The sequence below is a fragment of the Melanotaenia boesemani genome, chromosome 9, assembly GCF_017639745.1.
Source record: "Melanotaenia boesemani isolate fMelBoe1 chromosome 9, fMelBoe1.pri, whole genome shotgun sequence".
Taxonomy (NCBI): domain Eukaryota; kingdom Metazoa; phylum Chordata; class Actinopteri; order Atheriniformes; family Melanotaeniidae; genus Melanotaenia; species Melanotaenia boesemani.
The window spans coordinates 9,253,087-9,397,265 of NC_055690.1; the positions used below are offsets into that span (position 1 = coordinate 9,253,087).

At 43.8% G+C, this 144,179-nt stretch overlaps 18 non-coding genes and 7 pseudogenes across 18 annotated transcripts; 23 read left to right on the forward strand and 2 right to left on the reverse strand.

Moving 5' to 3' along the window:
- The first annotated feature begins 17,681 nt into the window (after positions 1–17,681).
- On the forward strand, positions 17,682–17,861 carry LOC121646786 (annotated as a pseudogene).
- Positions 17,862–19,935: 2,074 nt separating this feature from the next.
- On the forward strand, positions 19,936–22,364 carry LOC121646105 (annotated as a pseudogene).
- A 3,725-nt stretch (positions 22,365–26,089) lies between these two features.
- On the reverse strand, positions 26,090–58,685 carry LOC121646106 (annotated as a pseudogene).
- LOC121646789 lies at positions 28,487–28,674 on the reverse strand. Its single transcript, XR_006011720.1, has one exon. It is a non-coding gene; the product is annotated as a U2 spliceosomal RNA (small nuclear RNA).
- LOC121646776 lies at positions 35,881–36,073 on the forward strand. Its single transcript, XR_006011714.1, has one exon. It is a non-coding gene; the product is annotated as a U2 spliceosomal RNA (small nuclear RNA).
- LOC121646784 lies at positions 43,055–43,235 on the forward strand (annotated as a pseudogene).
- Positions 44,947–45,139, forward strand: LOC121646777. Its single transcript, XR_006011715.1, has one exon. It is a non-coding gene; the product is annotated as a U2 spliceosomal RNA (small nuclear RNA).
- A 24,922-nt stretch (positions 58,686–83,607) lies between the features above and the next one.
- LOC121646792 lies at positions 83,608–83,794 on the forward strand. The gene has a single exon (XR_006011722.1). It is a non-coding gene; the product is annotated as a U2 spliceosomal RNA (small nuclear RNA).
- Positions 83,795–87,279: 3,485 nt separating this feature from the next.
- Positions 87,280–89,483, forward strand: LOC121646107 (annotated as a pseudogene).
- Positions 89,484–89,773: 290 nt separating this feature from the next.
- Positions 89,774–89,946, forward strand: LOC121646790 (annotated as a pseudogene).
- Positions 89,947–98,634: 8,688 nt separating this feature from the next.
- LOC121646764 lies at positions 98,635–98,792 on the forward strand. The gene has a single exon (XR_006011707.1). It is a non-coding gene; the product is annotated as a U1 spliceosomal RNA (small nuclear RNA).
- A 943-nt stretch (positions 98,793–99,735) lies between these two features.
- LOC121646749 lies at positions 99,736–99,899 on the forward strand. The gene has a single exon (XR_006011693.1). It is a non-coding gene; the product is annotated as a U1 spliceosomal RNA (small nuclear RNA).
- A 975-nt stretch (positions 99,900–100,874) lies between these two features.
- Positions 100,875–101,038, forward strand: LOC121646753. The gene has a single exon (XR_006011697.1). It is a non-coding gene; the product is annotated as a U1 spliceosomal RNA (small nuclear RNA).
- A 972-nt stretch (positions 101,039–102,010) lies between these two features.
- On the forward strand, positions 102,011–102,174 carry LOC121646754. The gene has a single exon (XR_006011698.1). It is a non-coding gene; the product is annotated as a U1 spliceosomal RNA (small nuclear RNA).
- A 973-nt stretch (positions 102,175–103,147) lies between these two features.
- Positions 103,148–103,311, forward strand: LOC121646750. Its single transcript, XR_006011694.1, has one exon. It is a non-coding gene; the product is annotated as a U1 spliceosomal RNA (small nuclear RNA).
- A 975-nt stretch (positions 103,312–104,286) lies between these two features.
- On the forward strand, positions 104,287–104,450 carry LOC121646755. Its single transcript, XR_006011699.1, has one exon. It is a non-coding gene; the product is annotated as a U1 spliceosomal RNA (small nuclear RNA).
- Positions 104,451–105,424: 974 nt separating this feature from the next.
- LOC121646758 lies at positions 105,425–105,588 on the forward strand. The gene has a single exon (XR_006011701.1). It is a non-coding gene; the product is annotated as a U1 spliceosomal RNA (small nuclear RNA).
- Positions 105,589–106,562: 974 nt separating this feature from the next.
- LOC121646759 lies at positions 106,563–106,726 on the forward strand. Its single transcript, XR_006011702.1, has one exon. It is a non-coding gene; the product is annotated as a U1 spliceosomal RNA (small nuclear RNA).
- A 974-nt stretch (positions 106,727–107,700) lies between these two features.
- LOC121646751 lies at positions 107,701–107,864 on the forward strand. Its single transcript, XR_006011695.1, has one exon. It is a non-coding gene; the product is annotated as a U1 spliceosomal RNA (small nuclear RNA).
- Positions 107,865–114,230: 6,366 nt separating this feature from the next.
- Positions 114,231–114,379, forward strand: LOC121646765 (annotated as a pseudogene).
- Positions 114,380–120,736: 6,357 nt separating this feature from the next.
- LOC121646762 lies at positions 120,737–120,892 on the forward strand. The gene has a single exon (XR_006011705.1). It is a non-coding gene; the product is annotated as a U1 spliceosomal RNA (small nuclear RNA).
- A 975-nt stretch (positions 120,893–121,867) lies between these two features.
- On the forward strand, positions 121,868–122,032 carry LOC121646748. Its single transcript, XR_006011692.1, has one exon. It is a non-coding gene; the product is annotated as a U1 spliceosomal RNA (small nuclear RNA).
- A 6,367-nt stretch (positions 122,033–128,399) lies between these two features.
- LOC121646761 lies at positions 128,400–128,555 on the forward strand. The gene has a single exon (XR_006011704.1). It is a non-coding gene; the product is annotated as a U1 spliceosomal RNA (small nuclear RNA).
- A 974-nt stretch (positions 128,556–129,529) lies between these two features.
- Positions 129,530–129,695, forward strand: LOC121646760. The gene has a single exon (XR_006011703.1). It is a non-coding gene; the product is annotated as a U1 spliceosomal RNA (small nuclear RNA).
- A 967-nt stretch (positions 129,696–130,662) lies between these two features.
- Positions 130,663–130,826, forward strand: LOC121646752. Its single transcript, XR_006011696.1, has one exon. It is a non-coding gene; the product is annotated as a U1 spliceosomal RNA (small nuclear RNA).
- The last annotated feature ends 13,353 nt before the right edge of the window (positions 130,827–144,179 follow it).

The window sequence follows — 144,179 nt, forward strand, 5'->3', positions numbered from 1 at the left end:
AGAGCAGAGTGGCCTAAGGGTTCCGAGAAAAGCTGGGAAGAAGGCCAGTCCTTCCCCTTATCGGGGATGTTGTAAGAATGTTTATATGTGTGTGAATGTGTGTGAAAGGTCTGAAAGGAAACAGATGTTGAACATAGAAACTTCTGGAAGGAAAGGAGGGGTCGAAAACGAGCTTAAAGAGTCCTGCGTAGCAGGACTCTGGTCAGTTCGTGTGGTCTGAATTCGCCAGCAGCCTTGTGCACTGCAATAAACCATTTAAAGTATCGGAGTCAGATTCTCTTTAACGCGCGAGTGAAGTTAACTGTCAAAGCAGGAGCCGACCGGGGGAGAGGGAGAGAAGGGGAAAAGAGACTCCAGCTGGGAGGCACGCTGCCTTCACGTGGACGGAGAACGGTCTCGGAGTAGAGGGAACTCGACCGGGCAAAAGCCACAACATAAATGGTGACCCCGACGTTTTTCTCTTGATTATCCCGCTGGAGTGAATATCAGAATTCTGGCTAATTTGCTTTCTCTTCTTTTCCCCGATGAAATTGGCCAACGAAACGCGACACTAAACCGAAGAGACACGGGTGGAGAAACGGCGAACGTATCAACAGAACCCGGTAAGAAACGATTGCAGTTGTATTTTGGGTGCTGGTGGAACAGACACGCACGAATTAGTGTCGGATCACAGCATAAACTAACTGTCAAAAAGATTAAGATTATAGAAAAAGTAAATAAAGAAAATTAAAAAGTAGATATAAAAGTTAAAATCTGAAATAAAATACCTTAAAAAGGTTTTTAATATAATGTACTACTAAATCCTTTCATAAGACAACAAAATATATGACAAAGATTAACAGATAAATGTAAAAAGAAAAGGCAGAGCGTTACTAACCAGAAAATACATGATTTGTTGTAACTATATCAATGACCAGCAGATGGTGGCAGAGCGTTACTAACCAGAAAATACATGATTTGTTGTAACTATATCAATAACCAGCAGATGGTGGCAGAGCGTTACTAACCAGAAAATACATGATTTGTTGTAACTATATCAATAACCAGCAGATGGTGGCAGAGCGTTACTAACTCAGAAAATACATGACTTGTTGTAACTATATCAATGACCAGCAGATGGTGGCAGAGCGTTACTAACTCAGAAAATACATGGCTTGTTGTAACTATATCAATGACCAGCAGATGGTGGCAGAGCGATACTAATTTGGAAATAAATGGCTTGTTGTAATAGAAATAAACGACCAGTAGATGGTGCCAGATACTCACAGATGAAATGATGCTGAATGGATGGAGTGAAAGTGGGCATAAAATGCAAGATTGAGTTAATAACATCTGAAAACAAGTATTTGTTGGGTTTTATTCACGGTCTTGCTTGAAGAAATAAAAGCTATACAGCCAAATCATATGAGTCCTGTCATATTGGTTACACAATTTGATAAATGGGTGATGTTGTGTTTCATGTTAAAGATATCACATCTAGTATTATGGCTGGACAATGTTGTATGGTTTTTGAAAAGTACAAGTTGCATTCATACGTTTGAATAATAAAACTGCCAGAGCATATACCCACCTGGATACATATGTATATTGAAAAGTGTGTTTCTTGTCCTGACAGCAATCAAAAGTGACAACTTAACCATTTACTTAACAGCTAAGATTAATAAAGAGTAGCAGGCCTAAACCAGAAGTCAAAGCTAACATTAGCAAAGATTAGCTGGCCAACCAGGCCAAGCTAATAAGCCTTAGGCCCAAAACAATACCATAACAATAGCTAACACCAGCTAATATATTTAACTTAACAAGAGAAGTTAACATAACATCAAAACAAAACAAACAAATTATAAGCTAATAGCAAGTATTACAACAGTAGCAACATTAGCTTAACAATAGCTTTACATTAGCTTAACATTAGCTTAACATTAGCATAGCATTAGCTCAACTTAGCTTAACTTAGCATAACAACTGAAGCTAACAAGATATTAAGCCTAACTGAGCTGCAATACCCTAAGCTAACAGCATTTTAGGCCAAGCTAAGCCATTCATTAAGGCTTTAAATCAGTAATGACCAATTGAAAATATGTAACATAATAATACCAGGATACAGACGCACGGGGTGCAACCTCCTGGCAAGAAGCCAGGATACCGAGACGCACGGGGTGCAACCTCCTGACGAAAAGCCAGGATACCGAGAGACGCACGGGGTGCAACCTCCTGACAAGAAGCCAGGATACTGAGACGCACGGGGTGCAACCTCCTGGCAAGAAGCCAGGATACCGAGACGCATGGGGTGCAACCTCCTGACGAAAAGCCAGGATACCGAGAGACGCACGGGGTGCAACCTCCTGACAAGAAGCCAGGATACTGAGACGCACGGGGTGCAACCTCCTGGCAAGAAGCCAGGATACCGAGACGCACGGGGTGCAACCTCCTGACGAAAAGCCAGGATACCGAGAGATGCACGGGGTGCAACCTCCTGACAAGAAGCCAGGATACTGAGACGCACGGGGTGCAACCTCCTGGCAAGAAGCCAGGATACCGAGACGCACGGGGTGCAACCTCCTGACGAAAAGCCAGGATACCGAGACGCACGGGGTGCAACCTCCCGGCAAGAAGCCAGGATACCGAGACGCATGGGGTGCAACCTCCCGGCAAGAAGCCAGGATACCGAGACGCACGGGGTGCAACCTCCCGGCAAGAAGCCAGGATACCGAGACGCACGGGGTGCAACCTCCCGGCAAGAAGCCAGGATACTGAGACGCACGGGGTGCAACCTCCTGACAAGAAGCCAGGATACCGAGACGCACGGGGTGCAACCTCCTGGCAAGAAGCCAGGATACTGAGTAAAGCATAAAGAAGCTGATTCTGGTAATAAACCAGAATTAACGTACAATTAAAAATAAAAGAAACTCATAGCTAAAGAGACAAATACATTTTAAACTAGTTTTCTTTACCTTCCTTTTTGTCTTTCTGTTGTTTATTCAAAATTCAAAGCATTTATCTTTTATTTTTTTGGTTTTGTTTTTCTTCGGCTACTTAAAATGGAACAAACACATACAAGGAGAACAGCTACACAAGAGCTAGGACACGAACATCCCCTACTAAAGGCTGAAATAGAACAAACATCAAAACTGTGGTCAGGGATAACGAAAAACAACATCTCACCATGGCCTGAAGATGGCACTTTTGACACAGTTCAATGTGAAGAAATGCAGATTATTCTAAAAAATACACCCATTAAAGGAATTACTGAAAAGAAAAAGACAGAGAATAAAAACAAACTGGATAGACAAATGCTAATTTTAGATTTGTTTCTACAAAAAGGCAAACTTCTGCGGAAGCAACATAGACTGATGGTCAAACAGGTGAGAATGGCCGAAGGGAAAAGCCAAAACACAATAACAATGGCAGACACACAAAACCCACCCCCATATGTCTGCAACAATATTATGAAACAAATGCCAGCAAAAGAAATCGAACTAGAGGGAAGATACACTCTGTCTAAAACGCCAGAAAAAGGACAAAAAAAAAAAAAATATTATACCCTTCCCTACCAAGAGAAGAAGAAGACAGCGAATACGACAATGAAACGGAAGAAAAAGAGGAACAAACAGGGTACCACCGTGCTGCGGCAAAGAAAATCAGAGATATGGAAAAGAAAGGAGCTGAATTGATTATCGGACCAGAGACAACCAGAACACTGAGGTCGGCCAAAGCAAAAGACAAGACTCCAGTAAAGGACAGAGTTGAGTGGGACCCGATCGACGGAGAACCCAAATGGGTGGAGACACCAGGAGCACAAAAGGTCAAGTTTAAGAAAACTGATAAGTCAAATACACACGCTAAAACTACAAAGACTACAGGAGTCAACGTGAACCGAGTACAGGAAAAAGGACACCTGAGAGGAAGACGTGACACTTCAGACCGACATGAACAAAGATTTAGAAGGAACAATGGAAGAACCAGAAAAAATGGAGGACACAGAGGAGGAGGAAAGAGAAGACGAGGAACCACAAACCAGTCAGATGCAAATCCCTTATAGCGAAAGGAAGACAAATATATTATCAACCCTTCCCTAACGTCGATATCGATATTCTCATATCCAAGCTCCCCAGACTGGAAGCAGGAGCAAATAAATGGATCCTAATCCTGGCAAACCTATGCGAGGGAAAAATTCTTTCCCTGGGAGACATTAAGGCGATCTTAGCCCGAACGGTAGGAGTCCTGGAAATGTATAACATCTTTGAGTCAGCAGAACTGGCCAACGTGGCAAGAACCCAAATACATGATGCAGATTTTTTTAACAACTACAAAGAAGACATCTGGCAAGAAATACGAAGAAGATATCCCCTGAGAATCTCAATTGACTCAATATCATTAGGAACACTTAATGATACGGATGACCCCATGGCCTTTATTCACCAAGCCAGACGTGAATGGATAACAGAAACGGGAAATATGCCAGAAGTTGACAACGTCCACTCCTCCATGTTCCGTAGAAAAATTATCCAGGCCCTCCCTGCCCCAATACAAGACAAACTACTGGACACAGTTGGAATCTTCAATATGGCATTCGAGATGTTTACAGATAACGTCACACATGTAATCCAAAGATACAGGGAACAGAAACAGAAATTGGCAAAACAAGATGGAGAGGCCATCAGAAAACTAACACAATTACAGATCCAAGACAAACAGGATGAGAAAAAACGGATCCAAGCAGTGATGACGATGCAACCACAACAACAGACTGTAACAAACAACCAAAATAATGAAGGAAGGAGATTCCAAGGACCAGCCCCATACAGACCAGGGGGACAATTCAGACCAGAAGGATCACAGCCAAGGAGAAGAAACGACATAAGATGCATAAACTGCGAAAAAAAGGGGCCACTATGCTAGAGACTGTCGTTTACAGACAATCTGCAAAAGATGCAAGAGACAAGGCCACATGGCAAGAGACTGCCAAGCGCAGATGACCCAGGGTCCAGTGAACCCATACAGAGGACCACCACGGGACTTCTGACTAACTAAAGATGACAAAAGCTACATCCAAGCCCTGATAACGAACCCAATGGAACAAGATCCAATCATCCAAGTAACCATTAACGGAAAAAATCTACCATTCCGGGCAGACTCAGGAGCAACATTCTCATCAATAAAAAATGAACTGGCAGGAGAACTACAGAGATCTAACAAAATTATTTTTGCAGTAGGCTTACTTGGCGAAGCAACAAAAATGCAATTTTCCACACCAGTTGACATAACGGTCCAGAACAAAACAATAAAAATTCCCCTCCTCATTTCAGAAAACACACCTGTTAATCTACTAGGAAGAAATGCCTTGTGCAGGCTACAGGTGGCCATCATCTGCACACCCAAAGGAGTGAAGTTGGAACCAATCCAAGAAATGCAGGTCCAACAAACCGAAATGGACCAAACCCCAACAGTTTACTGGCTGGGGGACATCAGTGATGAACTTTTGAGGCCAACAGAGATGTGGAAACAATACATGATGAAAATCATCCCAAAAGCCAGACCACCCACCTGCCCAACCCACTGCACACTTAAATACTTTCAACAAGATCCTCCCACAGCGGATGACTGGACCAAAGAACAACCAGACAGGGTTAACCTAACATCAACAGCGATCATCATCGGACCGTAAGGAGCAGCAATGAGCATCGAACCCAACGCCTACCTAACAAAAGAATTTGAGGTTCCAGACAGCGTCCCCCACATCACAATACTCATAAATGAAGGGAACACTTCTAAAGAGTTGGGGCCAATGATGAAAGAAGCCGGAAAACTACAGATATGGACACACAAGGAAAACCATATCATGGAGAGCCAAGATGGAAGGTTCCTGAAAATAATGACGGACGCTCAAGGAGATGCAAGACCAGAAGTAATCCTGCTACCATGCGATGAACCTACAAGGGACCCAAAACGACTGATGAAGGAAGAAATGCTGTCAATCGTTCCATCCGAACTGTGGGCGAAAAATGACACAGATGTCGGACTGATGAAAAATGCACAACCAGTCTCAATCAAGCTGAAAGAAAACACAACCCTCCCTTTTGTGCCACAGTACCCACTGTCAGATCAGGTGCTAGAGGGAACCAGCAGAACTCTACAGAAACTGGAAGAACTAGGAGTGGTGGCAGAAGAGATGTATCCAGTAACGAATACCCCAATCTGGCCAATTGAGAAACCGGGAAGGAAGGAAGTCAGACTGACAAACGACCTGAGGAGACTGAACGAAATTGTTGAAGATATAGACACAGACATTCCAAATCCCTACATCCTGTTATGTAACTTGACACCAAATCACAAGATCTTCACGGTAATTGACCTATGCTCGGCATTTCACAGTGTAAGGTGTGGAGAAAAAGTCAGTTCAGGACACTGTTCGCAGGATGACCTTTAAAAACAGCCTACGTGAGTAGCCGGCCGGGAGCAGATCCAGAGGATAAACAACGCACGAACCAGGAGAACAGAGCGACCTAAAAGTTCCGAGAAAAGCTGGGAAGAAGGCCAGTTCTTTCCCCTTATTGGAGATGTGGTAAGAATGTTTATGTGTGTGGATGTGTGTGTGAAAGGTCTGATAGGAAACAGATGTTGAACAGTGACAGGAGAAACTTCTGGAAGGAGAGGAGGGGTCGAGAGACGAGCTTAAAGGGTACTGCGCAGCAGGACTCTGACAGTTCGTGCGGTCTGAATTTACCAGCAACCTTTGTGCACTGCAATAAACCATTTAAAGAAAGTATCGGAGTCGGATTCTCTTTAAAGCGCGAGTGAAGTTAACTGTCAAAGCCGGAGCCGACCGGGGAAGAAGGAGAGAAGGAAGCAGGAAAGGAGCTCCAGCCGGGAGGCGCGCCCCTTCTCGTGGACGGAGTACGGTCTCGGAGCCGGGGGCTCGACCGGACAAAAGCCACAACAAAGGCTTCACCCCGACAGCCAACACCTGTTCGGATTTAAATACGGGCACAAACACTTCAAATATCTCAGGCTGCCTCAGGGTCTTAAAATATCACCAGCCATTTTTAACGACCTTTTGAGAAAAGACCTGGAATAGATCAAAGAAAAGATCAACAGCACAATCTTAATCTACTGCGATGACATTTTGATTCCTGCACGGGACAGAGAAACATGTCACAAGGACTCAATCACGCTTTTGACCCACCTAGCCGAAGGGGGACATAGAGCATCGCTGGCGAAACTACAGTACTCCCAAGAAAAGATTGAATACCTAGGCAGGTGGATTTCACAGGGAGAGAAAGCCATACTCCCTTCACAGATTGAGGCAATCACCAAAATGCCAAAGCCGAGAACAGTTAAAGAAATGATGACGTTTCTAGGAATGGCAGCGTACAATTTAGACTGGATCGATAGGTGCACAGTCATTGTTAAACCATTGAGAGACCTCATAAAAGAAGAAGATGTTCGTAATCCAAAACATCCTTGTGTGTCACTGGGTATGTTAGACGTTGAGTTCTATGGGATTAAGTTAAGTCGGAGTGTTTGTGTTAGAGCTGGGCTAGGTTAACGTTTTATGTTGTGACAACAGTCACTTTGGTTATGGATCTGCTACTTTTATTTGGTTTTTAGCTCACCACCAAGTGGCAATTGTGCTTCATTACACTCGGTGTGTGTTGGTATAGGCGAATCTTTCGTGACGTCAGTGTTTACCTTTTGCCGCATTGCATCACGGTATTGGGTGGCAAGAAGCTGCATACCTGCAAGCCTCACTGGTACACGCAGCTGTTGTAAGTCCTATCCTGACCGCTGTTTCTACTTTAAACATTAAAGCTGCTACATGACTGCATGTTTCTCCTAGACTGGATTTGAAAGAAAAATTTTGTAAGATGTTATGATCGTTTTTCACGATAGACCAAACGCCATTTAAATTATAGTTAACAGGACCAATAAAATTGAAAAACAGTCATTAGATTTAAAATGAAAAATTCAAAGGCACTGATAAATAAAGCCTTACCCGGCTTTGCAGTCGCAGTGACATGTGATTATTTCACCGTTTTCTTGGGCGATCACCCACGGAAGATGCGAATCACGCTGTGACTCTGCTTGGCCGGGTCTGACCTCCGCTTTGAGCACGACCACTGATTTTTGTTTCACCGAAAAGATTGGCCCAACCTTTCTTGAAACAAAATAGTTATAAGCTTCAAGGCTTTTAAAAGCTTTTAACTTCTCGTGGGTGAAGGGTCCAGGGCTTTCAACTAAATAAGAATAAATATCTCCCCAGCACATCTGTGGCCAAGATGCAGGTGAGTCAGACCAGTATTTTTCGTCATCCCAGACTTCATATGGGCTTTGTATTTGTTCGATTTTGTCTGCAACACAAATTTTTAGTTTCTCTCTAAACCTCCTCTGGTCTTCGGAGCTTAGCGTACTTATATAATTTGGATTTCGCCCGCTTACTTTCTTGTTTATGCTAGCAGGTTCCGCCATCTCAACAGGTCTTCTTGCCACCCAACCACACGCGCATGCGCAAAAAGATGTAAACAAAGATTCGCCTATAGGGTTTGTTGTTCTTTTTGCAGGTCCGCTAACCCCAGCTCATCATATATTTTAAAGGTGGTCATTCAGTATCAGGGGAAATGTAAATGAGAAGGGCTTTTATTTTAACTTACCACCTGTCTATACCCCTGAGCCGGGTCGTACAGCCATGCAGACAACATCAACACTAGCAACAGCAGATTATAAGATGCCATTTCTGTTATATGTCTCATGTTGGAACAATCGTGCAAGCAGAGTCCTAGTACAAAATAGGATAGGCAGGAGTACACAATACATAACCTATTACACAGTAGCTCTGTCACCAGTAGAAATCGGACTCCCAATAGGTTGTATACAACTGGCAGCAGTACATCTGATCTATGGGAAAAAAGCCTCGGTTATTACCAGGGGGTACAGGGTAGATAAACTAAGATCCGATTTGGAAGCTAAACAGTTATACTGGGCACATGAGAAATTTTTCAAGGATGGCTCATGCTACAGAACATTAAAAGGTTTGGCATCGGGATGTGCTGTGGTCCGACACGACCCTCAAACAAACAGGTTCAAAGTTTAGAAGCGCAAAAAGCTCAACAACCGTGCTCCGCGCAAAAAGCAGAACTAAAAGCGTTAATCCGAGCATGCGAACTAGCCGAGGGGAAACACGTAACGATGTACACGAACTCCGCGTACTGCCACTCCATTGTACAGTTGTTCACAGAAATGTGGAAGAACCGCGGCTTCCGAAGATCCAACGGAACATCTGTACAACACGCGGAAGAAATTAATTTAAACTAATGAAACCAAAAACTATTGCAATAAGTGAAATGTGCCGTGCACGTAAAACGGGATCGGCAAACAAGCAGCTGCCGGGAGCCTGCAGGCCGTGACTGAGACAGTGACTTTTGACCTGGAAGACAAACTTACCATAAAAGACGTTGTGTTGGTGCGACAGAATGCACCTGACACACAAAAAGACTGGTGGAGGCCAGAGGGGAGCACAGATGGACAATGAACAGGTATGACGGACTCATGACGGACTATTGTGCTCCCAGACGACCTTATGACTTTATTGCTAAGGGAAGGTCATTCAGTGAGTCATGACTCCAAATCTCAGGTAAGAGCGAGGATCCGCAACTAGGGTTTTTGGGGATACAACCTGCATGCTCATGTGGAGAACTACATAGCACGGTGAGAGGTTTTTATAAAAAACAATGTTCGAAAGTCCCTGGAACCAACCCCAGGAACTTTCCCTTTGAGAGGCCCCTTTTTGGAACAGGTGATCGATTTCATCGACATGATACAAAAGTCCAAGGAAAGAGGTATGTTTTGGTGGCCGTATGCAGATTTACGAAGTGGGTGGAGGCCACTCCGACCTGCCGTAAATCAGCCGAGGTGGTCGCACAACTTCTGAACAGAGAAGTCATCCCCCGTTTTGGAATTCCAGATCGGATTTCATCCGATAACGGGAGGAAGTTGTTGAAAAAAAAAAAAAAAAAAAACTTCTGAGCCTTGCTTTGCAGGGTTTACAGATTCACAAAGACTGGGGAGCGTCTAACACCCCCAGTCACTCCAAAAATATGTGAGACCACGGGGTTGACATGAACCGATGCCTTGCCAATAGCTTGATGCATATCCAAGCCACATATAACAGAGCTGCAACTAACACTGCTTGAAGCTTTTAACCAAACGAGCCATGTCAACCCCGGTGTTCCGAATACATAAGGGAGCCTCTCTGGACACACTGAACAATGAACTAAGGGAGTATGTGAAACAATTGATTAAAGTGCAGGATAGTTTGGTGTCACATGTTCTCTCTGTGCAGGAAAACGATTCTAGAAGGGAGTTGGAGGAGGAGCCAAAGATCAAACCAGGAAATCTCGTGTACGTGAAGGTGTTCCGCAGACAATGGAACAGCCCGAGGCGAGAGGGGCCGTACGAAGTTACACGAGCCACCAGAACCGCAGTTCAGGTCAAAGGGAAACCGACCTGGTTTCACCTATCCCACTGCACGCCAGCATCCGCGACACGAGCAGATGATGACAGCCAAAGGGGCTCTCCCGAGTCTCTGGCTCCTGGTCATGGGTCTCATGATGTATCAGGGGGGCCGGGCACAGCAGCCAGAGATGGTCTGGCCTCCCGAACCAGATCCCGGACGGGACCTGGTCCAACCTAACCAATGCCTGCTACAGCTGTGTTGATCAAAATACCCCTGAAGGAGTACATGCCCATCGAAAGCAGAGTTTTCCCTTGCCCCACCTTCAGCTCCATGCGTGGAAGGCCAGTGTGGAGACTCCATGACACACGAGGTGTCAGAGGGTGGAGAGTTATAGACTGGAAACCGGTTGGAGAAAAAGAAAGAAGGGACTGAAATGATTAAATACAGTCATGAAGTGATGAACAAATGAATAATGACATGTATAACATCTGTTTGATTAACAGGCGGGGACCGTAGGATGTCGATGGATTCAATTCTTTATACGCTTATTTTTATTAATCAAAACACAATTTTAAAGGTCAAGATACATCACATAATACATATAGGAGATGCGTCGTTAACTAAGGGAGGAGCAGACGGTTGAACAGCGCGAGAGGGTGGAAGTAAAAGACCGGGGTGGAAGAATCGGGGAAGATAGTTCTGGATACAGAGTAAACTGCTTAGGAGGATGACCCCAGACCCCGGGTCATCGAGTAGATGGCTCTGTAAGGGTGCAAGTCCAATGTGTACCCAAGCAGAGGGTCATATGTCGTTTTTCCTTAAAGAATGTCACACTGAAGGTTTTTTCTGGCATATACTAAGCAGTAGAAAGTGTCCAGTAACCGAAATTGGGGTTCTACGTCAATGAGGGACAGACGTAGGGATCGTATGGCGCCGGACTGAGCTATCAGCCAGCCGAGGCCATAGGATCATCAGAGTGTGAATGAGTGTGGATGGGAGGTAGAATGATGGGTTAACAATGTTATCAGATACTTAGACATGTAATCGGTATAATCATATTAAGTAATCAACTATATATTATGTGTGTTTTATATTGAAGTTTTCAGCAGCTTGCAGGCCCACATCAGAGTTATATTACGATGATAGTCAGAAGAAGAAGAAGAAGGATAACACTGTTTGACAATGGTCATAGAAAAATGACCAGAGGGTGGAGTCTGTGGAGGAAAAGTCAGTTGAGGACAGTGTTCGCAGGATGACCTTTAAAACAGCCTACGTGAGTAGCCGGCCGGGACCAGATCCAGAGGATAAACACACACGAACCAGGAGAGCAGAGTGGCCTAAGGGTTCCGAGAAAAGCTGGGAAGAAGGCCAGTTCTTCCCCTTATCGGGGATGTTGTAAGAATGTTTATATGTGTGTGAAAGGTCTGAAAGGAAACAGATGTTGAACATAGAAACTTCTGGAAGGAAAGGAGGGGTCGAAACCGAGCTTAAAGAGTCCTGCGTAGCAGGACTCTGGTCAGTTCGTGTGGTCTGAATTCGCCAGCAGTCTTGTGCACTGCAATAAACCATTTAAAGTATCGGAGTCAGATTCTCTTTAACGCGCGAGTGAAGTTAACTGTCAAAGCAGGAGCCGACCGGGGGAGAGGGAGAGAAGGGGAAAAGAGACTCCAGCTGGGAGGCACGCTGCCTTCACTTGGACGGAGCACGGTCTCGGAGTAGAGGGAACTCGACCGGGCAAAAGCCACAACACTCAAAAGGACTCCAAACCATATCTAAAGAACATGACGATGACCCCGCTTTCGGAAAGAGAACCAAAATCTGTCACTGTGATTATGTACTCGGAACAGGTACTCATGGAGGACATTCACACCTGGCTGTCATTAAGGTGTAAAGTTCTAAAGGGCATGGAATTAAGAGACCAAGATGGAATTAAAACTGGCGGAAGACGTTTTTTTGTCCAATTACAAGTAGATGGAACAACTGGCAATGTTAATCATTTGCCCCAAACGATACAACTTGGGGCAATAAGAGGCTATGTTTTTTACCAAGGCCAACCAAAGACTTGTAGAAAGTGTGGCTCTATATCTCACCTGGCGTCAAATTGCACTTTGACCTACTGCAGAAATTGTGGCAGTACAGAACATGCCACAAAAGACTGTATTTTACCTAAAAAGTGTAACCTATGTAATTCGGACACACACTCCTTTCGGAACTGCCCCAAATCTTATGCCAATAAAGCCAGGGACCAGATTGATGAGGATGAGGGACAAAAGGTGAGCGACGGACAAAATCCACTCCTGCACGAGATTAGTGGAGATGAGGACAACCTGCAATTGATGTCCACTAACGAGCTTCCAACCACAAGCCAGCAGAAGAATGACACGGAAGGAGCGAGGCACTTCCCGGATACCACAAAGATACCACAGCCCGCAACGACAACGGACCAGGAGGTAAAAGATTTACTGCAAGCAGGAGAAGGACCGTCCCCCCCCCTCCGCCGGATCTCTCCCTCCCCCTCCTGAACTCAACTCCCAGGACCAGGCAATATCAGAAGCAATGGCAACAAAACCACATGATTATGAAATTAGAGGGAATTTACCCCTCCCAACAACTATGAAGGAATGTAGAGACTTGCTGGACTCAATGATAACGGACCTCGTGCTTGATGACCAGACCCCTGCGGATTTGCCAATTCCCCATACCCTCTTTACTGACCCGAATAGAAACAATGAAGAAGGAAAACCAAAGTCTTCTTTGCCGTTCATTCGTTCCCCACCAAAGGAGCAACGGAGACCACCGCGTCCCGCATCGTCGGGTTCCCCCGGTGAGGATTTGGACATACAAGGTAACTGGCCTCCCCCATCTGAATCGACTCCATACTTAGACCCAGAAAACATAATGGTATTCTCAGAAATGACAATGATGAAAAGTAGTGAAGCCGCAACTAGCGACTCACAAATGGACAGTGTGGATTTTTGGAAAACACAAAAAAAGAAAAAGAAAAAAGCTAAATATCCTTAAAATTGTATGATGTATGAGTCTCTTCCTTTCTGATATATAACCAATTAGCCTCTATTGGTTGTCAAAAAACAAACAAACAAAAAAACTAAATAATAAATATACAACAACCCCTCCCTAATAATCTGAATACGCTAAAAATAGTGTCGATTAATATAAGAGGCATAAATGATCCTATAAAGTGCCAATCAATTCTCTCAACTCAGCATGCAGAAGGAGGAGACCTTTTTTTGTTACAAGAATGTCATTTAGCCTTCAAGAATAGTTATATTAATTACCAAGACAGATGGCCTTATGGCCAATCCTTTTGGTCGGGTGATAATAAAAACTAAAGCTTCAGGAGTAGCCATCCTTATGAATAATACTTTTTTGTCTGTTAAAAAAATTCAGATAATAATGGATGGTAGAATGATGTTGGTAGATCTGGAAAAAAAATGGTTTTCCCTTTAGAGTTATTAACGTGTACGGGCCTAATGACCTGCAGGAACGGATAACCTTGCTTCAAATGCTTCATTCTTATATTTGCTGTGGAAAGGAAGTCATTATAGCGGGTGATTTTAATTGCATAATGGAAAAGAAGGATAGAACAACTGGTGCATCCATAGCATCCCGACTGGACGCAAGTTCATATACTTTGAAAAACTTAATAACCAACTGTAATTTAAAAGATGTCTTTAAAGACTTGTACCCTGATAATTTGATTTACACCTGGTGAAACGGGACGGTTTTTTCACGCATAGATTACATTTTCATAACCAAAGGAATATTACTAATCGAGGCCAAAAATGAGGTAGTACCATTCTCAGATCACAACAAACTAACAGCTACTCTTTCCTTACCAGGAACTTTTGGAGCTAAAAAAGGCCCTTGGAAGCTAAATACTAGTCTTCTCAAGAATGAGTTCATTGTGACAAAATATAAAGGGAAATTGCAACAATGGCTCTCACTACTTTTTCTATATGATTCAGTGGGTGAATGGTGGGAAGACTTAAAACATAGAACTAAAACATTTTTTAAAAAAGAAGGAGCGAAAATTGTACAAAAAAAGAAGGAATGGATAAATAGAAAACAGGCAAAACTACAAAGAAACTATGAACTTTTGCGACAAGGTTACCCGATAGCAGAAGAGATCGCTAGACAAAAAACTGAAATAATGGCAGCTCTTAACGAGCAAAGTAAAAGGTTTTTGATAAGAAGCAGAGAAAAACATATAGAAGAAAATGAAAAGTGTACGAGCTATTTTTTCAGGAAAGTACTCCACCCCAAAAATTCTGTTCAGTCGGTAATAGACGAGACTGGTAACATCCTTTCGGAACCCAGGGATATATTCAGGGTGACTCATGCTTTTTACTCCCAATTATATGGGGAAAAACATGTAGACAAACAGGAAATTAACTTTTTCCTTTCTAAGGTAAAAACAAATTTAGGAAAAATAGAGAAAGAATCCTTGGAAGCAGACTTAACAATAACAGAGTTGACAAAAGCCTTATTTAGCATGGAAAACAATAAAATACCTGGGCTAGATGGACTATCTAAAGAATTTTTTGTTACCTTTTGGGACCAATTGCAAGAACCCATGTTAAACATGTATAAAGAATCCTTCCAAAAAGGTACACTACCTCTATCCATGCGTACTGGGGATATTTCTTTACTCTTTAAAAAAGGAAACAAAAGTGATCTCAAAAACTGGCGACCACTGTCCCTTCTGGGGGTGGACACAAAGATTTTATCAAAAGCACTCTTTTTCAGATTGCAAAAAATTGTCAGTCAGTTAATAGGAAAGGAGCAAACTTGTGCGGTCCCAGGCCGAAAAATAACAGACAACTTAGCTTTAGTTAGAGACGCATTTCTATATTGTGACGAAAGACATCTACCTCTGTGTATATTGAGCTTAGATCTAGAAAAAGCTTTTGATAGCATAAGCCATCACTACATAGAAAGAACCCTGGACACTTTTGGTTTTAATGGGACTTTTAGGAAATGGTTAAATCTTCTTCAAGACAATGCTGTAAGTAGAATATTAATAAATGGTTCTCTTACAAATACATTAGAAATAAAATCAGGAGTGCGGCAGGGGTGCCCTCTTTCCCCCACTCTGTTTGTTTTAGCCATGGAACCACTGGCATGTGCTCTAAGAGAAGCTGCAAGCATAAAAGGCCTATCTCCCCCAGGTAGCAGGGAAGATGTAGCCAAGTTAAGTCTATACATGGACGATGTAACCCTTCTTTTAACAAACAATGACTCTATTCAGGAGAAGCTAAGGCTGAGTGAATGTTTTTGCCTGGCATCAGGTACCAAATTAAATAAACATAAGAGTGAGGTCTTATACCTCAATTGGAGAGAGACAAAAAACTCACAGGGACTCACTGAAAAAGAGGATTTTATTAAAATATTAGGAATTCAAATAGGCAAAAATATGGAGATCAAAAATTGGTCGGATAAAATACCAAGGCTACAAGGCAAACTGTATCAGTGGAAAGACAGAGAACTATCATTATTCGGAAAAGTCTTAGTAATTAAAACAGAAGTCATTTCCACAATAGCACAACTTGCAACAACTTTGCCACCACCACATAAGGTAATAGCTTCCCTTAGGAAAATGATTTTCTGTTTTATTTGGGGAACAAAACAAGAGAAAATAAAAAGAGATATTATGTACAAACCGCTTGAGAAAGGAGGAAGAGCGGTACCTGAAATAGAATCCAAATTAAATGCGATGTTCTTGACGCCTATACTAAAAGCTTGCTTGATGGAAAAAACGGAGCTAGTGTGGGCTCACTTTGCAAAATTTTGGGTAGGGAGAGGAATAATGAGGAAATGGGGTGTAAGGGTAAAACTGGACACTCCTTATTCGGAGGACCGTCCAAAAATCTATGAATTGTTTCTAAAAAAAGTACATCCTGATTTTGCTCAGATCCCTGCTGAAATATTAACTAGGAAAAAGATAGAGGAGTTATTATATGACAAAAAAAGACTAACACCAATAGGAAAACTGACCGAAGAACAATGTGTAAGAACTTGGAGAAATATAAATTGTAACAGTTTATCCAACTTGCATAAGGATATAGCGTGGTACACAGTACACCAATGTTTACCGACAAGAGTTTTTTTGAAAAAAAGAAATCTAACACGGAGCCCTAAATGTCCTAGGCCGTCATGTGGCGATGATGAAACAATTGAACACCTTTTCTGGACATGTCCTTTTGCTAGGGGAGTATGGCGTCTTATGAATACATGGCTTCAAAGTTTACAAAAATGCCCATTATCTTACGAAAAAATTGTATATGGTTGTCAAGAAAAAGAACCGGAAGGAAATATTTATTGCTGGTGGATTATTGTTAATTGCACAAAAGATGCAATGTGGAAAGCAAGGAGTATATGGGTTTTTAAGAATTTTAGCATTGAAGGAAGGAGTGTTGTAAAATCTGTGATAAACCTAGTCAAAGAATACATAGCAAGAGATAAATGTGGTGGAACTGAAAAAGACCTGTATATTAAATGGAAACTACCAAAAGATTAATGGACTAGAAGATACTCTGAACCGAATTATGATACAAAGGAATTTTGTCGTTATTTTGCTTTCCCAATTGGAAATATTTAAATTTTTGTGGTGTAACATTTTCATTTTTCTTTTGATGATACGAGCAAAGGCTATATTGATTATTGCCATAAAGAGGAAAATGTGTTTTCATGTCTTTTGTGTTTAGGGTTTCTTCTTTCCTTTTTGTCTTTTAGAGCTCATGATTGTAAAAAACCCCCTTGTTGTTGTGGACAAAAAACTCTGGAAAAACTGAATATTGAAAGATCGCTTTCACTTAGGAGGGAAGCGTTAGAAGCTATTGTGAACTAGATTACGTTATAAAAGAATTTTTGTTGTTATTTCCTTTTATTTTAAAATATTTTAAATTTATACTTTTCTGTTGTAATGTTATTCCATAATTTCTTTTAAGTATAGAAGCTAAGGAATTTGACTGGTGCCATAAGAAAAATGTGCTCTTTATGTCTTTGTGTTTGTTCTCCTTTTTCCTGTTTGTGTTCCCTTGTACTCAGGGTTGTAAAAAGGTCCCTTTGTTTGTGGAAATAAAAAAAAAAAAAAAATCTGTTCTTATCAGTTTAATCTTTGATTCCTTTTTTTTTCCATAGTAATGTACGGAAATGCGTAAAATGGGTAAAAAAAATGTACAAATGTAAAATGCTGAAATAATGTCCAATAAAACCTTGAAAAAGAAAAAAAAAAATCTGTTCTTATCAGTTTAATATCTGATATGTCCTCCATGTGAGGGCTACGTATTAAATGGATTTTTAGGGAATGGGAGTCTGAAAGAGGAGCTCGCTCCGTTCACTCCATGCATCGACCTGGCGTTGCAGTGCTGCCAGGAGCGGTGCGCACTCTTCAAAATTGCTGTAGAATTGAAAACATGCTGCATGGAGGGGGAGACACACAGTCATTGGCTGTCTATGAACATGTCTGTGAAGTCTCAGCTGTTTTGGTCCAGAAATAAGTGAGTTATGAGCTCAAACGTGACGGCCGCCATCTTCAAACGGAGACATGTCCAGTTTAACGATGCTTTTCTGCTTGTCTGATCAACCCCAGACTCCTCACACTTGTTGTGCATGGTGCAAGGAACCACACGTTCAAGTTTCACTCTTCTAGCTTCACATTTGGAGAAGTTATGACTGTTTAAACATTCAGTGTACACATCTAAGGCTTTAACATTGTAGCGTCAGGTCAAGTTTGTGGACAGCATCCATCAAGTGGTCATTTTTACAGATTTCGAGCTGAAATCGATATTACACACTCACTGGAGCTTCATGAGTCTAGATCTGGAGTTTCAGCTTTGTAGATCCAAGTATGACCGAGTTATGAGGCTCAATGATCAAGTATTAGAAGTGGACACCTGTTTTCAGAATGCCATAACTGTACTGTACTTTGTCTGATTTTCGTCAAGCCTCTCACACATATAGAGGGGTTGACAATGGACAACTGGTACAAATCTGAGGAGCCTAGCATGAAGTATGGCTGGTTTATGACAGATTGAACCCAACTTTCCAAGTCTAAGACTTTATTATTGGATGTCAGGTAAGGTTTGTGGACAGCGGTTTAACTTGGTCATTTTTCAACAGATTGAGCCGAAACTGACAGGACACACTCTGTGGATGTTGAGGAAGACGTGTGAAAAGTTTCAGAAATTTCTGACAAACGGCCGGCAAGTTATGAGCGAGAGTTGTCTGATCGACCCGCGCAGCGCACTCTGGCCGGGATGGGAGTGCTCTGCCGCGGGGAGAAGGCGGAGGAACGCCTGGGTGAACTCGGCGGCATTTAGAGGCCATAACTCGCTTATTTCTCCACGGATTGAGCTGGAACCCACAGGATCTACTCATGGGATGTTGGGGAACATGTGGGAAAAGTTTCATATACGTTGGACAAAGCATGACTGAGATATCACCAAGTTCTCTTTGTGCCCCAGGTACTCCACAGTGAAACACTTTGAAAAAATACACAAAGTCCCAGTTGATCCCCTGGTACTCTAGAATGAAACATTAGAAATGATTAAAAGTGAGTGGAAAACTGCAATAAACACTGTTGTGTACCTGGTAGAAGACGGTATTTGTGCCCCTGGTACTCCAGAATGAAACACTTTGAACAGTAACAGAGTGTGGAAAAATTCACACAGTCCCGTTTGGGCCCCTGGTACTCTAGAACAAAATTCTAAAAATGAATAAAAGTGAGTGGAGGTTAGTGGAAACTTGAAATACTTTATTGTGTCCCTGGTACTCCAGCATGAAACACTTGAAAGAGGGTGAAGCATTTCACTACGTTCCGCTGGTACTCCAGAATGTTTTGGTTCAAGAATAAGGGAGTTATGAGCTCAAACGTGACGGCAGCCCTTTTGAAATGGTGACAAGTCCATCGTCACGACTTTGCATACACCGGCAGCACTTGCCCGTTCATTTCTGTCCACGAGGACTCAGCATTCCCTAACCCCCCCGTATTAAGGAGCGCTGGCTGCATTGCCTGGTTGGGCGGATGTGCAAATTAGCCATTCCCAGTGACAACACAGGGCACCGACACAAGTGCGCTACGTGCCCACAAAAGGGAGTCTGGTGCCAGTCAGTGGAAGGTTATCGCTTCTCGGCCTTTTGGCTAAGACAGCGGTCGCTTCCCTGGGTGGTGAAATTTTATCCTTGTGGCTATATGTTTTGCCATAACTGAGGAGGATATTTCGGTGCTGAAACCTTTGTTTTAAATGATTGCAGCTCATAAATAGTTGTAAGCAATTTGAAACTGTGTGTTTTCAGCAGCTATATTTCTGTTTTTCTTCTTTGGTGTAATGTTGCATATAATTTTGTATTAACAGCTTCTTTTCTTTAGGAAAACGGAAGGTAAGTTTCTCCTAAGTTTTTCTTTGAGCACTTTGTTTGTGTGTGTTTCACTTCTTTTTTTTAGCGTTTGTGGTGCCTCCAACATGTCGGCCAACTTTGCCGGCATGAGGAGGCACCACAGTGTGCGCCTCCTCTTTAAACAAGAAGAGGGCAAATCTTATGAGATGTCAAGGCTAGACTTTTCTAGAAAGTTCATACAGAAAGAGTTAAGGTTTCTTCCAGGAGACTTGAATTGTATACTGACTTTACCAGGCAACAAAGGTTTTGACGTAAGTTTTGTCTCTGCAGCTAAGTTAACGGATTTTTGGACTAAGTTTGAGAATGTAAAGACCCAATTCTCTGCATTTGACGTGGAGAAACTAACCGACAATAGCTATAAAACAGTTATTGTCAAAATGTTCAATGAAACGGTAAATGCAGAAGATATATGTATATGGTTGGGAAGATTTTGCACTGTTAAAGGCCAGGCTACCAAGGTTAGGGATGCGGACGGCATCTGGAATTGCGCCTGGAGGGTCCCCATACAACAATGGCAAGACCCTCGGGGATTCCAGGGCCTGAAGCACCTACCAAATATGATAGTGCTGGGTGAAAACAGAGGCTACATTCATTACCAGGGACAGCCCAAGCTCTGCCGCAGGTGTGGTGAGCATGGGCACCTGGTAGAAGCTTGTGATAAAACATTTTGTGGAAAATGTAGAGAAATTGGGCACACCTTTGAGGAATGTACCAATGGCAGAAAGTGTAATCTCTGTGGGGAAATAAACCATCTCTTCAGGGATTGCCCAAAATCGTTTGCCAACAAACTGAAAAAGGAAAGAAAGGACATGAATCAGGATGGAAGACAGCTGGGCTAGTTGAGCAGTTAATTGAGAAAGCTAGACCCGAAAATTCAAATCTCCCGCCAACAGAGGAGATTGGTGGACAATCTTTAGGTGAGGCGGGAGAGGAGGAGGAGCCTGCAGAGACCCTATCCACAACCAGCTCAAGTGGAGAGGGGGAAATGCAGGCAGAAGGCAGAGCTATTATGGAGTGTGAGATGGAAGAAGCACAGAATGATAGTGATGAAGCCTTTCCTCCGGACGGTCAACAAAATAAGAGACCGGTGTCAGAGTTGTCTTCGGACTCTCCTATTGTAATGGAGAAGAGGGGAAGAACTGGTATCTCATCAGATAGCTCGTCTGCGGGGGATACCAGAATCTTTCCCCCTGACTCACCTAACGAGTTCTCCTTTTTAACACTAGCTCTACAATCAACCCCAAAAAATAATAAAATGGACTACACCTTGCAGCAGAGGCCTACGCCAAGAGTTCGAAGGGGGGGCGGAGCTGAAATCACTTCCTTCCCAACTGAGGAGGTGAAGGAGGAGCTCCGCTCACAAGAGATCACTTAGATATCTGTCCTGGCAAACTAGTATGGTTTGTTCCTCCTGTAAGTAAAACTTTTAAAATGACATACCTTTATCATAGAATATTGAACGTGAGTAGTGTAAAGCTAGAACTCACAACACAAATGGTTATATCAGTCCAAAAGTCTTATAACTCAGATATGTTTTTGTTACAAGAATGTGGTTTACCTTTTAACAAGCATGTTTTTACTGACCATCGCACCCTGGTCTCATGTGTGCAGGAGCGGGAAGCGGTGGGTTCAGACCCGACGATCGGGCACGACGTGGGCCATCCTCCCCTCCCAAACAGACTCCGGGACCTGTACTGGATGGAGACTCATGGGATCCTCCCGGTCAGGGCCGTCATGCACTCCCGGGGCATGTCAGCAACATCAACCTGTCCCCGACCTGGTTGTGGCGCGCCAGAGACGGTGGGACATCTGCTCTGGGAGTGCACTGCTGCCGTAGACCTGTGGGCAACAGCCAGCTCCCTGCAATTCCCGAACTTACCAGCAAGGGAGGTCCTCTCAGCACAGCTGGTGCTGTACGGGGTGAGCCACCAAAGAAACATGAACAAGGAGGACCAGGTACGACAGTGGCTCACCCTGGCTGCCAAAAAAGACGCCATGCGGACCTCCAGGAACTTGCTGGTGAGGAGGCACAGGCAGATTCCCCCAGCAGCTGCGATCCGGATGGCAGCAGAAACAATAAAAGGGACAACATCTGCAGGCAGCAGGCCTAGGACGCAGCTGCGAAGAAGCATCGCCTGTGCCTCTTCGGACGAGGGAGCCGGAGCCACACGAGGAAGGTCGAGGCAGCAGCGGCCTGGCTCTCCGGGTGTGGATGGAGGGAAGGAGCAGGAAGGGGGGGATCCCCCCTGAGCAAAAGACGGGAGACCCGAGAGACCTACTGTTTGGGGGGGTGGATAAGGCTCCGTTGAAAAACGGAAGCCCCCGCTCCTGCAGACAAGAGAGCTGGAGGGCCTGGTTTTTGGAAACTGCATTTTCTTTACCTTTAAAACCATGTTTTAATCAAATAATTTAAACTAGCGCTGTTTTTTACCGGTTTTAACGTATTTGTGGTTTGTATATTGCTTTTAACTGTAAAACTGTTTTTAGGTTTTAGAAAGAGTTTTACAGATTAACAATGGATTAGTTTTTCCTTAGTAATGTACTGAAATACGTAAAATGGGTAAAAAATGTACAAATGTAAAATGCTGAAATAATGTACAGTAAAACCTTGAAAAAGAAAAAAAATCTGTTCTTATCAGGAGATGCTTCTTTGCGGCTGTGTCCTAGGCCTGCTGCCTGCAGATTTACTGTCCTTTATCGTCTCTGCTGCCATCCGGATCACACCCGCTGGGGGAATCTGCCTGTGCCTCCTAACCAGCAAGTTCCTGGAGGTCCAAATGGAGTCTTTTATGGCAGCGAGGGTGAGCCACTGTTGTACATGGTCCTCCTTATTCTCGTTTTATTGGTGTCTCACCCCGTACAGCACCAGCTGTGCTGAAAGGACCTCCCTTGCTGGTAAGTTCGGGAATTGCAGGGAGCCGGCTGTTGCCCACAGGTCTACGGCAGCAGTGCACTTCCAGAGCAAATGTCTCACCGACTCTGGCGTGCCACAACCAGGTCGGGGACAGGTTGCGGTCGCTGACATGCCCCGGGAGTGCATGACGGCCCTGACCGGGAGGATCCCATGAGCCACCATCCACGACTGGTCCCGGAGTCTGTTTGGAAGGGCGGGGTGGCCCACGTTGCGCCAAACGGTCGAAGGCTCACCAAGGGTGAGACCGCGCACTAGACACACCGGTTCCCGCTCCTGCACACAAGAAACCATAGCACGATGATTAGTAAGAACATGCACATGCTCCCCCTCCAATGTAAAATCCTTTAAAAACTTTTGTATAAAAGCATACATGGGTGGTAAGTTAAAAGACACGGGTACTTTGAGATTCACCGGTATTATTTTCAGCCTTCTTAAGTAGGATCCCATGCAGAACCTTGTCATCGCTGCTGACTTGGGGTTTCTGGAGGGATCCGTGGCCTGACTAAGATGAAGTGCAACATATCTACACCCGAGAAACAATTTCAGGTCTGGGACTCCTTTACCTCCCTTTTCTTTTGACTTTTTCATTTCCTCCCTCTTTAATTTCTCACACTTTGAGCCCCAGAAGAAGTGAAAAATGGCTCGATCCAGTTCTAAAAACACTCTCCTTGATGGAATAAAAACAGCACTGATCAATAAAAGCAAAGATAAAATCACTGCTTTTATGATTAAAACCTTTCCTTCCATCGTCAGTCCTCTCAGTCCCCAGTAGCCCAGTGTTTTCCTAACTTTCCCTAATACATCCGTCCAGTTTGTCTCCCCACCCCCCTCTATGTCAAACTTAATGCCAAGTATTTTTTGTTCTGTCTGGGTCACTGTCAATGGGAGTCCCTGGGTCTCTGTCGGATTCCAAGGTCCGTAAAACTGCACACGGGTTTTTTCTCTGTTCAGTTTTGAGCCTGAAGCTTGCCCAAACCAGTCCATTACGTCTAAAGTCCTATTTATTGATGACATATCGGTACATAGTATATTTACATCGTCCATATATAATATTACCTTATTGGTCATTCCTCCACTCCCAGGGACTCCCACACCTTGGATTCTTTGGTCCCTTCTCAAGCCTTCTGCCAAGGGTTCTATACAGGCAACATACAGGAGGGCAGATAACGAACAACCCTGACGGACACCGCAGTTTAAATCCACTGCTTTTGTAAGGAACCCGTTAATCACAAATCTACTGCTAATGTCCCGAGAGAGCAGTCCCACCCAGTCCACAAATCTAGCCGGAAACCCCATCTTTTGCAGTACCTGGAATAGGTACTGGTGCGAGACCCGATCATGCAATTCTGTTCCTTCGCTTTCTTTTTTTTACTAATTTTTTAAAAAAAAGTCTGGGTCCTTTCCTTCATCTATACAAGCAGTATAGGTACTGGTGCGAGACCCGATCAAAAGCTTTCTCAAAGTCTAAATTTGGGACTACTAGCTGGATGTTTCTGTCTCTCGCGTAACAGATGGTGTCTCGGATCAGTATAAGGCTGTCGGTGATCCTCCTCCCGGGGACAGCACAGGCTTGATCCGGGTGAATCACGTCCTTCAAAACCATGGTCATCCGTGTTGCTAAAAGTTTGCTAAAAAGTTTACAGTCTATATTTAGAAGCATAATAGGTCTCCAGTTCTTTATGTCCGTTTTTTCTTTGTCTTTATAAAGGAGCGTCACTATCCCTATTCTAAAACTGTCTGGAAGTCGGTTAAAAGTTTCAAATTCTCTAAAAACAGTAAGTCAAGTGCTAAAATATCCCAAAAAGTCTGATAAAATTCCAGGGGAAGCCCGTCTTTTCCAGGGGCTTTCCCTTTTTTAAAACTTGCTAAAAATTTATCTAGTTCAAACTCCGTAAAAGTTCTTGCTAGGGTCGTACTGTCAGTCACAGTTTTTTTTATATTCTTTAGTACTTCCGTTATTGCATCCGGTTGAACACCCTTTTCTGTATACAGTTTTCTGTAGAATTTTTCCACAGTGTCTATCAGCTCTTTTGTGCTTGTTGCACTCTCTCCGTTCTCCTTCTTCAGTTCAAAAAAACCCTCTCCCTTATTTATAATCCTTTTAAAGAAGTATCTTGTACATTTTTCTCTGTCTTCGATTTCCCGCTCCCTACTCCTTAGGATAATGCCTTTGCTTCATATTTCTGCAAGGGTCATCATCTCTTGCTTAACTTCCTTTATTTCTTCATTAAAGTCCAATCCTATTTCCATTAAATTAAAATACCTCTGTAAACGCCTTTGCAGCCCCATCATGCATCTTCGTTCAGTAGCTCTCTTTTTCCTGCTCATTTTCTTAAAAAAAGTCTGGGTCCTTCCCTTCACCATCTCCCACCAGTGTGCCCGTGTGTTGTATAGGTCCTGAAGGGTCTGCCAGTCCTGATACTGCTCCCTGTATTGGTCGACGGTGGTTTGGTCCTCCAACAGGGAGCAGTTCAGTTTCCACAGACCACTTCCATAAGTCACACCCGAAGTTAGTGACAGCGTGCAGAATAGCATGAGGTGATCTGAAAAAAAGATAGGTGTTAATCTAGCATCACTTATCTGGCACTCACGTGTAAAAAAGTAGTCCATACGAGAGGCTTTGGTGCCGTCACCACTGTACCAGGTGAAGCCCTTCTCTCTGGGATGCCTTTTTCTAAAGCAGTCAGTCAATTTAAAGTCCTTACATATATTTTGTAATAAAACTGATGATTTGTCTACTTTCAAACCCTCCCCCACCCCTCTTCTATCCTTATGACTTAGAATGCAGTTTAAATGCCCCCCGAAAACCAGTGGTGCCCTCCCCAGCATGTGGGGCTGCAGCTCCTCCAGAAGGTCATACCTGTCATTTTTGTCGTTAAAACCATAAATATTTAAGAGCTTAAAAGTCTGTCCCATAAAAGTCAAATACGCTAAAAGTGCCCGACCATCTCTCACCACAGTGCTTCCCTTCACCATTATCCTAGGGTTTTTTATTAAAATGGCCACACCGTTGTTTTTATTCTCATTTGATCCACTCCATATAGAGGGATATGGCCATTTCTGCTCCATCCTCTTATAATGTTTCTGGAAGGGTAAACCACACTCTTGTAACAAAATCACATCGGAGTTATAGGACTGTAGAAACGATAAGACCATTGGGGCTCTCAGTTCTGACTTTACACTCCTCACATTTAATGTTGAGAGGGTGAGAGTCATTAATATAATATGGTAAGGGTATGCCATTTGGGGAGTTTTGTTTACAGAAAGAGACAGAAGCAACCATTCTACGTTGCCAATACAGTTCTCTAAGTAATCTCCTGTGAGCGGAGCTCCTCCTTCACCTCCTCAGTTGGGAGAGAAGTGGTTTCAGCTCCACCCCCCCTTCGAAACCTTGGCGTGGATCTCTGCTGCAAGGCGTAGTCCATTTTATTATTTTTCGGGGTTGATTGTAGAGCTAGTGTTAAAAAAGAGACCTCGTTTGGTGAGTCAGGGGGGAAGATCCTGGTATCCCCGCAGACGAGCTATCTGACGAGATACCAGTTCTTCCCCTCTTCTCCATTACTATAGGAGAGTCCGAAGACAACTCTGACACCGGCCTCTTATTTTGCTGACCGTCCGGAGGAGGGGCTTCATCACTATCATCTTGTGCTTCTTCCATCTCACACTCCATAATAGCTCCGCCTTTTGCCTGCATTTCCCCATCTCCACTTGAGCTGGTTGTGGATAGGGTCTCTGCAGGCTCCTCCTCCTCTCCCGCCTCACCTGATGATTGTCCACCAATCTCCTCTCTTGGCGGGAGATTTGAATTTTCGGGTCTAGCTTCCTCAATTAACTGCTCAACTAGCTCCAGCTGTCCTCCATCCTGATTCTTTTCCTTTCTTTCCTTTTTCAGTTTGTTGGCAAAAGATTTTGGGCAATCCCTGAAGAGATGGTTTATCTCCTCACAGAGATTACACTTTCTGCCATTGGTACATTCCTCAAAGGTGTGCCCAATTTCTCTACACGTTCCACAAAATGTTTTGTCACAAGCTTCTACCAGGTGCCCATGCTCACCACACCTGCGGCAGAGCTTGGGCTGTCCCTGGTAATGAATGTAGCCTCTGTTTTCACCCAGCACTATCATATTTGGTAGGTGCTTCAGGCCCTGGAATCCCCGAGGGTCTTGCCATTGTTGTATGGGGACCCTCCAGGAGCAATTCCAGATGCCGTCTGCATCCCTAACCTTGGTAGCCTGGCCTTTAACAGTGCAAAATCTTCCTAACCATATACATATATCTTCTGCATTTACCGTTTCATTGAACATTTTGACAATAACTGTTTTATAGCTATTGTCGGTTAGTTTCTCCACGTCAAATGCAGAGAATTGGGTCTTTACATTCTCAAACTTAGTCCAAAAATTCGTTAACTTAGCCACAGAAACAAAACTTACATCAAAAACGTTGTTGCCTGGTAAAGTCAGTATAGAATTCAAGTCTCCTGGAAGAAACTTGAACTCTTTCTGTATGAACTTTCTAGAAAAGTCTAGCCTTGACATCTCATAAGATTTGCCCTCTTCTTGTTTAAAGAGGAAGCGCACACTGTGGTGCCTCCTCATGCCGGCAAAATTGGCCGACATGGTGGAGGCACCACAAACTCAAAAAAAAAAAAAAAAAAAAAAAAAAAGTGAAACACACACACACACACACACACAAAAAGTGCTCAAAGACAACTTAAGAGAAACTTACCTTCCGTTTTCCTAAAGAAAAAAAGCTAATTAATACAAAATTATGTACAAAATTACACCAAAAGAAGAGATATAGCTGCTGAAAACACACAGTTTCAAATTGCTTACAACTATTTATGAGCTGCAATCATTTAAAACAAAGGATTCAGCACCGAAATATCCTCCTCAGTTCTGGCAAAACAGATAGCCACAAGGCTAAAATTTCACCACCCAGGGAGGCGACCGCTGTGTTAGCCAAAAGGCCGAGAAGCGATAACCATGACCAAGTTAAACCGCTGTCCACAAACCTTACCTGACATCCAATAATAAAGTCTTAGACTTGGAAAGTTGGGTTCAATCTGTCATAAACCAGCCATACTTCATGCTAGGCTCCCCAGATTTGTACCAGTTGTCCTTTGTCAACCCCTCTATATGTGTGAGAGGCTTGACGAAAATCAGACAAAGTACAGTACAGTTATGGCATTCTGAAAACAGGTGTCCACTTTTAATACTTGATCATTGAGCCTCATAACTCGGTCATATTTGGATCTACAAAGCTGAAACTCCAGATCTAGACTCATGAAGCTCCAGTGAGTGTGTGATATCGATTTCAGCTCGATATCTGTAAAAATGACCACTTGATGGATGCTGTCCACAAACTTGACCTGACGCTACAATGTTAAAGCCTTAGATGTGTACACTGAATGTTTAAACAGTCATAACTTCTCCAAATGTGAAGCTAGAAGAGTGAAACTTGAACGTGTAGTTCCTTGCACCATGCACAACAAGTGTGAGGAGTCTGGGGTTGATCAGACAAGCAGAAAAGCATCGTTCAACTGGACATGTCTCCGTTTGAAGATGGCGGCCGTCACGTTTGAGCTCATAACTCACTTATTTCTGGACCAAAACAGCTGAGACTTCACAGACATGTTCATAGACAGTCAATGACTGTGTGTCTCCCTCTCCATACAGCATGTTTGCAATTCTACAGCAATTTTGAAGAGTGCGCACCGCTCCTGGCAGCACTGCAACGCCAGGTCGATGCATGGAGTGAACGGAGCGAGCTCCTCTTTCAGACTCCCATTCCCTAAAAATCCATTTAATACGTAGCCCTCACATGGAGGACATATCAGATATTGAACTGATAAGAACAGATTTTTTTTTTTATTTCCACAAACAAAAGGACCTTTTTACAACCCTGAGTACAAGGAAACACAAACAGGAAAAAGGAGAACAAACACAAAGACATAAAGAGCACATTTTTCTTATGGCACCAGTCAAATTCCTTAGCTTCTATACTTAAAAGAAATTATGGAATAACATTACAACAGAAAAGTATAAATTTAAAATATTTTAAAATAAAAGGAAATAACAACAAAAATTCTTTTATAACATAATCTAGTTCACAATAGCTTCTAACGCTTCCCTCCTACGTGAAAGCGATCTTTCAATATTCAGTTTTTCCAGAGTTTTTTGTCCACAACAACAAGGGGGTTTTTTACAATCATGAGCTCTAAAAGACAAAAAGGAAAGAAGAAACCCTAAACACAAAAGACATGAAAACACATTTTCCTCTTTATGGCAATAATCAATATAGCCTTTGCTCGTATCATCAAAAGAAAAATGAAAATGTTACACCACAAAAATTTAAATATTTCCAATTGGGAAAGCAAAATAACGACAAAATTCCTTTGTATCATAATTCGGTTCAGAGTATCTTCTAGTCCATTAATCTTTTGGTAGTTTCCATTTAATATACAGGTCTTTTTCAGTTCCACCACATTTATCTCTTGCTATGTATTCTTTGACTAGGTTTATCACAGATTTTACAACACTCCTTCCTTCAATGCTAAAATTCTTAAAAACCCATATACTCCTTGCTTTCCACATTGCATCTTTTGTGCAATTAACAATAATCCACCAACAATAAATATTTCCTTCCGGTTCTTTTTCTTGACAACCATATACAATTTTTTCGTAAGATAATGGGCATTTTTGTAAACTTTGAAGCCATGTATTCATAAGATGCCATACTCCCCTAGCAAAAGGACATGTCCAGAAAAGGTGTTCAATTGTTTCATCATCGCCACATGACGGCCTAGGACATTTAGGGCTCCGTGTTAGATTTCTTTTTTTCAAAAAAACTCTTGTCGGTAAACATTGGTGTACTGTGTACCACGCTATATCCTTATGCAAGTTGGATAAACTGTTACAATTTATATTTCTCCAAGTTCTTACACATTGTTCTTCGGTCAGTTTTCCTATTGGTGTTAGTCTTTTTTTGTCATATAATAACTCCTCTATCTTTTTCCTAGTTAATATTTCAGCAGGGATCTGAGCAAAATCAGGATGTACTTTTTTTAGAAACAATTCATAGATTTTTGGACGGTCCTCCGAATAAGGAGTGTCCAGTTTTACCCTTACACCCCATTTCCTCATTATTCCTCTCCCTACCCAAAATTTTGCAAAGTGAGCCCACACTAGCTCCGTTTTTTCCATCAAGCAAGCTTTTAGTATAGGCGTCAAGAACATCGCATTTAATTTGGATTCTATTTCAGGTACCGCTCTTCCTCCTTTCTCAAGCGGTTTGTACATAATATCTCTTTTTATTTTCTCTTGTTTTGTTCCCCAAATAAAACAGAAAATCATTTTCCTAAGGGAAGCTATTACCTTATGTGGTGGTGGCAAAGTTGTTGCAAGTTGTGCTATTGTGGAAATGACTTCTGTTTTAATTACTAAGACTTTTCCGAATAATGATAGTTCTCTGTCTTTCCACTGATACAGTTTGCCTTGTAGCCTTGGTATTTTATCCGACCAATTTTTGATCTCCATATTTTTGCCTATTTGAATTCCTAATATTTTAATAAAATCCTCTTTTTCAGTGAGTCCCTGTGAGTTTTTTGTCTCTCTCCAATTGAGGTATAAGACCTCACTCTTATGTTTATTTAATTTGGTACCTGATGCCAGGGAAAAACATTCGCTCAGCCTTAGCGTCTCCTGAATAGAGTCATTGTTTGTTAAAAGAAGGGTTACATCGTCCATGTATAGACTTAACTTGGCTACATCTTCCCTGCTACCTTGCAGCTTCTCTTAGAGCACATGCCAGTGGTTCCATGGCTAAAACAAACAGAGTGGGGGAAAGAGGGCACCCCTGCCGCACTCCTGATTTTATTTCTAATGTATTTGTAAGAGAACCATTTATTAATATTCTACTTACAGCATTGTCTTGAAGAAGATTTAACCATTTCCTAAAAGTCCCATTAAAACCAAAAGTGTCCAGGGTTCTTTCTATGTAGTGATGGCTTATGCTATCAAAAGCTTTTTCTAGATCTAAGCTCAATATACACAGAGGTAGATGTCTTTCGTCACAATATAGAAATGCGTCTCTAACTAAAGCTAAGTTGTCTGTTATTTTTCGGCCTGGGACCGCACAAGTTTGCTCCTTTCCTATTAACTGACTGACAATTTTTTGCAATCTGAAAAAGAGTGCTTTTGATAAAATCTTTGTGTCCACCCCCAGAAGGGACAGTGGTCGCCAGTTTTTGAGATCACTTTTGTTTCCTTTTTTAAAGAGTAAAGAAATCACCCCAGTACGCATGGATAGAGGTAGTGTACCTTTTTGGAAGGATTCTTTATACATGTTTAACATGGGTTCTTGCAATTGGTCCCAAAAGGTAACAAAAAATTCTTTAGATAGTCCATCTAGCCCAGGTGTTTTATTGTTTTCCATGCTAAATAAGGCTTTTGTCAACTCTGTTATTGTTAAGTCTGCTTCCAAGGATTCTTTCTCTATTTTTCCTAAATTTGTTTTTACCTTAGAAAGGAAAAAGTTAATTTCCTGTTTGTCTACATGTTTTTCCCCATATAATTGGGAGTAAAAAGCATGAGTCACCCTGAATATATCCCTGGGTTCCGAAAGGATGTTACCAGTCTCGTCTATTACCGACTGAATCGAATTTTTGGGGTGGAGTACTTTCCTGAAAAAATAGCTTGTACACTTTTCATTTTCTTCTATATGTTTTTCTCTGCTTCTTATCAAAAACCCTTTACTTTGCTCGTTAAGAGCTGCCATTATTTCAGTTTTTTGTCTAGCGATCTCTTCTGCTATCGGGTAACCTTGTCGCAAAAGTTCATAGTTTCTTTGTAGTTTTGCCTGTTTTCTATTTATCCATTCCTTCTTTTTTTGTACAATTTTCGCTCCTTCTTTTTTAAAAAATGTTTTAGTTCTATGTTTTAAGTCTTTCCACCATTCACCCACTGAATCATATAGAAAAATTAGTGAGAGCCATTGTTGCAATTTCCCTTTATATTTTGTCACAATGAACTCATTCTTGAGAAGACTAGTATTTAGCTTCCAAGGGCCTTTTTTAGCTCCAAAAGTTCCTGGTAAGGAAAGAGTAGTTGTTAGTTTGTTGTGATCTGAGAATGGTACTACCTCATTTTTGGCCTCGATTAGTAATATTCCTTTGGTTATGAAAATGTAATCTATGCGTGAAAAAACCATCCCGTTTGACCAGGTGTAAATCAAATTATCAGGGTACAAGTCTTTAAAGACATCTTTTAAATTACAGTTGGTTATTAAGTTTTTCAAAGTATATGAACTTGCGTCCAGTCGGGATGCTATGGATGCACCAGTTGTTCTATCCTTCTTTTCCATTATGCAATTAAAATCACCCGCTATAATGACTTCCTTTCCACAGCAAATATAAGAATGAAGCATTTGAAGCAAGGTTATCCGTTCCTGCAGGTCATTAGGCCCGTACACGTTAATAACTCTAAAGGGAAAACCATTTATTTCCAGATCTACCAACATCATTCTACCATCCATTATTATCTGAATTTTTTTAACAGACAAAAAAGTATTATTCATACGGATGGCTACACCTGAAGCTTTGTTTTTATTATCACACGACCAAAAGGATTGGCCATAAGGCCATCTGTCTTGGTAATTAATATAACTATTCTTGAAGGCTAAATGACATTCTTGTAACAAAAAAAGGTCTCCTCCTTCTGCAAGCAGAGTTGAGAGAATTGATTGGCACTTTATAGGATCATTTATGCCTCTTATATTAATCGACACTATTTTTAGCGTATTCAGATTATTAGGGAGGGGTTGTTGTATATTTATTATTTAGTTTTTTTGTTTGTTTGTTTTTTGACAACCAATAGAGGCTAATTGGTAATATTTCAGAAAGGAAGAGACTCATACATCATACAATTTTAAGGATATTTAGCTTTTTTCTTTTTCTTTTTTTGTGTTTTCCAAAAATCCACACTGTCCATTTGTGAGTCGCTAGTTGCGGCTTCACTACTTTTCATCATTGTCATTTCTGAGAATACCATTATGTTTTCTGGGTCTAAGTATGGAGTCGATTCAGATGGGGGAGGCCAGTTACCTTGTATGTCCAAATCCTCACCGGGGGAACCCGACGATGCGGGACGCGGTGGTCTCCGTTGCTCCCTTTGTGGGGAACGAATGAACGGCAAAGAAGACTTTGGTTTTCCTTCTTCATTGTTTCTATTCAGGTCAGTAAAGAGGGTATGGGGAATTGGCAAATCCGCAGGGGTCTGGTCATCAAGCACGAGGTCCGTTATCATTGAGTCCAGCAAGTCTCTACATTCCTTCATAGTTGTTGGGAGGGGTAAATTCCCTCTAATTTCATAATCATGTGGTTTTGTTGCCATTGCTTCTGATATTGCCTGGTCCTGGGAGTTGAGTTCAGGAGGGGGAGGGAGAGATCCGGCGGAGGGGGGGGACGGTCCTTCTCCTGCTTGCAGTAAATCTTTTACCTCCTGGTCAGTTGTCGTTGCGGGCTGTGGTATCTTTGTGGTATCCGGGAAGTGCCTCGCTCCTTCCGTGTCATTCTCCTGCTGGCTTGTGGTTGGAAGCTCATTAGTGGACATCAATTGCAGGTTGTCCTCGTCTCCACTAATCTCGTGCAGGAGTGGATTTTGTCCGTCGCTCACCTTTTGTCCCTCATCCTCATCAATCTGGTCCCTTGCTTTATTGGCATATGATTTGGGGCAGTTCCGAAAGGAGTGTGTGTCCGAATTACATAGGTTACACTTTTTAGGTAAAATACAGTCTTTTGTGGCATGTTCTGTACTGCCCCAAGTTGTATCGTTTGGGGCAAATGATTAACATTGCCAGTTGTTCCATCTACTTGTAATTGGACAAAAAAAAGTCTTCCGCCAGTTTTAATTCCATCTTGGTCTCTTAATTCCATGCCCTTTAGAACTTTACACCTTAATGACAGCCAGGTGTGAATGTCCTCCATGAGTACCTGTTCCCAGTACATAATCACGGTGACAGATTTTGGTTCTCTTTCCGAAAGCGGGGTCATCGTCATGTTCTTTAGATATGGATGCATCTTTCAAATAGGTCGCGTGAAGAGAAGATCACCTCAAAGGATTTCTTTCCAGGAAAGGCAAAAATGAAGTCCAGTTGTATTGGTGTAAATCCCAGTCCTTTTTGAATACCTACTGAATTGTAAACGGTCCATTTCAAAATCTCCTTGCAGATCAAAGCGCACTGCGTTCTGCCTGGAACCAGTGAAGTTAAAGGCCATCTCGTTGCAGCCGATGCGTACTCTCTAGGCAGAAAAAACCCAAACAACCACTCAGGTGATCATGGTGTCTCCCCTGCCAGGTAAGTATCAGAACAGATAAGAACAAATTTTTTCTTTTGTAAGGCTTTATTTACACATTGTTTCAACATTTACATTTACTTCAGACATTATTTTACCCGTTTCACGCATTGCCTGTATATTACTAGGAAAATCCATTCTTGATCTGTAAAACCTAATTAAAAGGTTAAAAAACAGCTATACAGATAAAAGCAATATACAGTACACATACGTTAAAACTGGTAAAAGAACAGTGCTACTTTAAACATTTAAAACATAGTTTCAAAGGATAAAAAAGAAGGGGAGGGGTGCAGCCCCCAGAAATCAGGTTCTCCATCCCTCTTATCTGCAGGGGGGGGGCCTTGTACCTACAAACGGGGCCTCCCCACCCCTCCAAACATTTGGTCTCTCAGGCCTCCTGTCTTACACTCAGGGGGGATCCCCCCTTTCCTGCTCCTTCCCTCCAACCACACCCGGAGAGCCAGGCCGCTGCTGCCTCGACCTTCCACATGGTGCTCCGCCTACCTCATCCGAAGAGGCACAGGTGATGCTTCTTTGCGGCTGTGTCCTAGGCCTGCTGCCTGCAGATGTACTTTCCTTTATCGTCTCTGCTGCCCTCCGGATCACAGCTGCTGGGGGAATCTGCCTGTGCCTCCTTACCAGCAAGTTCCTGTAGGTCCAAATGGCGTCTTTTATGGCAGCGAGGGTGAGCCACTGTTTAGCATACTCCTCTTTGCTAACCTTTCCTTGGTGGCCCACCCCGTACAGCACCCACTGTACTGAGAGGACCTCCCTTGCTGGCAAGTTCGGGAATTGCAGGGAGCCGGCTGTTGCCCACAGGTCTACGGCAGCAGTGCACTCCCAGAGCAAATGTCTCACCGACTCTGGCGCGCCACAACCAGGTTGGGGACAGGTTGCGGTCGCTGACATGCCCCGGGAGTGCATGACGGCCCTGACCGGCAGGATCCCATGAGCCACCATCCACGACAGGTCCCGGAGTCTGTTTGGAAGGGTGGGGTGGCCCACGTTGCGCCAAACGGTAGAAGGCTCACCAAGGGTGAGACCGCGCACTAGACACACCGGTTCCCGCTCCTGCACACAAGAAACCATAGCACGATGATTAGTAAGAACATGCACATCCTCCCCCTCCAATGTAAAATCCTTTAAAAACTTTTGTATAAAAGCATACATGGGTGGTAAGTTAAAAGACACGGGTACTTTGAGATTCACCGGTATTATTTTCAGCCTTCTTAAGTAGGATCCCATCCAGAACCTTGTCATCGCTGCTGACTTAGGGTTTCTGGAGGGATCCGTGGCCTGACTAAGATGAAGTGCAACATATCTACACCCAAGAAACAATTTCAGGTCTGGGACTCCTTTACTTGAAATACTTTATTGTGTCCCTGGTACTCCAGCATGAAACACTTGAAAGAGGGTCAAGCATTTGACTACGTTCCGCTGGTACTCCAGAATGTTTTGGTCCAAGAATAAGGGAGTTATGAGCTCAAACGTGACGGCAGCCCTTTTGAAATGGTGACAAGTCCATCGTCACGACTTTGCATACACCGGCAGCACTTGCCCGTTCATTTCTGTCCACGAGGACTCAGCATTCCCTAACCCCCCCCCCCCCCCCGTATGAAGGAGCGCTGGCTGCATTGCCTGGATGGGCGGATGTGCAAATTAGCCATTCCCAGTGGCAACACAGGGCACCGACACAAGTGCGCTACGTGCCCACAAAAGGGAGTCTGGTGCCAGTCAGTGGAAGGTTATCGCTTCTCGGCCTTTTGGCTAAGATCAAGTGTAGTATCTGTTCTTATCAGTTTAATATCTGATATGTCCTCCATGTGAGGGCTACGTATTAAATGGATTTTTAGGGAATGGGAGTCTGAACGAGGAGCTCGCTCCGTTCACTCCATGCATCGACCTGGCGTTGCAGTGCTGCCAGGAGCGGTGCGCACTCTTCAAAATTGCTGTAGAATTGCAAACATGCTGCATGGAGAGGGAGACACGCAGTCATTGGCTGTCTATGAACATGTCTGTGAAGTCTCAGCTGTCTTGGTCCAGAGATAAGTGAGTTATGAGCTCAAACGTGACGGCCGCCATCTTCAAACGGAGACATGTCCAGTTTAACGATGCTTTTCTGCTTGTCTGATCAACCCCAGACTCCTCACACTTGTTGTGCATGGTGCAAGGAACCACACGTTCAAGTTTCACTCTTCTAGCTTCACATTTGGAGAAGTTATGACTGTTTAAACATTCAGTGTACACGTCTAAGGCTTTAACATTGTAGCGTCAGGTCAAGTTTGTGGACAGCATCCATCAAGTGGTCATTTTTACAGATATCGAGCTGAAATCGATATCACACACTCACTGGAGCTTCATGAGTCTAGATCTGGAGTTTCAGCTTTGTAGATCCAAGTATGACCGAGTTATGAGGCTCAATGATCAAGTATTAGACGTGGACACCTGTTTTCAGAATGCCATAACTGTACTGTACTTTGTCTGATTTTCGTCAAGCCTCTCACACATATAGAGGGGTTGACAATGGACAACTGGTACAAATCTGGGGAGCCTAGCATGAAGTATGGCTGGTTTATGACAGATTGAACCCAACTTTCCAAGTCTAAGACTTTATCATTGGATGTCAGGTAAGGTTTGTGGACAGCGGTTTAACTTGGTCATTTTTCAACAGATTGAGCCGAAACTGACAGGACACACTCTGTGGATGTTGAGGAAGACGTGTGAAAAGTTTCAGAAATTTCTGACCAACGGCCGGCGAGTTATGAGCGAAAGTTGTCTGATCGACCCGCGCAGCGCACTCTGGCCGGGATGGGAGTGCTCTGCCGCGGGGAGAAGGCGGAGGAACGCCTGGGTGAACTCGGCGGCGTTTAGAGGCCATAACTGGCTTATTTCTCCACGGATTGAGCTGGAACCCACAGGATCTACTCATGGGATGTTGGGGAACATGTGGGAAAAGTTTCATATACGTTGGACAAAGCATGACTGAGATATCACCAAGTTCTCTTTGTGCCCCAGGTACTCCACAGTGAACCACTTTGAAAAAATACACAAAGTCCCATTTGATCCCCTGGTACTCTAGAATGAAACATTAGAAATGATTAAAAGTGAGTGGAAAACTGCAATAAACACTGTTGTGTCCCTGGTACTCCAGAATGAAACACTTTGACCAGTAACAGAGTGTGGAAAAATTCACACAGTCCCGTTTGGGCCCCTGGTACTCTAGAACAAAATTCTAAAAATGAATAAAAGTGAGTGGAGGTTAGTGGAAACTTTAAATACTTTATTGTGTCCCTGGTACTCCAGCATGAAACACTTGAAAGAGGGTCAAGCATTTCACTACGTTCCGCTGGTACTCCAGAATGTTTTGGTCCAAGAATAAGGGAGTTATGAGCTCAAACGTGACGGCAGCCCTTTTGAAATGGTGACAAGTCCATCGTCACGACTTTGCATACACCGGCAGCACTTGCCCGTTCATTTCTGTCCACGAGGACTCAGCATTCCCTAACCCCCCCCCCCCCCCCGTATTAAGGAGCGCTGGCTGCATTGCCTGGATGGGCGGATGTGCAAATTAGCCATTCCCAGTGGCAACACAGGGCACCGACACAAGTGCGCTACGTGCCCACAAAAGGGAGTCTGGTGCCAGTCAGTGGAAGGTTATCGCTTCTCGGCCTTTTGGCTAAGACAGCGGTCGCCTTCCTGGGTGGTGAAATTTTAGCCTTGTGGCTATGTGTTTTGCCAGTACTAAGGAGGATATTTTGGTGCTGAAACCTTTGTTTTAAATTATTGCAGCTCATAAGTAGTTGTAAGCAATTTGAAACTGTGTGTTTTCAGCAGCTATATTTCTGTTTTTCTTCTTTGTTGTAATTTTTGGACTAAGTTTGAGAATGTAAAGACCCAATTCTCTGCATTTGACGTGGAGAAACTAACCGACAATAGCTATAAAACAGTTATTGTCAAAATGTTCAATGAAACGGTAAATGCAGAAGATATATGTATATGGTTAGGAAGATTTTGCACTGTCAGAGGCCAGGCTACCAAGGTTAGGGACGCGGACGGCATCTGGAATTGTGCCTGGAGGGTCCCCATACAACAATGGCAAGACCCTCTGGGCTTCCAGGGCCTGAAGCACCTACCAAATATGATAGTGCTGGGCGAAAACAGAGGCTACATTCATTACCAGGGACAGCCCAAGCTCTGCCGCAGGTGTGGTGAGCATGGGCACCTGGTAGAAGCTTGTGATAAAACGTTTTGTGGAAAATGTAGAGAAATTGGGCACACCTTTGAGGAATGTACCAATGGCAGAAAGTGTAATCTCTGTGGGGAAATAAACCATCTCTTCAGGGATTGCCCAAAATCGTTTGCCAACAAACTGAAAAAGGAAAGAAAGGAAAAGAATCAGGATGGAGGACAGCTGGAGCTAGTTGAGCAGCTAATTAAGGAAGCTAGACCCGAAAATTCAAATCTCCCGCCAAGAGAGGAGATTGGTGGACAACCATCAGGTGAGGCGGGAGAGGAGGAGGAGCCTGCAGAAACCCTTTCCACAACCAGCTCAAGTGGAGAGAGTGGAGAGGGGGAAATGCAGGCAAATGGTGGAGCTATTATGGAGTGTGAGATGGAAGAAGCACAAGATAATAGTGATGAAGCCCTTCCTCCAGAGGGTCAGCAAAATAAGAGGCCGGTGTCAGAGTTGTCTTCGGACTCTCCTATTGTAATGGAGAAGAGGGGAAGGACAGGTATCTCTTCAGATAGTTCGTCTGCGGGGGATACCAGAGTCTTCCCCCCTGACTCTCCAAACGAGGTCTCTTTTTTAACACTAGCTCTACAATCAACCCCGAAAAACAATAAAATGGACTACGCCTTACAACAGAGACCCACACCAAGGTTTCGAAGGGGGGGTGGAGCTGAAACCACTTCCCTCCCAACTGAGGAGGTGAAAGAGGAGCTCCGCTCACAGGAGATTACTTAGAGAACTGTATTGGCAACGTAGAATGGTTACTTCTGTCTCTCTCTGTAAACAAAACTCCCCAAATGGCATACCTTTTCCATATTCTATTAATGACTCTCACCCTCTCAACATTAAACGTGAGGAGTGTAAAGTCAGAACTGAGAGCACAAATGGTCTTATCGTGTCTACAGTCCTATAACTCCGACGTGATTTTGTTACAAGAGTGTGGCTTACCCTTCCAGAAACATTATAAGAGGATGGAGCAGAAATGGCCATATCCCTCTATCTGGAGTGGATCAAATGAGAATAAAAACGACGGTGTGGCCATTTTAATAAAAAACCCTAGGATAATGGTGAAGGGAAGCACTGTGGTGAGAGATGGTCGGGCACTTTTAGCGTATTTGACTTTTATGGGACAGACTTTTAAGCTCTTAAATATTTATGGTTTTAACGACAAAAATGACAGGTATGACCTTCTGGAGGAGCTGCAGCCCCACATGCTGGGGAGGGCACCACTGGTTTTCGGGGGGGACTTAAACTGCATTCTAAGCCATAAGGATAGAAGAGGGGCGGGGGAGGGCTTGAAAGTAGACAAATCATCAGTTTTAATACAAAATATATGTAAGGACTTTAAATTGACTGACTGCTTTAGAAAAATGCATCCCAGAGAGGAGGGCTTCACCTGGTACAGTGGTGACGGCACCAAAGCCTCTCGTATAGACTACCTTTTTACACGTGACTGCCAGATAAGTGATGCTAGATTAACACCTATCTTTTTTTCAGATCACCACATGCTATCCTGCACGCTGTCACTAACTTCGGGTGTGACTTATGGAAGTGGTCTGTGGAAACTGAACTGCTCCCTGTTGGAGGACCAAACCACCGTCGACCAGTACAGGGAGCAGTATCAGGACTGGCAGACCCTTCAGGACCTATACAACACACGTGCACAGTGGTGGGAGATGGTGAAGGAAAGGACCCAGACTTTTTTTAAAAAAAAAAGTAAAAAAAAGAAAGCGAAGGAACAAAATTGCATGATGGGGCTGCAAAGACGATTACAACGATACTTTAAACTAGTGGAACTGGGGATAAATTTCAATGAAGAAATAAAAGATTTAAAGCGTGAAATGAAAACCATAGCAGAAATAAGGGCCAGGGGTATTATCCTAAGAAGCCGAGAGCGTGAACTCGAAGAAGGTGAAAAATGCACCAGGTACTTCTTCAAAAGGATTATCAATAAGGATGGAGGTTTTGTAAAGTTAAAGAAAGAAAATGGAGAAAGTGCAAATAATACACAAGAACTGCTGGAAACTGTTGAAAGATATTACCGAAACTTATACAAAGAAAAAAGTGTTCACAAGGAAATAATAAATGAGGTACTGGAATACATAGAAAAGACAATAACAAAGACTGCGGCCTTGGAACAAGATTTTACAGCTTTTGAGCTCGGGAAATGTTTAGCAACGTTTAAGAAAGGGAAGGCCCCTGGGCTCGATGGGCTCCCTTTGGAATTTTATTTGACCTTTTGGGACATTTTAGCACCAGATTTGCTTGTTGTTTTTAAAGAATTTGAAACTCTTAGCCGACTTCCGGACAGTTTTAGAGTAGGGATAGTGACGCTTCTTCACAAAGACAAAGACAGGACTGACCTAAAAAATTGGAGACCAATCACACTTTTAAACGTAGACTGCAAACTTTTTAGCAAGCTTTTAACAACACGAATGACCATGGTTTTAAGAGACGTGATTCACCCGGATCAAGCCTGCGCCGTTCCTGGGAGGAAGATCACCGACAGCCTCATACTGATCCGAGATACCATCTGTTATGCGAGAGACAGAAACATTCGGTTAGTAGTCCTAAATTTAGATTTCGAGAAGGCTTTTGATCGGGTCTCGCACCAGTACCTGTTCCAGGTACTGCAAAAGATGGGGTTTCCAGCTAGATTTGTGGACTGGGTGGGACTGCTCTATCGTGACATTAGCAGTAGATTTGTGGTTAACGGTTTTCTTACAAAAGCAGTGGATTTAAACTGCGGTGTCCGTCAGGGTTGTCCGTTATCTGCCCTCCTGTATGTTGCCTGTATAGAACCCTTGGCAGAAGGCTTGAGAAGGGACCAAAGAATCCAAGGTGTGGGAGTCCCTGGGAGTGGAGGAATGACCAATAAGGTAATATTATATATGGACGATGTAAATATACTATGTACCGATATGTCATCAATAAATAGGACTTTAGACGTAACGGACTGGTTCGGGCAAGCTTCAGGCTCAAAACTGAACAGAGAAAAAACTCGTGTGCAGTTTTACGGACCATGGAATCCAATAGAGACCCAGGGACTCCCACTGACAGTGACCCAGACAGAACAAAAAATACTTGGTATTAAGTTTGACAAAGAGGGGGGTGGGGAGAAAAACTGGACGGATGTATTAGGGAAAGTTAGGAAAAGACTGGGTTACTGGGGACTGAGAGGACTGACGATAGAAGGGAAGGTTTTAATCATAAAAGCAGTGATTTTACCTTTGCTTTTATCGATCAGTGCTGTTTTTATTCCATCAAGGAGAGTGTTTTTAGAACTGGATCAAGCCATTTTTCACTTCTTGTGGGGCTCAAAGTGCGAGAAACTAAGGAGGGAGGAAATGAAAAAGCCAAAAGAAAAGGGTGGCAAAGGAGTCCCAGACCTGAAATTGTTTCTTGGGTGTAGATATGTTGCAATTCATCTTAGTCAGGCCACGGATCCCTCCAGAAACCCCAAGTCGGCAGCAATGACGGGGTTCTGGATGGGATCCTACTTAAGAAGGCTGAAAATAATACCGGTGAATCTCAAAGTACCCGTGTCTTTTAACTTACCACCCATGTATGCTTTTATACAAAAGTTTTTAAAGGATTTTACATTGGAGGGGGAGGATGTGCATGTTCTTACTAATCATCGTGCTATGGTTTCTTGTGTGCAGGAGCGGGAACCGGTGTGTCTAGTGCGCGGTCTCACCCTTGGTGAGGCTTCTACCGTTTGGCGCAACGTGGGCCACCCCGCCCTTCCAAACAGACTCCGGGACCTGTCGTGGATGGTGGCTCATGGGATCCTCCCGGTCAGGGCCGTCATGCACTCCCGGGGCATGTCAGCGACCGCAACCTGTCCCCGACCTGGTTGTGGCGCGCCAGAGTCGGTGAGACATTTGCTCTGGGAGTGCACTGCTGCTGTAGACCTGTGGGCAACAGCCGGCTCCCTGCAATTCCCGAACTTACCAGCAAGGGAGGTCCTTTCAGCACAGCTGGTGCTGTACGGGGTGGGCCACCAAGGAAAGGTTAGCAAAGAGGAGTATGCTAAACAGTGGCTCACCCTGGCTGCCATAAAAGACGCCATGTGGACCTCCAGGAACTTGCTGGTAAGGAGGCACAGGCAGATCCCCCCAGCAGCTGTGATTCGGATGGCAGCAGAAACGATAAAAGAAATAACATCTGCAGGCAGCAGGCCTAGGACGCAGCTGCGAAGAAGCATCGCCTGTGCCTCTTCGGACGAGGGAGCCGGAGCCACACGAGGAAGGTCGAGGCAGCAGCGGCCTGGCCCTCCGGGTGTGGATGGAGGGAAGGAGCAGGAAGGGGGGGATCCCCCCTGAGCACAAGACAGGAGGCCCGAGAGACCAAATGTTTGGAGGGGTGGGGAGGCCCCGCTTGTAGGTACAAGGGCCCCCCCGCTCCTGCAGATAAGAGCGATGGAGAACCTGATTTCTGGGGGCTGCACCCCTCCCCTTCTTTTTTTTATCCTTTGAAACTATGTTTTAAAAGTTTAAAGTAGCACTGTTCTTTTACCAGTTTTAACGTATGTGCACTGTATATTGCTTTTATCTGTATAGCTGTTTTTTTAACCTTTTAATTAGGTTTTACAGATCAAGAATGGATTTTCCTAGTAATATACAGGCAATGCGTGAAATGGGTAAAATAATGTGTGAAGTAAATGTAAATGTTGAAACAATGTGAAAATAAAGCCTTACGAAAGAAAAAGAAAAATCTGTTCTTATCAGTTTAATATCTGATATGTCCTCCATGTGAGGGCTACGTATTAAATGGATTTTTAGGGAATGGGAGTCTGAACGAGGAGCTCGCTCCGTTCACTCCATGCATCGACCTGGCGTTGCAGTGCTGCCAGGAGCGGTGCGCACTCTTCAAAATTGCTGTAGAATTGCAAACATGCTGCATGGAGAGGGAGACACGCAGTCATTGGCTGTCTATGAACATGTCTGTGAAGTCTCAGCTGTCTTGGTCCAGAGATAAGTGAGTTATGAGCTCAAACGTGACGGCCGCCATCTTCAAACGGAGACATGTCCAGTTTAACGATGCTTTTCTGCTTGTCTGATCAACCCCAGACTCCTCACACTTGTTGTGCATGGTGCAAGGAACCACACGTTCAAGTTTCACTCTTCTAGCTTCACATTTGGAGAAGTTATGACTGTTTAAACATTCAGTGTACACGTCTAAGGCTTTAACATTGTAGCGTCAGGTCAAGTTTGTGGACAGCATCCATCAAGTGGTCATTTTTACAGATATCGAGCTGAAATCGATATCACACACTCACTGGAGCTTCATGAGTCTAGATCTGGAGTTTCAGCTTTGTAGATCCAAGTATGACCGAGTTATGAGGCTCAATGATCAAGTATTAGACGTGGACACCTGTTTTCAGAATGCCATAACTGTACTGTACTTTGTCTGATTTTCGTCAAGCCTCTCACACATATAGAGGGGTTGACAATGGACAACTGGTACAAATCTGGGGAGCCTAGCATGAAGTATGGCTGGTTTATGACAGATTGAACCCAACTTTCCAAGTCTAAGACTTTATCATTGGATGTCAGGTAAGGTTTGTGGACAGCGGTTTAACTTGGTCATTTTTCAACAGATTGAGCCGAAACTGACAGGACACACTCTGTGGATGTTGAGGAAGACGTGTGAAAAGTTTCAGAAATTTCTGACCAACGGCCGGCGAGTTATGAGCGAAAGTTGTCTGATCGACCCGCGCAGCGCACTCTGGCCGGGATGGGAGTGCTCTGCCGCGGGGAGAAGGCGGAGGAACGCCTGGGTGAACTCGGCGGCGTTTAGAGGCCATAACTGGCTTATTTCTCCACGGATTGAGCTGGAACCCACAGGATCTACTCATGGGATGTTGGGGAACATGTGGGAAAAGTTTCATATACGTTGGACAAAGCATGACTGAGATATCACCAAGTTCTCTTTGTGCCCCAGGTACTCCACAGTGAACCACTTTGAAAAAATACACAAAGTCCCATTTGATCCCCTGGTACTCTAGAATGAAACATTAGAAATGATTAAAAGTGAGTGGAAAACTGCAATAAACACTGTTGTGTCCCTGGTACTCCAGAATGAAACACTTTGAACAGTAACAGAGTGTGGAAAAATTCACACAGTCCCGTTTGGGCCCCTGGTACTCTAGAACAAAATTCTAAAAATGAATAAAAGTGAGTGGAGGTTAGTGGAAACTTGAAATACTTTATTGTGTCCCTGGTACTCCAGCATGAAACACTTGAAAGAGGGTCAAGCATTTCACTACGTTCCGCTGGTACTCCAGAATGTTTTGGTCCAAGAATAAGGGAGTTATGAGCTCAAACGTGACGGCAGCCCTTTTGAAATGGTGACAAGTCCATCGTCACGACTTTGCATACACCGGCAGCACTTGCCCGTTCATTTCTGTCCACGAGGACTCAGCATTCCCTAACCCCCCCCCCCGTATTAAGGAGCGCTGGCTGCATTGCCTGGATGGGCGGATGTGCAAATTAGCCATTCCCAGTGGCAACACAGGGCACCGACACAAGTGCGCTACGTGCCCACAAAAGGGAGTCTGGTGCCAGTCAGTGGAAGGTTATCGCTTCTCGGCCTTTTGGCTAAGATCAAGTGTAGTATCTGTTCTTATCAGTTTAATATCTGATATGTCCTCCATGTGAGGGCTACGTATTAAATGGATTTTTAGGGAATGGGAGTCTGAACGAGGAGCTCGCTCCGTTCACTCCATGCATCGACCTGGCGTTGCAGTGCTGCCAGGAGCGGTGCGCACTCTTCAAAATTGCTGTAGAATTGCAAACATGCTGCATGGAGAGGGAGACACGCAGTCATTGGCTGTCTATGAACATGTCTGTGAAGTCTCAGCTGTCTTGGTCCAGAAATAAGTGAGTTATGAGCTCAAACGTGACGGCCGCCATCTTCAAACGGAGACATGTCCAGTTTAACGATGCTTTTCTGCTTGTCTGATCAACCCCAGACTCCTCACACTTGTTGTGCATGGTGCAAGGAACCACACGTTCAAGTTTCACTCTTCTAGCTTCACATTTGGAGAAGTTATGACTGTTTAAACATTCAGTGTACACGTCTAAGGCTTTAACATTGTAGCGTCAGGTCAAGTTTGTGGACAGCATCCATCAAGTGGTCATTTTTACAGATATCGAGCTGAAATCGATATCACACACTCACTGGAGCTTCATGAGTCTAGATCTGGAGTTTCAGCTTTGTAGATCCAAGTATGACCGAGTTATGAGGCTCAATGATCAAGTATTAGACGTGGACACCTGTTTTCAGAATGCCATAACTGTACTGTACTTTGTCTGATTTTCGTCAAGCCTCTCACACATATAGAGGGGTTGACAATGGACAACTGGTACAAATCTGGGGAGCCTAGCATGAAGTATGGCTGGTTTATGACAGATTGAACCCAACTTTCCAAGTCTAAGACTTTATTATTGGATGTCAGGTAAGGTTTGTGGACAGCGGTTTAACTTGGTCATTTTTCAACAGATTGAGCCGAAACTGACAGGACACACTCTGTGGATGTTGAGGAAGACGTGTGAAAAGTTTCAGAAATTTCTGACCAACGGCCGGCGAGTTATGAGCGAAAGTTGTCTGATCGACCCGCGCAGCGCACTCTGGCCGGGATGGGAGTGCTCTGCCGCGGGGAGAAGGCGGAGGAACGCCTGGGTGAACTCGGCGGCGTTTAGAGGCCATAACTGGCTTATTTCTCCACGGATTGAGCTGGAACCCACAGGATCTACTCATGGGATGTTGGGGAACATGTGGGAAAAGTTTCATATACGTTGGACAAAGCATGACTGAGATATCACCAAGTTCTCTTTGTGCCCCAGGTACTCCACAGTGAACCACTTTGAAAAAATACACAAAGTCCCATTTGATCCCCTGGTACTCTAGAATGAAACATTAGAAATGATTAAAAGTGAGTGGAAAACTGCAATAAACACTGTTGTGTCCCTGGTACTCCAGAATGAAACACTTTGAACAGTAACAGAGTGTGGAAAAATTCATACAGTCCCGTTTGGGCCCCTGGTACTCTAGAACAAAATTCTAAAAATGAATAAAAGTGAGTGGAGGTTAGTGGAAACTTGAAATACTTTATTGTGTCGCTGGTACTCCAGCATGAAACACTTGAAAGAGGGTCAAGCATTTCACTACGTTCCGCTGGTACTCCAGAATGTTTTGGTCCAAGAATAAGGGAGTTATGAGCTCAAACGTGACGGCAGCCCTTTTGAAATGGTGACAAGTCCATCGTCACGACTTTGCATACACCGGCAGCACTTGCCCGTTCATTTCTGTCCACGAGGACTCAGCATTCCCTAACCCCCCCCCCCGTATTAAGGAGCGCTGGCTGCATTGCCTGGATGGGCGGATGTGCAAATTAGCCATTCCCAGTGGCAACACAGGGCACCGACACAAGTGCGCTACGTGCCCACAAAAGGGAGTCTGGTGCCAGTCAGTGGAAGGTTATCGCTTCTCGGCCTTTTGGCTAAGACTGCGATCGTCTCCTTGGGTGGTGAAATTTTAGCCTTGTGGCTATATGTTTTGCCAGAACTTTGGAGGATATCTCGGTGCTGAAACCTTTGTTTTGAATGATTGCAACTCATAAATAGTTGTAAGTAATTTAAAACTGTGTGTTTTCAGCAGCTATATCTCTTCTTTTGGTGTAATTGTGCACATAATTTTGTATTAACGCCTTTTTTTTTTTTAGGAAAACGGAAGGTAAGTTTCTTTTAAGTTTTTCTTTGAGCACTTCTTTTTGTGTGTGTGTGTTTCACTTCCTTTTTTTTGAGTTTGTGGTGCCTCCACCATGTCGGCTAACTTTGCCGGCATGAGGAGGCACCACAGTGTGCGTTTCCTCTTCAAACAAGAAGAGGGCAAATCTTATGAGATGTCAAGGCTGGACTTTTCTAGAAAGTTCATACAGAAAGAGTTAAAGTTTCTTCCAGGAGACTTGAATTGTATACTGACTTTATCAGGCAACAAAGGTTTTGATGTAAGTTTTGTTTCTGCAGCTAAGTTAACAGATTTTTGGACTAAGTTTGAGAATGTAAAGACCCAATTCGCTGCATTTGACGTGGAGAAACTAACAGACAATAGCTATAAAACAGTTATTGTCAAAATGTTCAATGAAACGGTAAATGCAGAAGATATATGTATATGGTTGGGAAGATTTTGCACTGTTAAAGGCCAGGCTACCAAGGTTAGGGATGCAGACGGCATCTGGAATTGCGCCTGGAGGGTCCCCATACAACAATGGCAAGACCCTCGGGGATTCCAGGGCCTGAAGCACCTACCAAATATGATAGTGCTGGGTGAAAACAGAGGCTACATTCATTACCAGGGACAGCCCAAGCTCTGCCGCAGGTGTGGTGAGCATGGGCACCTGGTAGAAGCTTGTGACAAAACATTTTGTGGAAAGTGTAGAGAAATTGGGCACACCTTTGAGGAATGTACCAATGGCAGAAAGTGTAATCTCTGTGGGGGGATAAACCATCTCTTCAGAGATTGCCCAAAATCTTTTGCCAACAAACTGAAAAAGGAAAGAAAGGAAAAGAATCAGGATGGAGGACAGCTGGAGCTAGTTGAGCAGTTAATTGAGGAAGCCAGACCCGAAAATTCAAATCTCCCGCCAAGAGAGGAGATTGGTGGACAATCATCAGGTGAGGCGGGAGAGGAGGAGGAGCCTGCAGAGACCCTATCCACAACCAGCTCAAGTGGAGATGGGGAAGTGCAGGCAAAAGGTGGAGCTATTATGGAGTGTGAGACGGAAGAAGCACAAGATGATAGTGATGAAGCCCCTCCTCCGGACGGTCAGCAAAATAAGAGGCCGGTGTCAGAGTTGTCTTCAGACTCTCCTATAGTAATGGAGAAGAGGGGAAGAACTGGTATCTCGTCAGATAGCTCGTCTGCGGGGGATACCAGGATCGTCCCCCCTGACTCACCAAACGAGGTCTCTTTTTTAACACTAGCTCTACAATCAACCCCGAAAAATAATAAAATGGACTACGCCTTGCAGCAGAGATCCACGCCAAGGTTTCGAAGGGGGGGTGGAGCTGAAACCACTTCTCTCCCAACTGAGGAGGTGAAGGAGGAGCTCCGCTCACAGGAGATTACTTAGAGAACTGTATTGGCAACGTAGAATGGTTGCTTCTGTCTCTTTCTGTAAACAAAACTCCCCAAATGGCATACCCTTACCATATTATCTTAATGACTCTCACCCTCTCAACATTAAATGTGAGGAGTGTAAAGTCAGAACTGAGAGCACAAATGGTCTTATCGTTTCTACAGTCCTATAACTCCGACGTGATTTTGTTACAAGAGTGTGGCTTACCCTTCCAGAAACATTATAAGAGGATGGAGCAGAAATGGCCATATCCCTCTATATGGAGTGGATCAAATGAGAATAAAAACGACGGTGTGGCCATTTTAATAAAAAACCCTAGGATAATGGTGAAGGGAAGCACTGTGGTGAGAGATGGTCGGGCACTTTTAGCGTATTTGACTTTTATGGGACAGACTTTTAAGCTCTTAAATATTTATGGTTTTAACGACAAAAATGACAGGTATGACCTTCTGGAGGAGCTGCAGCCCCACATGCTGGGGAGGGCACCACTGGTTTTCGGGGGGGATTTAAACTGCATTCTAAGTCATAAGGATAGAAGAGGGGTGGGGGAGGGTTTGAAAGTAGACAAATCATCAGTTTTATTACAAAATATATGTAAGGACTTTAAATTGACTGACTGCTTTAGAAAAATGCATCCCAGAGAGAAGGGCTTCACCTGGTACAGTGGTGACGGCACCAAAGCCTCTCGTATAGACTACTTTTTTACACGTGACTGCCAGATAAGTGATGCTAGATTAACACCTATCTTTTTTTCAGATCACCTCATGCTATCCTGCACGCTGTCACTAACTTCGGGTGTGACTTATGGAAGTGGTCTGTGGAAACTGAACTGCTCCCTGTTGGAGGACCAAACCATCGTCGACCAATACAGGGAGCAGTATCAGGACTGGCAGACCCTTCAGGACCTATACAACACACGTGCACAGTGGTGGGAGATGGTGAAGGAAAGGACCCAGACTTTTTTTAAAAAAATTAGTAAAAAAAAAGAAAGCGAAGGAACAAAATTGCATGATGGGGCTGCAAAGACGATTACAACGATACTTTAAACTAGTGGAACTAGGGATAGATTTCAACGAAGAAATAAAAGATGTAAAGCGTGAAATGAAAACCATAGCAGAAATAAGGGCCAAGGGTATTATCCTAAGAAGCCGAGAGCGTGAACTCGAAGAAGGTGAAAAATGTACCAGGTACTTCTTTAAAAGGATTATCAATAAGGATGGAGGTTTTGTAAAGTTAAAGAAAGAAAATGGAGAAAGTGCAAAAAATACACAAGAACTGCTGGAAACTGTTGAAAGATATTACCGAAACTTATACAAAGAAAAATGTGTTCACAAGGAAATAATAAATGAGGTACTGGAATACATAGAAAAGACAATAACAAAGACTGCGGTCTTGGAACAGGATTTTAAAGCTTTTGAGCTCGGGAAATGTTTAGCAACGTTTAAGAAAGGGAAGGCCCCTGGGCTGGATGGGCTCCCTTTGGAATTTTATTTGACCTTTTGGGACATTTTAGCACCAGATTTGCTTGTTGTTTTTAAAGAATTTGAAACTCTTAACCGACTTCCAGACAGTTTTAGAGTAGGGATAGTAACGCTTCTTCACAAAGACAACCACTGTAACCACTGTCTGCGTTGTGTTGTGATTTTTGTGGATGAAGGCCGACACTCTTAGTATTTGGAACGGAATTTATTGTCTGAAAAAAACAACGATGAGACACACACTGGTCGGTCACGGTCACACTCATCACCCGCTCAGCACAGCACGGGCTCAATCCTCTCTTACTGGTCATATTTCATAAATAATAACCAAACTTAAAGCTAACAAAAGACATATGTACCTGCAAAAACAACGATGAGACACACACTGGTCGGTCACGGTCACACTCATCACCCGCTCGGCACAGCTTTGTGGAAAAGAGTTTAGCACAGATTAGCTTAGCATTTGAGCTAAGTAGCCAACTATCGCGTCATCTCAAAACAATGAAATTTTAACCCATTCAGTTCCATGCTATGTATTCGGCACGTCCTCGAGTATAACATTGCTTTGGTTGTATTATTATTATATTCTTTTCACATTTTTAATACAGTACTGTGCGCTGAGTGACCTACCATGGGCTCAATCCTCTCTTACTGGTGCTGAGGCAACGTCACAGCCAGTATTTATAACCTGAGGAGTGCCGTGCCAACCAGTAGGTGTCCCCGATACATAGACTGCAAATAAAACGGCAAATCTGATTGCCTGTTCAGTGCCAAGTGGAATCAACTAGACTCCGTTACACTCCCCCCTGCTGAATTCCACTTACACTAAAAAAAAAAACTCAACAAAACAAAGAGATAAAAAATAGACCAGAGAAAAAAACAAATAAAAAAAAAACCAACCCAGTGAGTCAAGCGCTAAGTACAACGTAGAACAACAAAGCAACAACAGATGAAACAAAACATTACATGTAAACATTGAATCACAAGAAAAGAGAGAAAAAAAAAATGACAGAGGAAACCAATACCATGAAGTCACATGTAATCCAGTCAGGAGACTATTCCCATAAGGAATTAGAGGAGAAAGAGGCTGGCCAAACCCCCTAAACCATCTCAGGTAAACATGCCTGTTACATGTCTAGCACACACTGTGACTCCACAGACCCTCAGTAAAGCTACACCAGGGATACAATCATGAGAAACCCCGCCCTGTATCTGCTCCATACCTGTAACTTGCCGCCACCCAAATAGGTGTGAGAAATGGAGCGTAAAACAAAACATCTCACATCGCAATTAATTACATAATTAATATATCAAACAGTTAGGAAGGTGTATCGACCCATCCACACCAGATGACAGAACCAAAACACTCCAGAACACATGAGAATACTCTGTCTCTTTCAAACTCTATTGACCCGTCTCTCAGTTTACTCCCTAATATGTTTAATCTGTTGGTCCATAATCTCAATAAGCCTAGTTACAGGCCTCAACAACCTCCCCGTTCTAGACCTAATGCTATGTGATGGTTCCACCAGTGGGCCTAAAGCCGGAGCAGTACATAGAGAGGGAACGTGGTCAGCAGCCCCAGAAGCATTAGCTAAAGCAGCACAAAATCTGTCGCCCTGCCCAGATCCCGCACTACACAACTCAGAGGCAGCCTGCTGGGGGTCCTGAGGCTTGAGTCCCTTCAAAACAGGCGAAATGGGTGAACCGCCCCGGGAACTAGATCGACCAGCACCAACATCATGTGACTGAAACAAAGATGGCTCAGGATGTTCAGCGTGCAGGTCATCCCGATGTTCACTGTCGAGCTTTCCACCCTGATCACTAGACCCCTCAGATGGCAACTGAGAAACCCAAACTTTAGTTCTGTACTCAGCCGCCCCAGACGACATGTCATCATCCGTACAAACATCATCCCTCACTTCACATGGGGAGTCAGAAGTCGAAGAGACAGAAAAGTCCTGATCGTCAACCAAAACCGTGTCAGGGAGTGGCAGAAAGGTAAGTGGTGTTATCAAGTTGCGGTGAACTGTCTTCACGTCACCAGATGACTCATGCTGAATTTTAAAGGTGTGACTGTCAACACTGACGTCGATGATAAGATAAGTGGCATCTTCCCAGCGGTCGGCAAGCTTGCGTTTACCACGTTCTCCCTTGTTGGCCAACAATACCCGATCACCGACCTCAACTGGAGCCCCCCGGACTCTCCGGTTGTACAGCTCAGCATGTCTCCTCAACTGTTTGGATGCTGAAGCCTGAGCAACCCCCATAGCCTCCTTCAGACTCCGCCTCAGCGACTGAACATACCCATCATAGCTTACAACCTCGGGAACAGTCAAGACAGACCCAAAAGCCAAATCAATGGGCAGCCGAGGAGTCCTCCCAAATATCAAGAGAAACGGGGCATACCCGGTGGTCTCGTGGATGGTACTGTTGTAGGCAAACGTGAGGGATTTTAGGGCCTGAGGCCACCTATGCTTTGACCTTGGTGGCAGTGCCCGAATCATGGTCCCCAGAGTCCTGTTCATCCTCTCACATGAGCCGTTGCCCATCGGATGATATGGTGTCGTATGGGATTTCTGAACACCAGCAAGCTTCAAGAGGTCAGCAATAAGGGTACTTTCGAAATTGGCCCCCCTGTCTGAGTGAATACACTTGGGGAACCCATAGACACAAAAGAAGTTATGCCACAATTGGTGGGCCACAGCTTTGGCAGATTGGTTCGGGCAAAGAAAAGCATTTGCCATCTTGGTGAAGTGGTCAGTGACTACGAGCACGTCAAATGACCGGTTCCTAGAGTTGTAGAAGTCGATACAAACAAGTTCAAGAGGCTCAGTCGTGATGATGTTTTCCTTTTTTTTTTTTTTTCTTTTTTTTAACCTGTCTTGTCCAGCATCGTTGCAAACAGAATGATTGTCTGGCTGCTGTCTGGTGCTGGGCAATTTTACTCTATCAAGCAGGGATTTATACTACATGTATAAAGTCCCTCTTGATGACATGAAAAACTTTATTAAATCAGACTCTTAATGCTGGACTCGACCGGAGGGGACAGAGAGAGAGAGAGATAGAAAAGAAAGTAGAGAGAAGAGGGAGGGGAGAGAGAGGGACAGAAAGGGTGTGGGGAGTGCGGGTGGGGACTTAAAACATTATACAGAAAACCATGTAATCCATACTACTTGCAACATATATAGCTAAGATCATCCTGGCCAGTAGGTCATTACACAACTAGTTGATAATAGTAACAATAATAATAATCACAATAATAGTAATAATAATAATAGTAGTAGTAATAATAATAAGAGTAAGAGTAATAATAATAATAATAAGAACAGAAGTAATAAAAAAAAATAAAAAAAAATATGTATTCAAGAACACGCGCAGAGAAACCTGTGTGGATATGCTGGAGAACTCGGCCACACGGCGACGCAAAGACTGTGTGGAGACGTTCAGGGAGGAGTGACCATGCAGAGTGATCATGCAGATGCCACCTCACCTGAACAGAGGCCAGAGTCAGGCCAGCGGTCCCGAGACCCAGGCCACCAGCCCCCCCGTAGGCTACAGATCCCGACCGGTCCACAGAGACGACCACTCGCCCACCCAGGAAGGCAGCAGCAGGAGACCCCAGCAGGAGCCGCCCCGCCGGACACAGGGCACCGGCCCCGGCAGGCCGAGGCCAGCAGTCCCCGACCCCCCCGGGCACCGGCCGCCCGGGACAGACGGGGCAGAGGGCCCGGGCCCAGGAGCGCAGGGACACCCCCCACCCCCACAGGCCAAGGGCCAGCACGCCACCCGGGGGACCCGGCCCGCCCAGACGGCCACCGCCAGAGGCCAGCCCCACACCCCAGCGCCCAGCCGCACACCCCGAGAACCATTCCGGCCCCCCCCCCCCCCCCCCCAGACCCAACACACACAAACACACACACTCTCCTTCCACTCCTCCATTCATCCTCCCACACATACACCATCCAACCCTCACATACTCTGTCCTCCCACACACACACACCATCCTTCCACCATCCATCCTTCCACACACACACCATCCTTCCACCATCCATCCTCCCACACACTCACCATCCTTCCACCATACACTCTCCCACACCTACCCCATCCTCCCACACACACATCATCCCTCCACCACTCATCCTCCACACATACACCATCCTCCACCTTCACACCTCCCACACACACACACACACACCATCCTTCCACTACCCATCCTCCCACACATACATCATTCTCCTACACATACACCGTCCTCCCTCTCCTACACCAAACATCCACCTTCACGTACCCCATCCTCCCACACACACACACACCACCCCTCCATCACCCACTCTCCCAAACATACACCACTCCCCCACACACACACCATCCTCCCTCCCATACACCATCCATCCTCCTGCACACACACCATTCTTCCACCATCCATCCTCCCACACACTCCCCATCCCTGCACCATACATTCTCCCACACATACCCCATCCTCCCCCACATACATCATCCCTCCACCATTCATCCTCCCACACCCACACCACCCCCCCTCCCACACACCACACATCCACCTCCACACACCCCACCCTCCCACACACACACACCATCCCTCCACCACCCATCCCCCCACACACACACCACTCTCCCACCCATACACCACCCCCCCCCCACATACACACACACACACACAAACACCATCCCCCCACCACCATCCTCCCGCCACCCCACGCCGCGGGGGGACAGCCCCAGCCAGGAGGCGAGGAGACACGAGCCAGGCCCCCCACCCCCCCCACCCCGCCCCAGTCCCCCACTCCCCACCCCCAAAACAGCACCTTCCCCCCAGGGCCAGCAGCCAAACCCCCCCGGGACAGCCCGCCCACGCCCCGGGCCAACGCGACAGGCCACCCGGCCCGCCCCGCCCCCGGGCCATCCATGGAGACAGGGGCGCTTGAAGACCCCATCCCCCCTCCCTCCCCCACTAGTGAGGGAATATATTATGTGCTGTTTGCAATTAAAAAAAAAAGAGGGTTAAAATTGGGGGGCAGTAACTGCATTGAGGAGGGGGTGGGGCCACCTGAGCAGTCCCACCCACCTGACCTCGCATGTTCCACCCCCCAAAACGTGTTTGTATGTTGCAAATGTTATTTGTGCTCAGTGACTAAGTGGAATTAAAAGCTGGGAGGCATGCTGCTGGGAGGCATGCTGCCGCTCGGCGAAGCAACAGGGCCACTATGATGACCCCCCTGCCCCGCCCAGCGCAACAAGCACACCCCCCACGGCCCTACCTGTGTATGTAGTGAAGAGTGGGGAGGGGAGGGGTCAGGAGATGTAGGTCCAGAGGGGGGTAAGCCTCCCCCCTGGAAGACGACCCGCCAGTGGCTTAGGGCGCCCCCGTCCCCCGCCGGCCCCGAAGGGCGTCACAGGCCCAGAGCAGGCACCCCAACCCAGGCACGCCACGAACCCCCCCAGGTGCCAGCCACCAGCCCAAGGGGCCACTTTCCTCTTTCTGAGTGGGAGGGGGGCGAGGCGAAGGAAGGGAACCCCAGGCCCCCGCCCCCAACACCCAGCCAGGGCGCCCCCCAGAGGACACGTCCTAACCCCTTGCAAACGCACACACTCTTTTTTTTTTTTTTTTTTTTTTTCTCCCCAGCCACTCACACACACTCTCACACACCTCTATATACCAACACCTCAATACGTGCACATACCTCCACACACACACGTCACGCACATACCTATAAACACACACACCGGTGCCCACATACACACACACTCTCATACCCCTCCATACACATACACCACTACACACACACTCACATACATACCTGCATATACACACAAGCACTTCCATACATACTCACGCCTCCACCCACTCCTTCACTCCTCCACACACACCTCGACCTCCACGTGCACACACTCATATATACATACCTTCACACACACCCACATCCCACATAGACCTCCACACACACACCCGCACACTACTCACACACACACATACACGCACACACCCAGACCTTCATACACACCCACACACACATACAGCACACACGTCCCTCTACACCCACCCACACACCAGCATACCCACAGACACACACACACACACACCCACACACAAACACACCCCCACCCAGGTTCCGGGGCTGCGACCAAGCACCAGGGCACGGACCAACCCCCGGCACGGCACATCCGGACGGGCCCAGCCCCCCCCAGCAGCGGCAGACCCCCCACCCCCCAGGAGCGGGGGGAGACCCGACGCCCCAGAGCCCGGGGCCCCCACCCGGCCCACCCCGGGCCCGACCGGCCACCCGGCCAGGGGCCGACGGACACCGACCCAGGCACCCCGGCAGCCACCCCCCACCGCCACGAGGCAGCCCCACCCCGGGGCCCACCCAATGCCGCCCGCCCAGACCGGAACCCCCAGCCGACCCAGCAGCGGAGCAGCCTAGATCCCCACCCAGGAGACAACCGGAGACCTGAAGTCACCAGGGACCCCCCACCCACATCCGCCCCTATCCCAGCGAAGCCGCAATCCTCCACCTACATTAAGTGATGTAGCCAGTCACAGGGGACCAGAGGGAATGAAAGTCAACTGACTGGTTCCTGGAGGAGGCAGACATTGTCTCAATGCTGATGTGATCTAATAGGAGATTTCTAAACTGCTGGATAGACAAATTGTTCTTATCTTTCCAGTTCACAAGAATAGTTTTCTTTGCGATGCATAAGACTGCGAGGACTAAGTTTATGGAGTGTATTCCTATGTTGGTGTCACCCAGGTTGCCCAGTAGGCAAAGTGTGGGGTTTGCAGGAAAACTAGTTTTAAACCATTTTGAGAGATCTTCACACACCTTAATCCAGAACCTTTGGACAGGTGTGCAGGACCACAGCGCATGGATGTAGCTATCAGAGGTGTTCTCAGAGCAGTGTGGGCAGATATCTGATGGTGAAAGGCCCATCCTGAACATCCTGTGTCCTGTATAATGAGTTCTATGGAGAATTTTGAATTGTATTAGTTGTATATTTGAATTCTGAGTCATTTTAAACATGTTTAAACATATTTGTGACCATCTTTTCTGATCAAAGTTATTAGATAAATCATCTTCCCATTTTGAAGTTGGGAGAGATATCCTGTCTTCTAGCTTTGCAAGTAATCTATATATTTTTGATAATAATTTTGGAGTATTATGATTCAGGAATTCTGCTATTCTGACAGGAAGCTGCAAGTCTAACTGTACAGGGGTATACTTCTTACATATAATTGATTTTAGTTGGTGGTACTCTAAGAATTTATTGCTGTTGATTCCATACTGTGAGACAATTGTGTTGAAAGATACAAAGTTTCCATTTTCTATTATCTGTCCTAACTGTTGTATTCCTTTAGTCTTCCATTGAGTGAAGTTTATCATCTTTTTGTTCTGCAGGATGTCAGGGTTGTTCCAGATGGGTGTAAGTCTACATGGAAAGAGGGAAGATCTGGTTATCTTACAGAATTCCCACCAAGCCATTAAGGAAAAACGGATGTTAAGGCTTTTAAAGCACTTATATGGTTTAATGGTTGAGCTGATGAACGGCAGGTCAGAGATGACTAAGTCCTCACACAAAGCCTGCTCCACATCTAGCCACGGCTCATCCAGATAACTGGGTTTGAGCCACTTTGAGATGTACTGCAGCCTGTTAGCTATAAAGTAGTGATTAAAGTTTGGTAGGTCCAGTCCTCCTCTATCTTTAGTCTGCTGTAAGGTTTTAAGGCTGATACGTGACGGCTTGTTTTTCCAAAGAAACTTGGATATGAAAGAGTCCAGAGATTTAAACCAACTGGTGGAGGGTTTAGTGGGTATCATTGAAAATAAATAATTAACTTTAGGTAGAATCATCATCTTAATGGTGGCAACTCTCCCCATTAGTGAGATGGGTAAGCGCCTCCACCGTAAGAGATCATCTTCTATTGTTTTTAGTAGCTGAACATAGTTTAGTTTTGTTAAATCTGATAATCTGGGGGAAATATTTATACCTAAATATCTAATGTTTCCTGTCTGTATTTTGATATTAGGGATGTTTTGTAGGTCACAGTTGATGAACATGGCTGTAGTCTTAGACCAGTTAATAGAATAATCAGATATTGATGAGAACTTATTAATAACTGTGATTGTCTCAGAGAGTGATGTTTGTGAGTTCTGAAGGAAGAGTAATACATCATCTGCATAAAGACTTATTTTATGTTCTATATTTTTGCCCTGGATTCCTTTAATTTCTGTATTTTGTCTAATAGCAGCTGCTAACGGCTCTATGAAAATGGCAAAAAGTGAGGGGGAGAGTGGGCAGCCCTGTCTGGTGCCTCTCTGTAAGCGGAAGCTTGGAGAAGTTTGATCGTTGGTTTTCACACATGCATTTGGGTTATTATATAATATTTTAATCCACTCTATGAAAGAAGGTCCAAACCCAAATTTGTCTAGTGTTGCAAATAGAAACTTCCAGTTTACCCTGTCGAAGGCTTTTTCTGCATCTAGAGAAATGATTGTGGATTCTAGATTATGTAAAGTAGAGTAATCAATGAGGTTAATTAGTCTACGTGTGTTAGTAGATGAATGTCGACCTTTTATAAAACCTGTCTGGTCCGGATGTATTATAAGAGGGGTTATTTTTTCTATCCTTCTGGCAAGAGCTTTACTAATTATTTTCAGGTCTACATTTATTAAAGATATGGGACGGTAACTGGATGGAAGTGTGGGGTCTTTGCCTGGTTTTAGCAATAGTGTTATATTAGCTAAGTTCATATTTTGCGGTATTTTTTGTTTTTCCTGTATTTCTAACAACATATTATAAAATGTAGGAGCTAGCGTTGTCCAGAATTCCTTGTAAAATTCTGCTGAGTAACCATCTGGACCCGGGGCTTTATTGTTGGGCATATGTTGGAGAGCTTTGTGGAGTTCATCTACAGTAATAGGTGCATCTAAATTTATTTTATTTTCATTTTTTAGTTTTGGTAGATTAATGTTGTTTAAAAATTGTTCAATATGTTCATCTGTTGGATTAATCTGTGATTCATATAATGTTTTATAGAAGCTTCTAAACGTGTCATTTATCTTGTCTGGGTCATGGCTGATGTTTCCGTCTTGATCTTTAACAGAGGAGATTGTTGTTTTCTCCTTGTTTGTTTTAGTTGATTTGCTAAAAACTTTCCAGATTTGTTACTGTGTTCAAAGTTCTCCAAGCGAAGTCTTTGCACTAAAAACTGTGTTTTTTTATCTATAATTTCTTTAAGCTGCAATTTAGTTTTCCTTATATTATTCATTGTGTGCTCTTCGGGGGAAATGCGGTAAGCCTCCTCCAATGATTTAATCCTGAGTTCTAATTCTAAAACTCTTGCTGTTTCCTTCTTCTTCTTATGTGAGGAGAAGGAAATTATTTTCCCTCGCATTACTGCTTTTCCTGCTTCCCAAAGGAGACACGCTGAAGTTTCAGGCATGTCATTTTTTTCTATATAAATTGACCATTCTTTTTTAAAATAATCAATAAACTCAGGATCTTTCAATAAAGAGGTGTTAAATCTCCAGCTTTTACCAATCGGTTTATTATTTTTGTTTCTCAGAGTGAATGAAACTGGTGCGTGATCGCTAATGCTGATTGGATGTATCTGAGTCTCTGAAATGTCGTCCATTAGTGAGTTACTATTTAAAATATAATCTATTCTAGAGAAGGAGTGGTGAACTGAAGAGAAGAAGGTGTATTCTCTTAGTTTAGGATGGTGAGAGCGCCAAGCATCGCAAAGACCAAAATCCTTCATGTACTGTTTGATAGTTTCTGACGACTGCCAGACTCGATGACTGGCTGATGTGCTGCAGCGATCTTGTTCAGTCAAGACTACATTAAAATCACCAGCTAGCACTATTCTGTTATCTGAATAATTCTGGAGTGTAGCAAACAGGGAGTGGAAAAAGGAGGGATCATCTGCATTGGGGCCATATACATTGGTAATACATAATTTGATATTACAAATAGATAATAAAGTTATCAGAAATCTGCCTTCCGGATCCACTACTGTGCTATCTATGTCAAAATTTAGTCTCTTATTAATAAGAGTAGCTACTCCTCTTTGCCTAGAATTGTAACAAGCTGAGTAAACATGAGGAAACTGAGCTGTTTGAAGAAGATCTATGGTTGAGTTTGTTAAATGAGTCTCTTGTAGTAAGACAATGTCAGCCTGCAGCTCCTGTAATTTATTAAAGATCTTCAACCTCTTCTCCCTGGAACCGGCTCCATGTACATTCCAACAGACGATTTTTAACATGGTTATTGTGAACGGTTTAATGCTTCATGCGTGTTACTGACGCGTGTGTCTTTGTGCGCCCCTCTTGCGTGTTCGCGCGTGTTTGCATGCAGCCTGATTGCGTGCGTTTGTCCGTATGTTAAATGTCCGTATATGTAGTCTACCTTAATGCGTGTTCTCTCATACATAAAAGGCGAGTGTTTATATTTATCATGTATGGTGCGGCTGTGCGTCCTGACGGTTTTCGACCGGCCGCGTGCGCTGCTGATATTACGAGCTGGATTACAATTAACAGTGAAAGCGTGAAAGATAGTGAAAAGTGAGAAAAGTATTTGTGTGAAATATAAAAACAAAACAGAAAAAAAATACATCGATCTAGATGTAGAGGCTGTGGTGAGACGAGCAGTGTGTTCTACTGTCAGTGATCTATAATGGCGAGTTAAGAGTGATCATTTGGAGAGATTGACATACAGCACCTGGGATCAGAAGAGCCACGGAGTGACGTCCGGGTCGCGGTACAGTTGTCCATTAATAAACAGTTTATCCACCGCGATGACAGCGCGAGCGCCATTAGCCATAGATTTCCTTCTGATGGGAAACAGGACTCTCCGTCGGTCCAGAATCTCTCTCGGATATTGGTCGTTTACTCCGAAGTTGGTCCCCTTCAGTTCGCGGCCCTGGTTCTTCACCTGCTCCTTCTGTTTGAAGCTGACGAACTTCGCTACGATGGGTCTTGGTCTGCTGGACCCGGGTTTCCTCCCGCCGAGCCGATGGACTCTGTGAAAGGAGATGTTTTTCACCGTTTCTTCCGGGAGCTTCAGGTGGGTTTTGATGAAGTTTTTCACCGTGGTCTCGGGGTCCTCCTCCGTCTGCTCTGGAATCCCTGCAAATACCAGGTTCTCTCTCATGCTCCGCGCCTGCAGATCGATCACCGTTTCCTTAATCTTCTTATTTTCATCTGAGAGACGGGTCAAGCCCTCGGTGAGGGATTTTACCGTCTCTCTGAGACCGGCATTTTCTGCAGCCAGACTTTCCACCTGCTTCTGGCTGAATTCTAGTGATTCACGTAGCGCCTGGAACTCTTTGTGGAGAATTTCTACCAGACTCAAACGCGCATCAAAACTACTGAGTTTCTTATCTATGGAGATCAGAACATCTGTTGAGTCGTTCCCCGGTGGTGAAATAGCTCCAGGTGAATCCTCATTTCGCTGTCTCTTGGATTTAGATGAGGTGGAGGGGGTGGAGGTGTTGTTTGGTTTCCCCATGACGATTCTGTCGTAACAACGGTCTATAAAATCTGTCAGGCTGGCCAAATCCTCCCCGCTGTGCTCCAGAGTGTACCTTTTAAAGACACTATAGTCCTACTTTAAAGAATATTTTAATTAGGTTGGCACAAAATACAATCGAATGAAAGTAGAAATGTTTGGGCGCCTAGTTTGAATCTGCCGTCTCCCCCGGAACTACGTCACCTACAGCATTAGCGTCACTTACCTGCCGCCCGTCACTTACCTGCCGCTCCGCCTCCCTTACCTCTGCCGCTCCGCCTCCCACTCACATGATGATGTTTTCCAGTGGCGCTCTTGCCTCTGGCTCAGGGGTTTTGCTCAGCACACACCGCTTGCAGCCTCTCACATACTCCCTTACATCCCTTTCCAGGCCGGCCCAATAGAAGCGCTGTCGAGTGAGGTACAAAGTCCGTTGCTGGCCCTGGTGACCAGCTTCATCGTGGACCCCCTCCAGCACAAGCGCTTTCAAGGAAGCAGGTACCACGTAAAGAAAAGACTTGGTCTTTGTAACAGTGCTCTTAGACACTTGATACAGCACACCCTCCCGCATGCTAAGCTTATCCCAGCCCTTAAGGAAATGGAGAACACCGGCAGGCCCCAGAGCACGCTCCCTCCTAGAGGGTCGCCGTCCCCTTTCCATAAAGGAGATCACCCTCTCTAGGACAGCATCAGACCTCTGCCTGTCCATCAGTTGGTCATGAGGCAGCACGGCAATCCCAGCCGGTTCTATTGGCAACACTGTCTGGGGAAGCTGTGGCAGCAGCAATGCATGAGATGTCACAGCACCTTCCTGCAGCTTGTGTGATTGCAAAACAGCTGCCACTTCCTGACTTGTTAGCACCCCGGGCTGAACAACCACAGCAGACTGGCAGCCAACGGTAGGCCCCACAATAGAGTTTTTCTCGAAAGGGTGAGTAGACCACCTGAACACATCCTGCACCCGATCCTTACCAACGGCATCGGCCTCAGCCAGCAATGCCCCATAAGCCACTCTTGTTAAACGATGGAGTGCACTCGAGTGAACAAAGGGTTCCCTGCTAAGAGCATCAGCGACGATGTTCTTGGGACCTGGAATGTACTTGATATCGAAACGGTAGGATGCCAGTTTGGCGACCCACCTTTGCTCACATGCGTCAAGTTTAGCCTTGGACAAGATATATGTCAGCGGATTATTATCTATCCAGACTGTAAAAGGATGTCCCCGCAGCCAATGATGGAATTTGTCGCAGATTGCCCATTTCATGGCAAAGAACTCTAACCGGTGGGCAGGATATCTCGACTGTGCATATGAGAGCGATTTGCTAGCAAAAGCAATTGGCCTTGCCACAGTGGCCCCTTCCGGCACCTGCGACAGGACTGCTCCGAGACCGTTACTGGACGCGTCCACTGAAAGGAGGAAAGGCTCATTGAAATTGGGATGAGCCAGAACCACCTGGTCAAGCAAAGCCTGCTTAAGGAGATGAAAAGCTTGTCTGCACTCCTCCGTCCAATCCGTGGCCACGAGCTTCCGCCGGGGAGGCCGCCCCTTTCCTCTTTTTCTTTGGTAAGAAATCTTAGGTCCAGTGGTGAGACCAAACAGTGGTTTGGCTATAGATGAAAAGCCCTCAATGAACTGCTGGTAGAAAACTACCATTCCAAAAAAGGAACGTATTTTCTGCTGTGATGGGACCCCTGTTCCGTCTTCCATTAGGTCCTCCTCAGTGAGAGCAGTAATGGCTTGCACCTTTTCAGAATCTGTAGCGATTCCTTCCGCACTCACAATGTGGCCAAGGAACCGTACCGACCTCCGCAGGAAATGGCATTTCTTCGGGGCCAGTTTCAAATTGTGGACCCGGAGACGCTCAAAGACCATTTCCAGTCGCTCCATTGCAATCTCCTTGGTTGGAGCAAACACAAGCACATCGTCCAAGTAGCAAAGGAGGCTCAAGAAATTCTGGTCCCCAAAGATGGACAGCATCATCCGCATAAAAGTTGCGGGGCTGTTGCACAGGCCCTGTGGTAAACGGTTATATTCATACAACCCAAACGGCGATGTAAAAGCCGTATACCTCTTGTCATCCTCATGAACCTCAACGTTGTAATAACCAGACGTGAGGTCCATGGTAGGGAAGAAAGCGTTGCCACCTAGCGCGGCCAAAGCATCCGCCTGATGAGGTAAGGGATGAGCGTCCTTGATGGTACGGGCGTTTATCCAGCAGAAGTCAGTGCAAAGTCTCAGGTCCCCTGACTTTTTCCAAACTAGGACCAAAGGAGAGGCAAAGTCACTACTGGACTTTCTGATGATTTCTCGTTCTTCCATCTCATCAAGTACTTGTCTGAGTTTCTCGTACTGATTGGGCGCAACGCGTCGGTACGGTAACCGAAAGGGTCTGTCATCACTGAGTCGGATCCGGTGAACACAACCTTTAGCTTTCCCACAGTCCAATCTATGTCTGGAAAAGATGGACTGGTACTTAGCTATCAGTTCAACAAGTTTTTCCTTACAAGAAGAAGTCACGTCACAGGAGTCAACGTCAATATCAGCCAACCCGAGATCATGCAAAAGTGAGGAGACTCCACCATATGGTCCACTGGGATCGCCATCCCCACTATGACAGTCTGGGAGGCTTGAATCATCAGATGTAACATGGGAGTTTTCCTCAATGACAGAAGCATCCCCTGACCCTTGCACCCACTGGAGAAGACATTGAGGCTCAACATCCACATCAGGGCAATCAAAGTCCTCCAACTCCATACAAGGAAAGACATCGGTGAGCTTAGTATTGCGTTTAAGCGTCACAGGCTTATCAGATGGGTTGATGACTTTAAGGGGCAGCCAACCATCACCATGAAGCAATGCTACAGACCTCCCTATCAGAACAGACTGTGGGCGTGACCTAGCAGCAGTAGGCTCCACGATGACTGCGCTGCCGACTGAGATGTTGCCAACATTCTGAAGCCTACCCCAAACTAAATGCTCACTTAAAGGCTCAAGAGTCACAGTCCTCTTTAACTTTACCGTTCCCACTTTGTCAGGGATGTCGCTGCCTGACCACACCTCCACATTGGCTAACAGGCTCAACAGCCTATGTTGCTCAATGTCAGTGTAGTCGGATGAAGTGATGTGACTCAAAGCATCCTTTGAACCTTTCAAGCGCTGTATCAGGTATTTGAGGAGATTACGCCCCACAATGAGGTCATCATTTTGTACAGCAACCACAAATGTTGGAACAATCACAGGGAAACCAAATAGCTCAATCTCGACGTCACAAATTCCCAAGGGTTTAGTCTGCGACCCTCCACAACCAACCAAAACCGCATCTGAGGGGGGCAGAGAAGGGCTCTTTATGGCTCCCTCCTGTGACAGGCGCTGCAAAACTCTGGAACTCATGCTACATGCCATCGAACCACTGTCGAGCATAGCGTTAATATCAACTTTGTTACCAATCAGTGCTTTAACATGAAAGAGCTCGTCATAAGGTGCAATTCTCTGTGTGTTCTGCAATATGACTTTACACTTTAGGTCTTCACATACACTCTCATAGAAAGACTCCAAATCATCATTTACTGTACAAGGGGCATTGACTACTGGCCCAACACTTTCCCCCCCTAAATGTTGGCCCGCCCGTTTCCCTCTTCCTGAGAGGTGTGTTTGCTGGTAGTAACCGCTGCCGGCTGAGGCATGACAGACTTTGGACAATCAGCACGTGTGTGACCAGAAGCATAGCAAAGGAAACAGAGATGATTGGAGCTACAATGAAAGCGAGTTGTATGTTCCCTATCACCACACACGTCACATGGCAATGAAGGTCGCGCTCTGTGTCTGGGACCTCCCTGTGTCGGTCGTCCCGGCCTGTCTTGGTAGTGAGCCTGGCAAGATCCTTGTGCCAGAATGTGCTCCAACATGCTGATAATACGTCCCAAAGGCTCAGCAAGCTCCCGTGGTGACTGACCTAATGCCGGGCCTGCATTATCGTCACCAGCAGGCTTACTAGCTGGTGATGGAGCCTGGGGAGCAGGACTGACATCCTGGCGCAATACCGCCACAGGAGTGGAACTCTTAGACTGAGAAGAGTGCCTTTTGTCCCTCCTATGCTCAACCAGTTTCTCATGGACCTCAGCAGCCGTCCACTGCTGCAGTGGCTTGCACCTGAATATTAGGGACAGTTCAGGATCGGGGCAGTGTCTGATAAACATAGTAGTGAGTTCTCGTGAAGGATCATCCATAGATTTATTCAGCCTTTTCAGACAGTCTTCAGTCACTTCCATAGTTTTGTTCAATCTAAGCCAATACTCGAAAGGCTCTTCACCAGCAAATGGCATGGTGGCATAAAAGTCAGCTAGTGGCATGATAGAGGAAACTGTGTCACTAAAATGTTTCAAAATGTCAAAGATGGGACCCGGGCCATCCGACAGAGCAAGAAAAGGGTCACTGCGAAGGGCCATTTTAACCACCTCCCTCGCTCTCCCCACCAACCTGTTCATGACCTCCTCAGCCTGCTCTGCCACGGGAACTGCCTGCTTCCTGAAGTACGACACGACCAATGATTCCCACTCATGGATCGTATAGGCATCCAAGCCATCACCCTTAAAGCACACTTGCCCTTTGACTTCAGACTTCACTATCAAGGTTGTGAGAGACTGGTCTACCCCCCCTGATCTAGATGAATTACCCGCAACGTTACCTTTTGAACTACCAAGCTGTGATGAGATGCAGGAGGCAATACTCTCTCCGATTGACATGCCAATTTCTTTAGCTATACCTGCAATCATGTGGACTGAGGGACTGCCCTCCTTAGTACCAGGTAAGTCAGGCCCAACACAGCCTATTTGTGGCGCTGCAGTGAACGCATCATCAGTATCTGAAATGTTCTCAAGACCAGGCACAGGTGTGGATGTGACTGGAACAGACTGAAATCTAGCTCTAACCCTGTTCATAGGTGTTACAGGAGTGCACAGTAATGCATCCCTCCCCCTGCCAACACCAGCACCAAAGTCCATGTTCATTATGGAAAACAAATTTTCTCTTTTGTTTTTTTTTTTTTTTCTAGACCTCAAGTAGGAAGGCACACAGTCAATGAAACACCAAACAAAAAAAACAAACCCAAATATGGCCCTTGGAAAAAAAAGGAAAAAAAAAATCACTCCAAAAGAGCAGATTATGCAGGCATGTGTAGCATAAACAAAGCAATAAGAACGCCCAGCTGTGAGCTGTGATCAAATGAGTCCAAAAGAGCTTCAAAATAGACAAAATATTAGATAATTGGCTGCTCAAACCACTGAAACGCGACACAAAGTGTCAGAATTCCCACCCACGGTGAGATGAATGAGGGGACCAAACCTATGTTCCAACACAAGGATGTGAGCACTGCTCCACCCGCTGGCGAAAAAGCAGTACTGCGCTCCTTAAGCAGTACACCAAGTCAGCGACCCCACAGCAGCAACCACGACGTCACTGTTCCTCCAGGAGCAGACGTTCACTCTCTCCACGTGGCGACTCCTGAAGCACGGTCACGGCACCATTGTAACCACTGTCTGCGTTGTGTTGTGATTTTTCTGGATGAAGGCCGACACTCTTAGTATTTGGAACGGACTTTATTGTCTGCAAAAACAACGATGAGACACACACTGGTCGGTCACGGTCACACTCATCACCCGCTCGGCACAGCACGGGCTCAATCCTCTCTTACTGGTCATATTTCATAAATAATAACCAAACTTAAAGCTAACAAAAGACATATGTACCTGCAAAAACAACGATGAGACACACACTGGTCGGTCACGGTCACACTCATCACCCGCTCGGCACAGCTTTGTGTTAAAGAGTTTAGCACAGAATAGGTTAGCATTTGAGCTAAGTAGCCAACTATCGCGTCATCTCAAAACAATGAAATTTTAACCCATTCAGTTCCATGCTATGTATTCGGCACGTCCTCGAGTATAACATTGCTTTGGTTGTATTATTATTATATTCTTTTCACATTTTTAATACAGTACTGTGCGCTGAGTGACCTACCACGGGCTCAATCGTCTCTTACTGGTGCTGAGGCAACGTCACAGCCAGTATTTATAACCTGAGGAGAGCCGTGCCAACCAGTAGGTGTCCCCGATACATAGACTGCAAATAAAACGGCAAATCTGATTGCCTGTTCAGTGCCAAGTGGAATCAACTAGACTCCGTTACACTAGCATGAAGTATGGCTGGTTTATGACAGATTGAACCCAACTTTCCAAGTCTAAGACTTTATTATTGGATGTCAGGTAAGGTTTGTGGACAGCGGTTTAACTTGGTCATTTTTCAACAGATTGAGCCGAAACTGACAGGACACACTCTGTGGATGTTGAGGAAGACGTGTGAGCGAGAGTTTTCTGATCGACCCGCGCAGCGCACTCTGGCCAGGATGGGAGTGCTCTGCCGCGGGGAGAAGGCGGAGGAACGCCTGGGTGAACTCGGCGGCGTTTAGAGGCCATAACTGGCTTATTTCTCCACGGATTGAGCTGGAACCCACAGGATCTACTCATGGGATGTTGGGGAACATGTGGGAAAAGTTTCATATACGTTGGACAAAGCATGACTGAGATATCACCAAGTTCTCCTTGTGCCCCAGGTACTCCACAGTGAACCACTTTGAAAAAATACACAAAGTCCCATTTGATCCCCTGGTACTCTAGAATGAAACATTAGAAATGATTAAAAGTGAGTGGAAAACTGCAATAAACACTGTTGTGTCCCTGGTACTCCAGAATGAAACACTTTGAACAGTAACAGAGTGTGGAAAAATTCATACAGTCCCGTTGGGCCCCTGGTACTCTAGAACAAAATTCTAAAAATGAATAAAAGTGAGTGGAGGTTAGTGGAAACTTGAAATACTTTATTGTGTCGCTGGTACTCCAGCATGAAACACTTGAAAGAGGGTCAAGCATTTCACTACGTTCCGCTGGTACTCCAGAATGTTTTGGTCCAAGAATAAGGGAGTTATGAGCTCAAACGTGACGGCAGCCCTTTTGAAATGGTGACAAGTCCATCGTCACGACTTTGCATACACCGGCAGCACTTGCCCGTTCATTTCTGTCCACGAGGACTCAGCATTCCCTAACCCCCCGTATTAAGGAGCGCTGGCTGCATTGCCTGGATGGGCAGATGTGCAAATTAGCCATTCCCAGTGGCAACACAGGGCACCGACACAAGTGCGCTACGTGCCCACAAAAGAGAGTCTGGTGCCAGTCAGTGGAAGGTTATCGCTTCTCGGCCTTTTGGCTAAGACAGCGGTCGCCTCCCTGGGTGGTGAAATTTTAGCCTTGTGGCTATATGTTTTGCCAGAACTGAGGAGGATATTTTGGTGCTGAAACCTTTGTTTTAAATTATTGTAGCTCATAAGTAGTTGTAAGCAATTTGAAACTGTCTGTATTCAGCAGCTATATTTCTGTTTTTCTTCTTTGTTGTAATGTTGCATTTACTTTTCTATTAACAGCTTCTTTTCTTTAGGAAAGCAGAAGGTAAGTTCCTCTTAAGTTTTTCTTTGAGCACTCTTTTTTTGTTTGTGTGTGTTTCACCTCTTTTTTTGAGTTTGTGGTGCCTCCACCATGTCGGCCAACTTTGCCGGCATGAGGAGGCACCACAGCGTGCGCTTCCTCTTTAGACAAGAGGGAGAAAATTACTTTGAGATGTCTAGACTGGACTTCTCTAGGAAACTGATTCAGAAAGAATTAAAATTCTCTGCAAGTGATTTGAATTGTATCCTCAGTTTACCAGGAAATTAGAGTTTTGATGTTAGTTTTGTTTCTGCTGCCTTGTTAACTGTTTTTTGGAACAGATTTGAAAATGTGAAAGCCCAATTCTCTGCCTTTGTCGTTGAGAAATTGACTGACAATAGCTACAAAACGGTTATTGTCAGGATGTTCAATGAAACGGTAAATGCAGGGGACATATGTGTATAGTTGGGTAGATTTTGCACTGTTAAAGGCCAGGCTATTAAGGTAAGAGACGTGGATGGCATCTGGAATTGCGCCTGGAGGGTCCCCATTCAACAATGGCAGGACCCCCAGGGATTCCAGGGCCTGAAACACTTGCCAAATATGATAGTGCTGAGTGAGAACAGAGTCTACATTCACTACCAGGGGCAGCCCAAGCTCTGCCGCAACTGTGGCGAACATGGGCACCTGGTAGAGGCATGTGAGGTAACATTTTGTGGAAAGTGCAGAAAAGTGGGACATGCCTTTGAGGAATGTACGAATGGCAGAGCTTGTAATCTCTGTGGAGACAGAAATCACCTCTTCAGAGATTGCCCTAAATCCTTTGCTAATAAACTGAAAATGGACAAAATGGTTAAAAGACAAAATGAAAGACAGCTGGAGCCCGTTAGACAGCTAATTGAAGAGCCTGGTTTAGAAATTTCAAATCTCCCGCCAACAGAGGGGATTGGAGAACAGTCTTCAGATGAGGTGGGAGAGGGGGAGGAGTCTGCAGATTCCTCATCCACAACCGATTCAAGTGAGGATGGGGAAAGGCAGCATGAGGGGGGAGCTGTGATGGAGAGTCAGATAAAAGAAACACAAGAAGATAGTGAAGGAACGTACCTTCCTGATGGCCAGCAAAATAAGAGGCTGGTATCAGACTTTTTTTCAGACTCTCCAATAGTGATAGAGAAGAGGGGGAGAACTGGCGTCTCGACAGACAGCTCGTCTGAGGGAGATGCCAGAATCTTCCCCCCTGACTCACCAAATGAGGTCTCCTTCTTAACACTGGCCTTACAATCAACTCCAAAGGAAAATAAAATGAATTGGTCTTTACAACAGAGACCCACTCCAAGAGTCCGAAAGGGGGGTGGAGCTGGACCCCTCCCCTCCCCACCTGCGGAAGTAAAGGAAGAGCTTCGCTCACATGAAATAACATAGGCCTTGCCTTTTATAAGTCTTATGTGAGATAAACAAAAAAAAAAAAAAAAGAAATGTTATATTTTTACTATACAACCATACTCATGACCCTCACCTTCTCATCGCTAAATGTGAGGAGTGTAAGGTCGGAAATTAGAGCTGTTGTGGAAATTTCATATTATTCCCTTTACTATATTATGTCTACTGATCCCTCTCAGGGTAAACAGCTTGTTTAAGTTCTTGGTAATTGAGTTTAATACTGAGTAGCCTGTTGCTATCGTAAATGTGGATGCATTCTTTAGAACAGTTCGCTCTGACCTGTGTGACTTATCTGATACCAGCCAGGCGCCTCAGGATGACCCAGCCGGGCACTGGGGTTGTTTACGTGCTCAATAAACTGAAAAAAAGCTCATTAGGTTTGCTGAAGTGTCTAATCCTGTGTGAGGAACAGACAATCTCTTTGTTTGTATTTCATGATGTGCTGTGACGTGATCATTCTGCTTAAAAGATGCTGCATGCGTGTTTCTTATCAGATTCTGTTCAGATCTCTGTGCTGTCAGACCTCTGAGCAGTCTCTCAGGAATTGCAATTCTATTCTTTCTATTTTTCCTATTCATTCTATTCTTTGTATTTTAATCCTGTGTTCAATAAACTTGTAATCATTCTTCACTTCAGCACCAGACTCCTCATTCCTTGACAGAGTAACTTTTTGCCTCAACAACCTGGTGTCAGAAGTGCTCCTGCGTGGTCAGTTTCGGGTTTTACGACGGGTGTCTGATCAACCTGAGTACGTCTCAGCTTTTGTTTTCTGGGGGACTCCTCGTGGATCTCCTTACTGGCCCACCAGGATCTCGAACATCTTCCATCCTGTCAAGGAAGTCTGGTGAGTGAGAAATTACTCTAGGATTTTAATTTGCTCTCACGCACACACACATCTCTCCCTTTTTAGAAAAGTAGGAAGATGGGCAGCCGGGGGGTTTTGGGAGCTCCGCTTACTAGGAGCAGGCCTGGAAGTCTCACTAGGAGATCTGGGCAGGTTAAAATCCCTTCACAAGGGATTTTGGGAGCTCCGTAGGCTAGAAGCGGGCCTGAAGGTCTCATTAGGAGATCTGGGCAGGTAAAAATCCCTTCACAAGGGTGTGAGTGGGTCTCTCGCTGGAAAGCAGTGAGATAGGGCGGACGGATTAGCCGTTATTCCGTATTCTACAGAGACGTCTGTAGTCTAAGGTGTGGGAATATTCCTCCCCGTGCTTAAGTGTAAACATGGGTAATGTAAGCTCCAAAACACCGGCGACGCCCCGCGGTGAACTCTTTGAGTTCATGGAACGTAAGTATGGGAAGGTGTGTGTGGAAATGTGTGCGGAGTGGATCCAGAATGGTATTTTTCCAGCTGAAGGCTCTTTGAGCCCGGCAGCATTAAAAATAACCAAAGAAGGTTTAGATAGGATGAGGGACAAATTAAAGTCACAGAAACGGGTGAAGGTCTCAGATTGGGACCGCTTAGAAAACATCAGGCGGCTTTAACAAACTGGCTCGCAGAATGTGAGCGTCGACAAGAGAAATCAGAACGCCAAAGTTCTTTCAAAACTTACTGAACCTCCACAGACTGACCTGCACCGACCTGACCACAGCCATGATAAGCGAATGACAACCTCTGTTGCTGTGTCTCACTTTTCTCAGCTGAAAACTAACCCATTGTATCCTCTCTACCTGCATGTCCACCATCGGGCCCGAGCGGCCAGAACACCTCATTCCTGTGCCCAGACCTGACGATGCTGGGAGCGTCTCCGGATCCGGACTTGGATTGCCTACCCCCAGTCCCGCCACCTGCCCAAGGCCGAACCACAGCCCGATCCGCAGACCACAGAGGAAAAGAAAAAGTCCAAAGCCCCTCACAAAAGCAAAAGAACTTCCATTGTGACCCTGAGGAAAGATGGCCTGAACTCTGATTCCACCACTCACTCAGTGGCTGGTCCGACTGGGACCCATTCTGGTCTTCCGAACATGGACGGAGACCGAGGTCGCTGAAGATTGCGACCCAATTGCCCCTTTGACCTCGGGGCCAAAGTTTGCTGATGAGTTTCCTCTTTTCTGCTGCTGGAGCTGCTGAGGGGGGACAAAGAGCTGCACCTGGCTGCTATGACAATGTATTCAGCTCTGTCTGGTCCAAACCCAAACGGGGCCAGACGGCGTGACTTCCCACGTGGACGTGGGCGTGGTTCTCGAGGACGTGGCTGCCATCACGACGCATGTCATATCTGCGGACAGCTGGGACACTGGAAGGCTGAGTGTCCGCGTTGCCTGCAAAACGGGGGCCGGCAACGTGCCCCTTCAGATTGAAAGGGGGGGTATGGCAGCCAAGGATGGATCACGGGGGACACTCCACATCTCTGGGTGACGTAACTTACACACACAAAGTTTTGACCCAGTAAATGAAAGCTCTCCTCTCCTTTTCCTCCTGCTCTGCTGCCAGCACACAGACACCCAATGTAAAACAAACTACAGATAACACAACACACACACCCAGCTCCCACACACACACACACCACACACACCCGCTGAAGGTCACAACACTGATGAACACGTGCAGTTTCCCTCGCTCTGTTGCAATGAAGAGACGCTTGCTGTTTCCTCTGACTTTGACAAAAAATTAACCATGCTTATCTCTGTGCTCGAAAGCAGATGCATACCGACGAAGACTGGGACGTATAGCAGCGAAAATACGCATTTAACGGCTGAGGCCTACAAGATTTTCCCAAACCTACAAGTCGAGGTGTCGGGTAAGACCGTTGAATTCATGGTAGACTCTGGTGCAACTAGATCAGTTGAGGGTTTCTGGGTTTCCTGTGCCGCTTCAGATGTCTGGTAATTTTGTGCATTCAATCTCTGCATTTGGGACCACCGTGAAAGAAATGGTTGACCGCACCCCTTGGGTGTAATTTACTCTTGGGGTGTAAATTTAAACATTTATTTCTGCTGTCTGAAGTTGGTCCGGTCAACCTTTTTGGGTCGAGATTTGATGTGTCGGTTAAACATTTGTCTCACATCTTCTCCTGATGGAGTGAAAGTTATGGCCAACCCTGACTCCGTCATCACAGCATGGACACACCCCCTGGGAAATCCTGTGTGCTATTGTTGGGAGTTCCCGAGCCAAAATTTTTCTGCAGCAGCTGACTGAGGTAAAAATCTTTCCCCCTCTGTCTCCAGCCCTGCTCAGAACTGTGTGTGCATTGCTAACATCTCACGGGAACCCGATGAGAGATTTGAAACACAATGGTTTAATCATTCTCCAGAAACTTTAAAGGTGTCATCTGTAAAGTGGAATGAGCACGTGGCTGCAGCTGTGCTCAGTCTGACAGAAGAACAGAAGGGATGCTTCCTGCTTCCTCATTCCATCCCGCATGCTCCTCCCTACAGCTATGTGAGTGAAACAGGGGTAATGCATGTATGTGAGCCGGCTGGTGTGAATGTGTGTGACTCTGAGTCTGTGTGGCTGCAGGGTGATGGATGGGTGTGACTGATGACGTCAGCGTGTTGTTGAGTGTGTGTGAGAAGGCCGAAGACTGGAGTTCTCTCCCTCTTGAACCTGCAGTGATGTTTTTCTTCTGCTGCGAATCCAGCTTGAAGGACACCCCCCTTTACCCCGTCTTACCGCTGACCCAGGATCTGATAAGATGGTTTCTCTCTCAGTCCTACAGCTGAAGCAGTGAGAGTGAGTAAAACCTTTTTCTGCCAGAGGGGTAAAGGCCCCCAAATACCGAACAGCAGTTTTCCTGCTTGGTTCTGTGTGGTGATGTGAACTGCAACTTCCCTGATTTCCTGTCAACTTTAAGTGTGTGCGTAAATTCGCACCAAAACTGCTTGTGTGTCTCTGGGTCCCGAATATTTTATTTTTACTCACAGTTGGGTTAAGTTAAGGTTTTGAATATCTTGGTACCTATAATTTATAATAAACCAGAAACAGCTTCCATTTTGCTCTTAAAAAGGCTGCATAATAACTTTGAGCCGTGGTCTCATGTGTGAACATAACATGCTGCATTTAGGGGTTATTAGCAGCCACATCCAAATATACTGGAATCATTTTCTTTGGTATTGCTCTATCATTCATTGCTAAGTTAAAATGGATAACATGGCTCTTTGAGATCAAGGTCTCAAACATCTATAAAAAAAAATTGAAAATACGTGCTATTTTTACTTTAAAGAATAAACACTGAAGGCCTGATCTATATTTCAACCAAGCAAACTAAAGATCTGAAATCTGTCTAAAAACAAATAAATGAATCCCGGGCATTTTGAGAAAATGTTGATTAATAAATGGGAAAAAAAAAAAAAAAAAAAATTTTAAAGTAAAGTTAAGGAGCTCCTCTTTTAACGGTCACCAAATAACCAGATGGAAATTAGTTAAAGTAAAAGAAGGGAAAGTTTAAAAACTAGCTCCACAACCCTACGTTAATATAGATAAAATAGTTTTTTTTTTTTGGGGGGTTGTTGTTGCTATTTGAAATAACATGGGAAGGTGCACTGTAAGAATTAATACAGAGATGTACCTGGAGAAAATACAAACTATTTCATAATAATCTGATATCCATGGATGTTTTAAAATGATTCTCTTGGAAAATAAAATAAAGAAATTGTAAAAGAACAAAAGAAAAAAGCTGCTCGAGCAAAAACTTGGCTGATGATGGACACATAATTAAAAGCAATTTAACTTGATTTAATGTCCTTATCATCTCGGAGTTTATTAAATTGATTAAGAAAACTCCAGCAGACTTCATGTCTTTCCAAAACTATGTTATATTGGCCTTTATGGATCCTCCTACATGCAGGGAAAATCTACCTGCTCTGATTTGGCTTTTCTGCAGAACGAGTGACGTAACTGACAAAGTTCTGACTGACCTGAACGAACTGACGGACTTTACTCGACCTTTTCCTTCCAGCAGGATTTTCTCCAGGATGCTGCTCTGCTTCCACACAGGGATGGTTGCAGTGTTTCATAATGCTGCTACTCTGATGTTATTAACCAGAAACACCTTTATTTTCCTGATAAGCAGGACTGACGATGTGGATCTATCTACAGGAAAAGACGTCTATACTGAAACGCTTTTGAATATGTGTGTGTACATTTTGAAAAATCAAACATGATTTTGACACTTATGACATTCTGGGATAAACTTTTACAGGAAGGATATTATCACCATGGATACGGGTGCATGTGCTGTTTTAGTTCATCTTATCATACTGCTGATGATGCTGCTTTCACAGGGGTGATACCGGAGCAGTGGCCTTCAGGATCCAGTCGTATAGTCTGGTCATTTCATAATAACTTGTTTTTTCTAGATTACAGGAACAAGCAGATGTTGTAATGGAAAATATCTGATGTGTTTATGTTGGTTATGTGCACGTATGACACTGTCCTGTGGTTTGAGGTAATGTTGATGTGGTTTAGAAAGTTTGTTTTGTCCACATCTTTCTCTCCTAATGCTGGTTGCTATGGCGACGCAGTTACAGTTCTAAAAACCGGACGGTAAGCTGGTTTTGGACGTGTCTCGGGCACCGTTACTCCTGTCTGTCTCACTCCGCCGTCTCTCGCTTGATGTCTCCCTTCTTCTCCTCCTCGCTCCCTCTCTCCTCTGCTCTCTGTTCCCCTCCCTTCACATCCTCTGCTTTGCATGCTGACGGCTCTCTACCTCCTCCTGACCTGCAGGAGGATGTGTAACCGGACAAGGTTGAACCTCAGTCCATTTCAGGTTCTCTCTAGCAGGCCTCCTGGTCTTGGAACTGAGCCGGCCCAACCTGGAATCGTCATTGGTGAGGATTTAGTGTTGTTTTATTGTGAAACCATTTCCTTGTGCTTTCTGAGGCTTCACAGGATCAGCAGCTCTCCCACAACCAGCTGAAATGGGTTTCACACACTGATGCAGAATGGCTGGATTGTAGTTTGTTCGTGACGTGTTTCCACGTCCTGCTGAAACCGTGTGCCATTCGATCCGTCCCGGAGACTGGGTCCTGACTAAGAACCTCAAAAGGATGCACGGTGGGTCCCAGCGGTTCTGTGGACCCCTTCCAGGCTGGTGGCCATTTCATCGGAGTCCAGGGACACGTCCGGTGCCCCCCTGAGGGTGCAGCTGTATCGCCTGGCCCTTAGCCTGAGAAGGAGCCTAGCAACGGGACGTCGTGGCCCCGGACAGAGCGGGTGAGCCTAGCAACACAACTGGATTTTCCTGGCTCCTTCTGACCTGAGCCCACCACTGATCTGCCTGTTTGCTGCTTGCTCACCTTTTTCCTGCCTAAAGGTGTGCAGTTCATTTCCCCTGTGGGAAAAAGGAATGGAACCCTGGATGCATCAACACCGTCTCCCACCTGCACATTTGGTGGTGTTTCAGTGCAGAGGTTGGTGTCTGCCTCTGTTTGTTTTAGCAGCACTGTTTTCGCTGCTGTACATGCTGTCTGCTCTGACAGCAGGAGTTTCACCTGTTCCTCCTTCACCTTCACCTGGTACGTTTTCAGTTCCTGAGTTACACAGACTGCCACGCCATGTCATCAATCATCATGACGAACATGACAACTTGTGGTATGCACTTGCTAAGCAGACCACAACCAAAGTGTTTAATAGCACATGTTACGTGTGTTCTCTGATCCCTCATGCCACACCGACTGGAGACTGGAGAGCAGCTGGTGCTATCCTTCCTGGCTGCCAGATCAGTGGGTAAATCTAACAGTACACATTTTCTCAATGCTTCTTTGCTTCTGAAGTTTTGTCCATGGATGCATGATTTTTCATTTCAGTCTATTAGGTTTCACAGAGACTTCTCCAGCAAGACTGATCACCTGATTTCTAAGTCTGTGATGCCTTCTCGTTCTGTACATGCAGTGGCCGCCCCGCTGTGTTTTGAGATGCCTTGGTTTGATGTGTATATGCTTTTAGGGGTAAGCAGTACCTGTAATCACACCATCCTTGCTTCATGTGGGTTTTTTTTACTGCTGGATAGACCTCCCTGTAAGGATCCTAATTTTACGTTGTGTGCAGGAGAGAGTAATGTTAAGTTGTCCTGGTTTGTCCCTATTTAACTCTTCTATCTCCATCTTTTATCTCTTCTATCTCCATCTTCTATCTCTTCTATCTCCATCTCCTGAGGGTTATAGTTGTCCAACTAATGTGGGTTGGGTTTGCAGTTCAAAGTCCTTTTTGTATCTGCCTAGAAATTGGTGGGGTAGACGCTATCTATCTTATCTCATCCCTCACCTCCGTGTGTTGTCAGATCTTTCAGGGGTTCTCGCTCCTCCTCATATGACTACAAGGGCTCGTATCTCCATCACTAACTCAGTGCTTGGGGGTGTTTTTTCCACACTATGGTACAGTTAACAATGCTTTTTAAATGGATGCATTAGCTGTAGAGTTAGAAAGTCTCACTTTTCTAAAACTAAGGGGTTCGACGTGTTAGATTACATTAGATTAGATAAACTTTATTGATCCCACGGACGGGAAATTCACTTATTACGGCAGCATTAAAAAGTGAAAGATAAAAAAGAAAAGAATAAATAGATAAACTTAAGAGTTCAATATAACACAATAAACACAAAAAAAAACAATAACAGAATAAGGTGACGGTATAAATGACTGTGTAAACAGTGTAGACAGACTACAACATGACAGCCTGGTTCAGGGGTTACAGATTGTTGTAGAGTCTGACAGCAGTTGGGATGAAGGATCGGCGGAGCCTCTTTCTTACACCGTGGGTGTAACAGTCTGCTGCTGAAGGACCTGAGTTAAAGGCCCTCCGGGTCAGGGACCATGCAGAATAGGATGGCTCTGGACTTTCTCTTAGCTGAAAGGGGGGACCTGCAAGGTTATAGGGGACGAGTGTTGTACATTCATTCCTGATATATCTACTAATCTGTCTTCTGTTCATGTCACCTTAGAGATCTGTTATCTGGGATGGAGGCTCAGGATAGCTCTGATTTTTCTTCTAAATTATGGTCTTGGTTTCAGTCAGGTGGCTGGTGGCATATCTTGCTCGCAGTCTTAGGCCCTATTTTTGCTGTTCTGATTACCTGCTGGCTTGTGGTGACTTTCGTCCCCCGGTGCCTCAAGGTTATGATAACATCTGCATTTCCTGGTCATTCCCTCCAGATGTTTGTTAGTGCTCAGGGCGATTTTTCTAACACCCCGTTAGATTTCCTGGTTTCTCCTCCCGCTTACCCTCCCCGGATCTGTTATGATGATACTGGTCTTCTGCTTGATTTTTCTAGTGATGATGAAGTTTAGATTGTGTGGATAGTTCTCTGTTTAGTCATCTTAGTTTGCTCTTCATCTCATTCATATGTATTCTGATGTGTTTTTTTTGTTGTTTTTTGCTGGAAATCACATGTGTTGAATTGAGGGTGGGTTTTTTTTCCCCATTCAGAGTTATGATGGAGTTTCTCGAATCCTTGTGACTTTCAACTTCTGATGTTTTGTCTGAATGTATATTGGGAAATGGGGAGTTGATTTGATTGTTGAATATAATCATTAAGGGTTTTTTTTACTATAAATACATTACTTTTATTGCTTTTATCTTTTATGGGTTTTCTGTTTTTTTGTTTTTTGTTTCCTCTGTCTTCCTATTGTTTTTCTGTTTCAATTGTTTTTTTCTTTGTTTTTATGTGTTCATTAGCGGGTTGATGACACCGTCAGAGTTTTGGGTTCACTAGCTGATTGTGGTGTTCTCATTTTTATCCACTGTACATCTCTGCCTCAGTGTTATCCTTGTTTGATGCATTTTTGGTGTTTTTTTTCTTTTATGCTTTAATCTTATGAAATTTTGTTTTCTGGTGTGATCAATATGAAATGGGTTTCATTATGATCAAAAGAGGGGAATTGTTGTGGAAATTTCATATTATTCCCTTTACTATATTATGTCTACTGATCCCTCTCAGGGTAAACAGCTTGTTTAAGTTCTTGGTAATTGAGTTTAATACTGAGTAGCCTGTTGCTATCGTAAATGTGGATGCATTCTTTAGAACAGTTCGCTCTGACCTGTGTGACTTATCTGATACCAGCCAGGCGCCTCAGGATGACCCAGCCGGGCACTGGGGTTGTTTACGTGCTCAATAAACTGAAAAAAAGCTCATTAGGTTTGCTGAAGTGTCTAATCCTGTGTGAGGAACAGACAATCTCTTTGTTTGTATTTCATGATGTGCTGTGACGTGATCATTCTGCTTAAAAGATGCTGCATGCGTGTTTCTTATCAGATTCTGTTCAGATCTCTGTGCTGTCAGACCTCTGAGCAGTCTCTCAGGAATTGCAATTCTATTCTTTCTATTTTTCCTATTCATTCTATTCTTTGTATTTTAATCCTGTGTTCAATAAACTTGTAATCATTCTTCACTTCAGCACCAGACTCCTCATTCCTTGACAGAGTAACTTTTTGCCTCAACAGAGCACAAACTGTTTTATCCTTTTTAAATTCCCAAAAATCAGACGTATTTCTACTACAAGAATGTGGCCTACCTTTTTATAGAAAATGCACAAAATTGGAAAGAAAATGGCCGCACACATCCCTGTGGAGCGGGTCAAACGAAAATAAAAATGATGGAGTGGCCATTCTAATAAAAAAACCCTCGGGTACTGGTGAAGGGAAGCACTGTGGTGAGAGACGGAAGGGCACTTTTAGCACATCTGACCTTTTTGGGACAGGCTTTTAATCTTTTAAATGTTTATGGTTTTAGTGATAAAAATGACAGATATGACCTTCTACAAGATCTGCAGCCCCACATGCTGGGGAGGGCACCATTGGGTTTTAGGGGGGGGATTTTAATTGTATTTTAAGCCGTAAGGATAGAAGAAGGGCGGGGGAGGAGTTTAAAATAGACAAATCATCAGTTTTATTGCGGGATATATGTAGAGATTTTAGGTTGACGGACTGTTTTAAAATGATGCATCCTAGAGAGGAGGGCTTCACCTGGTTCAGTGGTGATGGTACCAGAGCTTCTCGTATTGATTATTTCTTTACACGTGAGTGCCAGGTAAATGATGCTAGATTAACACCTGTTTTTTTTTCAGATCACCGTATGCTGTCATGCACGCTATCACTTTCTTCGGGTGTGACTTTTGGAGGCGGACTGTGGAGACTGAACTGCTCCCTGTTGGAGGACCAGACCATCGTCGACCAATACAGGGAGCAGTATCAGGATTGGCAGACCCTCCAGGACTTATACGACACACGGGCACACTGGTGGGAGATGGTGAAGGGAAGGACCCAGACTTTTTTTTAAGAAAATGAGCAGGAAAAAGAGAGCTACTGAACGAAGATGCATGATGGGGCTGCAAAGGCGTTTACAGAGGTATTTTAATTTAATGGAAATAGGATTGGACTTTAATGAAGAAATAAAGGAAGTTAAGCAAGAGATGACGACCCTTGCAGAAATAAGAAGCAAAGGCATTATCCTAAGGAGTAGGGAGCGAGAAATTGAAGACGGAGAAAAATGTACAAGATACTTCTTTAAAAGGATTATAAATAAGGGAGAGGGTTTTTTTGAACTGAAGAAGGAGAACGGAGAGAGTGCAACAAGCACAAAAGAGCTGATAGACACTGTGGAAAAATTCTACAGAAAACTGTATACAGAAAAGGGTGTTCAACCGGATGCAATAACGGAAGTACTAAAGAATATAAAAAAGACGGTGAAGGACAGTACGACCCTAGCAAGAACTTTTACGGAGTTTGAACTAGATAAATGTTTAGCAAGTTTTAAAAAAGGGAAAGCCCCTGGAAAAGACGGGCTTCCCCTGGAATTTTATCAGACTTTTTGGGATATTTTAGCACCTGACTTACTCACTGTTTTTAGAGAATTTGAAACTTTTAAACGACTTCCAGACAGTTTTAGAATTGGGATAGTGACGCTCCTTTATAAAGACAAAGAAAAAACGGACATAAAGAACTGGAGACCTATTACGCTTCTAAATATAGACTGTAAACTTTTTAGCAAACTTTTAGCAACACTGATGACCACGGTTTTAAAGGACGTGATTCACCCGGATCAAGCCTGTGCTGTCCCCGGGAGGAGGATCACCGACAGCCTTATACTGATCCGAGACACCATCTGTTACGCGAGAGACAGAAACATCCGGCTAGTAGTCCTAAATTTAGACTTTGAGAAAGCTTTTGATCGGGTCTCGCACCAGTACCTGTTCCGGGTACTGCAAAAGATGGGTTTTCCTGCCAGATTTATGGCATGGGTGGGACTGCTTTATAGAGATATTAGCAGTAGATTCCATGTTAATGGGTTCCTTACAAATGCAGTCGATTTAAACTGCGGTGTCCGTCAGGGTTGTCCGTTATCTGCCCTGCTGTATACTGCTTGTATAGAGCCCTTGGCGGAAGGCTTGAGAAGGGATGACAGAATCCAGGGAGTGGGAGTCCCGGGGAGTGGGGGACTGACAAACAAAGTCATCCTATATATGGATGACATAAGTGTCTTGTGCACGGACATGCCATCCATAAACAGGACCCTAGACAGGACGGACTGGTTTGGACGGGCTTCCGGATCAAAATTAAACAGAGAAAAAACACGAGCGCAGTTTTACGGACCATGGCGACTGACAGAGACTCTGGGACTCCCACTGACGGTGACTCAGACTGATCAGAAAATACTAGGCATTAAATTTGATAAAGAGGGGGGTGGGGCGACAAACTGGACAGACGTGTTAGGGAGAGTTAAGAAAAGACTGGGCTTTGGAGACTTAGGGGACTGACGATGGAAGGAAAGGTTTTAATCATAAAAGCAGTGATTTTACCTTTGCTTTTATCGATCAGTGCTGTTTTTATTCCTCCTAGGAGAAGGCTTTTAGAACTAGACCGAGCCATTTTTTACTTCCTATGGGGATCAAAGTGTGAAAAATTAAAAAGAGAAGTAATGAAAAAGCCAAAAGAAAAAGGAGGAAAAGGAGTCCCAAACATCAACCTATTTCTGGGATGTAGATACGTTGCTATTCATTTTAGTCAGGCTACGGATCCCTCCAGAAACCCCAAGTCGGCGACAATGACAAGGTTCTGGATGGGATCCTACCTGAGAAGACTTAAAATCATACCAGTAGATCTCAAAGTGCCCGTATCCTTTAACTTACCACCAACGTATGCTTTTATACAAAAGTTTTTAAAGGATTTTAGACTTGAAGGAGAGGATCTGCATGTTTTTACTAACCATCGCACTCTGATCTCTTGTGTGCAGGAGCGGGAAGCGGTGTGTCCAGTACAAGGCCTCACCTTAGGGGAGGCCGCGGCGGTTTGGCATAACGTGGGCCACCCCGCCCTACCAAACAGACTCCGGGACCAGTCTTGGATGGTGGCTCATGGGATCCTCCCGGTCAGGCCTGTCTGCACTCCCGGGGCATGTCAGCAACATCAACCTGTCCCCGACCTGGTTGTGGCGCGCCAGAGACGGTGAGACATCTGCTCTGGGAGTGCACTGCTGCCGTAGACCTGTGGGCAACAGCCGGCTCTCTGCAATTCCCGAACTTACCAGCAAGGGAGGTCCTTTCAGCACAGCTGGTGCTGTACGGGGTGAGACACCAAAAAAAACGAGAATAAGGAGGACCGTGTACAACAGTGGCTCACCCTGGCTGCCATAAAAGACGCCATGTGGACCTCCAGGAACTTGCTGGTAAGGAGGCACAGGCAGATTCCCCCAGCAGCTGTGATCAGGATGGCAGCAGAAACGATAAAAGAAATAACATCTGCAGGCAGCAGGCCTAGGACACAGCTGCGAAGAAGCCTCGCCTGTGCCTCTTCGGACGAGGGAGCCGGAGCCACACGAGGAAGGTCGAGGCAGCAGCGGCCTGGCCCTCCGGGTGTGGATGGAGGGAAGGAGCAGGAAGGGGGGGGTCCCCCCTGAGCACAAGACAGGAGACCCGAGAGACCTACTGTCTGGAGGGGTGGACAAGGCCCCGTTGTAAAACAGAAGCCCCCCCCCCGCTCCTGCAGACAAGCGAGCTGGAGGGCTTGATTTTTTGGAAACCGCCTTCTCTTTCCTTTAAAACCAGGTTTTAAAGAAATAATTAGCACTGTTTTTTACCAGTTTTAACGTATTTGTTTTTTGTATATTGCTTTTAACTGTAAAGCTGTTTTTAGGTTTTAAAGAGTTTTGCAGATTAACAATGGATTCCTTTTTATTTCCATAGTAATGTACGGAAATACGTAAAATGGGTAAAAAATGTACAAATGTAAAATGCTGAAATAATGTACAATAAAACCTTGAAAAAGGACAAAAAAAAAAAAAAATCTGTACTTATCAGTTTAATATCTGATATGTCCTCCATGTGAGGGCTACGTATTAAATGGATTTTTAGGGAATGGGAGTCTGAAAGAGGCGCTCGCTCCGTTTACTCCATGCATCGACCTGGCATTGCAGTGCTGCCAGGAGCGGTGCGAACTCTTCAAAATTGCTGTAGAATTGCAAACATGCTGCATGGAGGGGGAGACACACAGTCATTTGCTGTCTATGAACATGTCTGTGAAGTCTCAGCTGTTTTGGTCCAGAAATAAGTGAGTTATGAGCTCAAACGTGACGGCCACCATATTCAAACGGAGACGTGTCCAGTTTAACGATGCTTTTCTGCTTGTCTGATCAACCCCAGACTCCTCACACTTGTTGTGCAGGGTGCAAGGAACCACACGTTCAAGTTTCACTCTTCTAGCTTCACATTTGGAGAAGTTATGACTGTTTAAACATTCAGTGTACACGTCTAAGGCTTTAACATTGTAGCGTCAGGTCACGTTTGTGGACAGCATCCATCAAGTGGTCATTTTTACAGATATCGAGCTGAAATCGATATCACACACTCACTGGAGCTTCATGAGTCTAGATCTGGAGTTTCAGCTTTGTAGATCCAAGTATGACCGAGTTATGAGGCTTAATGATCAAGTATTAGACGTGGACACCTGTTTTCAGAATGCCATAACTGTACTGTACTTTGTCTGATTTTCGTCAAGCCTCTCACACATATAGAGGGGTTGACAATGGACAACTGGTACAAATCTGGGGAGCCTAGCATGAAGTATGGCTGGTTTATGACAGATTGAACCCAACTTTCCAAGTCTAAGACTTTATTATTGGATGTCAGGTAAGGTTTGTGGACAGCGGTTTAACTTGGTCATTTTTCAACAGATTGAGCCGAAACTGACAGGACACACTCTGTGGATGTTGAGGAAGACGTGTGAAAAGTTTCAGAAATTTCTGACCAACGGCCGGTGAGTTATGAGCGAGAGTTGTCTGATCGACCCGCGCAGCGCACTCTGGCCGGGATGGGAGTGCTCTGCTGCGGGGGAGAAGGCGGAGGAACGCCTGGGTGAACTCGGAGGCGTTTAGAGGCCATAACTGGCTTATTTCTCCACGGATTGAGCTGGAACCCACAGGATCTACTCATGGGATGTTGGGGAACATGTGGGAAAAGTTTCATATACGTTGGACAAAGCATGACTGAGATATCACCAAGTTCTCTTTGTGCCCCAGGTACTCCACAGTGAAACACTTTGAAAAAATATACAAAGTCCCATTTGATCCCCTGGTACTCTAGAATGAAACATTAGAAATGATTAAAAGTGAGTGGAAAACTGCAATAAACACTGTTGTGTCCCTGGTACTCCAGAATGAAACACTTTGAACAGTAACAGAGTGTGGAAAAATTCACACAGTCCCGTTTGGGCCCCTGGTACTCTAGAACAAAATTCTAAAAATGAATAAAAGTGAGTGGAGGTTAGTGGAAACTCGAAATACTTTATTGTGTCCCTGGTACTCCAGCATGAAACACTTGAAAGAGGGTCAAGCATTTTACTACGTTCCGCTGGTACTCCAGAATGTTTTGGTCCAAGAATAAGGGAGTTATGAGCTCAAACGTGACGGCAGCCCTTTTGAAATGGTGACAAGTCCATCGTCACGACTTTGCATACACCGGCAGCACTTGCCCGTTCATTTCTGTCCACGAGGACTCAGCATTCCCTAACCCCCCGTATTAAGGAGCGCTGGCTGCATTGCCTGGATTGGCAGATGTGCAAATTAGCCATTCCCAGTGGCAACACAGGGCACCGACACAAGTGCGCTACGTGCCCACAAAAGGGAGTCTGGTGCCAGTCAGGAGAAGGTTATCGCTTCTCGGCTTTCTGGCTAATACAGCGATCGCCTCCTTGGGTGGTGAAAGTTTAGCCTTGTGGCTTATATTTTTTTGCCAGTACTTGGGAGGATATTACTTGTGTTGGGGTTTTGTTTTCAATCATTACAGCTAGAACATAGCTGTGGGTGATTCAAAACATTGTTCCAGTTATCACTACATTTCCTTTTTGTGTTACTGTTTGTAAAACTGCTTGAACTGCCTTTTGTTTCTTAGGTAACAAAAGAAAGTCTTGTGCAAGGTAAGTCATTTTTAAGGCTTTTTTTTTTTAAATTTAGATACCTTAAAACGCTGCTTTTGTAGTTTTACGTTTCTCTTCCTTTTGAGCCTGTGGTGCCTCCACCTTTTCGGCAACCTTTGCCTGCATGAGGAGGCACCACAGCGTGCGCTTCCTCTTTAGACAAGAGGGAGAAAATTACTTTGAGATGTCCAGACTAGACTTCTCTAGGAAACTGATTCAGAAAGAATTAAAATTCTCCGCAAGTGATTTGAATTGTATCCTCAGTTTACCAGGAAATAAGGGTTTTGATGTTAGTTTTGTTTCTGCTGCCTTGTTAACTGTTTTTTGGAACAGATTTGAAAATGTGAAAGCCCAATTCTCTGCCTTTGTCGTTGAGAAATTGACCGACAATAGCTATTATTAGGTTACAATTAGGTTACAATAGGTTATTGTCAGGATGTTCAATGAAACGGTAAATGCAGAGGACATATGTGTATGGTTGGGTAGATTTTGCACTGTTAAAGGCCAGGCTATTAAGGTAAGAGACGTGGATGGCATCTGGAATTGCGCCTGGAGGGTCCCCATTCAACAATGGCAGGACCCCCAGGGATTCCAGGGCCTGAAACACTTGCCAAATATGATAGTGCTGGGTAAGAACAGAGGCTACATTCACTACCAGGGGCAGCCCAAGCTCTGCCGCAACTGTGGCGAACATGGGCACCTGGTAGAGGCATGTGAGGTAACGTTTTGTGGAAAGTGCAGAGAAGTGGGACATACCTTTGAGGAATGTACGAATGGCAGAGCTTGTAATCTCTGTGGAGACAGAAATCACCTCTTCAGAGATTGCCCTAAATCCTTTGCTAATAAACTGAAAATGGACAAAATGGTTAAAAGACAAAATGAAAGACAGCTGGAGCCCGTTAGACAGCTAATTGAAGAGCCTGGTTTGGAAATTTCAAATCTCCCGCCAACAGAGGGGATTGGAGAACAGTCTTCAGATGAGGTGGGAGAGGGGGAGGAGTCTGCAGATTCCTCATCCACAACCGATTCAAGTGAGGATGGGGAAAGGCAGCATGAGGGGGAAGCTGTGATGGAGAGTCAGAAAAAAGGAACACAAGAAGTTAGTGAAGAAACTTATGTTCACGATGACCAGCAAAATAAGAGGCTGGTATCAGACTTTTTTTCAGACTCTCCAATAGTGATAGAGAAGAGGGGGAGAACTGGAGTCTCGACAGACAGCTCGTCTGAGGGAGATGCCAGAATCTTCCCCCCTGACTCACCAAATGAGGTCTCCTTCTTAACACTGGCCTTACAATCAACTCCGAAGGAAAATAAAATGAATTGGTCTTTACAACAGAGGCCCACTCCAAGAGTCCGAAAGGGGGGTGGAGCTGGACCCCTCTCCTCCCCACCTGTGGAAGTAAAGGAAGAGCTTCGCTCACATGAAATAACATAGGTCTTGCCTTTTATAAGTCTTATGTGAGATAAACAAACAAAAAAAGAAATGTTATATTTTTACTATACTGCCATACTCATGACCCTCACCTTCTCATCACTAAATGTGAGGAGTGTAAGGTCGGAAATTAGAGCACAAACTGTTTTATCCTTCTTAAATTCCCAAAAATCAGACGTATTTCTATTACAAGAATGTGGCCTACCTTTTTATAGAAAATACACAAAATTGGAAAGAAAATGGCCGCACACGTCCCTGTGGAGCGGGTCAAATGAAAATAAAAATGATGGAGTGGCCATTCTAATAAAAAACCCTCGGGTGCTGGTGAAGGGAAGCACTGTGGTGAGAGACGGAAGGGCACTTTTAGCACATCTGACCTTTTTGGGACAGGCTTTTAATCTTTTAAATGTTTATGGTTTTAGTGATAAAAATGACAGATATGACCTTCTACAAGATCTGCAGCCCCACATGCTAGGGAGGGCACCATTGGTTTTAGGGGGATTTTAATTGTATTTTAAGCCGTAAGGATAGAAGAAGGGCGGGGGAGGAGTTTAAAATAGACAAATCATCAGTTTTATTGCGGGGTATATGTAGAGATTTTAGGTTGACGGACTGTTTTAAAATGATGCATCCTAGAGAGGAGGGCTTCACCTGGTTCAGTGGTGATGGTACCAGAGCTTCTCGTATTGATTATTTTTTTACACATGAGTGCCAGGTAAATGATGCTAGATTAACAGCTGTCTTTTTTTCAGATCACAGTATGCTGTCATGCACGCTATCACTTTCTTCGGGTGTGACTTTTGGAGGTGGACTGTGGAGACTGAACTGCTCCCTATTGGAGGACCAGTCCATCGTCGACCAATACAGGGAGCAGTATCAGGATTGGCAGACCCTCCAAGACTTATACAACACACGGGCACACTGGTGGGAGATGGTGAAGGGAAGGACCCAGACTTTTTTTAAGAAAATGAGCAGGAAAAAGAGAGCTACTGAACGAAGATGCATGATGGGGCTGCAAAGGCGATTACAGAGATATTTTAATTTAATGGAAATAGGATTGGACTTTAATGAAGAAATAAAGGAAGTTAAGCAAGAGATGATGACCCTTGCAGAAATAAGAAGCAAAGGCATTATCCTAAGGAGTAAGCTGTTTTTATTCCTCCTAGGAGAAGGCTTTTAGAACTAGACCGAGCCATTTTTTACTTCCTATGGGGATCAAAGTGTGAAAAATTAAAAAGAGAAGTAATGAAAAAGCCAAAAGAAAAAGGAGGAAAAGGAGTCCCAAACATCAATCTATTTCTGGGATGTAGATACGTTGCTATTCATTTTAGTCAGGCTACGGATCCCTCCAGAAACCCCAAGTCGGTGGCAATGACAAGGTTCTGGATGGGATCCTACCTGAGAAGACTTAAAATCATACCAGTAGATCTCAAAGTGCCCATATCCTTTAACTTACCACCAACGTATGCTTTTAAACAAAAGTTTTTAAAGGATTTTAGACTTGAAGGAGAGGATCTGCATGTTTTTACTAACCATCGCACTCTGATCTCTTGTGTACAGGAGCGGGAAGCGGTATGTCCAGTACAAGGCCTCACCTTAGGGGAGGCCGCTGCGGTTTGGCATAACGTGGGCCACTCTGCCCTACCAAACAGACTCCGGGAGCTGTCTTGGATGGTGGCTCATGGGATCCTCCCGGTCAGGTCCGTCATGCACTCCCGGGGCATGTCAGCAACATCAACCTGTCCCCGACCTGGTTGTGGCGCGCCAGAGACGGTGAGACATCTGCTCTGGGAGTGCACTGCTGCCGTAGACCTGTGGGCAACAGCCGGCTCCCTGCAATTCCCGAACTTACCAGCAAGGGAGGTCCTTTCAGCAAAGCTGGTGCTGTACGGGGTGAGACACCAAAAAAAACGAGAATAAGGAGGACCGTGTACAACAGTGGCTCACCCTGGCTGCCATAAAAGACGCCATGTGGACCTCCAGGAACTTGCTGGTAAGGAGGCACAGGCAGATTCCCCCAGCAGCTGTGATCCGGATGGCAGCAGAAACGATAAAAGAGATAACATCTGCAGGCAGCAGGCCTAGGACGCAGCTGCGAAGAAGCCTCGCCTGTGCCTCTTCGGACGAGGGAGCCGGAGCCACACGAGGAAGGTCGAGGCAGCAGCGGCCTGGCTCTCCGGGTGTGGATGGAGGGAAGGAGCAGGAAGGGGGGGATCCCCCCTGAGCACAAGACAGGGGACCCGAGAGACCGACTGTTTGGAGGGGTGGACAAGGCCCCGTTGTAAAGCAGAAGCCCCCCCCCCCCCCTCCTGCAGACAAGAGAGCTGGAGGGCTTGATTTTTGGAAACTGCATTTACTTTTCTTTAAAACCAGGTTTTAATGAAATAATTAGCACTGTTTTTTACCGATTTTAACGTATTTGATTTTGTATGTTGCTTTTAACTGTAAAGCTGTTTTTAGGTTTTAAAAGGTTTACAGATTAACAATGGATTCCTTTTTTCCATAGTAATATACGTAAATACGTAAAATGGGTAAAAAAATGTACAAATGTAAAATGCTGAAATAATGTACAATAAAACCTTGAAAAAAAAAATCTGTTCTTATCAGTTTAATATCTGATATGTCCTCCATGTGAGGGCTACGTATTAAATGGATTTTTAGGGAATGGGAGTCTGAAAGAGGAGCTCGCTCCGTTCACTCCATGCATCGACCTGGCGTTTCAGTGCTGCCAGGAGCGGTGCGCACTCTTCAAAATTGGGTAACACTTTACAATACTGGACGCAAAATTTGCTTCGTTACTAGGGAACACCTTGGGGGGCGAATCAGTAAGTAATGGGTAGTTAACCAGAACTTACTGGTGACCACAAAGACCAGACTTATTAGGGAGCTACTGGTTAATTATTTGCTTCATTACTAGCGAACGCCTTACAGGAGAATCAGGAAGTGATAAGTAGTTAACCAGTACTTACTGGTAGCCACAAAAACCAGACTTATTAGGGAACTACTGATTAATTATTTGCTTCATTACTAGCGAACGCCTTACTGGCGAATCAGGAAGTATTAAGTAGTTAACCAGTACTTACTGGTACCCACAAAAACCAGACTTATTAGAGAACTACTGGTTAATTATTTGCTTCGTTACTAGTGAACGCCTTACAGGCGTAATGGGAAGTAATGGGCAGTTAACCAGTACTTACTGGTACCCACAAAAACCAGGCTTATTAAGGAACAAAAGAGAAATTCTTCATGTGAGTACTGGATTACTCTGACTCGTTGAGTGAACAGCTCATTTAGTCAAAAGCCTGTTTCCTGGTGATTTTAAAAGCCTTTTTAAGGATGAAAAGCAGTTTTATTTATTTATTCTTGTACTGCTGTGTCATCTTACCTTTACTTGTTCATCACTTACTAAGTAATAAGTCATTACTTAATCATTGACTGGTCATTATCTATTATACTGTTTACCTTCATAAAAAAGTCAAACATAATACCAAGTACTTACTGAGGAACGAAGCATTAACTACTCGGTACCTGATCAGTACCTACTCATTTTGTGTACATTATTGTAAAGTCAAACATCATACCAAGTATTTACTGAGGAACAAAGCATTAACTAATCATTACCTGACCAGTACCTACTACTTTTGTGTGCATTATTGTAAAGTCAAACATCATACCAAGTATTTACTGAGGAACGCATCACTAACTAATCAGTACCTGACCAGTACCTACTACTTTTGTGTACATTATTGTAAAGTCAAACCTAATACCAAGTACTTACTGAGGAACGAAGCATTAACTAATCATTACCTGACCAGTACCTACTAGTTTTGTGTACATTATTGTAAAGTCAAACATCATACCAAGTACTTACTGAGGAACGCATCACTAACTAATCAGTACCTGACCAGTACCTACTACTTTTGTGTACATTATTGTAAAGTCAAACATCATACCAAGTACTTACTGAGGAACGAAGCATTAACTAATCATTACCTGACCAGTACCTACTAGTTTTGTGACATTTTTTCTATATTGAAAATAACAGTTTGATCTCTTTAGGCTTTATGCATATCGCTATCTAACATGTGCAAACCATTCAAAATTGATAACAACTGCAGAAGAGACAGTATTTATTACACAAAATGTACCTTAAAGTTAGACACACACACACATGCAAGCATTTCCCCCAATAAATGGAAACTATTGTTTCCATATATTTTAAACTTTGTACTGTTTGCATATCTCGTGAAGCATATGTCCAAGTGCACCATTCTTGTGAGATTTGGCCACCCAATGTGTCCACTCTATTGAGGCAAGCTGTTTCTTCAAGGTGTTCTCTGTTCGATTGCCAGGCAGTCTCCAGACCTGGGATTTGTAGGTAGATCACTCACAGTCAATGTTCTTTGTATGGGCACCTGTTTCTGCATTTACAAATGACCGGCTGTGGTTTACTGAATAGTGAACATATCCACTATTAGCCAGTGCCGTCATCTAAACCCTCCATTGATCTGAGATGATAGTGGTCCCTTGGCAATCATAATACCTTATGACTGGGATCAAGTGCCACCAGGACTGTTTTCTGACTAGCCTCAGAATGGGCCGCCTTCTCATGCCTGTTCTGCCTAGCATTCCAAAGACCCATGTTCGCCTCCTCCAGATTCGTCCAAATCCTCCCCGACCATACTGTTCAAAATAAGAAAACATGGTAGTAAAAGAAAGTTTAATATTGTCCAGAAATTCACAAAGTTCTTTGTATTTACTTGTAAAAACACACAGAAATATCACATAATTGGATATACTATTAGATCATTTAATTGGCTGTGTAAATATCAAGTTAAAAAGTACAAAAACAATGTATAAAAAAATCACTTAGAAACATCTTTACAAGATATTATCATTCCACTTTTAGATCACAAAACCAAAGTGTGGTCACATTTTTTCTTTTAAATGAAGAAAAAGTTGTGAAATTACACTGATTTGCAACGACATTAAAACATGACATCCGAAATAACATTATCTGGTTACAATAGTGTTGAGGAATCTGACCTCTGATGCTGATTTTTTGCCTAACTGACCACTGCAGGGCTTCGGTCTGAAAGCACTTAAGCTATCAGTAAAGTGTGTGTGTAAGTCTTGTAAATTAAATACAGTGTCCTAAAGAAACACTTCATGGTAAATAAAATACTGCTGCTATAACACTTAAACATATAGCATGCACATGTTAGCTTAAAGTAATGTGAAGTTAACAGTCATACGGTTAGCTAAACGATGCTAAATCGCGATCATGCTAACGGGCAGAAATGGGCATTTTAAAGAGTGCAAACATACACAGGAGCGCGACAACACTAGCAGAAAGAGTAAGTTACATTTAAAAAGTTAATCTTGTCTCAGAATAAACACAACTTACATCGTCAGTGACCTCTGTACCGCTGGAAACATGTCGAAGGTAGAACGTGAAGAAGAGGAAGAGGAAGTGCATAAGCCGTCTTCAAAATAAAATGCCTACTTCAAATTAAAGGTATGAATACATGAACATTTATAATTGGAAGAATTCATAACAAATTGCATAAAGCTGTTTAATACTTTAAGCAATAAGTATAACATTTATATTTATATATAGCAATAAGATTTTTGACGTTATAACATGTAAATAATATGAAATACGACTGAAACCAATTGCACTTGAGCTTTAAGACCTGCTGTGTGAATGTAGCCTAAAATTACCTAATCTCTTTCTAAAATAAAAAACCTGAGTTTATTTATTTATTATACTTATTGCAGCCGGCTCCCTAACTCAGAAACCAGCACAAATGGAGGATCTGGAGCAGAGACATAGACCAAGGCGTCACTGCTGCTGGACCTACGCGTGCGCTGTGACTGTAGCATGTCTCACCACCTTGTCCTTTGCATTATTCTTGCTGTGGCCACAGATGGTTCTACCCTGCACCGCTACCAGAAACAATGTTTAAGAGGTATGTGCACCATCATGCACACCTGTGGAAAGACCATAACCCCTTGGAGCTACAGGACGTCAACCTCTGGTATGCGTATGCCAAAATGTTGGCCGCCTTGAAGAACCAGATCGACTGCTATGTTTGCTCAGTCATACCAAAGTCATCCATCCAACCTGACCTTTATACACGAGCCAAGACCTACTGTGATGCCATATGTTTTGCTTATCTCACAAGCAGAGGGTACAACCCGTACTGTTTCGGGGGATGTGACTGCCGCAAAACACAGTTTAACATCTCTCACCTCAATATCTTTGTGGTCTGCAGAGGCCGCCTTCCTCAGGGTGATCCACCACCTGTCCAACAGGCATATCTACCTGCCCACGTGAACCTCTCGTGGTGTTACAACCAATCCATAGGGACAGTACCAGTTGGATCCATACCACCAGGCCAATGCAACAACATCGAGTCCAGCCCTAAGGACGAATGGTACAGCCTGGCACGAGGGGCCATGTTTCTTCTTGAGGGGGGCTGGTGGCTGTGTGGAAAAAAGGTCTATGCAGCTCTGCCGTTCAACTGGACAGGCCTCTGCGCACCTGTGCATCTGTCCGATCACACCATTCTGGTGAGTCTGCAACACGTCGAAACCACACATTCCAGGAAGAAAAGAGCTTTAAGCCCCATCATTCCACCCACCTTCGCTCCACATGACGACAAACTGGGGACTGATGTACCTGAAGAACACAAGCACTGGACTGTTGGGGGAAAAGTGACCCTAGCTTTGTTTCCCTGGACCGGTGTTGGTAAGAACATTCTCCGTTTAGAAACGATTGACTACAGGTTTAAAACGTTTGTTTTAAGATGGTGGTTCAGCACTCAGAGAGTGTCTGGTGTCTGGTGAGGGGGGCAGGACTGGTTCTCGGGGTGTGCGGCTGGGTGCTGGGGTGTGGGGCTGGCCTCTGGTGGTGGCCGTCTGGGCGGGCCGGGTCCCCCCGGGTGGCGTGCTGGCCCTCGGCCTGTGGGGGAGGGGGGTGTCCCTGCGCTCCTGGGCCCGGGCCCTCTGCCCCGTCTGTCCCGGGCGGCCGGTGCCCGGGGGGGTCGGGGACTGCTGGCCTCAGCCCGCCGGGGCCGGTGCCCTGGGTCCGCGGGGCGGCTCCTGCTGGGGTCTCCTGCTGCTGCCTTCCTGGGCGGGCGAGTGGTCGTCTCTGTGGACCGGTCGGGATCTGTTGCCTGCGGGGGGGCTGGTGGCCTGGGTCTCGGGACCGCTGGCCTGACTCTGGCCTCTGTTCAAGTGAGGTGGCATCTGCATGATCACTCTGCATGGTCACTCCTTCCTGAACGTCTCCACACAGTCTTTGCGTCGCCGTGTGGCCGAGTTCTCCAACACATCCACACAGGTTTCTCTGCGCGGTGTTCTTGAATACAGCAGTTTCACTTATATCTATTATCATATTTTTTTTCTTTTTTTTATTATTTCTGTTCTTATTATTATTATTACTCTTACTCTTATTATTATTATTGTTACTATTATCAACTAGTTGTGTAATGACCTACTGGCTAGGATGATCGTAGCTATATATGTTGTAAGTAGTATGGATTACATGGTCTTCTGTATGATGTTTCAAGTCCCCACCCGCACTCCCCACACCCTTTCTGTCCCTCTCTCTCCCCTCCCTCTTCTCTCTACTTTCTTTTCTCTCTCTCTCTCTCTGTCCCCTCCGGTCGAGTCCAGCATTAAGAGTCTGATTTAATAAAGTTTTTCATCAAGAGGGACTTTATACATGTAGTATAAATCCCTGCTTGATAGAGTAAAATTGCCCAGCACCAGACAGCAGCCAGACAATCATTCTGTTTGCAACGATGCTGGACAAGACAGGTTAAAAAAAAAAAAAAAAAAAAAAAGAGTGTCTGGTGTCATCTCCGAAGTCTCAACCCCAGCGCAGCCTCTTTATTGAGGAGCTATCACACTTCAGTAGAGCAAACAAAGTTCAAGCAAAGTGCAAACAGGGAAACACATCAGCATACAACACTTTATGACCCTTATCACACAGAGCTGTGACCACCACATCCTGTCCTCTGCAGGGTGGGTGAGACCGCAAATCATTACCCATCCTTAAGGGAGAAACTTTAAACTGTTAACTTTAAAGTGTCAACTTCTGTTTCCTCTAACATTTCCCACCTGTTTGACATTTAAAGTTATCAATTCCAAGCATATACCAAACATAAATCAAAAACATGAATCAAAAATATGTGAAGAAATGCAAATATAAAACGAAGTCCACTTTTCATAGCATCAGACTATATCACTTGTCTTCACATTTTCAATACAGGCATCATAACAGTGAACATTACAGACCTGTGTCTGTAGCATCAACTGGGAGTGGAGCATACTCCCGTGACAACATAAGTTGTTGCGCATAAGCATGTGAAATTGCGCGAGAAATCATGGATTTAAGACATGGAATCACACAAGAAATCAGAATGCAAAATAGAATCAATACTGATAAGAATGGAGCACACACCCTTAATATCACAGTCCACCATGGTCCACTAGTAAGCCATGACCAGAAACCCCACTCAGGGGGTCTGCAGCCATACTGTCCCTGAGATTCTGCAGGCCAGCCATTGCCTGCGCCACATCTCCATTAACTTCAACAGGAATATAGGTACAGCAGGTGGTATTTATCATCACGCAAACGAATAATGCAAAGGACAAGGTGGTGAGACATGCTACAGTCACAGCACACGCGTAGGTCCAGCAGCAGTGATGCATTGGTCTACGTCTCTGCTCCAGATCCTCCATTTGTGCTGGTTTCTGAGTTAAAGGTGCCGCTTAAGGTGAAATGGGATCCGTTGGTTTCTTCACTGGCGTTGATACGAATTATCACTAAAAGATAATCCCTATTTGTAGCCAGAGGCTGTAGGTTTTAATCACAGCCCTCCTTCCCCCACTCACAGCAGCCTTACTTTGCACTCAGAAGTTTGCAGTGACTGAGATGTATCCAGCTGGGTCTTTCCGCTATCTTGACTGCCGTAGGCGTTGTCAGCAGCACTTGGTAAGGCCCCTCCCACCGTGGGCTGGACCAGGTTTTGCGCTTGATGACTTTAATGAAGACCCAGTCTCCTGGTTTCACCAGCTCAGGAAGGTCCTGTAAGGGAATACAATCGGAGGGCAATAAACTTGCATTGATTACATCTCTTTGCTGCAGAACTTTCCTCATGTAGTCTGCTAAAGTGTTTTCATCATTAGCATGCTGTAAGTCTTTAGAAAACACTGGTAGTCTGTAAGGTCTGCCATGAATGATCTCAAAAGGAGTTAATCCTTTGTCAGAAGGGGTTATTCTCATGTATGGCTTTACTAAATCCAAACATTCAGGCCAGGGCCTTGTCATTTCTTCCATGCACTTTTTCAGTCTGGATTTAACTGTCCCGTTTGTCCGTTCTATTAATCTGGCACTTTGAGGATGGTATGCACAGTGGTTTTTCAAAGTCATTTTGAAGGTGTTCTGCAATGTCTGAGATTAGTTTGTTCACAAAGTGTGGTCCATTGTCACTATAGATTATTTCTGGAATACCATGGTTGGGTATAATGTGTTTACAAATTGCTTTTGCCACAGTCAGTGCACGTTTAGCTGGGACTATTTCAACCCATTTAGAATAAGCATCAATCATTACCAGACAGTATTTATGTGGTCCTCTCTGGTTTAGTTCAATAAAGTCCATGTGGAGTGTCTGAAAAGGATATTTTGGGTCAGGGAACCTGCCCCTCTGTGGTCTCATGTTGCCTTGTGGGTTATGTTTAATACAGATCACGCAGGATTTACAAGAGTTTTTTAAGTAAGATTTTAATCCAAAGGCTGTGAACTGCTTCTCTATAATGTCACTCATCCCCCCTGTTGACACATGACATACACCATGTGTCACCAATGCCGCTGCTTTAAATAAAGATTTTGGGAGAACAGGTTTACCATTAAGTTCATAAAGTGCTGTTCTCTGACTTGTAGCTGCTCCTTTAGTAAGCCAGAGTTGTTTCTCTGTCTTAGACGCTGCTTCCTGCATGTCGCCCAGCACCGTGTGGTCAATAAAGACCCCCTGCTGCTCAGCAGAGTACAGATCATTGACCCCAAATTGCCCTGCTGCTGCTTGCTTCGCAGTTGCATCTGCAAACCTGTTTCTTGTTGATACGTCATCTTGTCCAACAGGGCTGTTTTAAGCTGTTGCTGATACGGGCCTTTTTCGTCAGTATCATAGGGAATGCCACTGTGTATTTTAAATTCTTTCTCAAACCGTATGCGGAAATCATCCACTTCTTCATTTGGCTTCTGTTTTACAGCTGCAAGGTGGCTGTAATTAGCCATTTTCTTAAAGGCAACACGCACACGGTCAAAAAGTGCATCTAGCTGAGTTTTATAGGCTCCAGTTATGTCACCATCTGCTGGGTAGGGGCTAACTGCTCCTACCGCATCTCTGCCTGTATAATCTCCTCTCACTCTGCCCCAGTCTTTCCCCAAAAAGGACATCATAGCTTCTCCTGCCTCATGAGCATTCAGTCTGTAGGAATACACAATATCAGTTATGTCCTGGACCCAGTCATCAGGATTCTCACGAGGAGGAGTCACACCTGCCACTGCCTTGGCAGCTTCCTCAAGAGTCCATGGTCTGAACACATACATGTGTCTGTCAGCTGCCTCAGGGTTAGGATTAGCAACCTGAATCATGGGGAAAGTCTCTGTGTATCTGGCTGGTGGGCGCACACTATCTGATGGTCTTAAGTCATATGCAGGTGGCAGCAACGGATATAACGGGGCTGCCGGGCCTGGTTTAGGTGAATCTGTTACTGGTGGAGCAGTAAGAGATGCAAGCGGGGACGAGGTTGGGGTCAGAGTAGGTGGTAGTCTGCCTCTTCTGGGAGTACCCTGGGTGGCCGAAGCAGCACCACCCGAGGGGCCTGGTGCGGGCTGAACAGGTTGGTCCCGTCTCCTTGGGTAGACGGCACCGGTCTCGTTATCACCAGGTCTTACAAAAGCTGCCATAGCAGCCTCTTCGCCCTTCTTTCTTTCTTTAAACTTTCTAATATTATCCCTGCGAATCTTAGACTCCTCTAACCACCTGTGAGCACACTCCAGCTCCTTCTTTTTTTATCTGCCTTCTTACCAGTCTTACCACTTACACTTGCTTCCATAAGACACAACGAACTCAGAGTGAAGTCAGCTTCATCGCGATGGGGAGAGACGGTGGTTCAGCACTCAGAGAGTGTCTGGTGTCAACTCCGAAGTCTCAACCCCAGCGCAGCCTCTTTATTGAGCAGCTATCACACTTCAGTAGAGCAAACAAAGTTCAAGCAAAATTCAAACAGGGAAACAGATCAGCATACAACATTTTATGACCCTTATCACACAGAGCTGTGACCACCACATCCTGTCCTCTGCAGGGTGGGTGAGACCGCAAATCATTACCCATCCTTAAGGGAGAAACTTTAAACTGTCAACTTCTGCTTGCTCTAACAATCACGAACGTGGATCATCCAGGGCGAGGCTCGGGCCATTGCACTCCGGCCGTGCTGACCCTTGCGAATTCCCCAAATGTGGGAATCTCGACTGCATAATTTCTGGTAGTGGGGGACTGCGTTCGCGCTTTCCCCTCATTTGCATGGTCCAAAGACAAAGCATGCTAGCTGGCAAGTAGCCGAGATGGAAGCGGCATGCCAAAAGAGGGATGCTTTTCTAGCTGCCACTGCCTGCTTCTGCAGGCTGCATGGGTCAGCGTTCAGTAGTGCAGGGCACTTGCGCAGCACAAGTGGGCGTGGCCTCCCAGGTTGAAGGCTGTGTGATATTGCAAATTTTGGTATCGATCTGATACCAACTAAATCCAGGGCGGGTAACTCTGATCCCGACACGTTTTGCTTGAAATCTCACAATCATTTAATCATTTTGCCTCTAATATTCCTTATTATTGTCAAAATCAAACAAAGTACAAAGACTGTTGTCAAAACATTTTTCTCATCAAGAAACTGAATGGCAGAACTGAAAAAAATGTCAATTTAAGCTTTTTTTTTATTTGTAAAACCATGTAAACTAACAAAATAATAAAATAATAAAATAAGTCTTATATTTCCTTTTATTACACAATTGTTTGAAAGAAAAATAAAGTCAAGCTTGCAAATTGGCTCAACGAAAGCAACACCTACTCTTGGCTGGCTCTCATTCAGTGTCTTGTTTCATTCATTGTCTTTTTTGCCCCCTACGAAGCACTCTGTGAAGAAAAAATATCAACCTCATCATGCCGGTATCAATGGATGCCAATACTGGTCCTGTTATCGATGATATTGACAGCCGGATCTATCCACCAAGCCCTAAAACAAACCCTGGCAACCCCGCCAAAGTACATGAACGCAGAAAAAAATCAAAACAGTAAAAAAAAAAAGAAGGACAAAACAGAGGGACGGGAGCTCAACAGGATGACGGAGAAGGGCCGGACGGCGTGGGCGGAGAGCCGCTTGCTTTTTCCAGCAGGGGGCACAATGCAGCTCCGTCAGCCAGGGCACAGCACCCGGGAAGGAGCTCTCTGTCTCCTGCCAGTCCAAGTCATACTTACCTGGCAGGGGAGACACCATGATCACGAACGTGGATCACCCAGGGCGAGGCTCGGCCATTGCACTCCGGCCGTGCTGACCCTTGCGAATTCCCCAAATGTGGGAATCTCGACTGCATAATTTCTGGTAGTGGGGGACTGCGTTCGCGCTCTCCCCTTATTTGCATGGTCCAAAGACAAAGCCTCGGGGGAGTAAAGCGGCCTCATCAGCAGCATGCTAGCTGGCAAGTAGCCGAGATGGAAGCGGCATGCCAAAAGAGGGATGCTTTTCTAGCTGCCACTGCCTGCTTCTGCAGGCTGCATGGGTCAGCGTTCAGTAGTGCAGGGCACTTGCGCAGCACAAGTGGGCGTGGCCTCCCAGGTTGAAGGCTGTGTGATATTGCAAATTTTGGTATCGATCTGATACCAACTAAATCCAGGGCGGGTAACTCTGATCCCGACACGTTTTGCTTGAAATCTCACAATCATTTAATCATTTTGCCTCTAATATTCCTTATTATTGTCAAAATCAAACAAAGTACAAAGACTGTTGTCAAAACATTTTTCTCATCAAGAAACTGAATGGCAGAACTGAAAAAAATGTCAGTTTAAGCTTTTTTTTTATTTGTAAAACCATGTAAACTAACAAAATAATAAAATAATAAAATAAGTCTTATATTTCCTTTTATTACACAATTGTTTGAAAGAAAAATAAAGTCAAGCTTGCAAATTGGCTCAACGAAAGCAACACCTACTCTTGGCTGGCTCTCATTCAGTGTCTTGTTTCATTCATTGTCTTTTTTGCCCCCTACGAAGCACTCTGTGAAGAAAAAATATCAACCTCATCATGCCGGTATCAATGGATGCCAATACTGGTCCTGTTATCGATGATATTGACAGCCGGATCTATCCACCAAGCCCTAAAACAAACCCTGGCACCCCCGCCAAAGTACATGAACGCAGAAAAAAATCAAAACAGTAAAAAAAAAAAAGAAGGACAAAACAGAGGGACGGGAGCTCAACAGGATGACGGAGAAGGGCCGGACGGCGTGGGCGGAGAGCCGCTTGCTTTTTCCAGCAGGGGGCACAATGCAGCTCCGTCAGCCAGGGCACAGCACCCGGGAAGGAGCTCTCTGTCTCCTGCCAGTCCAAGTCATACTTACCTGGCAGGGGAGACACCATGATCACGAACGTGGATCACCCAGGGCGAGGCTCGGCCATTGCACTCCGGCCGTGCTGACCCTTGCGAATTCCCCAAATGTGGGAATCTCGACTGCATAATTTCTGGTAGTGGGGGACTGCGTTCGCGCGCTCCCCTTTTTGCATGGTCCAAAGACAAAGCCTCGGGGGGGTAAAGCGGCCTCATCAGCAGCATGCTAGCTGGCAAGTAGCCGAGATGGAAGCGGCATGCCAAAAGAGGGATGCTTTTCTAGCTGCCACTGCCTGCTTCTGCAGGCTGCATGGGTCAGCGTTCAGTAGTGCAGGGCACTTGCACAGCACAAGTGGGCGTGGCCTCCCAGGTTGAAGGCTGTGTGATATTGCAAATTTTGGTATCGATCTGATACCAACTAAATCCAGGGCGGGTAACTCTGATCCCGACACGTTTTGCTTGAAATCTCACAATCATTTAATCATTTTGCCTCTAATATTCCTTATTATTGTCAAAATCAAACAAAGTACAAAGACTATTGTCAAAACATTTTTCTCATCAAGAAACTGAATGGCAGAACTGAAAAAAATGTCAATTTAAGCTTTTTTTTTATTTGTAAAACCATGTAAACTAACAAAATAATAAAATAATAAAATAAGTCTTATATTTCCTTTTATTACACAATTGTTTGAAAGAAAAATAAAGTCAAGATTGCAAATTGGCTCAACGAAAGCAACACCTACTCTTGGCTGGCTCTCATTCAGTGTCTTGTTTCATTCATTGTCTTTTTTGCCCCCACGAAGCACTCTGTGAAGAAAAAATATCAACCTCATCATGCCGGTATCAATGGATGCCGATACTGGTCCTGTTATCGATGATATTGACAGCCGGATCTATCCACCAAGCCCTAAAACAAACCCTGGCACCCCCGCCAAAGTACATGAACGCAGAAAAAAATCAAAACAGTAAAAAAAAAAAGAAGGACAAAACAGAGGGACGGGAGCTCAACAGGATGACGGAGAAGGGCCGGACGGCGTGGGCGGAGAGCCGCTTGCTTTTTCCAGCAGGGGGCACAATGCAGCTCCGTCAGCCAGGGCACAGCACCCGGGAAGGAGCTCTCTGTCTCCTGCCAGTCCAAGTCATACTTACCTGGCAGGGGAGACACCATGATCACGAACGTGGATCACCCAGGGCGAGGCTCGGCCATTGCACTCCGGCCGTGCTGACCCTTGCGAATTCCCCAAATGTGGGAATCTCGACTGCATAATTTCTGGTAGTGGGGGACTGCGTTCGCGCGCTCCCCTTTTTGCATGGTCCAAAGACAAAGCCTCGGGGGGGTAAAGCGGCCTCATCAGCAGCATGCTAGCTGGCAAGTAGCCGAGATGGAAGCGGCATGCCAAAAGAGGGATGCTTTTCTAGCTGCCACTGCCTGCTTCTGCAGGCTGCATGGGTCAGCGTTCAGTAGTGCAGGGCACTTGCACAGCACAAGTGGGCGTGGCCTCCCAGGTTGAAGGCTGTGTGATATTGCAAATTTTGGTATCGATCTGATACCAACTAAATCCAGGGCGGGTAACTCTGATCCCGACACGTTTTGCTTGAAATCTCACAATCATTTAATCATTTTGCCTCTAATATTCCTTATTATTGTCAAAATCAAACAAAGTACAAAGACTATTGTCAAAACATTTTTCTCATCAAGAAACTGAATGGCAGAACTGAAAAAAATGTCAATTTAAGCTTTTTTTTTATTTGTAAAACCATGTAAACTAACAAAATAATAAAATAATAAAATAAGTCTTATATTTCCTTTTATTACACAATTGTTTGAAAGAAAAATAAAGTCAAGATTGCAAATTGGCTCAACGAAAGCAACACCTACTCTTGGCTGGCTCTCATTCAGTGTCTTGTTTCATTTATTGTCTTTTTTGTCCCCCACGAAGCACTCTGTGAAGAAAAAATATCAACCTCATCATGCCGGTATCAATGGATGCCGATACTGGTCCTGTTATCGATGATATTGACAGCCGGATCTATCCACCAAGCCCTAAAACAAACCCTGGCACCCCCGCCAAAGTACATGAACGCAGAAAAAAATCAAAACAGTAAAAAAAAAAAGAAGGACAAAACAGAGGGACGGGAGCTAAACAGGATGACGGAGAAGGGCCGGACGGCGTGGGCGGAGAGCCGCTTGCTTTTTCCAGCAGGGGGCACAATGCAGCTCCGTCAGCCAGGGCACAGCACCCGGGAAGGAGCTCTCTGTCTCCTGCCAGTCCAAGTCATACTTACCTGGCAGGGGAGACACCATGATCACGAACGTGGATCACCCAGGGCGAGGCTCGGCCATTGCACTCCGGCCGTGCTGACCCTTGCGAATTCCCCAAATGTGGGAATCTCGACTGCATAATTTCTGGTAGTGGGGGACTGCGTTCGCGCTCTCCCCTTATTTGCATGGTCCAAAGACAAAGCCTCGGGGGGGTAAAGCGGCCTCATCAGCAGCATGCTAGCTGGCAAGTAGCCGAGATGGAAGCGGCATGCCAAAAGAGGGATGCTTTTCTAGCTGCCACTGCCTGCTTCTGCAGGCTGCATGGGTCAGCGTTCAGTAGTGCAGGGCACTTGCGCAGCACAAGTGGGCGTGGCCTCCCAGGTTGAAGGCTGTGTGATATTGCAAATTTTGGTATCGATCTGATACCAACTAAATCCAGGGTGGGTAACTCTGATCCCGACACGTTTTGCTTGAAATCTCACAATCATTTAATCATTTTGCCTCTAATATTCCTTATTATTGTCAAAATCAAACAAAGTACAAAGACTATTGTCAAAACATTTTTCTCATCAAGAAACTGAATGGCAGAACTGAAAAAAATGTCAATTTAAGCTTTTTTTTTATTTGTAAAACCATGTAAACTAACAAAATAATAAAATAATAAAATAAGTCTTATATTTCCTTTTATTACACAATTGTTTGAAAGAAAAATAAAGTCAAGATTGCAAATTGGCTCAACGAAAGCAACACCTACTCTTGGCTGGCTCTCATTCAGTGTCTTGTTTCATTTCATTGTCTTTTTTGCCCCCCACGAAGCACTCTGTGAAGAAAAAATATCAACCTCATCATGCCGGTATCAATGGATGCCAATACTGGTCCTGTTATCGATGATATTGACAGCCGGATCTATCCACCAAGCCCTAAAACAAACCCTGGCACCCCCGCCAAAGTACATGAACGCAGAAAAAAATCAAAACAGTAAAAAAAAAAAGAAGGACAAAACAGAGGGACGGGAGCTAAACAGGATGACGGAGAAGGGCCGGACGGCGTGGGCGGAGAGCCGCTTGCTTTTTCCAGCAGGGGGCACAATGCAGCTCCGTCAGCCAGGGCACAGCACCCGGGAAGGAGCTCTCTGTCTCCTGCCAGTCCAAGTCATACTTACCTGGCAGGGGAGACACCATGATCACGAACGTGGATCACCCAGGGCGAGGCTCGGCCATTGCACTCCGGCCGTGCTGACCCTTGCGAATTCCCCAAATGTGGGAGTCTCGACTGCATAATTTCTGGTAGTGGGGGACTGCGTTCGCGCTCTCCCCTTATTTGCATGGTCCAAAGACAAAGCCTCGGGGGGGTAAAGCGGCCTCATCAGCAGCATGCTAGCTGGCAAGTAGCCGAGATGGAAGCGGCATGCCAAAAGAGGGATGCTTTTCTAGCTGCCACTGCCTGCTTCTGCAGGCTGCATGGGTCAGCGTTCAGTAGTGCAGGGCACTTGCGCAGCACAAGTGGGCGTGGCCTCCCAGGTTGAAGGCTGTGTGATATTGCAAATTTTGGTATCGATCTGATACCAACTAAATCCAGGGCGGGTAACTCTGATCCCGACACGTTTTGCTTGAAATCTCACAATCATTTAATCATTTTGCCTCTAATATTCCTTATTATTGTCAAAATCAAACAAAGTACAAAGACTATTGTCAAAACATTTTTCTCATCAAGAAACTGAATGGCAGAACTGAAAAAAATGTCAATTTAAGCTTTTTTTTTATTTGTAAAACCATGTAAACTAACAAAATAATAAAATAATAAAATAAGTCTTATATTTCCTTTTATTACACAATTGTTTGAAAGAAAAATAAAGTCAAGATTGCAAATTGGCTCAACGAAAGCAACACCTACTCTTGGCTGGCTCTCATTCAGTGTCTTGTTTCGTTCATTGTCTTTTTTGCCCCCCACGAAGCACTCTGTGAAGAAAAAATATCAACCTCATCATGCCGGTATCAATGGATGCCGATACTGGTCCTGTTATCGATGATATTGACAGCCGGATCTATCCACCAAGCCCTAAAACAAACCCTGGCACCCCCGCCAAAGTACATGAACGCAGAAAAAAATCAAAACAGTAAAAAAAAAAAGAAGGACAAAACAGAGGGACGGGAGCTAAACAGGATGACGGAGAAGGGCCGGACGGCGTGGGCGGAGAGCCGCTTGCTTTTTCCAGCAGGGGGCACAATGCAGCTCCGTCAGCCAGGGCACAGCACCCGGGAAGGAGCTCTCTGTCTCCTGCCAGTCCAAGTCATACTTACCTGGCAGGGGAGACACCATGATCACGAACGTGGATCACCCAGGGCGAGGCTCGGCCATTGCACTCCGGCCGTGCTGACCCTTGCGAATTCCCCAAATGTGGGAGTCTCGACTGCATAATTTCTGGTAGTGGGGGACTGCGTTCGCGCTCTCCCCTTATTTGCATGGTCCAAAGACAAAGCCTCGGGGGGGTAAAGCGGCCTCATCAGCAGCATGCTAGCTGGCAAGTAGCCGAGATGGAAGCGGCATGCCAAAAGAGGGATGCTTTTCTAGCTGCCACTGCCTGCTTCTGCAGGCTGCATGGGTCAGCGTTCAGTAGTGCAGGGCACTTGCGCAGCACAAGTGGGCGTGGCCTCCCAGGTTGAAGGCTGTGTGATATTGCAAATTTTGGTATCGATCTGATACCAACTAAATCCAGGGCGGGTAACTCTGATCCCGACACGTTTTGCTTGAAATCTCACAATCATTTAATCATTTTGCCTCTAATATTCCTTATTATTGTCAAAATCAAACAAAGTACAAAGACTATTGTCAAAACATTTTTCTCATCAAGAAACTGAATGGCAGAACTGAAAAAAATGTCAATTTAAGCTTTTTTTTTATTTGTAAAACCATGTAAACTAACAAAATAATAAAATAATAAAATAAGTCTTATATTTCCTTTTATTACACAATTGTTTGAAAGAAAAATAAAGTCAAGATTGCAAATTGGCTCAACGAAAGCAACACCTACTCTTGGCTGGCTCTCATTCAGTGTCTTGTTTCGTTCATTGTCTTTTTTGCCCCCCACGAAGCACTCTGTGAAGAAAAAATATCAACCTCATCATGCCGGTATCAATGGATGCCAATACTGGTCCTGTTATCGATGATATTGACAGCCGGATCTATCCACCAAGCCCTAAAACAAACCCTGGCACCCCCGCCAAAGTACATGAACGCAGAAAAAAATCAAAACAGTAAAAAAAAAAGAAGGACAAAACAGAGGGACGGGAGCTAAACAGGATGACGGAGAAGGGCCGGACTGGCGTGGGCGGAGAGCCGCTTGCTTTTTCCAGCAGGGGGCACAATGCAGCTCCGTCAGCCAGGGCACAGCACCCGGGAAGGAGCTCTCTGTCTCCTGCCAGTCCAAGTCATACTTACCTGGCAGGGGAGACACCATGATCACGAACGTGGATCACCCAGGGCGAGGCTTGGCCATTGCACTCCGGCCGTGCTGACCCTTGCGAATTCCCCAAATGTGGGAGTCTCGACTGCATAATTTCTGGTAGTGGGGGACTGCGTTCGCGCTCTCCCCTTATTTGCATGGTCCAAAGACAAAGCCTCGGGGGGGTAAAGCGGCCTCATCAGCAGCATGCTAGCTGGCAAGTAGCCGAGATGGAAGCGGCATGCCAAAAGAGGGATGCTTTTCTAGCTGCCACTGCCTGCTTCTGCAGGCTGCATGGGTCAGCGTTCAGTAGTGCAGGGCACTTGCGCAGCACAAGTGGGCGTGGCCTCCCAGGTTGAAGGCTGTGTGATATTGCAAATTTTGGTATCGATCTGATACCAACTAAATCCAGGGCGGGTAACTCTGATCCCGACACGTTTTGCTTGAAATCTCACAATCATTTAATCATTTTGCCTCTAATATTCCTTATTATTGTCAAAATCAAACAAAGTACAAAGACTATTGTCAAAACATTTTTCTCATCAAGAAACTGAATGGCAGAACTGAAAAAAATGTCAATTTAAGCTTTTTTTTTATTTGTAAAACCATGTAAACTAACAAAATAATAAAATAATAAAATAAGTCTTATATTTCCTTTTATTACACAATTGTTTGAAAGAAAAATAAAGTCAAGATTGCAAATTGGCTCAACGAAAGCAACACCTACTCTTGGCTGGCTCTCATTCAGTGTCTTGTTTCGTTCATTGTCTTTTTTGCCCCCCACGAAGCACTCTGTGAAGAAAAAATATCAACCTCATCATGCCGGTATCAATGGATGCCAATACTGGTCCTGTTATCGATGATATTGACAGCCGGATCTATCCACCAAGCCCTAAAACAAACCCTGGCACCCCCGCCAAAGTACATGAACGCAGAAAAAAATCAAAACAGTAAAAAAAAAAAGAAGGACAAAACAGAGGGACGGGAGCTAAACAGGATGACGGAGAAGGGCCGGCTGGCGTGGGCGGAGAGCCGCTTGCTTTTTCCAGCAGGGGGCACAATGCAGCTCCGTCAGCCAGGGCACAGCACCCGGGAAGGAGCTCTCTGTCTCCTGCCAGTCCAAGTCATACTTACCTGGCAGGGGAGACACCATGATCACGAACGTGGATCACCCAGGGCGAGGCTCGGCCATTGCACTCCGGCCGTGCTGACCCTTGCGAATTCCCCAAATGTGGGAATCTCGACTGCATAATTTCTGGTAGTGGGGGACTGCGTTCGCGCTCTCCCCTTATTTGCATGGTCCAAAGACAAAGCCTCGGGGGGGTAAAGCGGCCTCATCAGCAGCATGCTAGCTGGCAAGTAGCCGAGATGGAAGCGGCATGCCAAAAGAGGGATGCTTTTCTAGCTGCCACTGCCTGCTTCTGCAGGCTGCATGGGTCAGCGTTCAGTAGTGCAGGGCACTTGCGCAGCACAAGTGGGCGTGGCCTCCCAGGTTGAAGGCTGTGTGATATTGCAAATTTTGGTATCGATCTGATACCAACTAAATCCAGGGTGGGTAACTCTGATCCCGACACGTTTTGCTTGAAATCTCACAATCATTTAATCATTTTGCCTCTAATATTCCTTATTATTGTCAAAATCAAACAAAGTACAAAGACTATTGTCAAAACATTTTTCTCATCAAGAAACTGAATGGCAGAACTGAAAAAAATGTCAATTTAAGCTTTTTTTTTATTTGTAAAACCATGTAAACTAACAAAATAATAAATAATAAAATAAGTCTTATATTTCCTTTTATTACACAATTGTTTGAAAGAAAAATAAAGTCAAGATTGCAAATTGGCTCAACGAAAGCAACACCTACTCTTGGCTGGCTCTCATTCAGTGTCTTGTTTCATTCATTGTCTTTTTTGTCCCCCACGAAGCACTCTGTGAAGAAAAAATATCAACCTCATCATGCCGGTATCAATGGATGCCGATACTGGTCCTGTTATCGATGATATTGACAGCCGGATCTATCCACCAAGCCCTAAAACAAACCCTGGCACCCCCGCCAAAGTACATGAACGCAGAGAAAAATCAAAACAGTAAAAAAAAAAAGAAGGACAAAACAGAGGGACGGGAGCTAAACAGGATGACGGAGAAGGGCCGGCTGGCGTGGGCGGAGAGCCGCTTGCTTTTTCCAGCAGGGGGCACAATGCAGCTCCGTCAGCCAGGGCACAGCACCCGGGAAGGAGCTCTCTGTCTCCTGCCAGTCCAAGTCATACTTACCTGGCAGGGGAGACACCATGATCACCTGAGTGGTTGTTTGGTTTATCTTCTACCTGTAGAGTGTGTGTCGGCTAAAAAATGGCCTTCAATTTTACTGGTTCCAGGCGGAACGCAGTACGTTTTGATTTGCAAGGAGACGCAGAAATGGATAGACTACAGTTCAGTAGGATCATTGTTCAAAAAGGACTTGGATTTAAGCCAATAGAAGTGGACTACATTTTTGCCTTACCTGGGAAAAAGACCTTTGAAGTGATCTTTGCTACGCACGCACATTTTGAGAGTTGTATTCAATCCTTCAATTCTCAAAAGGACTCCAAACCCTACCTGAAGGATATAGCAATGACCCCGCTATCGGAGAGGGAACCAAAGGCCGTGACTGTGATCATGTATTCAGAACAGGTAAGAATGGATGACATTCAAACCTGGCTAGCCTTGAAATGTAAAGTTTTAAGAGGCATGGAGTTACGGGACCAAGATGGAATTGGAACTGGGGCAAGACGTTTCTATGTCCAACTACAGACAGACGAACACACTGGGAACATTATTCACTTACCCCAAATTATCCAATTGGGGGCAATAAGAGGTTATGTTTTCTACCCTGGACAGCCAAAAACTTGTAGAAAATGTGGCTCTCAGTCACATTTGGCCACGGCTTGTACCAGTATTCATTGCAGGAACTGTAATAGTAATGAGCATGCCACAAAGAACTGTATTTTGCCCAGGAAATGCAATTTATGTTTATCAGAAACGCACTCTTTTCGGTCATGCCCACAATCATATGCTAACAAAGCCAAAGCCCGTGCAGTGGAATCACAAGAGGCACCAGAAGGGCAACAATTACAATCAGCTGGTGACAATGCTGACATTGAGGATAATGAGGAACAGCTGGCCCCAATCAACGAGGCCCCAACTATGAGTCAACAGGAGGAGGAGATGGAGGAGGAAACTCCTCCCCCAACTATAAAAGCGATGACAGACCATGACAGAGGGATTTCCCTTCAGACGGAAGAGTCCCCCCCTTCCACTCTTATTGAGAATCCCCCCCCCATCGGCGTCTTCTTCCTGCATGCCTAGTGCATTTGGGAAGCCAGCAGAGGAGACCCAGGAGGACCAGTTTAAAGAAATACATCAACCAACTACTACTAAGGAGTGCAGAGACATCTTGGATACGATGATGGCAGATCTTATTCCTGACACACAGAACCTGGAAGACCCACCCCCCCAGAACTCACCCCTGTTTCCCCCTTCAGAGGAGATTGCTGACAAGGTAAAGGAAGCATTAAACTCACCCTTAACTGGTCTCAGTTCAAAAGACCAACGCAGACGTCCACGCCCCATGTCATCCGAATCACCTGTGGAGGATCAGGACTCACAGGGCAATTGGCCATCCCTATCCACCACTGGCCCCTTCTTGGACCCACAGAGCATCGCAGTCTTTTCAGAAACGACTATGATGATGGTTAATGATGATACGGACGATGCCCTAGTAAAATCAGAGGGTGAGTTTGTGAGGAGACAAAAGAAAAAGAAGAAGGTAAAAAAACCCTTAACTTAATTTGCCTTGTTTCACTGGGTCTAGTTTGGCTCAATGAGTTCAAAAAAATTATATCCCAACTGAGTGTCAATACTGCCATAAAAATTGTGTCTGTGAATGTAAGAGGCATTAATGACCCTGTAAAATGTCAAACTATTTTTTCAACATTGCATGTTAATGGAGGCGACATTTTCTTGCTACAAGAGTGTCACTTACCTTTCATGGAAAATTACGCAAAATTTCAGGATAGATGGCCTTATGGCCAATCAGTCTGGTCTGGAGACAATAATAACAGAGCATCGGGGGTTGCTATCCTTTTGAATAACAACCTACTGACAATAAAGATGGTACAGAGAATAGTGGACGGTAGATTATTACTGCTTGACATAGAAATGAATGGTATCCCTTTCAGAGTGATTAATGTGTATTGTCCTGCCGTTTTACAAGAACGGCTGGTATTGTTAAAAACACTTCAGCCTTATATGTGCTGTGGAAGAGGAACTATTATTGCAGGCGACTTTAATTGTGTATTAGAAAAATCAGACAGAATGTCCACAAGGTCTTCAACTTCACGACTAGATGCAAGTTCTCATGAATTGAAAAAAATGATAGAAAACAGTAAATTAAAGGACTCCTTTAAATATCTGTATCCAAATAACCCAGGCTATACATGGACTAATGGAACTTCCTTATCGCGGATAGACTTCTTATTAGTGTCTAATGGCATTACACCAATTACAGTCGAAAATGCACCAGTACCTTACTCTGATCATAATAAGTTGACAGGTAGGTTTATATTGTCGGATGGTTATGAGATAAAATCGGGGCCGTGGAAACTGAATACCAGTTTTCTAAAAAATGCTCATGTGGTGGAAAAATACAAAGCCAAGTTAGAACAATGGCTGTCATTACAATTTTTGTATGACTCTGTATGTGAATGGTGGGAAGACCTGAAACTTAGAACGCAACGGTTTTTTAAAAGAGAAGGAATGAAACTGGCGGAGTATAAGAGGAAACGGTACTCGAGAAAACAAGCTAAATTACAAAGATATTATAACCTCCTGCAACTTGGATTTCCTGTTGCAGAGGATATAACAAAATTAAAGGCGGAAATGATGGGGACACTTAACGAAGACAGCAAGGGTATCTTAGTAAGAAGCAAGGAGAAACGTATAGAAGAAAATGAAAAATGTACCAGTTACTTTTTCAAAAAGGTACACCGTGCAAAAAACATAATTATGAAAATAAATGATTCAGAAGGAAAAGAGATTACAGACCAACAGGAGATCCTTTTGGAGGCTCACTCCTTTTACTCAAAATTATATGAAGATAAAGACGTAGAAGATAGCGAGATAGACTCCTTTCTTTCAAAAATAACAGCTAAACTAGAAGAGGATGATAAAGAGTTATTAGAGCAAGACTTGGATACGGCAGATCTCACCCAAGCAATACGAAGCATGAGTGACAATAAAACACCAGGATTAGATGGGCTCCCGAAAGAGTTCTATCTTACCTTTTGGGACCAATTAAAAGAAATTTTACTACAGGTATATAAAGAATCTCGGTCTAGAGGCCTCCTGCCCTTAACTATGCGCACCGGCGTGATATCTTTATTATATAAAAAAGGAAAAAAGAGTAACTTAAAGAACTGGAGACCTTTAACTTTATTAGGAGTTGACGTAAAAATACTGGCAAAATCTCTATTTTTCCGGCTGCAAGACGTGATCTATAAGATAGTAGGTGTGGAACAAACGTGTTCTGTCCCAGGGCGCAAAATAACAGATAGTCTCGCCCTCGTTAGAGATTCTTTCTTGTACGGCCAAGACAGGAAATTACCGCTTGGCATTCTTAGTCTGGATCTCGAAAAAGCCTTTGACCGTATTAGCCACAAATATATAAAAGTGACATTAGAAAAAGTGTTTTGTAGTAAAGGAATTAAAAAATGGCTATACCTTCTGTATGAAGGTTGTATAAGTAAAATCTTGATTAATGGTTCCCTTTCAGCACAGCTGGATATAAAATCCGGAGTACGGCAGGGATGCCCTCTTTCCCCGATCCTATTTGTTTTAGCCATTGAACCTCTGGTCTGCGCTTTAAGACAGAATGACAGGATAAGAGGACTTACTCTCCCAGGTAGTAGAGGAACAGAGGTAAAACTAAGTGTTTATATGGATGACCTAACACTCTTACTGTCGGACAACATCTCTATACAGGAGACGTTGAGGGTCTGTAAAAAATTTACCAAAGCATCTAGTATGAAAGTAAATGAACAAAAGAGTGAAATACTGTACTTGAATTGGAAGGAAACTAAAGAAACAAGGGACATAGTAGAAAAAACAGACTTTATAAAAATATTGGGAATATACATAGGAAAAGACATGGAAGCAAAAAACTGGAACTCTAAACTCCCAAAAATACAAGGGAAATTATATCGATGGAGGGAAAGGGAACTATCACTGTTGGGCAAAATCTTGATAATTAAAACAGAAGTCGTGGCATCATTGGCCCATCTAGCAGCTACCTTTCCTCCACCATTTTTGACAATAGCCACACTGAGGAAAATAATATTTCGTTTCATATGGAGTAGCCAACATGAAAAACTGAAAAGAGAAATCATGTATAGACCATTAGAAAAGGGGGGAAGAGCGGCCCCAGAAATTGGTTCTAAATTGAAGGCCATGTTCATAACCCCGATCCTTAAAGCTTGCCTGGAAAAAGAAAATACGACGGCATGGACCTTTTTTGCAAGGTTTTGGATAGGACGACAAATCATGCTTAAATGGGGAAAAAGGGTGAGTTTAAACACTCCTTACGCAGAAGATTGCCCTAATATTTATAAGACGGTACAGAAGAGTTTACAACATAACCTGACGGAGATTCCGTCAGGACAAATCACAAGACAAAAAGTGGAAGGAAAACTATACTGTACACAAAATTTAACAGAAGTGGGGAAATATATTAAAGAAAAGTGTGAGTTAACATGGATTAATGTAAATTGTAAGCTGCTAAACAATATGCATAAAGATCTGGCCTGGTATATGGTCCACCAATGTCTACCAACCCGAGCCTTCTTAAAAAGAAGAGATCTGACACGTAGTGCCCAGTGTCCTAGACCCCTTTGTGGAGACGACGAATCAGTTTGTCACGTCATTTGGTCATGCCCCTTTGCAAAGAGAGTATGGGTCCTCATGTCAACTTGGTTACAAGGAATGTATAACACTCAACTGTCTTATGAAAAAATCTTGTATGGTGAACTGAATGGAAGATGTACAGTTAATATTTACCGTTGGTGGGTTGTGGTAAACTGTGTAAAGGATGGTTTATGGAAGGCAAGAAACATTTGGGTTTTTAAGAAATTTAGAATTCCTGAAGAGTCGGTGGTAAAATCTACAATTTATATGGTTAAAGAATATATGACCAGGGATAAAATGTGTACATCAAAAAAGGAAAGGTATTCAAAATGGAAGCTACCGATAGAGTTTGAATTATTGTAAATATGCGGAACCTCCTCAAAAGCCTTGATTAATGTCCTTTTTGCCCATTTTTCTTTCAAATGTGTGGCCTGTTTTTTTTTCTTTTTGTATATATCTTATAACATTTTAATTTAACTTTTTTGCTGTGGTTTATAAAGTTAAGCACAGGACTCCCTGTTTTTTTATCTATTGCCTTTACCTAAATATTTAATTTTTCATTATCTATCTTTTTTTAAGAAAATTCAGCGAGAGTTTTGGGTAGTCTTGATTATGTAAAGTTTAGCTAAGAAACCCCTTTATCTTTGTTTTTTTTTTTAAATTATGTGACCGATGGAATTTTTGTTGAACTTGTAAAGAAATAACTTTGTGACTGGAACAATAAAAACCTGAAAAAGTGAAAGTGGATCACCCAGGGCGAGGCTCGGCCATTGCACTCCGGCCGTGCTGACCCTTGCGAATTCCCCAAATGTGGGAATCTCTACTGCATAATTTCTGGTAGTGGGGGACTGCGTTCGGGCTCTCCCCTTATTTGCATGGTCCAAAGACAAAGCCTCGGGGGGGTAAAGCGGCCTCATCAGCAGCATGCTAGCTGGCAAGTAGCCGAGATAGAAGCAGCATGCCAAAAGAGGGATGCTTTTCTAGCTGCCACTGCCTGCTTCTGCAGGCTGCATGGGTCAGCGTTCAGTAGTGCAGGGCACTTGCGCAGCACAAGTGGGCGTGGCCTCCCAGGTTGAAGGCTGTGTGATATTGCAAATTTTGGTATCGATCTGATACCAACCAAATCCAGGGCGGGTAACTCTGATCCCGACACGTTTTGCTTGAAATCTCACAATCATTTAATCATTTTGCCTCTAATATTCCTTATTATTGTCAAAATCAAACAAAGTACAAAGACTATTGTCAAAACATTTTTCTCATCAAGAAACTGAATGGCAGAACTGAAAAAAATGTCAATTTAAGCTTTTTTTTTATTTGTAAAACCATGTAAACTAACAAAATAATAAAATAAGTCTTATATTTCCTTTTATTACACAATTGTTTGAAAGAAAAATAAAGTCAAGATTGCAAATTGGCTCAACGAAAGCAACACCTACTCTTGGCTGGCTCTCATTCAGTGTCTTGTTTCATTCATTGTCTTTTTTGCCCCCCACGAAGCACTCTGTGAAGAAAAAATATCAACCTTATCATGCCGGTATCAATGGATGCCGATACTGGTCCTGTTATCGATGATATTGACAGCCGGATCTATCCACCAAGCCCTAAAACAAACCCTGGCACCCCCGCCAAGGTACATGAACGCAGAGAAAAATCAAAACAGTAAAAAAAAAAAGAAGGACAAAACAGAGGGACGGGAGCTAAACAGGATGACGGAGAAGGGCCGGCTGGCGTGGGCGGAGAGCCGCTTGCTTTTTCCAGCAGGGGGCACAATGCAGCTCCGTCAGCCAGGGCACAGCACCCGGGAAGGAGCTCTCTGTCTCCTGCCAGTCCAAGTCATACTTACCTGGCAGGGGAGACACCATGATCACCTGAGTGGTTGTTTGGTTTATCTTCTACCTGTAGAGTGTGTGTCGGCTAAAAAATGGCCTTCAATTTTACTGGTTCCAGGCGGAACGCAGTACGTTTTGATTTGCAAGGAGACGCAGAAATGGATAGACTACAGTTCAGTAGGATCATTGTTCAAAAAGGACTTGGATTTAAGCCAATAGAAGTGGACTACATTTTTGCCTTACCTGGGAAAAAGACCTTTGAAGTGATCTTTGCTACGCACGCACATTTTGAGAGTTGTATTCAATCCTTCAATTCTCAAAAGGACTCCAAACCCTACCTGAAGGATATAGCAATGACCCCGCTATCGGAGAGGGAACCAAAGGCCGTGACTGTGATCATGTATTCAGAACAGGTAAGAATGGATGACATTCAAACCTGGCTAGCCTTGAAATGTAAAGTTTTAAGAGGCATGGAGTTACGGGACCAAGATGGAATTGGAACTGGGGCAAGACGTTTCTATGTCCAACTACAGACAGACGAACACACTGGGAACATTATTCACTTACCCCAAATTATCCAATTGGGGGCAATAAGAGGTTATGTTTTCTACCCTGGACAGCCAAAAACTTGTAGAAAATGTGGCTCTCAGTCACATTTGGCCACGGCTTGTACCAGTATTCATTGCAGGAACTGTAATAGTAATGAGCATGCCACAAAGAACTGTATTTTGCCCAGGAAATGCAATTTATGTTTATCAGAAACGCACTCTTTTCGGTCATGCCCACAATCATATGCTAACAAAGCCAAAGCCCGTGCAGTGGAATCACAAGAGGCACCAGAAGGGCAACAATTACAATCAGCTGGTGACAATGCTGACATTGAGGATAATGAGGAACAGCTGGCCCCAATCAACGAGGCCCCAACTATGAGTCAACAGGAGGAGGAGATGGAGGAGGAAACTCCTCCCCCAACTATAAAAGCGATGACAGACCATGACAGAGGGATTTCCCTTCAGACGGAAGAGTCCCCCCCTTCCACTCTTATTGAGAATCCCCCCCCATCGGCGTCTTCTTCTTGCATGCCTAGTGCATTTGGGAAGCCAGCAGAGGAGACCCAGGAGGACCAGTTTAAAGAAATACATCAACCAACTACTACTAAGGAGTGCAGAGACATCTTGGATACGATGATGGCAGATCTTATTCCTGACACACAGAACCTGGAAGACCCACCCCCCCAGAACTCACCCCTGTTTCCCCCTTCAGAGGAGATTGCTGACAAGGTAAAGGAAGCATTAAACTCACCCTTAACTGGTCTCAGTTCAAAAGACCAACGCAGACGTCCACGCCCCATGTCATCCGAATCACCTGTGGAGGATCAGGACTCACAGGGCAATTGGCCATCCCTATCCACCACTGGCCCCTTCTTGGACCCACAGAGCATCGCAGTCTTTTCAGAAACGACTATGATGATGGTTAATGATGATACGGACGATGCCCTAGTAAAATCAGAGGGTGAGTTTGTGAGGAGACAAAAGAAAAAGAAGAAGGTAAAAAAACCCTTAACTTAATTTGCCTTGTTTCACTGGGTCTAGTTTGGCTCAATGAGTTCAAAAAAATTATATCCCAACTGAGTGTCAATACTGCCATAAAAATTGTGTCTGTGAATGTAAGAGGCATTAATGACCCTGTAAAATGTCAAACTATTTTTTCAACATTGCATGTTAATGGAGGCGACATTTTCTTGCTACAAGAGTGTCACTTACCTTTCATGGAAAATTACGCAAAATTTCAGGATAGATGGCCTTATGGCCAATCAGTCTGGTCTGGAGACAATAATAACAGAGCATCGGGGGTTGCTATCCTTTTGAATAACAACCTACTGACAATAAAGATGGTACAGAGAATAGTGGACGGTAGATTATTACTGCTTGACATAGAAATGAATGGTATCCCTTTCAGAGTGATTAATGTGTATTGTCCTGCCGTTTTACAAGAACGGCTGGTATTGTTAAAAACACTTCAGCCTTATATGTGCTGTGGAAGAGGAACTATTATTGCAGGCGACTTTAATTGTGTATTAGAAAAATCGGACAGAATGTCCACAAGGTCTTCAACTTCACGACTAGATGCAAGTTCTCATGAATTGAAAAAAATGATAGAAAACAGTAAATTAAAGGACTCCTTTAAATATCTGTATCCAAATAACCCAGGCTATACATGGACTAATGGAACTTCCTTATCGCGGATAGACTTCTTATTAGTGTCTAATGGCATTACACCAATTACAGTCGAAAATGCACCAGTACCTTACTCTGATCATAATAAGTTGACAGGTAGGTTTATATTGTCGGATGGTTATGAGATAAAATCGGGGCCGTGGAAACTGAATACCAGTTTTCTAAAAAATGCTCATGTGGTGGAAAAATACAAAGCCAAGTTAGAACAATGGCTGTCATTACAATTTTTGTATGACTCTGTATGTGAATGGTGGGAAGACCTGAAACTTAGAACGCAACGGTTTTTTAAAAGAGAAGGAATGAAACTGGCGGAGTATAAGAGGAAACGGTACTCGAGAAAACAAGCTAAATTACAAAGATATTATAACCTCCTGCAACTTGGATTTCCTGTTGCAGAGGATATAACAAAATTAAAGGCGGAAATGATGGGGACACTTAACGAAGACAGCAAGGGTATCTTAGTAAGAAGCAAGGAGAAACGTATAGAAGAAAATGAAAAATGTACCAGTTACTTTTTCAAAAAGGTACACCGTGCAAAAAACATAATTATGAAAATAAATGATTCAGAAGGAAAAGAGATTACAGACCAACAGGAGATCCTTTTGGAGGCTCACTCCTTTTACTCAAAATTATATGAAGATAAAGACGTAGAAGATAGCGAGATAGACTCCTTTCTTTCAAAAATAACAGCTAAACTAGAAGAGGATGATAAAGAGTTATTAGAGCAAGACTTGGATACGGCAGATCTCACCCAAGCAATACGAAGCATGAGTGACAATAAAACACCAGGATTAGATGGGCTCCCGAAAGAGTTCTATCTTACCTTTTGGGACCAATTAAAAGAAATTTTACTACAGGTATATAAAGAATCTCGGTCTAGAGGCCTCCTGCCCTTAACTATGCGCACCGGCGTGATATCTTTATTATATAAAAAAGGAAAAAAGAGTAACTTAAAGAACTGGAGACCTTTAACTTTATTAGGAGTTGACGTAAAAATACTGGCAAAATCTCTATTTTTCCGGCTGCAAGACGTGATCTATAAGATAGTAGGTGTGGAACAAACGTGTTCTGTCCCAGGGCGCAAAATAACAGATAGTCTCGCCCTCGTTAGAGATTCTTTCTTGTACGGCCAAGACAGGAAATTACCGCTTGGCATTCTTAGTCTGGATCTCGAAAAAGCCTTTGACCGTATTAGCCACAAATATATAAAAGTGACATTAGAAAAAGTGTTTTGTAGTAAAGGAATTAAAAAATGGCTATACCTTCTGTATGAAGGTTGTATAAGTAAAATCTTGATTAATGGTTCCCTTTCAGCACAGCTGGATATAAAATCCGGAGTACGGCAGGGATGCCCTCTTTCCCCGATCCTATTTGTTTTAGCCATTGAACCTCTGGTCTGCGCTTTAAGACAGAATGACAGGATAAGAGGACTTACTCTCCCAGGTAGTAGAGGAACAGAGGTAAAACTAAGTGTTTATATGGATGACCTAACACTCTTACTGTCGGACAACATCTCTATACAGGAGACGTTGAGGGTCTGTAAAAAATTTACCAAAGCATCTAGTATGAAAGTAAATGAACAAAAGAGTGAAATACTGTACTTGAATTGGAAGGAAACTAAAGAAACAAGGGACATAGTAGAAAAAACAGACTTTATAAAAATATTGGGAATATACATAGGAAAAGACATGGAAGCAAAAAACTGGAACTCTAAACTCCCAAAAATACAAGGGAAATTATATCGATGGAGGGAAAGGGAACTATCACTGTTGGGCAAAATCTTGATAATTAAAACAGAAGTCGTGGCATCATTGGCCCATCTAGCAGCTACCTTTCCTCCACCATTTTTGACAATAGCCACACTGAGGAAAATAATATTTCGTTTCATATGGAGTAGCCAACATGAAAAACTGAAAAGAGAAATCATGTATAGACCATTAGAAAAGGGGGGAAGAGCGGCCCCAGAAATTGGTTCTAAATTGAAGGCCATGTTCATAACCCCGATCCTTAAAGCTTGCCTGGAAAAAGAAAATACGACGGCATGGACCTTTTTTGCAAGGTTTTGGATAGGACGACAAATCATGCTTAAATGGGGAAAAAGGGTGAGTTTAAACACTCCTTACGCAGAAGATTGCCCTAATATTTATAAGACGGTACAGAAGAGTTTACAACATAACCTGACGGAGATTCCGTCAGGACAAATCACAAGACAAAAAGTGGAAGGAAAACTATACTGTACACAAAATTTAACAGAAGTGGAGAAATATATTAAAGAAAAGTGTGAGTTAACATGGATTAATGTAAATTGTAAGCTGCTAAACAATATGCATAAAGATCTGGCCTGGTATATGGTCCACCAATGTCTACCAACCCGAGCCTTCTTAAAAAGAAGAGATCTGACACGTAGTGCCCAGTGTCCTAGACCCCTTTGTGGAGACGACGAATCAGTTTGTCACGTCATTTGGTCATGCCCCTTTGCAAAGAGAGTATGGGTCCTCATGTCAACTTGGTTACAAGGAATGTATAACACTCAACTGTCTTATGAAAAAATCTTGTATGGTGAACTGAATGGAAGATGTACAGTTAATATTTACCGTTGGTGGGTTGTGGTAAACTGTGTAAAGGATGGTTTATGGAAGGCAAGAAACATTTGGGTTTTTAAGAAATTTAGAATTCCTGAAGAGTCGGTGGTAAAATCTACAATTTATATGGTTAAAGAATATATGACCAGGGATAAAATGTGTACATCAAAAAAGGAAAGGTATTCAAAATGGAAGCTACCGATAGAGTTTGAATTATTGTAAATATGCGGAACCTCCTCAAAAGCCTTGATTAATGTCCTTTTTGCCCATTTTTCTTTCAAATGTGTGGCCTGTTTTTTTTTCTTTTTGTATATATCTTATAACATTTTAATTTAATTTTTTTGCTGTGGTTTACAAAGTTAAGCACAGGACTCCCTGTTTTTTTTTTATCTATTGCCTTTACCTAAATATTTAATTTTTCATTATCTATCTTTTTTTAAGAAAATTCAGCGAGAGTTTTGGGTAGTCTTGATTATGTAAAGTTTAGCTAAGAAACCCCTTTATCTTTGTTTTTTTAAATTATGTGACCGATGGAATTTTTGTTGAACTTGTAAAGAAATAACTTTGTGACTGGAACAATAAAAACCTGAAAAAGTGAAAAGTGAAAGTGGATCACCCAGGGCGAGGCTTGGCCATTGCACTCCGGCCGTGCTGACCCTTGCGAATTCCCCAAATGTGGGAGTCTCGACTGCATAATTTCTGGTAGTGGGGGACTGCGTTCGCGCTCTCCCCTTATTTGCATGGTCCAAAGACAAAGCCTCGGGGGGGTAAAGCGGCCTCATCAGCAGCATGCTAGCTGGCAAGTAGCCGAGATGGAAGCGGCATGCCAAAAGAGGGATGCTTTTCTAGCTGCCACTGCCTGCTTCTGCAGGCTGCATGGGTCAGCGTTCAGTAGTGCAGGGCACTTGCGCAGCACAAGTGGGCGTGGCCTCCCAGGTTGAAGGCTGTGTGATATTGCAAATTTTGGTATCGATCTGATACCAACTAAATCCAGGGCGGGTAACTCTGATCCCGACACGTTTTGCTTGAAATCTCACAATCATTTAATCATTTTGCCTCTAATATTCCTTATTATTGTCAAAATCAAACAAAGTACAAAGACTATTGTCAAAACATTTTTCTCATCAAGAAACTGAATGGCAGAACTGAAAAAAATGTCAATTTAAGCTTTTTTTTTATTTGTAAAACCATGTAAACTAACAAAATAATAAAATAATAAAATAAGTCTTATATTTCCTTTTATTACACAATTGTTTGAAAGAAAAATAAAGTCAAGATTGCAAATTGGCTCAACGAAAGCAACACCTACTCTTGGCTGGCTCTCATTCAGTGTCTTGTTTCGTTCATTGTCTTTTTTGCCCCCCACGAAGCACTCTGTGAAGAAAAAATATCAACCTCATCATGCCGGTATCAATGGATGCCAATACTGGTCCTGTTATCGATGATATTGACAGCCGGATCTATCCACCAAGCCCTAAAACAAACCCTGGCACCCCCGCCAAAGTACATGAACGCAGAAAAAAATCAAAACAGTAAAAAAAAAAAGAAGGACAAAACAGAGGGACGGGAGCTAAACAGGATGACGGAGAAGGGCCGGACTGGCGTGGGCGGAGAGCCGCTTGCTTTTTCCAGCAGGGGGCACAATGCAGCTCCGTCAGCCAGGGCACAGCACCCGGGAAGGAGCTCTCTGTCTCCTGCCAGTCCAAGTCATACTTACCTGGCAGGGGAGACACCATGATCACGAACGTGGATCACCCAGGGCGAGGCTCGGCCATTGCACTCCGGCCGTGCTGACCCTTGCGAATTCCCCAAATGTGGGAAGTCTCGACTGCATAATTTCTGGTAGTGGGGGACTGCGTTCGCGCTCTCCCCTTATTTGCATGGTCCAAAGACAAAGCCTCGGGGGGGTAAAGCGGCCTCATCAGCAGCATGCTAGCTGGCAAGTAGCCGAGATGGAAGCGGCATGCCAAAAGAGGGATGCTTTTCTAGCTGCCACTGCCTGCTTCTGCAGGCTGCATGGGTCAGCGTTCAGTAGTGCAGGGCACTTGCGCAGCACAAGTGGGCGTGGCCTCCCAGGTTGAAGGCTGTGTGATATTGCAAATTTTGGTATCGATCTGATACCAACTAAATCCAGGGCGGGTAACTCTGATCCCGACACGTTTTGCTTGAAATCTCACAATCATTTAATCATTTTGCCTCTAATATTCCTTATTATTGTCAAAATCAAACAAAGTACAAAGACTATTGTCAAAACATTTTTCTCATCAAGAAACTGAATGGCAGAACTGAAAAAAATGTCAATTTAAGCTTTTTTTTTATTTGTAAAACCATGTAAACTAACAAAATAATAAAATAATAAAATAAGTCTTATATTTCCTTTTATTACACAATTGTTTGAAAGAAAAATAAAGTTAAGATTGCAAATTGGCTCAACGAAAGCAACACCTACTCTTGGCTGGCTCTCATTCAGTGTCTTGTTTCATGCATTGTCTCTTTTGCCCCCCACGAAGCACTCTGTGAAGAAAAAATATCAACCTTATCATGCCGGTATCAATGGATGCCGATACTGGTCCTGTTATCGATGATATTGACAGCCGGATCTATCCACCAAGCCCTAAAACAAACCCTGGCACCCCCGCCAAAGTACATGAACGCAGAAAAAAATCAAAACAGTACAAAAAAAAAGAAGGACAAAACAGAGGGACGGGAGCTAAACAGGATGACGGAGAAGGGCCGGACGGCGTGGGCGGAGAGCCGCTTGCTTTTTCCAGCAGGGGGCACAATGCAGCTCCGTCAGCCAGGGCACAGCACCCAGGAAGGAGCTCTCTGTCTCCTGCCAGTCCAAGTCATACTTACCTGGCAGGGGAGACACCATGATCACCTGAGTGATTGTTTGGCTTATCTTCTGCTGGTAGAGTGTGTGTCGGCTAAAAAATGGCCTTCAATTTTACTGGTTCCAGGCGGAACGCAGTACGTTTTGATTTGCAAGGAGATGCAGAAATGGATAGACTACAGTTCAGTAGGATCATTGTCCAAAAAGGACTTGGTTTTAAGCCAATAGAAGTGGACTACATTTTTGCCTTACCTGGGAAAAAGACCTTTGAAGTGATCTTTGCTACGCACGCACATTTTGAGAGTTGTATTCAATCCTCCAATTCTCAAAAGGACTCCAAACTCTACCTGAAGGATATAGCAATGACCCCGCTATCGGAGAGGGAACCAAAGGCCGTGACTGTGATCATGTATTCAGAACAGGTAAGAATGGATGACATTCAAACCTGGCTAGCCTTGAAATGTAAAGTTTTAAGAGGCATGGAGTTACGGGACCAAGACGGAATTGGAACTGGGGCAAGACGTTTCTATGTCCAACTACAGACAGACGAACACACTGGGAACATTATTCACTTACCCCAAATTATCCAATTGGGGGCAATAAGAGGTTATGTTTTCTACCCTGGACAGCCAAAAACTTGTAGAAAATGTGGCTCTCAGTCACATTTGGCCACGGCTTGTACCAGTATTCATTGCAGGAACTGTAATAGTAATGAGCATGCCACAAAGAACTGTATTTTGCCCAGGAAATGCAATTTATGTTTATCAGAAACGCACTCTTTTCGGTCATGCCCACAATCATATGCTAACAAAAGCCAAAGCCCGTGCAGTGGAATCACAAGAGGCACCAGAAGGGCAACAATTACAATCAGCTGGTGACAATGCTGACATTGAGGATAATGAGGAACAGCTGGCCCCAATCAACGAGGCCCCAACTATGAGTCAACAGGAGGAGGAGATGGAAGAGGAAACTCCTCCCCCAACTATAAAAGCGATGACAGACCATGACAGAGGGATTTCCCTTCAGACGGAAGAGTCCCTCCCTTCCACTCTTATTGAGAATCCCCCCCCATCGGCGTCTTTTTCCTGCATGCCTAGTGCATTTGGGAAGCCAGCAGAGGAGACCCAGGAGGACCAGTTTAAAGAAATACATCAACCAACTACTACTAAGGAGTGCAGAGACATCTTGGATACGATGATGGCAGATCTTATTCCTGACACACAGAACCTGGAAGACCCACCCCCCCAGAACTCACCCCTGTTTCCCCCTTCAGAGGAGATTGCTGACAAGGTAAAGGAAGCACTAAACTCACCCTTAACTGGTCTCAGTTCAAAAGACCAACGCAGACGTCCACGCCCCATGTCATCCAAATCACCTGTGGAGGATCAGGACTCACAGGGCAATTGGTCATCCCTATCCACCACTGGCCCCTTCATGGACCCACAGAGCATCGCGGTCTTCTCAGAAACGACTATGATGATGGTTAATGATGATACGGACGATGCCCTAGTAAAATCAGAGGGTGAGTTTGTGAGGAGACAAAAGAAAAAGAAGAAGGTAAAAAAACCCTTAACTTAATTTGCCTTGTTTCACTGGGTCTAGTTTGGCTCAATGAGTTCTAAAAAATTATATCCCAACTGAGTGTCAATACTGCCATAAAAATTGTGTCTGTGAATGTAAGAGGCATTATGACCCTGTAAAATGTCAAACTATTTTTTCAACATTGCATGTTAATGGAGGCGACATTTTCTTGCTACAAGAGTGTCATTTACCTTTCATGGAAAATTACGCAAAATTTCAGGATAGATGGCCTTATGGCCAATCAGTCTGGTCTGGAGACAATAATAACAGAGCATCGGGGTTGCTATCCTTTTGAATAACAACCTACTGACAATAAAGATGGTACAGAGAATAGTGGACGGTAGATTATTACTGCTTGACATAGAAATGAATGGTATCCCTTTCAGAGTGATTATGTGTATTGTCCTGCCGTTTTACAAGAACGGCTGGTATTGTTAAAAACACTTCAGCCTTATATGTGCTGTGGAAGAGGAACTATTATTGCAGGCGACTTTAATTGTGTATTAGAAAAAATCAGACAGAATGTCCACAAGGTCTTCAACTTCACGACTAGATGCAAGTTCTTATGAATTGAAAAAAATGATAGAAAACAGTAAATTAAAGGACTCCTTTAAATATCTGTATCCAAATAACCCAGGCTATACATGGCCTAATGGAACTTCCTTATCGCGGATAGACTTCTTATTAGTGTCTAATGGCATTACACCAATTACAGTCGAAAATGCACCAGTACCTTACTCTGATCATAATAAGTTGACAGGTAGGTTTATATTGTCGGATGGTTATGAGATAAAATCGGGGCCGTGGAAACTGAATACCAGTTTTCTAAAAAATGCTCATGTGGTGGAAAAATACAAAGCCAAGTTAGAACAATGGCTGTCATTACAATTTTTGTATGACTCTGTATGTGAATGGTGGGAAGACCTGAAACTTAGAACGCAACGGTTTTTTTAAAAGAGAAGGAATGAAACTGGCGGAGTATAAGAGGAAAACGGTACTCGAGAAAACAAGCTAAATTACAAAGATATTATAACCTCCTGCAACTTGGATTTCCTGTTGCAGAGGATATAACAAAATTAAAGGCGGAAATGATGGGGACACTTAACGAAGACAGCAAGGGTATCTTAGTAAGAAGCAAGGAGAAACGTATAGAAGAAAATGAAAAATGTACCAGTTACTTTTTCAAAAAGGTACACCGTGCAAAAAACATAATTATGAAAATAAATGATTCAGAAGGAAAAGAGATTACAGACCAACAGGAGATCCTTTTGGAGGCTCACTCCTTTTACTCAAAATTATATGAAGATAAAGACGTAGAAGATAGCGAGATAGACTCCTTTCTTTCAAAAATAACAGCTAAACTAGAAGAGGATGATAAAGAGTTATTAGAGCAAGACTTGGATACGGCAGATCTCACCCAAGCAATACGAAGCATGAGTGACAATAAAACACCAGGATTAGATGGGCTCCCGAAAGAGTTCTATCTTACCTTTTGGGACCAATTAAAAGAAATTTTACTACAGGTATATAAAGAATCTCGGTCTAGAGGCCTCCTGCCCTTACTATGCGCACCGGCGTGATATCTTTATTATATAAAAAAGGAAAAAAGAGTAACTTAAAGAACTGGAGACCTTTAACTTTATTAGGAGTTGACGTAAAAATACTGGCAAAATCTCTATTTTTCCGGCTGCAAGACGTGATCTATAAGATAGTAGGTGTGGAACAAACGTGTTCTGTCCCAGGGCGCAAAATAACAGATAGTCTCGCCCTCGTTAGAGATTCTTTCTTGTACGGCCAAGACAGGAAATTACCGCTTGGCATTCTTAGTCTGGATCTCGAAAAAGCCTTTGACCGTATTAGCCACAAATATATAAAAGTGACATTAGAAAAAGTGTTTTGTAGTAAAGGAATTAAAAAATGGCTATACCTTCTGTATGAAGGTTGTATAAGTAAAATCTTGATTAATGGTTCCCTTTCAGCACAGCTGGATATAAAATCCGGAGTACGGCAGGGATGCCCTCTTTCCCCGATCCTATTTGTTTTAGCCATTGAACCTCTGGTCTGCGCTTTAAGACAGAATGACAGGATAAGAGGACTTACTCTCCCAGGTAGTAGAGGAACAGAGGTAAAACTAAGTGTTTATATGGATGACCTAACACTCTTACTGTCGGACAACATCTCTATACAGGAGACGTTGAGGGTCTGTAAAAAATTTACCAAAGCATCTAGTATGAAAGTAAATGAACAAAAGAGTGAAATACTGTACTTGAATTGGAAGGAAACTAAAGAAACAAGGGACATAGTAGAAAAAACAGACTTTATAAAAATATTGGGAATATACATAGGAAAAGACATGGAAGCAAAAAACTGGAACTCTAAACTCCCAAAAATACAAGGGAAATTATATCGATGGAGGGAAAGGGAACTATCACTGTTGGGCAAAATCTTGATAATTAAAAACAGAAGTCGTGGCATCATTGGCCCATCTAGCAGCTACCTTTCCTCCACCATTTTTGACAATAGCCACACTGAGGAAAATAATATTTCGTTTCATATGGAGTAGCCAACATGAAAAACTGAAAAGAGAAATCATGTATAGACCATTAGAAAAGGGGGGAAGAGCGGCCCCAGAAATTGGTTCTAAATTGAAGGCCATGTTCATAACCCCGATCCTTAAAGCTTGCCTGGAAAAAGAAAAATACGACGGCATGGACCTTTTTTGCAAGGTTTTGGATAGGACGACAAATCATGCTTAAATGGGGAAAAAGGGTGAGTTTAAACACTCCTTACGCAGAAGATTGCCCTAATATTTATAAGACGGTACAGAAGAGTTTACAACATAACCTGACGGAGATTCCGTCAGGACAAATCACAAGACAAAAAGTGGAAGGAAAACTATACTGTACACAAAATTTAACAGAAGTGGAGAAATATATTAAAGAAAAGTGTGAGTTAACATGGATTAATGTAAATTGTAAGCTGCTAAACAATATGCATAAAGATCTGGCCTGGTATATGGTCCACCAATGTCTACCAACCCGAGCCTTCTTAAAAAGAAGAGATCTGACACGTAGTGCCCAGTGTCCTAGACCCCTTTGTGGAGACGACGAATCAGTTTGTCACGTCATTTGGTCATGCCCCTTTGCAAAGAGAGTATGGGTCCTCATGTCAACTTGGTTACAAGGAATGTATAACACTCAACTGTCTTATGAAAAAATCTTGTATGGTGAACTGAATGGAAGATGTACAGTTAATATTTACCGTTGGTGGGTTGTGGTAAACTGTGTAAAGGATGGTTTATGGAAGGCAAGAAACATTTGGGTTTTTAAGAAATTTAGAATTCCTGAAGAGTCGGTGGTAAAAATCTACAATTTATATGGTTAAAGAATATATGACCAGGGATAAAATGTGTACATCAAAAAAGGAAAGGTATTCAAAATGGAAGCTACCGATAGAGTTTGAATTATTGTAAATATGCGGAACCTCCTCAAAAGCCTTGATTAATGTCCTTTTTGCCCATTTTTCTTTCAAATGTGTGGCCTGTTTTTTTTTCTTTTTGTATATATCTTATAACATTTTAATTTAATTTTTTTGCTGTGGTTTACAAAGTTAAGCACAGGACTCCCTGTTTTTTTTTTATCTATTGCCTTTACCTAAATATTTAATTTTTCATTATCTATCTTTTTTTAAGAAATTCAGCGAGAGTTTTGGGTAGTCTTGATTATGTAAAGTTTAGCTAAGAAACCCCTTTATCTTTGTTTTTTTAAATTATGTGACCGATGGAATTTTTGTTGAACTTGTAAAGAAATAACTTTGTGACTGGAACAATAAAAACCTGAAAAAGTGAAAAGTGAAAGTGGATCACCCAGGGCGAGGCTCGGCCATTGCACTCCGGCCGTGCTGACCCTTGCGAATTCCCCAAATGTGGGAATCTCGACTGCATAATTTCTGGTAGTGGGGGACTGCGTTCGCGCTCTCCCCTTATTTGCATGGTCCAAAGACAAAGCCTCGGGGGGGTAAAGCGGCCTCATCAGCAGCATGCTAGCTGGCAAGTAGCCGAGATGGAAGCGGCATGCCAAAAGAGGGATGCTTTTCTAGCTGCCACTGCCTGCTTCTGCAGGCTGCATGGGTCAGCGTTCAGTAGTGCAGGGCACTTGCGCAGCACAAGTGGGCGTGGCCTCCCAGGTTGAAGGCTGTGTGATATTGCAAATTTTGGTATCGATCTGATACCAACTAAATCCAGGGCGGGTAACTCTGATCCCGACACGTTTTGCTTGAAATCTCACAATCATTTAATCATTTTGCCTCTAATATTCCTTATTATTGTCAAAATCAAACAAAGTACAAAGACTATTGTCAAAACATTTTTCTCATCAAGAAACTGAATGGCAGAACTGAAAAAAATGTCAATTTAAGCTTTTTTTTATTTGTAAAACCATGTAAACTAACAAAATAATAAAATAATAAAATAAGTCTTATATTTCCTTTTATTACACAATTGTTTGAAAGAAAAATAAAGTTAAGATTGCAAATTGGCTCAACGAAAGCAACACCTGCTCTTGGCTGGCTCTCATTCAGTGTCTTGTTTCATGCATTGTCTCTTTTGCCCCCCACGAAGCACTCTGTGAAGAAAAAATATCAACCTTATCATGCCGGTATCAATGGATGCCGATACTGGTCCTGTTATCGATGATATTGACAGCCGGATCTATCCACCAAGCCCTAAAACAAACCCTGGCACCCCCGCCAAAGTACATGAACGCAGAAAAAAAATCAAAACAGTACAAAAAAAAAGAAGGACAAAACAGAGGGACGGGAGCTAAACAGGATGACGGAGAAGGGCCGGACGGCGTGGGCGGAGAGCCGCTTGCTTTTTCCAGCAGGGGGCACAATGCAGCTCCGTCAGCCAGGGCACAGCACCCGGGAAGGAGCTCTCTGTCTCCTGCCAGTCCAAGTCATACTTACCTGGCAGGGGAGACACCATGATCACGAACGTGGATCACCCAGGGCGAGGCTTCGGCCATTGCACTCCGGCCGTGCTGACCCTTGCGAATTCCCCAAATGTGGGCAGTCTCGACTGCATAATTTCTGGTAGTGGGGGACTGCGTTCGCGCTCTCCCCTTATTTGCATGGTCCAAAGACAAAGCCTCGGGGGGGTAAAGCGGCCTCATCAGCAGCATGCTAGCTGGCAAGTAGCCGAGATGGAAGCGGCATGCCAAAAGAGGGATGCTTTTCTAGCTGCCACTGCCTGCTTCTGCAGGCTGCATGGGTCAGCGTTCAGTAGTGCAGGGCACTTGCGCAGCACAAGTGGGCGTGGCCTCCCAGGTTGAAGGCTGTGTGATATTGCAAATTTTGGTATCGATCTGATACCAACTAAATCCAGGGTGGGTAACTCTGATCCCGACACGTTTTGCTTGAAATCTCACAATCATTTAATCATTTTGCCTCTAATATTCCTTATTATTGTCAAAATCAAACAAAGTACAAAGGACTATTGTCAAAACATTTTTCTCATCAAGAAACTGAATGGCAGAACTGAAAAAAATGTCAATTTAAGCTTTTTTTTTATTTGTAAAACCATGTAAACTAACAAAATAATAAAATAAGTCTTATATTTCCTTTTATTACACAATTGTTTGAAAGAAAAATAAAGTCAAGATTGCAAATTGGCTCAACGAAAGCAACACCTACTCTTGGCTGGCTCTCATTCAGTGTCTTGTTTCATGCATTGTCTCTTTTGCCCCCCACGAAGCACTCTGTGAAGAAAAAATATCAACCTTATCATGCCGGTATCAATGGATGCCGATACTGGTCCTGTTATCGATGATATTGACAGCCGGATCTATCCACCAAGCCCTAAAACAAACCCTGGCACCCCCGCCAAAGTACATGAACGCAGAAAAAAATCAAAACAGTAAAAAAAAAAAGAAGGACAAAACAGAGGGACGGGAGCTAAACAGGATGACGGAGAAGGGCCGGCTGGCGTGGGCGGAGAGCCGCTTGCTTTTTCCAGCAGGGGGCACAATGCAGCTCCGTCAGCCAGGGCACAGCACCCGGGAAGGAGCTCTCTGTCTCCTGCCAGTCCAAGTCATACTTACCTGGCAGGGGAGACACCATGATCACGAACGTGGATCACCCAGGGCGAGGCTCGGCCATTGCACTCCGGCCGTGCTGACCCTTGCGAATTCCCCAAATGTGGGAATCTCGACTGCATAATTTCTGGTAGTGGGGGACTGCGTTCGCGCTCTCCCCTTATTTGCATGGTCCAAAGACAAAGCCTCGGGGGGGTAAAGCGGCCTCATCAGCAGCATGCTAGCTGGCAAGTAGCCGAGATGGAAGCGGCATGCCAAAAGAGGGATGCTTTTCTAGCTGCCACTGCCTGCTTCTGCAGGCTGCATGGGTCAGCGTTCAGTAGTGCAGGGCACTTGCGCAGCACAAGTGGGCGTGGCCTCCCAGGTTGAAGGCTGTGTGATATTGCAAATTTTGGTATCGATCTGATACCAACTAAATCCAGGGCGGGTAACTCTGATCCCGACACGTTTTGCTTGAAATCTCACAATCATTTAATCATTTTGCCTCTAATATTCCTTATTATTGTCAAAATCAAACAAAGTACAAAGACTATTGTCAAAACATTTTTCTCATCAAGAAACTGAATGGCAGAACTGAAAAAAATGTCAATTTAAGCTTTTTTTTTATTTGTAAAACCATGTAAACTAACAAAATAATAAAAGAATAAAATAAGTCTTATATTTCCTTTTATTACACAATTGTTTGAAAGAAAAATAAAGTCAAGATTGCAAATTGGCTCAACGAAAGCAACACCTACTCTTGGCTGGCTCTCATTCAGTGTCTTGTTTCGTTCATTGTCTTTTTTGCCCCCCACGAAGCACTCTGTGAAGAAAAAATATCAACCTCATCATGCCGGTATCAATGGATGCCGATACTGGTCCTGTTATCGATGATATTGACAGCCGGATCTATCCACCAAGCCCTAAAACAAACCCTGGCACCCCCGCCAAAGTACATGAACGCAGAAAAAAATCAAAACAGTAAAAAAAAAAAGAAGGACAAAACAGAGGGATGGGAGCTAAACAGGATGACGGAGAAGGGCCGGCTGGCGTGGGCGGAGAGCCGCTTGCTTTTTCCAGCAGGGGGCACAATGCAGCTCCGTCAGCCAGGGCACAGCACCCGGGAAGGAGCTCTCTGTCTCCTGCCAGTCCAAGTCATACTTACCTGGCAGGGGAGACACCATGATCACCTGAGTGGTTGTTTGGGTTTTTTCTGCCTACAGAGTACGCATCGGCTGCAACGAGATGGCCTTTATCTTCACTGGTTCCAGGTGGAACGCAGTGCGCTTTGATCTGCAAGGAGATTTTGAAATGGACCGTTTACAATTCAGTAGAAACGTTATTCAAAAAGGACTGGGATTTACACCAATACAACTGGACTTCATTTTTGCCTTTCCTGGAAAGAAATCCTTTGAGGTGATCTTCTCTTCACTCGACCTATTTGAAAGATGCATCCAAGCATTCAACGCTGAAAAGGACTCCAAACCATATCTAAAGAACATGACGATGACCCCGCTTTCGGAAAGAGAACCAAAATCTGTCACCGTGATTATGTACTCGGAACAGGTACGCATGGAGGACATTCACACCTGGCTGTCATTAAGGTGTAAAGTTCTAAAGGGCATGGAATTAAGAGACCAAGATGGAATTAAAACTGGCGGAAGACGTTTTTTTGTCCAATTACAAGTAGATGGAACAACTGGCAATGTTAATCATTTGCCCCAAACAATACAACTTGGGGCAAAAAGAGGCTATGTTTTTTACGAAGGCCAACCAAAGACTTGTAGAAAGTGTGGCTCTATATCTCACCTGGCGTCAAATTGCACTTTGACCTACTGCAGAAATTGTGGCAGTACAGAACATGCCACAAAAGACTGTATTTTACCTAAAAAGTGCAACCTATGTAATTCGGACACACACTCTTTTCGGAACTGCCCCAAATCATATGCCAATAAAGCAAGGGAACAGATTGATGAGGATGAGGGACAAAAGGTGAGCGACGGACAAAACCCACTCCTGCACGAGATTAGTGGAGACGAGGACAACCTGCAATTGATGTCCACTAACGAGCTTCCAACTACAAGCCAGCAGGAGAATGACACGGAAGGAGCGAGGCACTTCCCGGATACCACAAAGATTCCACAGCCCGCAACGACAACGGACCAGGAGGTAAAAGATTTACTGCAAACAGGAGAAGGACCGTCCCCCCTTTCCGCTGGATCTCTCCCTCCCCCTCCTGAACTCAACTCCCAGGACCAGACAACATCAGAAGCAACGGCAACAAAACCACATGATTATGAAATTAGAGGTAATTTACCCCTCCCAACAACTATGAAGGAATGTAGAGACTTGTTGGACTCAATGATAACGGACCTCGTGCTTGATGACCAGACCCCTGCAGATTTGCCAATTCCCCATACCCTCTTTACTGACCCGAATAAAAACAATGAAGAAGGAAAGCCAAAGTCTTCTTTGCCGTTCATTCATTCCCCACCAAAGGAGCAACGGAGACGACCGCGTCCCGCATCGTCGGGTTCCCCCGGTGAGGATTTGGACATACAAGGTAACTGGCCTCCCCCATCTGAATCGACTCCATACTTAGACCCAGAAAACATAATGGTATTCTCAGAAATGACAATGATGAAAAGTAGTGAAGCCGCAACTAGCGACTCACAAACGGACAGTGTGGATTTTTGGAAAACACAAAAAAAGAAAAAGAAAAAAGCAAAATATCCTTAAAATTGTACGATGTATGAGTCTCTTCCTTTCTGATATATTACCAATTAGCCTCTATTGGTTGTCAAAAAAAACAAAAAACAAAAAACTAAATAATAAATATACAACAACCCCTCCCTAATGATCTGAATACGCTAAAAATAGTGTCGATTAATGTAAGAGGCATAAATGATCCTATAAAATGCCAATCAATTCTCTCAACTCTGCATGCAGAAGGAGGAGACCTTTTTTTGTTACAAGAATGTCATTTAGCCTTCAAGAATAGTTATATTAATTACCAAGACAGATGGCCTTATGGCCAATCCTTTTGGTCGGGTGATAATAAAAACAAAGCTTCAGGAGTAGCCATCCTTATGAATAATACTTTTTTGTCTGTTAAAAAAATTCAGATAATAATGGATGGTAGAACGATGTTGGTAGATCTGGAAAAAAATGGTTTTCCCTTTAGAGTTATTAACGTGTACGGGCCGAATGACCTGCAGGAACGGATAACCTTGCTTCAAATGCTTCATTCTTATATTTGCTGTGGAAAGGAAGTCATTATAGCGGGTGATTTTAATTGCATAATGGAAAAGAAGGATAGAACAACTGGTGCATCCATAGCATCCCGACTGGACGCAAGTTCATATACTTTGAAAAACTTAATGTCCAACTGTAATTTAAAAGATGTCTTTAAAGACTTGTACCCTGATAATTTGATTTACACCTGGTCAAATGGGACCGTTTTTTCATGCATAGATTACATTTTCATAACCAAAGGAATATTACCAATCGAGGCCAAAAATGAGGTAGTACCATTCTCAGATCACAACAAACTAACAGCTACTCTTTCCTTACCAGGAACTTTTGGAGCTAAAAAAGGCCCTTGGAAGCTAAACACTAGTCTTCTCAAGAATGAGTTCATTGTGACAAAATATAAAGGGAAATTGCAACAATGGCTCTCCCTACTTTTTTTATATGATTTAGTGGCTGAATGGTGGGAAGACTTAAAACACAGAACTAAAACATTTTTTAAAAAAGAAGGAGCGAAAATTGTACAAAAAAAGAAGGAATGGATAAATAGAAAACAGGCAAAACTACAAAGAAACTATGAACTTTTGCGACAAGGTTACCCGATAGCAGAAGAGATCGCTAGACAAAAAACTGAAATAATGGCAGCTCTTAACGAGCAAAGTAAAGGGTTTCTGATAAGAAGCAGAGAAAAACGTATAGAAGAAAATGAAAAGTGTACGAGCTATTCTTTCAGGAAAGTACTCCACCCCAAAAATTCTATTCAGTCGGTAATAGACGAGACTGGTAACATCCTTTTGGAACCTAGGGAAATATTAAGGGTGACTCATGCTTTTTACTCCCAATTATATGGGGAAAAACATGTAGACAAACAGGAAATTAACTTTTTCCTTTCTAAGGTAAAAACAAATTTAGGAAAAATAGAGAAAGAATCCTTGGAAGCAGATTTAACAATAACAGAGTTGACAAAAGCTTTATTTAGCATGGAAAACAATAAAACACCTGGGCTAGATGGACTACCTAAAGAATTTTTTGTTACCTTTTGGGACCAACTGCAAGAACCCATGGTAAACATGTATAAAGAATCCTTCCAAAAAGGTACACTACCTCTATCCATGCGTACTGGGGTGATTTCTTTACTCTTTAAAAAAGGAAACAAAAGTGATCTCAAAAACTGGCGACCACTGTCCCTTCTGGGGGTGGACACAAAGATTTTATCAAAAGCACTCTTTTTCAGATTGCAAAAAATTGTCAGTCAGTTAATAGGAAAGGAGCAAACTTGTGCGGTCCCAGGCCGAAAAATAACAGATAACTTAGCTTTAGTTAGAGACGCATTTCTATATTGTGACGAAAGACATCTACCTCTGTGTATATTGAGCTTAGATCTAGAAAAAGCTTTTGATAGCATAAGCCATCACTACATAGAAAGAACCCTGGACACTTTTGGTTTTAATGGGACTTTTAGAAAATGGGTAAATCTTCTTCAAGACAATGCTGTAAGTAGAATATTAATAAATGGTTCTCTTACAAATACATTAGAAATAAAATCAGGAGTGCGGCAGGGGTGCCCTCTTTCCCCCACTCTGTTTGTTTTAGCCATGGAACCACTGGCATGTGCTCTAAGAGAAGCTGCAAGCATAAAAGGCCTATCTCCCCCAGGTAGCAGGGGAGATGTAGCCAAGTTAAGTCTATACATGGACGATGTAACCCTTCTTTTAACAAACAATGACTCTATTCAGGAGACGCTAAGGCTGAGCGAATGTTTTTCCCTGGCATCAGGTACCAAATTAAATAAACATAAGAGTGAGGTCTTATACCTCAATTGGAGAGAGACAAAAAACTCACAGGGACTCACTGAAAAAGAGGATTTTATTAAAATATTAGGAATTCAAATAGGCAAAAATATGGAGATCAAAAATTGGTCGGATAAAATACCAAGGCTACAAGGCAAACTGTATCAGTGGAAAGACAGAGAACTATCATTATTCGGAAAAGTCTTAGTAATTAAAACAGAAGTCATTTCCACAATAGCACAACTTGCAACAACTTTGCCACCACCACATAAGGTAATAGCTTCCCTTAGGAAAATGATTTTCTGTTTTATTTGGGGAACAAAACAAGAGAAAATAAAAAGAGATATTATGTACAAACCGCTTGAGAAAGGAGGAAGAGCGGTACCTGAAATACAATCCAAATTAAATGCGATGTTCTTGACGCCTATACTAAAAGCTTGCTTGATGGAAAAAACGGAGCTAGTGTGGGCTCACTTTGCAAAATTTTGGGTAGGGAGAGGAATAATGAGGAAATGGGGTGTAAGGGTAAAACTGCACACTCCTTATTCGGAGGACCGTCCAAAAATCTATGAATTGTTTCTAAAAAAAGTGCATCCTGATTTTGCTCAGATCCCTGCTGAAATATTAACTAGGAAAAAGATAGAGGAGTTATTATATGACTTAAAAAGACTAACACCAATAGGAAAACTGACTGAAGAACAATGTGTAAGAACTTGGAGAAATATAAATTGTAACAGCTTATCCAACTTGCATAAGGATCTAGCGTGGTACACAGTACATCAATGTTTACCGACAAGGGTTTTTTTGAAAAAAAGAACTCTAACACGGAGCCCTAAATGTCCTAGGCCGTCATGTGGCGATGATGAAACAATTGAACACCTTTTTTGGACATGTCCTTTTGCTAGGGGAGTATGGCGTCCTATGAATACATGGCTTCAAAGTTTACAAAAATGCCCATTATCCTACGAAAAAATTGTATATGGTTGTCAAGAAAAAGAACCGGAAGGGAATATTTATTGTTGGTGGATTATTGTTAACTGTACAAAAGATACAATTGTGGAAAGCAAGGAATATATGGGTTTTTAAGAATTTTAGCATTGAAGGAAGGAGTGTTGTAAAATCTGTGATAAACCTAGTCAAAGAATACATAGCAAGAGATAAATGTGGTGGAACTGAAAAAGACCTGTATATTAAATGGAAACTACCAAAAGATTAATGGACTAGAAGATACTCTGAACCGAATTATGCTACAAAGGAATTTTGTCGTTATTTCGCTTTCCCAATTGGAAATATTTAAATTTTTGTGGTGTAACATTTTCATTTTTCTTTTGATGATACGAGCAAAGGCTATATTGATTATTGCCATAAAGAGGAAAATGTGTTTTCATGTCTTTTGTGTTTAGGGTTTCTTCTTTCCTTTTTGTCTTTTAGAGCTCATGATTGTAAAAAACCCCCTTGTTGTTGTGGACAAAAAACTCTGGAAAAACTGAATATTGAAAGATCGCTTTCACTGAGGAGGGAAGCGTTAGAAGCTATTGTGAACTAGATTATGTTATAAAAGAATTTTTGTTGTTATTTCCTTTTATTTTAAAATATTTTAAATTTATACTTTTCTGTTGTATTGTTATTCCATAATTTCTTTTAAGTATAGAAGCTAAGGAATTTGACTGGTGCCATAAGAAAAATGTGCTCTTTATGTCTTTGTGTTTTTTTTCTCCTTTTTCCTGTTTGTGTTCCCTTGTACTCAGGGTTGTAAAAAGGTCCCTTTGTTTGTGAAAATAAAAAACTTTGAAAATTGAAAAAATTGAATTGGATTTCTGGTAGTGGGGGACTGCGTTCGCGCTCTCCCCTTATTTGCATGGTCCAAAGACAAAGCCTCGGGGGGGTAAAGCGGCCTCATCAGCAGCATGCTAGCTGGCAAGTAGCCGAGATGGAAGCGGCATGCCAAAAGAGGGATGCTTTTCTAGCTGCCACTGCCTGCTTCTGCAGGCTGCATGGGTCAGCGTTCAGTAGTGCAGGGCACTTGCGCAGCACAAGTGGGCGTGGCCTCCCAGGTTGAAGGCTGTGTGATATTGCAAATTTTGGTATCTGATACCAACTAAATCCAGGGCGGGTAACTCTGATCCCGACACGTTTTGCTTGAAATCTCACAATCATTTAATCATTTTGCCTCTAATATTCCTTATTATTGTCAAAATCAAACAAAGTACAAAGACTATTGTCAAAACATTTTTCTCATCAAGAAACTGAATGGCAGAACTGAAAAAAATGTCAATTTAAGCTTTTTTTTTATTTGCAAAACCATGTAAACTAACAAAATAATAAAATAAGTCTTATATTTCCTTTTATTACACAATTGTTTGAAAGAAAAATAAAGTCAAGATTGCAAATTGGCTCAACGAAAGCAACACCTACTCTTGGCTGGCTCTCATTCAGTGTCTTGTTTCATTCATTGTCTTTTTTGCCCCCCACGAAGCACTCTGTGAAGAAAAAATATCAACCTCATCATGCCGGTATCAATGGATGCCGATACTGGTCCTGTTATTGATGATATTGACAGCCGGATCTATCCACCAAGCCCTAAAACAAACCCTGGCACCCCCGCCAAAGTACATGAACGCAGAAAAAAATCAAAACAGTAAAAAAAAAAAAGAAGGACAAAACAGAGGGACGGGAGCTAAACAGGATGACGGAGAAGGGCCGGACAGCGTGGGCGGAGAGCCGCTTGCTTTTTCCAGCAGGGGGCACAATGCAGCTCCGTCAGCCAGGGCACAGCACCCGGGAAGGAACTCTCTGTCTCCTGCCAGTCCAAGTCATACTTACCTGGCAGGGGAGACACCATGATCACCTGAGTGGTTGTTTGGTTTATCTTCTACCTGTAGAGTGTGTGTCGGCTAAAAAATGGCCTTCAATTTTACTGGTTCCAGGCGGAACGCAGTACGTTTTGATTTGCAAGGAGACGCAGAAATGGATAGACTACAGTTCAGTAGGATCATTGTTCAAAAAGGACTTGGATTTAAGCCAATAGAAGTGGACTACATTTTTGCCTTACCTGGGAAAAAGACCTTTGAAGTGATCTTTGCTACGCACGCACATTTTGAGAGTTGTATTCAATCCTTCAATTCTCAAAAGGACTCCAAACCCTACCTGAAGGATATAGCAATGACCCCGCTATCGGAGAGGGAACCAAAGGCCGTGACTGTGATCATGTATTCAGAACAGGTAAGAATGGATGACATTCAAACCTGGCTAGCCTTGAAATGTAAAGTTTTAAGAGGCATGGAGTTACGGGACCAAGATGGAATTGGAACTGGGGCAAGACGTTTCTATGTCCAACTACAGACAGACGAACACACTGGGAACATTATTCACTTACCCCAAATTATCCAATTGGGGGCAATAAGAGGTTATGTTTTCTACCCTGGACAGCCAAAAACTTGTAGAAAATGTGGCTCTCAGTCACATTTGGCCACGGCTTGTACCAGTATTCATTGCAGGAACTGTAATAGTAATGAGCATGCCACAAAGAACTGTATTTTGCCCAGGAAATGCAATTTATGTTTATCAGAAACGCACTCTTTTCGGTCATGCCCACAATCATATGCTAACAAAGCCAAAGCCCGTGCAGTGGAATCACAAGAGGCACCAGAAGGGCAACAATTACAATCAGCTGGTGACAATGCTGACATTGAGGATAATGAGGAACAGCTGGCCCCAATCAACGAGGCCCCAACTATGAGTCAACAGGAGGAGGAGATGGAAGAGGAAACTCCTCCCCCAACTATAAAAGCGATGACAGACCATGACAGAGGGATTTCCCTTCAGACGGAAGAGTCCCTCCCTTCCACTCTTATTGAGAATCCCCCCCCATCGGCGTCTTTTTCCTGCATGCCTAGTGCATTTGGGAAGCCAGCAGAGGAGACCCAGGAGGACCAGTTTAAAGAAATACATCAACCAACTACTACTAAGGAGTGCAGAGACATCTTGGATACGATGATGGCAGATCTTATTCCTGACACACAGAACCTGGAAGACCCACCCCCCCAGAACTCACCCCTGTTTCCCCCTTCAGAGGAGATTGCTGACAAGGTAAAGGAAGCACTAAACTCACCCTTAACTGGTCTCAGTTCAAAAGACCAACGCAGACGTCCACGCCCCATGTCATCCAAATCACCTGTGGAGGATCAGGACTCACAGGGCAATTGGTCATCCCTATCCACCACTGGCCCCTTCATGGACCCACAGAGCATCGCGGTCTTCTCAGAAACGACTATGATGATGGTTAATGATGATACGGACGATGCCCTAGTAAAATCAGAGGGTGAGTTTGTGAGGAGACAAAAGAAAAAGAAGAAGGTAAAAAAAACCCTTAACTTAATTTGCCTTGTTTCACTGGGTCTAGTTTGGCTCAATGAGTTCTAAAAAATTATATCCCAACTGAGTGTCAATACTGCCATAAAAATTGTGTCTGTGAATGTAAGAGGCATTAATGACCCTGTAAAATGTCAAACTATTTTTTCAACATTGCATGTTAATGGAGGCGACATTTTCTTGCTACAAGAGTGTCATTTACCTTTCATGGAAAATTACGCAAAATTTCAGGATAGATGGCCTTATGGCCAATCAGTCTGGTCTGGAGACAATAATAACAGAGCATCGGGGGTTGCTATCCTTTTGAATAACAACCTACTGACAATAAAGATGGTACAGAGAATAGTGGACGGTAGATTATTACTGCTTGACATAGAAATGAATGGTATCCCTTTCAGAGTGATTAATGTGTATTGTCCTGCCGTTTTACAAGAACGGCTGGTATTGTTAAAAACACTTCAGCCTTATATGTGCTGTGGAAGAGGAACTATTATTGCAGGCGACTTTAATTGTGTATTAGAAAAATCAGACAGAATGTCCACAAGGTCTTCAACTTCACGACTAGATGCAAGTTCTTATGAATTGAAAAAAATGATAGAAAACAGTAAATTAAAGGACTCCTTTAAATATCTGTATCCAAATAACCCAGGCTATACATGGACTAATGGAACTTCCTTATCGCGGATAGACTTCTTATTAGTATCTAATGGCATTACACCAATTACAGTCGAAAATGCACCAGTACCTTACTCTGATCATAATAAGTTGACAGGTAGGTTTATATTGTCGGATGGTTATGAGATAAAATCGGGGCCGTGGAAACTGAATACCAGTTTTCTAAAAAATGCTCATGTGGTTGAAAAATACAAAGCCAAGTTAGAACAATGGCTGTCATTACAATTTTTGTATGACTCTGTATGTGAATGGTGGGAAGACCTGAAACTTAGAACGCAACGGTTTTTTAAAAGAGAAGGAATGAAACTGGCGGAGTATAAGAGGAAACGGTACTCGAGAAAATAAGCTAAATTACAAAGATATTATAACCTCCTGCAACTTGGATTTCCTGTTGCAGAGGATATAACAAAATTAAAGGCGGAAATGATGGGGACACGTAACGAAGACAGCAAGGGTATCTTAGTAAGAAGCAAGGAGAAACGTATAGAAGAAAATGAAAAATGTACCAGTTACTTTTTCAAAAAGGTACACCGTGCAAAAAACATAATTATGAAAATAAATGATTCAGAAGGAAAAGAGATTACAGACCAACAGGAGATCCTTTTGGAGGCTCACTCCTTTTACTCAAAATTATATGAAGATAAAGATGTAGAAGATAGCGAGATAGACTCCTTTCTTTCAAAAGTAACAGCTAAACTAGAAGAGGATGATAAAGAGTTATTAGAGCAAGAATTGGATACGGCAGATCTCACCCAAGCAATACGAAGCATGAGTGACAATAAAACACCAGGATTAGATGGGCTCCCGAAAGAGTTCTATCTTACCTTTTGGGACCAATTAAAAGAAATTTTACTACAGGTATATAAAGAATCTCGGTCTAGAGGCCTCCTGCCCTTAACTATGCGCACCGGCGTGATATCTTTATTATATAAAAAAGGAGAAAAGAGTAACTTAAAAAACTGGAGACCTTTAACTTTATTAGGAGTTGACGTAAAAATACTGGCAAAATCTCTATTTTTCAGGCTGCAAGACGTGATCTATAAGATAGTAGGTGTGGAACAAACGTGTTCTGTCCCAGGGCGCAAAATAACAGATAGTCTCGCCCTCGTTAGAGATTCTTTCTTGTACGGCCAAGACAGGAAATTACCGCTTGGCTTTCTTAGTCTGGATCTCGAAAAAGCCTTTGACCGTATTAGCCACAAATATATAAAAGCGACATTAGAAAAAGTGTTTTGTAGTAAAGGAATTAAAAAATGGCTATACCTTCTGTATGAAGGTTGTATAAGTAAAATCTTGATTAATGGTTCCCTTTCAGCACCGCTGGATATAAAATCCGGAGTACGGCAGGGATGCCCTCTTTCCCCGATCCTATTTGTTTTAGCCATTGAACCTCTGGTCTGCGCTTTAAGACAGAATGACAGGATAAGAGGACTTACTCTCCCAGGTAGTAGAGGAACAGAGGTAAAACTAAGTGTTTATATGGATGACCTAACACTCTTATTGTCGGACAACATCTCTATACAGGAGACGTTGAGGGTCTGTAAAAAATTTACCAAAGCATCTAGTATGAAAGTAAATGAACAAAAGAGTGAAATACTGTACTTGAATTGGAAGGAAACTAAAGAAACAAGGGACATAGTAGAAAAAACAGACTTTATAAAAATATTGGGAATATACATAGGAAAAGACATGGAAGCAAAAAACTGGAACTCTAAACTCCCAAAAATACAAGGGAAATTATATCGATGGAGGGAAAGGGAACTATCACTGTTGGGCAAAATCTTGATAATTAAAACAGAAGTCGTGGCATCATTGGCCCATCTAGCAGCTACCTTTCCTCCACCATTTTTGACAATAGCCACACTGAGGAAAATAATATTTCGTTTTATATGGAGTAGCCAACATGAAAAACTGAAAAGAGAAATCATGTATAGACCATTAGAAAAGGGGGGAAGAGCGGCCCCAGAAATTGGTTCTAAATTGAAGGCCATGTTCATAACCCCGATCCTTAAAGCTTGCCTGGAAAAAGAAAATACGACGGCATGGACCTTTTTTGCAAGGTTTTGGATAGGACGACAAATCATGCTTAAATGGGCAAAAAGGGTGAGTTTAAACACTCCTTACGCAGAAGATTGCCCTAATATTTATAAGACGGTACAGAAGAGTTTACAACATAACCTGACGGAGATTCCGTCAGGACAAATCACAAGACAAAAAGTGGAAGGAAAACTATACTGTACACAAAATTTAACAGAAGTGGGGAAATATATTAAAGAAAAGTGTGAGTTAACATGGATTAATGTAAATTGTAAGCTGCTAAACAATATGCATAAAGATCTGGCCTGGTATATGGTCCACCAATGTCTACCAACCCGAGCCTTCTTAACAAGTAGAGATCTGACACGTAGTGCCCAGTGTCCTAGACCCCTTTGTGGAGACGACGAATCAGTTTGTCACGTCATTTGGTCATGCCCCTTTGCAAAGAGAGTATGGGTCCTCATGTCAACTTGGTTACAAGAAATGTATAACACTCAACTGTCTTATGAAAAAATCTTGTATGGTGAACTGAATGGAAGATGTACAGTTAATATTTACCGTTGGGGGGTTGTGGTAAACTGTGTAAAGGATGGTTTATGGAAGGCAAGAAACATTTGGGTTTTTAAGAAATTTAGAATTCCTGAAGAGTCGGAGGTAAAATCTACAATTTATATGGTTAAGGAATATATGACCAGGGATAAAATGTGTACATCAAAAAAGGAAAGGTATTCAAAATGGAAGCTACCGATAGAGTTTGAATTATTGTAAATATGCGGAACCTCCTCAAAAGCCTTGATTAATGTCCTTTTTGCCCATTTTTCTTTCAAATGTGTGGCCTGTTTTCTTTTTGTATATATCTTATAACATTTTAATTATTTTTTTGCTCTGGTTTACAAAGTTAAGCACAGGTCTCCTTGTTTTTTATCTATTGCCTTTACCTAAATATTTAATTTTTCATTATCTATCTTAGTTTTAAGAAAATTCAGCGAGAGTTTTGGGTAGTCCTGATTATGTAAAGTTAGCCAAGAAATCCCTTTATCTTTGTTTTTGAAATTATGTGACCGATGGAATTTTTGTTGAACTTGTGAAGAAATAACTTTGTGACTGGAACAATAAAAACCTGAAAAAGTGGATCACCCATAATGAAAACAAAGCTTTAGGAGTAGCCATCCTTATGAATAATACTTTCTTGTCTGTTAAAAAAATTCAGATAATAATGGATGGTAGAACGATGTTGGTAGATCTGGAAAAAAATGGTTTTCCCTTTAGAGTTATTAACGTGTACGGGCCGAGTGACCTGCAGGAACGGATAACCTTGCTTCAAATGCTTCATTCTTATATTTGTTGTGGAAAGGAAGTCATTATAGCGGGTGATTTTAATTGCATAATGGAAAAGAAGGATAGAACAACTGGT